This window comes from Pygocentrus nattereri, chromosome 3 (assembly GCF_015220715.1).
Source record: "Pygocentrus nattereri isolate fPygNat1 chromosome 3, fPygNat1.pri, whole genome shotgun sequence".
In the NCBI taxonomy this organism is placed as follows: Eukaryota; Metazoa; Chordata; class Actinopteri; order Characiformes; family Serrasalmidae; genus Pygocentrus; species Pygocentrus nattereri.
Window position 1 is genome coordinate 32,987,611 of NC_051213.1, and position 130,505 is coordinate 33,118,115.

The 130,505-nt window shown below is 39.8% G+C and overlaps 3 protein-coding genes across 4 annotated transcripts; 2 read left to right on the top strand and 1 right to left on the bottom strand.

Moving 5' to 3' along the window:
* The first annotated feature begins 62,439 nt into the window (after positions 1-62,439).
* On the top strand, positions 62,440-65,630 carry mettl6 (methyltransferase like 6). 2 transcript variants are annotated; one of them, XR_005130062.1, is made up of 5 exons: positions 62,440-62,982; positions 63,568-63,702; positions 64,332-64,502; positions 65,158-65,267; positions 65,364-65,506. XR_005130062.1 is itself a non-coding variant. In XM_017714354.2 (5 exons), the coding sequence occupies exons 1-5, from the start codon at positions 62,695-62,697 to the stop codon at positions 65,501-65,503; spliced, it is 876 nt and encodes a 291-aa protein (XP_017569843.2). In that variant the 5' UTR covers positions 62,441-62,694; the 3' UTR covers positions 65,504-65,630. The 2 variants fall into 2 exon arrangements, 1 of the variants encoding a protein (XP_017569843.2); XM_017714354.2 differs by having other exon boundaries at positions 62,441-62,982; positions 65,126-65,267; positions 65,364-65,630.
* Positions 65,631-71,626: 5,996 nt separating this feature from the next.
* sh3bp5b (SH3-domain binding protein 5b (BTK-associated)) lies at positions 71,627-104,745 on the top strand. The gene is made up of 9 exons (XM_017714364.2): positions 71,627-71,997; positions 73,794-73,856; positions 80,350-80,478; positions 94,286-94,450; positions 95,712-95,842; positions 96,487-96,529; positions 97,781-98,000; positions 100,689-101,006; positions 102,992-104,745. Exons 1-9 carry the CDS (start codon positions 71,914-71,916, stop codon positions 103,147-103,149), a joined length of 1,311 nt encoding a protein of 436 aa, XP_017569853.1. The 5' UTR covers positions 71,627-71,913; the 3' UTR covers positions 103,150-104,745.
* A 1,894-nt stretch (positions 104,746-106,639) lies between these two features.
* On the bottom strand, positions 106,640-121,589 carry capn7 (calpain 7). The gene is made up of 21 exons (XM_017714365.2): positions 121,114-121,589; positions 120,601-120,709; positions 119,931-120,088; positions 119,100-119,167; positions 117,763-117,963; positions 117,532-117,618; positions 116,469-116,595; positions 116,242-116,327; positions 115,927-116,020; positions 114,293-114,439; positions 114,061-114,167; positions 113,816-113,936; positions 112,860-113,004; positions 112,666-112,765; positions 112,215-112,350; positions 111,987-112,062; positions 111,694-111,839; positions 110,580-110,642; positions 110,325-110,455; positions 108,857-108,949; positions 106,640-107,661 (listed from the first exon to the last, which is right to left on the bottom strand). The coding sequence occupies exons 1-21, from the start codon at positions 121,213-121,215 to the stop codon at positions 107,517-107,519; spliced, it is 2,442 nt and encodes an 813-aa protein (XP_017569854.2). The 5' UTR covers positions 121,216-121,589; the 3' UTR covers positions 106,640-107,516.
* Positions 121,590-130,505: the final 8,916 nt, after the last annotated feature.

Here is a 130,505-nt window from a genome sequence, read left to right on the forward strand (position 1 = left end):
TACTGGATTTGGCTTGAAATTATGCTGCCCTGTGCTTATGTGTGCTACCAGGTGTAAAACTCTACATGAAGAGATTCCTTTAAGTCACTCATTACTATATTTCTGCCTGGAGCAACATTGAAACTTCTTGGCTTGATCTGTAGTCAGCCTGTCAGTCAAAAGTGTTCAAAAATAATTGCTTAACTTCAAGAGAACATCTTATTCCTAACGAAAGTGTTTGAGAATGAGGTTGCTATTACAGTCATATGCAAATAGTTTGGACACTTGAAGTCAGTTTGCATGTTTTAATGACTCTTCATAGCTGCAAGGTATAAAAATAAGCATTATATTTTCTTTAGCTGGCTATAGTAAATATTTATGAGCTGTGATTCCTGCCAAAGATGACTTCAAAGGGACCAAATCTTACATTTCTCACTCTACAAATGAGTAAAAAGTCCAATCATATAACACTATTAATTCTAACATTGCATAGAAGCTACAATGTGTTATCACATTATGCTATAGCTTAATCCACACACTAAAAATCTTGATTTTTTTGGCAGTAAATATTGAGGAGATGAAGCAAAAATAAACCAAATGAGCTTTATTTACGCTGCAGTTCTTGGCATGGAGGTCTCTGTTGTGCCAGTGATGAGCAAGCAATATAATTTGACCAAAGCTGACCAAAAGAATGTGAAAATGATCACATATTTCAATCTATGTAGATCAGAAGTTCAATACTACAATGTTTGTACTCAGATATTCTTCTAAACTATAATATATATTTTACATACACTAGTGCTTTCCATATTTGTGACATTGTAGTCTGTACCGAACTCATAAAATAGCCTGTGATTCACTGAACTTTTAAAGGCATCAGTGTGGAGTGGTTAATTGGAGGCCGTCCATAAACACTTCCTTAACCATTTACAGAATATCAGTTGGATGCATCACCACATACAGTTTTACTTGGATATTGGACATCTAAATATTATTTCCTGACATTATGTCTGGTGGGATTTTAATTTACTGCTCTTTCAAAGCTGTTAATGCTCAAATGCTGGTATTTACAGGTTAGCGCTAGGTGATCATTACTGATTGGCTGCCCTGTATGTGCCCATTACCAGATAAAGGTAACCTGGGTGTCTGTTCTAGGGCAACAAAAAGAAGGTTGCTCAGAAACGTGCATATTTTTAAGTGATTTTAGTCTGTTTAATCTGTGTTATTTTAAGGTTAGCTGTGAACCCAAGGCCAGATAAGGGTGACCTACACTGTTAGAAATAAAGGTACCATGGAGGTACATGATTCATTCATCAAGGTACAAAGAGTGTAAACGTTCCCTCAAAGGTACAACGGTGGTTTTAAGGTCCAATTGTGTACCTTATATAAATATTTCCCAGTGGAAAAGTAGATATTTATATCTTTTATAAGCATTTTTTAAAAGAGAACCATTGGATAAAAAGCCTGGATGTGAGACAGGGGGTGTGGAGCCAACACATCTTAGAAAATATCATTTCAGTGGATTACGGTACAGTTATGTTCCATGAGTAAAGGTACTGAGATGTACCCGTGAGGGTACCACCACAGTGACAAGAAGGGTACTGCCCCAGTGACAGTGTCATACCTTTTTTTCTGAGAGTGTAGTTGACTTTTTACAGCATAGACCACTAAATGGATATATGTAAGTACACTGTTTTTGTGACATCACCAAACCAATAAAACTGATTTTTACAGGTTAGTTTTTATATACAGACTGTGTGAACTGGGGAATGAACAGTATGTTTTTAAACTTTAATAATGTTTACATAGGAAATCAAGCTCTTATTTCAAAATAAAGGAGGAAACTTTGGTTTTGCTGTGATGTGGACCTATAAATGCTGAAGGCATTAAATACTTCTTTGTCAAAACCACAAAAATCTGATAAAAATGTGTAAATAAATATCAATCATGCATTCAAAATGTGAGGGAGATGAGCAAACCTTCAGCATGTTGAAAATGTTGGTCCACCAGAAGGAAAGAAAAGGTTTTCCTAGGAATGCAACAATATTTTTTTAGACTGCGTGTGAGCAATATTTGTAGCATAATGAGTAACCTAGTTAGAATTACATAGTTGTTAGTGAAAATTATAATTATAATGTAGGTGATTTTAAATGATGTGCATTGGTTACATTCGTTTTCTTGAATCAAGTAGGAAAAGACCAAGAAAAGCAGCTGTAAGTAAAGTATGTTTCATTGTTTTGATCCTCATCTGCATCTTTCAGCAACAGTCTCTGAAGCATAATGAAAGCAGAAATCACATCTGATCGAGGCTAATGCATCCAAACAGCTCACTTGTGAAGTTTTATATCTTGTTGGTGTCTTTTGATTGGTTAGTTGAGCTGTAGTTGAAGTCCTCTTAAGTCAAACATGCATAGTTGTTTGGTGACTCACACTGCATGTTTGAATAGACCGTTGTGTACAGACCAAGCCAATTGAAAATGATTGCTGTCTGATTGTTATGCCAAACACAGCCTCTGCAGACAGCTCTGTCTGTGGAGAATTTCTAATAAAGCTGTGTCATTCAAAACAAAATGCTGCACATCCAAGTACTGAGCAAAAATGCTGGGAAATTTAGTGACAGTAGGTTTGCAAACTTATGCCAGACTGTGCACTGAAAATAAAGTCAGGAGGTGATGTATATGAGTAGGACTATATGGTCTCTCTACAGCTTATTTTACAAATATAATTTAAAGAATCAATGTAATAACATTTGTACTTCACAATTCTATTCAGTCAAACAGAGTAAAGTATGCATGTACTGACTTTGATACCACAAAGGTTGACTTATTTTAGCCTCTGTGTCTCCATCAATATTGGGGAAGTGGTTGTGATTATGTCTATGTTTGCTTTAAAATGAACTAAAATAGCACAGTGTATGCTTGGTGGAAATATACCGAGGCAGAATATTTAAAGGGACCAATGACTTTGCCTCCGACTGCCACAGTTCAGAAACACTTCTCTGTGGGAGCCATGGTTTCACCTCATTCACTGCCAGCTTGAGTCATCTGTTTATTAGAGCAGCAGCACACACTAAGCTTACAACACATGGTGTTAGCTAGTGTCGCATGTTGGTATCTGTTTATTGTTTATGAACATGAGTAACCATCAATACCCGATACCAGTATCAGTAGCGATGCGTCCACAGAGTGTCTCCAACTGGAACATGCAGAAAGCACTCCAGCTCTCTACTGCACTGCAGCACTAGCAGGCAAAAATATATATATCTGGAAAAATTCTTATTAAAAAAATCAGACACTCAACCTCTGTCATGCTAATTGTCCCAGAGGGTCTTTCAGTGATGGAGCATCCAGAAGAAACTTGCAGACATTTATCACAAGAGCAGAGCTGCAATTAAAAGTCAAGTGAAGAAACAAAGAAAGCTAAATCAAGTTTGGAATGAGCTCAACCCAATGTCATTGTAAAGGTCAGCAAATGCATCCCTCTGCTGCAGCATGCTGATTTCCCTATGGCTGACCTCCCAGCAGTGATGCAAGATTGTGCCATATGGGAGGTGATGAAGTGAGTGCAGAGAGTTTATTTCTGAAGGTTCTTGTGCAGTTTTGCAGAAGAGCAGTTCAAAAGAATGTGGCCTGTAAAAGAGGGAGGTTAGAAATATATAACAGAGAGAGGGGTAGCTTGAAGGTGAAACCATGGACATTGACTAAGGAAATGTGTGTTTGATATCATATATGGCATACAAAGGTTTCACAACTGGAATAAACTGCTGTGTTATTATTATTATTATTATTATTATTATTATTATTATCAGTAGTGGTAGTAGTACTAGTAGTGCTAGTAGAAGCAGTAGTAAAAGTAGTAGTAGCAGGAGTAGTAGAAGTAGTACTGTTGTTGTTAGTTTTAGTATAAATACAGATTTTTAAATAAATATTTAAGACTGAACAGTAGAATTCACTAGGACTCTTATTGTGATAGCATATATATATATATATATATATATATATATATATATATATATATATATATATATAGTGATAGTCATAGAATATATGAAGTTATATAAGTGAAGTTACAGTATATGAGTGAAGTTATTATGACTGAGGTGCTGGGAAATTTGTGTTCTCAGTGGAGACATTTGATAATTCCAGTTATTCCTTCTAACTCCGATCCTTTTTCATAATCCAACTATTTCAATAGTTCAACTATTGGTCTAAATAAGTAAGTTGGTTATAGATATATAATAACCATGCTCACTCAGTGTGCAGTGCTCATACTGTAGCTATAATCAGCCTGGGCTGATTTTTTATAGTTATGTTGGGTACCCAGGCACTGCCTGGTGGTTGAAGCAAAGCTACCTGTCAGATATAAATATTTAGCTACATAAAAATGAAAGAAATTATTTATGGGCCATATTAGTTAAGGATAAATAGTTAATATGTGCTGGGAAGCTGTGGCATAGACCAGGGGTCTCAGTATACTTGATTTAAGTCTTGGTCCTATCAAATGTATCCCTTTGGGGATATCGTGAATTCTCTAGCGATGCCACAGCCATCCATGGCCTGGAGTCCTTGAAAGCATAACTGTTTTTGCTCTGTCTGGGTGGGGGATGGTCCTTTCTCTCCCACTCAATGCAAACATGGGCATCTGGTAGCTGACGTATTAGAAGTGACATTTAGCATTACCCTACAAAAGTGCTGAGCTGTCTAATGATATTGTGCTGCTTCATGTTACTCAGAGGAAGCTGAAGAGGCCTTCACCTTCCCAGCTTGGTAGTGTGGATGGAACTGGACTGGAGTAAATTGGATAGAAGTACAAAAAAGTATTTAAAAAAATAATATTAATAAAAATGGAAGATTTTTTTTTGTATTTCTTTTGAGATTATTCGTGATTCAGTTTTAGACACCTATATTAATTTGAGGACACCAAGTACATTAAATGTCAATGTGACCAAAATTTCATCCCGTTATCTTTCTTGGCTGCACATCCCGCTAGACTAAAAATTAAGGCAGTTTGCTTTGAAGCCACCTCAGATGTCCAAGTCAAAACTGGGACTGTGTCCTGAGAGGTAAGCTGGCGTACATCTCTCTCCTGGAATACTCTATGTGAGGAATGATCAAAGCAGCAAAGTGATGACCTGTATTTTAGATTATCCCAATGTCTGCCCCACTTTCATTTTCTCCTCCTCCTCCTTCTGCCTGGAGACTTAAAAGTTTAGAGCCAAATGTGCACCTTTCACTGAAGTCAGATTTTCTATACATCTGTGTATGCAGTCTGTGTATATATAGGGTTTTTTTTCCCAGAAGACTATCAGCTTTGGCTAAACATGGGAGTCTAGCTTACTCTAAGGCACTTGCAACATCTTGGTCCATTCATTGACATCAGTCAGAGAAGTAAAGTGACTTGAAAGAAGGAACAGAATCCATGAGCAAAGAGATAGTAGAGCCTTTTAGGAGAACACTGCTCAGGTCCATCTCATGACTCAAGTTAGACTGCTGTCACATACTGATAGAGCAAAATATCTCTCTGTGGCTGTAGTTTTCATAATATACACTGTCAGAAATGAAGGTTCTGTGCAGGTATATTTTTCGTTCATCAAGGTACAAACAATGCAAATGTACCCTCAAAGATACAACAGTGATTTAGCAGTCCAATTGTGTACCTTAAATATGTTGTTCCTTGTGGAAAAGTATATATGTTACTTTTAATAATCTCATGTTTATAATCAATTAAAATGCCTATGGAGTCCATATGGTATGGAGTCAACACAACTTAGAAAATATCATTTCAGTGGATTATAGCACAATTATGTTCCTGACTAAAGGTACTGAGATTTACCCTTGAGGGTACCACCCCAGTGAAAAGAAGGGTTCTGCCCCAGTGACAGTTTCATAACTTTATTTCTGAGATTGTAGTGACACTTCCAAAAGAAAATCTTATATCTCTGAAATGGTAATATTGAAATAGAAAGAAAAATAGTGATATTAATTTATATTAATGTGATGATATATTATTACAAGTGATTTTGGAAAATAGTGATGCGTTGTTTATGTCTGAATTCATATGTGTGCATTACATTTTTGTCTTAGTTTACATGTATGTCATTAGAGGGGAATTTTCTGCATACTTCAATCTTTGAGATGTAAATAAAGTCATGCAAAGTGCTTTGATGAGAAATGCTGTAGAGAAGCTTGCCAAGTTATTTCTGCACAATGGTGGTTTTACAAAGGATGGAATGGAGAGGAAGAGGGATGTAAGCACAAGTGGGTTTTAGTAAGATCTGTGAGGACAAAAACATAGGCAATAAAGAAGAAAAATGAAACCCAAAGAAAAGTAACAAAGGGAGAAATGAGACCGAAACTGTACACTAAGAACTCAGGGAAACTACAAAACAAAGAAGCTAACAAAGTGAGATCAGGGCAACAAGGGCTACAAGAAACAAACATCGCCAAGCAAGGAGCAAGATAAAGATAAAAGCTCTATATACTGGGTAAAACAAATGAGAACCACGTGGGAACAGTTATAGGGCAGGGTTATAGACAAGACACATGTGAGGGGCATGACAAATGGGCGGAGCAAAAAACCAAGGTAAATAAAAAAAGGAAAACAGACATAGAGAAGGTCAAGGTAGGGTCTGCTGTTACAAGAGGTGAGAGGAACTAGGAGTCCAAAAGGACCAGAGAGCCTATGCTTGGTTTCTGAGTTTTTATATGTAGCATTGGAAAAATGTACATTTTCATTTGTGCCTATTTTTCATTATGATGCCTTGCATTTACCTCCCCACAATGATCGGATGTTGAATGCATCTTAGACCCAAAATGCATCTGTTAACACTGCATTAATAATCAGCTTGTATAACAGCTTTTTATGATGTAGGTTTTTGAGCAGTGGTGTCCAATTGTATCTACAAAGGGCCAGTGTGACTGCAGGTTTTCATGCTAAACTAATAGAATCACATCTGATTCCACTGGCTTAATCAAACTGGTCTGTCTTCGAACAACTGATCAGGAATGAAAATCTGTAACCACACAGGCCCCTCGTGGATCAGATCAGACAACCCTGCTTTAGAGACATAAAATATTTTGGATGTCTGGTTCCCATTCCCACCACTGAACACCTTGGACTTGGAGCATTTCACTGCCAACCACTGTGGATGACTTTGTCTTAGTGATTGAATAATGCCAGGGTTTTGAAATTTGGTGGAATTTCCTCTTAAATGCCATTGAGTCTATTCTTACTCCTGGCAACCATATGGGTAGTGCTTCTTCAGAATAGCCTCTCTTTTATTTGGGTCTTTAGGCTTCTCAGTGTCTTATTCAAGATTAATCTTATTGTATGCAGCTATCTTTTTGTTGGCCCTCTCCTTTAACTTTTCCAAAGAACTGGTTATTTTCACAATATGTTATATTATATAGGTTATATATAGGTATATAGGTTATCTGTGCTTCGAGATATGAGGCTAGATTTGGTCAATGATTTTTTTTTGCACTCCAACGTTTTTGCCGATGTTCAAAGGCATCAATAATTTTCCTGCCCTGCTTGTCCAGTTCTTATATCCATAAAGAACCACAGAAACGAGTGCTACCTGGACAATTCTGATCTTTATGTGTAGAGACACATCATTACGCTTGAAGATCTTTTCAAGCTCCTTGTCCTTGTTCTGCCAAGTTCCAGTCTGTCATATTTCTTGAAAGCTGGATCCTTTGTTGTTAATCTGATCTGATCCAAGCAAACAACAGCTGTCCACTATTTCTAAATCTTTGCCACCAACTGAAAAGTTATTCATCTTTATTGTTAACAAAACCTTTTTTACTCATATTGATTCATATTAATTTTGCCAATAACTGGGTTAAGTAACATATCATTGCTTTCTAAAGGAAAACAAGGACCCCCAAAGTGGTAATGTTAAATGAAAGGGCAAATGCAAAGATATTTAATTGGAAATAATTTTGGAGCATTTTTGTTGATCGATTCATGGTGAAATTTTCACTCAATGTAAAGGGCAGCTACTGAGCTCAAATGTAGAAATGATCAGATGTAGAAAAATAGAAAATAAAAATGAAGATACTTTTTTTTTGACAGCAACTGTATTTTATTCATGTGGAAATTATGTGCACATTTAATTCCAGTAACTTCAGTCCTTCGCTTTTCTCAGTGCAGATGGTATTTTCAATGCAGCTGGCAGTTTCATATGGAGTTATGAGGTTTTGATATGGCATATTTTGCCAAATGAAGACATGACAATGCCAGTGAATTCATCGCGCCATGATGAATTCCATGTGCCACGAATTCATTGTGCATGTCTAATTAGTTTGCGATACTGACACTTCCCTGTAGCTCAGGACAGTTTGACCAAAGAAGGTAAAAACTGCCCATGGTCTGCCTGCACTCTCAGGAGCATTCGGGAGCTGAATAACATGGCAACTTCGTGCCCTTGTCCCCCTCAGGGCTGATTAAGCCTGTAACCTGCTGTCTTTGTCAAAGTCGGGCGCATCCAGCGGAAGCTCAGCCTTTGATCAGGTCATTTAAAAAGCTCCTTGTGTGCTCTCCTTGCTGCCCTCCTCTCTCTTCCTCCCTTGCTTCCCTTCATCTGGTGACTCTGCCTCTTCACTTCTCCACTGATCCTCAGCCAAGCTTGGAGCAGACGGCCTTTTCATTCATATCCCGTCCTGCTCAGGCTGAACAAGGGGCATAAGGAATAGCACTGTGTGATCAGGAGATGGCACACAGCATATCATCACTTTCTAAAGCCAGAAAAACACCTATCTCCAAAATACTAACTTTACAGAAGAAAGCAAAAAAACCTTTCTAACTTTTATTGTAAGTTAGTGTAAAGAAGTTTTATTTCAAGTCATCTTAGTGCTTTTCTATCTGTCTAATTAGAGACAGCTGCTGATTTCAAAGGATGTAGAAAAATAATGTGGCACAACTGAGGATTGAATTCTTGTTTTTAAGATTTTGATTTTTTATTTCAGTTAAACGTTCCAAAAGGGTTCTTGACTTGCATCTACAGTTATAGGAAACATATTTAACTGCTATAGAAACAGTAAGCAGGCCTATATCCTACTTCTTCTTGCATTTTATTAGAGTGTTTGAAAAAGCACTCTATTGTTATCTCTCATACTTCTTCTTATTCGTCTTCCACACTTTTCTGTGATTAATACAGCCCGAACCGCTTAACATACAGACTCTGTTTAAACTGCGTTTCAAAGGTCTCTGTGCTGTTAATTGTGCTATGTATTTGTGGAGTCGATCGGATTGGTAGTTTTTAATAAAATTAAGTTTAAAAATTAAAAACCTCCCATAAGAATGAATGACGGAATGTTCAGAACTTCAAATTCTAACAGACATTGATGACGTCACAGCAGGCCACTCAGTCTCACAGACACAGCCGATCACGCAGGGAAACTGCTTTAAAATCCTTAAACTTTTAATTTCACTTCCATTTCAGTTTTAAATGGTAGAGAAACGTGTCCTTTCTGAAACCTTTCTGAAAAAATATGTCATCATTTTATCAATTAGCTTTAGTGTTATGAGCATTTGTTTGGCACTAGGCACAGAAAACTGCCCCATTCACTCCCATGTAAATTTCTCAAAATCAGATATGCTTATTTCAAGATTTTCTCTGTGTTTAACTCATCCTAACTCAGACATTTTCTTCTGAAAACACACAACACTACATCAAAATAATCCCCAAGGGGTCTTATCTCACACCATCTATCCGATTAAGCGATAAAGTAAATACTTCCCGAGTTATGATTGTTTGTTCAGAGGGTGCAAATTGGACTCAAACAAGGCTTCTCCACTAAGAGCTGCATAATAACAGTGATAGTTAATTTAAATGACCCCCCCCCTCCCCCCTCAAACACATACATCTCTCCCTCTCTCTCACACACACACACACACACACACATAAATAAGGAGGTGTTGTTGACACACATAGAAACACACACACACACACACCTAAGGAGGTGTTGTTCACCCACATATAAACACACACACACACACCACACTGAAACAGATACACAGACACATACCTAAGGAGGTGTTTTTCACCTATACACACACATGCTTGCAGCTCTTTTCAAGCAGTTCCTTCAGGAAATACACATCTAATTTTTCTCTTGTCAAATATTTGGTTTTATTTACCAAGGAATTGTCATAGTTATTTTTACTTGACCTCCCTTCTTATCCATTCCAAATAAAAAGGCTGTTTTTACTGAGCTTTATGTCTCATATATGTAAATTACCTCTGTTCTGATTGGCTGCCCTGTTTTAGGCCTCTTTCAAAAAGCAGATTAGATAGAAACACCCTTTATAACTTCTGTGTGAATGGGCGGAGCTAAACTGCTGCAGGCTGAATAGTGTCACGATTGGCCCCTCCCAGTCTCCTCATGTGCTTTTGTTTATCTTTTAGTCCTGTCATGTGCTTTTGTTTTGATCCCCAGTCCAGCCCCTTGTTTTGTGACTCCACCCCTGATTGTTCCCACCTGTTTTCTACCTGTCCCTTGTTATCCTTGTTTTGTATTTAAGCCCTGTGATTGCCGCTTGTATTTGCTGGTCTTTGTTTGATGTAAGGTTTGTGTTTGAAGTGTATGTATTGTTTGAAGAGTTTTCTGGCCTGTTTGGAGTTCTGTCTTCATTTTTTGTCTTGTCTACATATTGGCTCTCTGACCATGGACTGTTCTGACCCTGATTATGGATTTGCAATTAATAAATCTCGCTTCTCTTCGCACATGCGTCCGCCTCAACATCGCTCCCCATCGTTACAGTTTTCTTAAATTAACTGCATAAACTGGGGAGTGATTTTTACATCTTGGTCCTGTGACAATATTTACATACTACATCAAACTCTTTTATTTCGTAAAAGTGAGGAAAATTCAGTTTCCTGAAATAGGAGACTTTCAAATCTTTCTTCGAAGAACATGCTTCTACTGGTGACACCAAAGCAGGTGCAGATCTGTCACTTTACAAGTTGACTGAACTATAATGTATTCTTGTCACATTGAGTATTTATCTTTGGTGGTAAAAAGATGGGCCCCGTTTGTCCATCTCTCTTGTTCTCTCACTTCTACCATCTGAATCTGTCAAGTAGGACAATCCAATAAGACTAACCACTGCAATTATACCCCCTTTAAAGATGTTCTGTGCATTGGAAAGAAATATAACAGAGTACAAGGAGCAGATTTTTTTAACTACATTACACACAGTACTGTGGAAAAAGTAAGACACCACCTTTCATTTGACTTCCAGTCAAAACAGCCAAGCAGAAAACAGATGTCTAAGAGAAAATAACAGATTTCTCAACAACAAAATGTACCATCAAATGTTGCAGAGCTTTGAGTGTTCCATGCTTTCAGGTTTTTAAAGAAATCTGCAAGGATATTTTTCACACCTTAGAAGTTGCATTTTCTCACAATCAAACTTACCCAAACCCAAACACAGTCAGTAATGTTGAGGTCTGGACTCTGGGGTAGTCAGTCCATTATTCTGAGAACACCAGCAGCGTCTTTGCTTGCTTCTTTTGATCAATTTCCTTTTCTATTTAAGAACTTCCTGACAGCTACACATCCTTTCAGACTCATAATGTTGAGTTGTCTTCTCACAGTGGAAGGATGGACAGAAACGCCTGTGGATTTTTCAGATCTGAAGCAAGAGTGGAGCTTGATTGTCTCCTCTCTCTCTCAAAGATGAAGGTTTTAAGTACTGTTTATCTGATGGAGTTTTTGGTGGTCTTCCAGGCCTTAGTGGTCTCATTTTCTTTTAATATTTTGAATAAACTCCTGAAAAATGAAAATGTTGTTCTTTTCTGTTTTTACTTAAAATTAACCTCTTAAATGTCCAAGTACACACTTCTATGACCTAAGAATAGCTCAGCCAGTTTGCATTAAAGTCACTGTAGTTACCAAATAATAAGCTTTAGTATGTAATAAGCCCGGGATTTTAGGGCATTAACAAATGAAGGGTGGTCTCTTTCTTTTGCACAATACTGCACATTACATTACATACATACCTGAATATTACAGATTTTTGAGTCTGTTTCTTGTTCTTGTATATGTTCAATATGGACCTTCAACAGTTTCATCACTTTGTTTTTCATTAGCCTCTTTACTATTGTGGTAATTACATTTGCATTACAAACGTTGTCTTCCTCCCTGATATATTGTGCAAGTAAAGCACATGCTTTGCTTTTCTGGATCTGTTGGATTTCCATCTCTTCTCAGGTTGGCAGAGCTGAGCAGTGCAGGATTAGTTATGTTCTCTTACTTGCACCTGGACGCCTGCAGATAAGTTCCCTGCTGGAAAAGATGTCTCTCAGAAACACACAAATTGGGAAATTGCTTTTTTATTCCTGTTGGATTTTGGCCACTTTCAAGTTTTTATACATATTTTTATATCAACCAACTGCTCTGAGGGCAGCTTTGAAGGTGAGATGATGAAGGACTATGGAGTATATGGCAGAGAGGAGGTGCAGATGAGTCTGATGCAACAAGTGAAGTGTGAACAGCTAGACTATTTAGAATGAAATCCTATGTAAGGGGCATGTCGGGTGACTCCTTTCATGTGAGAGCCAAGGCAGGGTTCAGTAAACAGACGTTGCATGGTTTGATGAAGAGTTGTCTGTTGAATGACAAATTGGTTTGCAATGTTGTGCAACATTCTGCCTCTCAGGTGTTTTCCATTCTGTTTTGTTTTTGGAGGGGAATCAGGAGCAACAGGTGAAATTTTCCAGTTTTTTTACAAATACGATTACTTGACGCACTTGTGATTCATATGAATCTGCTGACATTCAGGGGAATTACACCAGTTTTACAAAATTTCTAGATACTTCAATCATTGAGATGTAAACAGTCATTCAGAATAGCTAAATGACAAAATTGTTTATTGTAGGGAAACTTGCTGATTTACTGATTTCTTTACAGTGACTGGGATGGGAACCAGGAAACATGATGTCTATGACACAAATAGTTATTTTATTTACTGTCCAAAACCACCAGTAAAGCTACACAACTTCTGAGTTTTTATATCATGATCGACGATAGTAAAATAATGGGACATCGGAAAAAAAAGTTTTCTTTGGGGACTATTCTGCCTTATAAACAACAGGCATATACCTCAAAAAAATATTTAGGTCAAAACCTTTTTGCAAATTATTGTAAAACAGTATCTCAGGCAGTGTATTTGTCATTTTATATAGCAATTTTGTGTGAGGCAGCTTTTACAGGCATTGTATAGAAATGCCTTTGATTACACATTAATTTACATGGACAATTTTGAACATCTTCTTTTAAAGACTTTTTTCCGTTACATTTACAATAATTCTGTCGATACATTTACTATATTTCTGTTTTAGAAAAGACTTTTTCATATGCTATAAATGTTTTGGAAGCTGCACTCTATGCTGGCTAAATGCAGCCTGTGTCAGTAAGCACAGACATTTTGCAGGTCAGAAGGATCAGAACATAAAAGTCACTTCTCAGCTTTCAAGAAGTATGTGGCCTAAGACAGCTGTTGATAGAAAAAGCCTTTAACTGCAAAAAGCTCTTGCTGCCAGCTCTGTCCTGGGTGCATGCTTTTGTTATATATCTAGCATCTAGGCATATATTAATCATATCTTTTTAGAAAACAGTGTTGTTTTTGAACACTTTGGGTTGAGATTGTGGAAAGTGCATGCTCACAAGAGAGACTGTGTCCTTAAATGTACCTCTTTCTCCTGTTCCGACTGCCACTGTCCCAAGCCTTCATGCAATCTGGAGAATAGTGTTTTTGTCTTTGGTGGTCTTTTTCCATTATGTTTTCAGTTTCTCTGTCTAATTTACTTTCACTTCATTTTTAGGGAGATTTTTCAGTTGATTTTTATTAATCTTCCACAATTTGGTCAATTCCAAAATGGAATGGTTCTATTTAGAACCGTAAACAACACATTCCGCATTTCACCATGCAAAAAATCATTTAAGCATCAAATGGTTCTATATAGAAGTCATGGTTCTTAAGAACCTTTGAAAAATCATCTTTTTTTAATGTAGGCTACACAAACTGCTCCATGGGTTTGTCAACTATTTAGTCATGCCCAGTTCTACCTGTTAGTTAAGTCTCCCTTTATCACATGGTGCTACTGAGGGTGAAGGCTAGAAGATGCTTCCTCTGGGACGTGTGAAACCAACCAATGCATCTTTTTGAACTGCTGCTAATGCAACACCATTAGACAGCTCAACAGGAGCTGGAAGAGAATATTTACTGACAATTCTGTTTTGTTAGCTAATAGACACCTGAGTTGGCTAGCATCATACTGAGTGATGGAAGGAAAGCAAGGACCATCCTACCCACCCAGAGAGAGCGAGACCAATTACGCCTTCTTGGACTCATGGCCACAGATGACTGTGGCATTGCTGAGAATCGAACTGATGATCTCCTGATGATAGGCTGCCACTCGAGAGCCCTGAAGTCATTTCTTTTGGAGTAGTGAGTAAATGGTTTAACCCAGCTGTGGTGGTAAAACAGCATATTTAAGACACTCTCATTATTTGGGCTGTTTGGGGTCAAAGCGTGAAGCTGTTTGGGGAGAACTCCAGCTTTATTACTGCTAAGATTGTTTTGCAGAGAAAGAAGGAACGTGTGCATTACTGTTATATGAAAGTTTCTTTGTGTTTTGTGATTTATCTGCTGGCTGCCATGTTTCACTATGGGACTTCGGGAAATCACACAGCTTCCTTGTGTGGTTGGTTATCCTATCATCTTGCCTCGTCCCCTAAGACTACACAAGCGTTCATTTTTTAAAAACAAAATTAAATCAAAACTACATATTTTAATATCAATTTTGTTGTGTAAGATGAATACTAAGCTTGGGCATTATCCAAAAATAATTAGCATGATAGTTTCTAGTAAAAAATCATGATTATTTTTAATCATATTAAAAGTTCTAATGAAAATCTATAATAAACCTCACATACAAAATATATGATTATATAAATAAAAGATACTCAATCCAACTTTGAGAACTGCTTTATCTGTCATTGTAATACACAATACTGTAAACACTGCAGCCATAAGCTTCTTTTGTTGCAGATTTGTGTGTTAATATTTTACCCCCTTCAAACTGCAAGTGATTTCCAAAGCTGTGCTCACTTTCCAAATTGAAATAAGGCATTCTTTATTGTTACAGCTGTGGTTTTATAACCACCAGAACACTAAATCGGAACATAAAATACTGCTCATATTGAAGTATCAAAACGCATTATTCACCACTTTCAATTTCATTTTTTTCATAATATATGCTGTCAGGAGTGAGCTTTACACAGACAAGAAATATCAGTGCTATATTATAACTAATATCACTATTATTAAAGAAAAATAAGTGTTCTCCATTAAATTTAGCTGTTTTCCTTTTCAAAAAACGATGAGGGCAGCAGTTGTACAGATGACATTCAGCTGCAGACATAAGAACTTGGTAGGAAACAATGAATGGTGATTGGAACAATAGCATGTACTCAGCGAAAGATACAGTGATGATTTAAGAGGTAAAGAACAGATGGAAGGGCTGGTACTGGATACTAAGGTCTACACTGAAGTACTCACCAGATGCCTTGTGAGAAATCAATTCAGAAATCAATTCATTGAAGGCATAAGGAATACAAGCCTTAGGAGAGGCTTCATAAAACTGGTTAAACTTCAGTCAGTTCTTATTAATTGAAGGATGCTAAATGGTAAAGAAATATAATGTCTGAAGATGCAACAGAAGCAAAGTATTCTGTTATTAATTGAGCAGATAAGCATACTGTTACCCTAGGTCAGTGGTTTTACAAACTGTAGATCACAGAGTGGGGATGAGTGGGTTATTAGGAAGCAGTGTCAGCGCACATTTTTTTGCCTTTCCACTAAAATAAAGCACATTTTAGATCAAATGCAAGAACCACTCTGCTTCTGCACTGCTGCTGCTTCCAAGGTTCTCCTGGTATAGGTGTGACATGTGCTGAAGGCACAGTCATGCATGCATGAAGGGTGGTTATCAACACATACATGACATCAGAAACGTTACTGGTTGTCCTACAAAGCTTCAGGTCTATTTTTTGCTGCTTGCCACAACCTAGTGTGCCACTAGACCAGGTCATATACAAAATACTCCTACTTATCCATCACAACTGGCTATTTCTTTAATTAAGCTCTATTTCTGGTGTTTAGCTTTATTAGCTTCTGTTGATTCACCCTAAAGTGCCAGTGGAATAATGTTGCAGTGGTGTCTACCTTCCTTTTTTAGTTCATGTGCCAGCAGTGTGGTGAGTGTTCCTGTTTCTAGCACAGTAATTTTCCACAGAGGTCTGTAGCAGCTCACGCAGTAAGCTAGAGGAGCCATAGTTAGGTCTTGAGTGCTAAGCTTGGGTCCGGTCATTCTGAAGGCTATCCAAATCCAAGAAAAGTATCCAATTTTATATGATTACATGCCTCAGCAGGAGATCTATTGGATAAAAGAGGCTAATGCAGCTGTTTGAGCTCTACAAGTGTGAGAATAAGGATGCATTTTAGCAGAATAACATGCAGAGAGCAGGCAGAAATGTGTGCATACATTTTAAAAGAATTATTAAAGTCCATGCAAACCCAGCAGCAGCTGATTGCTCAAACTTCAGTAAATTGAGCACAATATGTAATCAGCCACATTTCCAATTTCGACTCATGGCCATAAATACTACTGTATATGATCTGAATCTCATTAATTTTGGAAAAAAATGAAATTCAACATGGAAACTGACTAGAAAATGACTAGACTACCCAGTCAGCAGTGACTGGTTCTCTAACCTCAGAATAGCTTGGCCGTACGTTGAACTGCCTAGTTGTTTCTGTATGAGACACTACACTACCCCAAATGATGAAAGTTTACAGTTAACAATATAGTATACTACAGTTAACAGTATAACACAGTATCATGTAACATTAACAGTTACTCACACACACACACACATATACACACACACACACACACACACACACCCACACACACACACACATATATATATATATATAAAGGACATCACAAAACATTTATTCTAGTCTTTGTCTCCACATATTTTCTGTGCACTCCTTCCACATTTGTGGGTGAGCTAGAGTTTTGGATGATTTATACCTAGATGATATTCCGGTGTACTCTCAGACTTCATCTTGAGCATTTGGAGAGGCTTAAAATTGCCTTGACACACATAAGAAACTATGATCTTAAAGTAAAAGCTGAGAGGTGTAATTTTTTTCAAGTGATGAATAAAGAATTATTCATTCATAAAAATTAAACAAGCAAAGATTGTAGATTTGTTTCATTACTTGGTGAACCTTTATGAGGATAAACTTGCAAAGAAATGTTTATGCTCAAATCCGGCAATGTATGGTGCTGTGGAGCGTTGTATTGTGAAATACCAAATGTGTATTTTAATGAGATATGCCAGCCTAAGATACAACCCACTACGGAATATTTCCTAGTCTGACAACCTCTCAACATAGGGGGAAACAAGGGAAAATGCTCTTCTTAGGAATACTGGGCCTCATTCACCAACCATAAAACCCACAGGTTTTATAAGGATTCTGACATTCACCAGTGTTTTCTTATTTGGGATTTGTTCTTAGGTAAGAACAGAATCTACACACACTCAGGAGCACAGATATGACAAGAGTCCTGAACACATCATGAATCTGACATAGACTTTTTCTTCTGACCTCAAGATTTAAGAAAATACTTTGAAAGACATTGGTTAATGAGGTCCAATGTCTATTTATTGTAAAGTTACATATTCAGCAGAGGCTCTTACCAAAGCAGCTTACAAACGTGCTTTGTTGGCTAATCATAGAATGCATCCTGGCAGTACAAATAGGTTAGAGCCCAGACAATCAACTAATACACTGCCAGAAACAAAAGCCATTGCTGATGTCTGGAAAGAAAGATACCAAATTAAACATAGCACAAGTACAATACAATACATTTCCATAAATACTTAGATTAGAGCTCACCTAAGTGCTTCATAAAGAGACGGATGAAGACTCATAAAGAGTTTGTTTGAAGACTGTGAGAAAGTCTTGTGTTCAGACAGCTGGCGGATGTTCGTTCCACCACCTGAGTGCCAGGATAGAGAAGAGTCTTGACGTTTGTTTTTCATGCCTCTTGAAGGATAGTGGGTCAAGCCAATCTGCATTTGAAGCTTGAAAGGCTTGAGGTACAGATTAAGCTAAGGCAGGGAGGGACAGGTCCATTTTTGGCTTGGTAGGCAAGCACCAGGGTTTTAACTGCTACAAGAAGCTAGTGAGAGGAATGCCATAATGGAGTGACATTAGTGAAGCAACTGTGCTGCTGCATTCTATGTCAGTTGCAAGGGCCTGATGACTTGCATAGGAAAACAAGCCAGGAGTGAATTGCAGTAGTCAAGCCTTTAAATTATAAGAAGCTAAACAAGCACCTGGGTGGCTTCCTGAGAAAAAAGGTCAAATCCTCTGGATGTTGTAGTGGAGAAGCCTGTTATTACTAGTCATCCAGAATCACACCAAGGCTTCTTGCGCCTTCAGATGTAACAAACAACAAGTTTTAGAGAAAACATGGGAAGATCAAGGTGAGAACATGTAGTGTCAAGCATGATATATCAGATCAGCCATAAAAAGATGTCAGCCAGACATGGAGAGATGCATCTTGAAACTCACGTATCATAAGGTGGGAAGGAAAGCAATATTTGGGTATCATCAGCATAGTAGTGATAAGAAAAGCCATGAGAGGATATTACACACACACATTTTCTAAGTCGCTTCTCCCTCAGGGTCGCGGTGTGGGGGGGGGTTATGGGGGGTGCTGGAGCCTATCCCAGCGGTCATTGGGCGGAAGGCAGGATACAATACACCCTGGACAGGTCGCCAGTCCATCGCAGGGCAAGAATGTTACATCACCAAGATAATGAATGTAGAGTGAAAAGAAAAGAGGGCCCAGCACTGAGCCTTGTGGGCCACTGATGGAGAGCCTGCATGGAGACCCATGTAACCTGATAAAAGCACCCCTTCCGATAGGACTCAAAGCATGCAAAGCCAGACAGCAGGATCTTATGTTAGACCAGGTCAACAAAATTCATAACTGATGACTGATCTTGCTGTCTGGAGCTTCTTAGTCACCGATATGAGGACAATTTCAGTTGAGTGTGCTGGTTTGAAGCTAAACTATCTCTGTTTCTGAGTTTAGCATGTGCAAAAATGTAATGCATTAACTTCCACGCCCTTAGACAAAACACAATGGAACAGCACACAATTTCCAGTGCAAAAGAATAAAATCTTAAAGGAAAGGCAAGATGACAAGATGCCTTCTACTGGGAGTAAGATGCCTGGTGATGGAGCTCCATTCAGTTCATTTAGGATGAGATGGAGCAGAGTTCAGAACTGATCATCCAACATCAGTATCTGACCTCACTTATGTTCTTGTGGCTGAATGCAATCAAATTCTCACAACAACGTTCCAACATCTAATGTAAAGTCTTCCCAGAAAATTAGAAGCTCTTACTTGCACTTTTGACTGCATGGCTAGAACACAAGTTCTGGTTGAACTGTATATTTTGACACCAGTTCTATTATCAACATTAGACCTTAGAAAGTTTTGTACAATTCCGCTGTCTGAGCAAAATGTTGTTTCTCCAAAATTGTACTTTTAACATTCTTAAATTTGCATGGAAGGTTGAATGAAAATATTTTTAAAGTAATGTTTTAAGGAATGTTGGATCACTTCTATTGGTCCATTCATCCTGAAACAGCAGCTAGTGTTTCACGACCAAGGAGATAATGGTTCTGACTTTCATGATATGTGTGGTGTTTACACATTCTGTAGTTTATACTACATTTATAAAATGAGCATTTCTAATTGCTGATGGCAATACTTCTTTCTTGGACTTTATGTCAGACACTCAAAGTAGAGAAACCTTAAGAGGAGAATGGGGTGAATTTATTGTTATTACCCATGTGTTTCCCAGCCTGTGGAAGTGGTAGCTCACCCTGAGAATAGCAGTCAGATTCATTCTGAGCCTTTCTGGTTTCAAGAAGAGCATAAATGAAGAGTGAGTATCGAGTGCATGAGTGAGAGACTGAATTAAGTCATGAATGAGTGCATATTACAAACACATTGGGTGAAGCTTGTTGATGGCAAAGGGTGAATCATGCACACAGATATCTGATATCACAGTCTAGGGGACATAAGCATGTTTTCATTGGCCTATCTGCTTATTCCGCCCACGAAAACAGCATGAAGATGAAGGAAGTATGTGCCTAGTAAAGAAAAGAGGGGCTGTGGCTGTGTGGGCTGTAATTGGAGACATTCATATTATGGATGACAGTCAGACACTGGTCTGGCCATGAGTGGAATGCCAATTTGGTGCTTAGCAGATCACAATAGCTGGACTATTACGATAAATAATGTTCAGTTATTAGAAAGTATATTCCAACTCAAAAGTGGGTTAAAATCGTAATTGGGATGTCTAGGGACATCCTACCATCATAGCTGGTTTTTGAATGGAAACTACAAGGAAGGATACCCCCAACAGAAATTTGATCAAACAGAGACTAAAACATTCAGTGATTCATGTGAAAAATCCCTGTCGGTTGGAAATGGTCAATGCAATGAAAGTCTCGCAATGAATAAATATTTTTCAGCTGCAACTTTGATTGCTGATGATGACTATCACCTGTTTCATGATGTACCTTTCACTATTGTCTGCTCTTACTTTAACACAGAATACAACCATTTCTGCCTAAACATTTCTCTTTTCTTCTAACAAATGCTAAAATGCTTTTCTTCATTAAGCCCTTCTCTTAGTAAAGGTGAATTGCAAGAGCTCCCTCACAATTGCCACATAATTATGTGCTTTGACTTAACAGCAGCCCACTACCAGCACCATCCCAGCCCAACATCCACTGCCTGCTTCTAGTTTCATTATAAAGAGACTTAAGAACATAATGGCCTTGGTTTTGGGGACTTGAAAAGACGCTGTAATTACCAACTGCTTTGATTACCTTTCGTTTGGAGCACTCTGGGTTCAATATCTATTACTTTGAACACTCTTCTGATGGTCCAGTTCCATTCACAGTACAGGGAAGAGGTTAAAGAGGACAATAGCCACAGTTTTCTCTGTCTGTTGCCTGCTATCGATTGTCGTAGCAGTGAATGGACCCAGCTACCAAAATTAGCTACCCAGGACATTTAAGGCTTTTTTTTTTTTCAAGAAATGTAGGAACACTCTTTACATGAGGCACTACTATTGGCAGGAAGAACTTTATTGATGTTCTCCTATTGTTTTCTGGAGATACACTGAACATTTCAATGAATTAGGATGAATGCTGTACACGTTTTCTTGCTCAGGAAGAGTTTTGATCATGGCTCTCTCATGGCAAATATGTCTCCACTCCAGTCATCCCAATCTTTCTACTATTATTTCAGTGTTTTCCTGCTTTAACTCACCCAGTTTAACCACATGAAAAGCTCATTAATTAGGAGATGATTTCAATCTTGTGTATTGAAAGCAGGGAGAAGTGTAAAATGTTTGGTACAGCAAGATTCCAGGAGCCCTGCTGGTGACATCCCATAAATAAACATAATGCATGGCCATGACTTACATGCCTTACTAAGTCATGGCCATGACTTAATCATCTCGTTCCCATGCCATATTACCTCATGGTCATGCATTAGGATCTTGTTCCCACCTTGTTCCCTTCTTGTTTCTTCAATAATTGTCCATTTTATCAGCCCCACTTACTATATAGGTCTACTTTGTAGTTCTACAGTTACAGACTGTAGTCCATCTGTTTCTACTGATACTCACTTTTACCCTGTTCTTCAGTGGTCAGGACCCTCATGGACCCTGACAGAGCATGTACTATTTGGGTGGTGGATCATCCTCAGCACTACAGTAACACTGACCTGGTGATGCAGTGTTATGCCGATATGAGTTGCTGCTAGAGTTTTTAAACACCTCCATGTCACTGCTGGACTGAGAATAGTCCACCAACCAAAAATGTCCAGCCAGCTACGTCCTTTGACCATTGATGAAGGACTAGAGGACGATTAGCTCATACTGTACAGCAAGAGATGAGCTGTCGTCGCTGGCTTTGCATCAACGCAGGTGCATCTAATAGAGTGCTGCTGGAGTTTTAAACACTGTGTCCACTCACTGTCCACTCTATTGGGTGAGAATCAGGCTTGAATTTTCTATATACTGTTGTTGTTGCGGCTCCAAAGCAGAACTAGATATGTAGGTAAAATAACAGAATCCTCCTTTGCTGTAAAATCATGTGTTATAACACACAGTTCTAACATAGTTTTCACCATAAATGGTCACTGGATTCAACGCATAACTGCTAATTCACCAACCTTTAAAGCTGAAGATTGACGTGCAGACTGCTGGACAAGATTTAAGATGAACATCGAGAATTTGGAGATGAATGGACTTATTTACATTTATAAATCATTCTGGTTTGCTAATATGTTTAATCTGCAACAACTCACAGCTTCTCTTTCTCCTGCTTCTCTTTCAAATTCTCCATTCCACCTTAAATGGCGCAGCAGTACAATCTGGCACTTTAGGCACTATTTAAGGTGGCGCGGGAGAATTTGAGGATGAGAAGTGACTTCAACCTCATAAAAAGTCAAACATTGAGAAACATTTTATAAGAAACTCACAGAGAAATTTCCTGAGATGTAAGAAAAGCAGCTACAGCTGAGCTGAAGGTTAGAGCAGAGCAGCAAGTCTGGCTTTATGTTTATATTTTCATCCTGTACTGGTACATCAGCACATACTGAGACATACATACAGCCATGTTTTGCACAAATGTCTTGGCTCCCAAGGTGGTTTAATTTTTGCGGAAAGGACAAAGCGTCTCTTATTAACATTTCGGTTGCGACCCCTGAGTTAGACCTAGTAGTTAGGGGTGATCAGCATGTGGCCATTTGCTCACACTGTCCACGGCTTAGTCATTACTGCACCGTTGCCAGCAGCCCAGTGAACGATCGCATTCTGTGGTTAATTTTGCGCAGATTATCTGAAACCTGTAGCAAAAAGTTTTGCTATAGCTACACAAAAATTTGTGGGCACAGCAGCTACATTTCATAAAACTGTAGCGGCTACAGCTATTAGCTACTAAAATTCGTAGCTAGCTACAAAAAGTAGCACGCTATGTAGCTATTCCCCCATAATTGCACTGATGCTATGGCATTTCCATCAAGAAAATCCTTTTAAATGATTCAGAGGTACTAAAAAGTACATTTTTATGAAAGAATTTGACAAGTTTTAGGAACATCCATGTAATATAACAGCTCTCTACAGATTAAACATTTTTAAAGATTGTTTAAGGAACAAGCATAGTTCTTCTATGGTATCGAGAGAAGTCTTTTGGCACCTTTATTTTTCAGGTGTTTATCTGTGGGAATGTGAGGAACTGTATTATATATCTTCTTCTTCTTTCAGCTGCTCAGACCCCTTTAGGGGTCGCCACAGCGGATCATCTGCCTCCATCTTGCCCTATCCACTGCCTCCTCTACTTTCACACCAACCATCTCCATGTCCACCTTCACTACATCCATAAACCTTTTCTGAGGTCTACCTCTTCTCCTTCTACCCGGCAGCTCCATCTCCAACATTCTTTGCCCAATATATCCACTAACTTTGTATTATATATATTGGCCAGTAAAATCTTACAAGTCACATTACAGAATGTGTCCTAGAAAGACATCATTGGAATAAAATACTTTGAATAACATTCTAAATCCTAGCAATGCCTAATGTAAACAGTATAACTGTGAGTGACTGAAAGCTGCCTCCTATCTTAATGACCCTGCTATAGGGCAACTGTCTTGAGGCCTGTGAATATCACCCACTGTCACATAAGTCTAGCTTTTCACAGAAATGGGTAGACCTTCAGAGCTGAGTGCTTAGTCACAGCTCCAGCAGAGAACTTTGTCATATCTGGTTGACAAATTCAATAAAGACCATAAAATTCATGTTTGATGTAGGGATGGAAAGTAGATAAAATCTGGGTCTGATGTTAAAAGCTTGATGAATTGGTTTGACATTTGGCTTTTATGTCACCTCCAAGTTGAACAGCAATTGAGTAGCAGTGGGTAGACAGATAGTAGTGTGTGTGAGCTACAGGTAGAATAGCAATTAAGTTGAAACAGACCTAAGATATTATCTGTGGCTGTGGTTCATTTTATGATACTGCTTAGCTGTATGGCACAGGAGTCCACAGTTGATTAGTGTTGCTAGAGCGGCTTTTAAAACAGACACCTGAATATCTGTCTCAGACTGAGATGAGACTGATCCCAAACAATAAGTTTATGCAGTCGTGAACCATTTAGAGCTAGGCGTTCAGTTTGGGGCATTTCTTCAAGAGTTCTTTAGTAAAGGTAGTGGCTGTGTTTGAAGTATCATACTGTATACTGCATACTGCAGCACTATGTACTGCATACTTCATGCTACTCTTCATCAGTAGTGTACTGCACAGTATCCAAAACATGACACAAGCCACGTACTGTACTGCAGGGGATGCAGGGATGTAACCAGACTGCAAACATCAGGCACTGAGCCAATTAAGCCCCATTTTGCTTAGCCCCCCAATCACTGGTTAGCAACTGTTTCTAGTTGTTAGTACATTTATATTTTGGCCAAGAGAACTGTATGACTTTTAAAAGACTCCCAATCAATGACAGGCAGTTACATCAGTGGTTGTCTTTCTGAAACAAATGCATTAGGGATGCTGCATACCGTGAAGACAGCTCTACCCACATACTTGAATGTTTTGCTGGAGCACTACTTCATCCAGGTATCTTTGGTGTAATGTTGCTTGCATGCTGCATACTGCTGTAGTGTTGGCATAGAGTAAGACACAGGGGAGGCTGTAATCTAAGACCATTCCACCACAAAAAGTGCTTTTTATTGAACACCAGGCCTAACAGCACAAACACATGAACTCAAGGGGGAGGTCACAACTAGCCACGGGCTTTACTATCACGATAATCAACTCCCAACACAAAACAACCCACACCCCAGACATGAAATAACGCATACTTGCACTTTAAACTCATAAATAATGGCCTTTATAAAATAAGTCCCTTTTCCAGAGAACACGCACCGCCCATAATCCTCTTGAGTTTCTAGAGGCCAGCGCCTCAGTAGTGTGTTGCTACAGAATGTTTTGGCACACTCTGTATGCAGGTAGTATGTAATTGGCTATTTCGAACACAGCCAAAGGTTCAGTGGTTCAAAGTGGTCTTCAGGGACCCCCGGAAGGTCCACATTTTTTGCCTTATTTTTATGTATTACGAGCTAGAATGGAGTAAAAGGGTGGACTGTATTTGTACCCCTAAAGATCGGTTTGAGAACCGCTATAAGCACTCAAAGAACTATTTGAATGCATAAATGGTTCACTGCATGGTTAAATGTTTTTCCTCTATAATGGAAAAATTGTTTTAAATGATTATTTAAGGAACCATATACATGATTCCGTACAGCACTATAAGAGTTCTGCTGTCACACTCAAACCTTTTTTTAATTGGATTAAACTGTTTTTGTTAAAATTACAGCATTTTCATATGAAATTGGGCTCATCTATTGTAAATCAAAAGTGATTGGTTGATCAGTCACTTCCATCCAAATGATTCTGGTAGTTAATCTAATGTATAAAGCATTTAGTCCAGCTCCCCAAGACCTAGGAAGTGGGAGAGCTTGTTTGGCTATATCTGCCTATCAGGGTGATCAGGGGTGCTTGTTGGAGAGCTACCACCCTGTACAGCTTAGTACCCTGTCTAATCAAACACATCTAATCCAGTTAATGAAGGCCCTCAGATGCTCCTGAATAATACAGCCAGGTGTGTTGGATCTGAATTCTCAAGGGTGTTAGCTCTCCAGGACCAGGATTGAGCACCCATGGCCTAGATACTACTAGGGGAACACCTGATTAGACAAATTTCCACTGGATATTTTAAGATTTTAACCCTTTTGTTTCCAGCTAAAATGTTTTAATTGAAATAAGGCCAACACTGATGGTTCTCCACTGACTTTATTTATTAGACCAATGGGTGTATCTGTGACGCATGTTACCCATAGGCCTAACACATGATAATGATTAGCTCAATCTAACTTGCATTCTTCAGATATCTTTGTGGCTGCTAGTATTTGAATCAATCTCCAATTTTATTTTCAGCAATCTTGGGTATAAAAACATATATATTAAGATATTTTAAGAAACCTTAAATATTAGGCAGAGGGGTTCCCACTATTTTCCCCAGTAAGAGTCAGTTCTGCCACTTTAAAACTAAGTTAAGCGGCATATGCACATACACATGTACACCTACACAAAATCCTCCCCTCTTAGACGTCAGCTTTTCTCCTGCCTCAGTGTGCTGGTCTGTGATAAAGAGTTGTTACCGGGGCAACACAGACCTAATTCAGAGGCTCGGAATTGTCAGCCACTAACCCCTGCAGAAAAAAATGAAGGTACGGGTGCGAGTGGCAGCGGAAAAAACTGGGGGGGTGGGGGGAATGAGCAAGAGAGACAGTTAATTACAGAATGCAAATTATGTTGTCAGAAGAGCCATTCAAAAAGAGTCTCCTCCTGCCTTCCTGCTCCTCCCCCTGGTGCAGGTTTAATAAGCATCTCTTTCAAACAGGCCTGCCAGTGGCTTTCAGAGAGCGCTGGAAATAATCTCTGAATGATGAACAGAATCGTCTCACCTCCTCTAGGCCTTGACAACCTAATTCATGCAAAATAGGAAGCTGCAAAAGAAGCCATGAGCGCTGGACTATCCTCTTACTAGGTGTTGAACAACATCTACCCTTGAGCCTCCTTAAAATAAGTTATTTACCACCTCCCTTCTCCAGCCCCCGCTTCTCTCAATCTTAAATCCTTTATTTTAAACAGTTTAAAACATCCCTTCAAGAATACCCTGTGCCTTTTTTTTTTCTTTTTTTTTACAAATCATGATATGCAGGAGAAACTGTGGGTTTGGTACATCTTCAACTGACATGATGCTGAGAGGTTGAAAAGATGATCATGTGTTGCAAGGAGATCTGAAATGAAGTAGGTGTAAAAAAAAGAAATAAAAAGTAGAAAAGTTTCCCAAAGAATGCAACAAAAAACACACTCCACACTTACACTGATCATCTATAACAGTAAACCCACCTTTCTACAGTTATTGTCCACTTGCCATATAGGAGCATGTTATAGTTCTATAATTACAGACTGCAGTCCATGTGATTTTCTGCATAGTTTCTTAGCCCCCTTTACCCCACAGGACCACCACAGAGCAGGTACTATTTGAGTGGTGGATCATTCTCGTCACTGCAGTGACACTGATGTGGTGATGGCATGTTAGTGTGTGTTGTGCTGGTCTGAGTGAATCAGACACAGCAGTGCTGCTGGAGTTTTTACATGCCTCAGAATAGTCCAGCAACCAAAAATATCCAGCCAACAGCGTCCTGTGGGCAGTGTCCTGTGACCACTGATGAAAGACGAGAGGATGACCAACACAAACTGTGCAGCAGCAGATGAGCTTTTGTCTCAGGTGGACTGACAAGGTAGGGGGGTCTAATAGAGTGGACAGTGAGTGGACATAGTGCTTAAAACTCCAGCAGCACTGCTGTTGTAAAAAACAAATATCTTCTTTGCATTACAAACTGCCATGTTTGCACTGCACATAAGTGATATCCTGTTTAAGTGAGGAAAATTTCAACTATGAAGACATTGTCAGAAGTCTACTTTGGGGGGTCTTTCTTTTGCCTTCTTATCTGGCTTTCCTTTTAGATAGATTGTTGTGCTGTTTCTTGTTACCATTTATCTGAATTTATATTCAGTTAGTTTATCTTAGCGTGGCATTTGATAAGATAGACCATTCTATCTTAGTAGATAAATTATAAAACCTTGTAGAAGAAACAGGAATCAGTGAATGTAAGCAGCAAATCATCTGTTCTTACAAAAGTAAAATATGGTGTTCCACAAGGCTCTGTTTTAGGACCTCTAATATTATATATTATATACATTATATATGCTACCACTGGGTACCATTATCAGCACACACAACATCAATTTCCACTGATACGCTGATGATATACAGTTGTATATACTGACCAACCCAAATGATGAACTTCAACATAATAAGTTTTAAGAACTCAAAAGACTGGATGTTTGAAGATTCCGCTTCTTGCGTCAAAAGCTGCTAGAAACAACTTTAGTTTAAGTGTTAAATAAGTTTTCCATTTGCATCAGGTACATCTATAAAAATTGTCATGATAGATCCTTTATAATAACCTTCCAGTCAGTGTTTGGGACTCAGACACAGCCTCAGTCTTTAAGTCCAGAATATAAACCTACTTGTTCATTTTTCATGGAAAATATGAACTATGGATTTGGGACATGCGATGCATGTTTGTGTCCAAGACCATTATTTTCCTATTGAATTGAATGATGTGACACTATTCATCTGTACCTCTTTTATGTGAACACAACTGTACCCACCAACCAACTGCCATGCCTCACTGAATCCGTTACTTTTTGTACAAGCTTCTGTAGCATCAGGTAGCAAAAGCAAAGTGAGACTAAACTTTGTGTGCACTACTAATGCTTACAGTACCTGTCTGATGTAAAAGGCTGAATTGTTAAAGTGATTATCCTGTTCTTTCTATCCTGATTGTATGCATCATCTGTGAATTTCTGAACTTGTATTCTCCTTGGATGCTCCCCTCATGAATTATTTCTGCTGTCGGGTCTGACAGATTTTCACTTTGTTTTTGTGGTAGTGGAAAAAACAAAAATGTACAATTCTACTTGGTCTGCACTATAATCAGAGAAAATCCTCAAGCCCAAGATCCCATGAAGTAAACTTGTGTTGAAAAACATAGCGCCTGCATTCATTGTGTTTTAGAGCATGGTTTTGAAATGCATCAGTGATTGGATATTCATGCTGGGAGGGACTGACAACAGCAGTTTCAAAGGCCTGCAGAAGCTTACATTTTGTTCTCTTTTCTTACTCAAGATGAGTGTTATTTGTCAAGTGGATACGGATTCCTGTGTTTTTGCGCAAATTTCCTCTGAAGTGAAATCAATGGAATTACACGAGCACAGAGTTCCAAATCCCATTCATCTCACAGCCTGCGACTGCCCCACAGAATTCAGTATGCAGCAGAAGAATGTGCAGCTCAAGTCTTCTGAAAGCTCTGGAGAGTTTGAAACAAAAAAAAAAAATGAAGAGTGAGAGATAACAGTGAAGGGGGGAAGGGGGGGTCCAATTACCCCCCCACAACCACCCATCACAAACCCCTGTTATCTTAATTGTACAAGACAGGCTGCTCCAACCTTAAAGTGAATCAAAGAGATTGACGCGTATATTTTAAATTAGAAACCCATGCAGGCACACAGGAATTTGTAATTACTTATGCTAATACAGTAGCGATAGAGCGAGCGAGTGAGGAGAGAGGGAGGTTTTGATGAGGATGCCGAGGCAGCGTGTGGCAGGGCTAGATGGCAAGAATGGAAGCAGTATCACTGAGGGTGTACTCTAATTAAAGGCAAAATTAATCCCTCCGACATGGCGGCCTAACCGCAGACAGACCCTCTCTCTGTCTGTCCCCATCGGAGAGCAGCAGCTCCTGAGTGGTAATTACTATTATCTGCCGCTTGTTTTATTAACATGCGTCCTCAAAGAATGGAAGAGTTCAGTTCTTCTGTGCCACAGGTCGATGCCCAGTTTGATAGGTCTGCAGGAAAAACAATTATTATGGCAGAAAGCTCTCATGTCGCATATAGAGGAACTTTGTGGCTTATAGAAGGTGAACTGTTAAATGGTAAAAGAGAGATTAACTTTAGAGGTTGGAAAAATATCCATGCAATTTCTTTAAAAACTGAATGCAAATCACCTAAAAAGAATAGAAGCTGTAATGCATGTAAGGCACAGACACAATAAATATTGAAAAAATTATATTCAGTTTTCTGCTTTTTTGCTCACTGTAAAAAGGAATAACTTAATGGCTGTCTTGTCTGTAAATTAGATAAATGAAGGGTGGTCTCTGGCTTTTTGCAGTACTGTATATCACAGGTTTACAACAGAACCTTTCACTTGTATAAATAACCTTGTTTTCTTAATATTGTTTGATACAAATACTACAAGAGAGATTGAATGAAAGATATAGTGCTTGAGGAATGAGTGAGAAATAATAGCTGGGAACCTAAAGCCTTAGGGGGAGAGAGAGAGAGAGAGAGAGAGAGAGAGAGAGAGAGAGAGAGAGATGCTGGAAAATGATGATAGGAAGTAGAAAGAAGTTTAGAAATGAAAATGGAATCACATATGGGGAAGGGAGAGAGAGAGAGAGAGAGAGAGAGAGAGAGAGAGAGGGAGAGAAAGGGGAGAAGGAGGAAAGAGAGAGAGAGGGAGAGAGAGAGAGAGAGAGAGAGAGAGAGGGAGAGAGAGAGAGAGAGAGAGAGAGAGAGAGAGAGCGAGAGAGAGAGAGAAAGGGGAGAAGGAGGAAAGAGAGAGAGAGGGAGAGAAAGAGAGAGAGAGAGAGGGAGAGAGAGAGAGAGAGAGACAGAGAGAGAGAGAGGGAGAGAGAGAGAGAGAGAAAGGGGAGAAGGAGGAAAGAGAGCGAGAGGGAGAGAGAGAGAGAGAGAGAGAGAGAGGGAGAGAGAGAGAGACAGAGAGAGACAGAGAGGGAGAGAGAGAGAGAGAGAGAAAGGGGAGAAGGAGGAAAGAGAGAGAGAGGGAGAGAGAGAGAGAGAGAGAGAGAGGGAGAGAGAGAGAGAGAGAGAGGGAGAGAGAGAGAGAGAGACAGAGAGAGAGAGAGAGGGAGAGAGAGAGAGAGAGAGAGAGAGAGAGAGAGAGAGAGAGAGAGAGAGAAAGGGGAGAAGGAGGAAAGAGAGAGAGAGGGAGAGAGAGAGAGAGAGAGAGAGAGAGAGAGAGAGAGAGAGAGAGAGAGAGGGAGAGAGAGAGAGGGAGCACATAGAAAAAGCATATATTGAGTCTTGTCTGCGCCAAAAGACAGTAATTACACGCCAATCATCCACCCTGAGGACAGCACGAGGATTAACTAAGCAAGGAAATTGTGAGAAAAATTCAATTAAAATCTGAATTAATAAATGTGCTCTGGCTCCTCTGGCCAATGGAAGCAACAGTGAAGGAAGAGAACAGGAGCAGAATTCATTGGTTTGCTCATGGATGCACCAGAGAGGCTGCACTAAATCTGGCCCATGATTTGCACCATCATCTTTCATGGGCCTATGTGTTTCGTGAGCTTGTCTTTATTAAGACGTCTCTGTTCACTGCATTATGAGCAATATTTAGTGCATGTGAATCACAAGCATTCAATCCTCAACATTTAAAAATGTAAGTATAGTAAATATGGGAACAGGCCTCCAGCTGAGAAAGCAGTGCTGATATTTCAGTTTTGGTCAGCTACTTAATAAGATGTACTGCTTGATGTACATGTACATCAAAGATTTGTACTGTTAATCAGTTCTTAATTTAAATACATTTTAAAAAGATTATTCACACTTAAGAACTCTCCAGTGCAAGGTCCTCTGTGGAATCAAAGTGGTTATTCTATGGCATCATCAGGATGTATAATGTTAGTTAACAGCTAGTTAGAATCTAATAACTTTACTTGTAGTAACCCCTTAAATGTCCAGGGTCACTATCAGGTCTTTAAGGCCCTATAACTTAGCTTTTTTCTTGTTTTTTTGTTGTTTTTTATCCACGTTTTGTCCACATATACCATTGGTGTGGTTTAACACAAAACATAAGTCATTTCTACATGACTATTTTCCAACTTCTCTTTAAGATGTAAGACTTTAATTCTTCAAGGCTGATGTAGGTAAATACGGGTCTAATTGGTCCTGTATTGTGCCTCGTTCAAATTGCATTTCAGGCTGAAACACCCCTTTCAACTTCAATATAAAAGGTCAGAGCTAAACTGCTGTAGACTGAATAGGCAAATATATATAAATGTGTTGGTTTTATTAACATCACAAAAACTGCTTTGCAGCTTAGTTTCCTTAAACGGATTGTATATTTTAACAATCTTCCCAACAATCAAGCTCTTTCATTTCAAACAAGTAAGCCAAATTTGCCATAATATGAGCTCTTTAAGAATAAATCAGACAGTTTGCATTAGAGTGTAATAAGCCTAATGGCTAATGTAAGTGTGTATAAAAACCTTTTAATATAGTTTTGTAAAAAGGGTTTCCTATCCTTGCGTTTCAGTTATGTGATTTTTCTGTTGCGGCCACCATTTGACAGTGAATTTCTAGCATCACTGCACAATGCAAAAACTAACTAAGTTGACTAACTTACCTGACTTATTAAAGCAGTACCTCAGCAAAGCCAGTGAAATAAGCTGTGGTGCTTTACCTGTGACCATGGTTAAACAGCATGTTACGTGGAAACATGTTACGTGCTTATCTTGTATGCAACAATATATTCAGCAAACTCTTAAGTAAAGATGTGCACTTAACTACGGTCATATGTGAATGTTTGACCACCCCTAGTCCAATGACCTTTTGAAGTTACACATCCTGTACGGAGAACACACTTCTGCACAGGTTAATGCACAATTACTATTTACTGATTTTAACATAAAGGGGGGAAAACACAAAACATAAAATGTGGCACATTGACAGAGAGAGAGAGAGAGAGAGAGAGAGAGAGAGAGAGAGAGAGAGAGAGAGAGAGAGAGAGAGAGAGAGAGAGAGATAGAGAGAGAGACAGAGAGACAGAGAGAGAGAGAGAGAGACAGAGACAGAGAGACAGAGAGAGAGAAAGAGAGAGAGAGACAGAGAGAGAGACAGAGAGAGAGAGAGAGAGATAGAGAGACAGAGAGAGAGAGAGAGAGACAGAGAGAGAGAGAGAGAGACAGAGAGAGACAGAGAGAGACAGAGAGAGAGAGAGAGAGAGAGAGACAGAGACAGAGAGAGAGAGAGACAGAGAGAGAGAGAGAGACAGAGAGAGACAGAGAGAGAGAGAGAGAGAGAGAGACAGAGAGAGAGAGAGAGAGAGAGAGAGAGAGAGAGAGATAGAGAGCACATATTGAGTCAATTTGACCAGGGGTGTTTAAACTTTTGCTTCTGACTGTAGCTAACACCAGCTAACTGGCTCCCAGTGATCACTAAAGGTTTAGCTACAGGTTCATCTAGGTAATGTATCAAAAAGTTTCCTAGCTTTGTAGGAATGCCAGAAGTAGGTGTGCAGAGGGGGCTGCTGCAGCCCCAGACTTCAGGATTATTTCACTGCAACTCCTAAAACAGACTCATGTGTTCCTTTTGCAGTAGCTGTGCAGTGTTTAAGTTAACACTGCAGTTTAGAGTGAAGAGAGGGCTTCCCTTGCCAACCGTTGCTAAAGCACAAGCAGGAGTTTTCGGCTATTTAGTGCCTAACATGTCCTAACATTGTTGTAAAAACTTCTGTTTTTCAACCAACATAGTCAACTTATTCATCAACCACTATAATAATAACTTATTCATCAACCACTATAATAATAATCACTTCTCTCTGGCACATACCAGTTCAAGTAGCATATCATCACAACAAAAAAAGACAAGTATTTCCTTCCCCAGCCGCTGCCCTCTAAAAAATAATGGTAAAACTGATGGATTGATTTTAGGTAGTTTAAAGACAGCGGATCAGAACAAAAGCGAATGAAGGAGTCTTATCATGTCAGCCAGATTGCTCTGACCAATCATTAAATTAGCTAATGTCCATTATGAATATATTTTGCAGCCGAATACAAGAGAGAGAGCAACAGAATCCATGAGAAGTTATAATCCTTTATTTACTTTGTGCTGCTTTTGTAGGACTCTTAATTTGATGGGCGGGGGCAGTTTTTTCTTTATGTGAGTTGTTGACAGGATCTTTACACAACCTAGTTGTAAATAAAGGAGGGCTAAAGCTAGACTAGTCAGTCACTGTTGAGTAGCAGCGACTAAGCTAGTCACAGCGCCACTGTTTTCTGCTTCCTTCTGAGTTGAGTAAAGCTGCATTATGGACAAAGACCCTGACTTGCCTGAGTTTCCTGGAAAAAACGACCCATCACAATATTTTTATTTGGTGAAATAGTAAAATCAGAAATGAATAATATACAGTGCATCCGGAAAGTATTCACAGCGCTTCACTTTTTCCACATTTTGTTTTGTTACAGCCTTATTCCAAATTGAATTAAATTAATCTTTTTCCTCTAAATTCTACACAAAATACCCCATTGTGACCATGTGAAAAACGTTTTCTCGAGAGTTTTGAAAATTTATTAAAATTAAAAAACAAAGAAATCATATTTACATAAGTATTCACAGCCTTTGCTTAATACTTTGTAGAACCACCTTTGGCAGCAACTACAGCCTCAAGTCTTTTTGAATATGATGCCACAAGCTTGGCACACCTATCTTTAGGCAGTTTTGCCCATTCTTCTTTGCAGTACCTCTGAAGCTCCATCAGGTTGGATGGGAGACGTCTGTGCACAGCCATTTTCAGATCTCTCCAGAGATGTTCAATCGGATTCAAGTCTGGGCTCTGGCTGGGCCACTCCAGGACATTCACAGAGTGGTCCTGAAGCCACTGCTTTGAGATCTTGGCTGTGTGCTTCGGATCGTTGTCCTGCTGAAAAATGAACCGTCGCCCCAGTCTGAGGTCAAGAGCGCTCTGGAGCAGGTTTTTATCCAGGATGTCTCTGTACATTGCGGCATTCATCTTTCCCTCTATCCTGACTAGTCTGCCAGTTCCTGCTGCTGAGAAACATCCCCATAGCATGATGCTGCCACCACCATGCTTGACTGTAGGGATGGTATTGGCCTCGTGATGAGCAGTGCCTGGTTTCCTCCAAACATGACGCCTGGCATTCACACCAAAGAGTTCAATCTTTGTCTCATCAGACCAGAGAATTTTGTTTCTCATGGTCTGAGAGTCCTTCAGGTGCCTTTTTGCAAATTCCAGACGGGCTGCCTTGTGCCTTTTACTAAGGAGTGGCTTTCGCCTGGCCACTCTGCCATACAGGCCTGATTGGTGGATTGCTGCAGAGATGGTTGTCCTTCTGCAAGGTTCTCCTCTCTCCACGGAGGAACGCTGGAGCTCTGACAGAGTGATCATTGGGTTCTTGGTCACCTCCCTGACCAAGGCCCTTCTCCCCCGATCGCTCAATTTAGACGGCCGGCCAGCTCTAGGAAGAGTCCTGGTGGTTCCGAACTTCTTCCATTTACGAATGATGGAGGCCACTGTGCTCATTGGGACCTTCAACGCAGCAGTAATTTTTCTGTATCCTTCCCCAGATTTGTGCCTCGAGACAATTTTGTCTCGGAGGTCTACAGACAATTCCTTTGACTTCATGCTTGGTGTTTGCGCTCTGACATGCAGTCAACTGTGGGACCTTATATAGACAGGTGTGTGCCTTTCCAAATCATGTCCAATCAACCACAGGTGGACTCCATTTAAGCTGTAGAAACATCTCAAGGATGATCAGTGGAAACAGGATGCACCTGAGCTCAATTTTGAGCTTCATGGCAAAGGCTGTGAATACTTATGTAAATATGATTTCTTTGTTTTTTAATTTTAATACATTTTCAAAACTCTCGAGAAAACTTTTTTCACATGGTCACAATGGGGTATTTTGTGTAGAATTTTGAGGAAAAAGATTAATATAATTAAATTTGGAATAAGGCTGTAACAAAACAAAATGTGGAAAAAGTGAAGCGCTGTGAATACTTTCCGGATGCACTGTATAGACAAACATCTATTTTACTCTCTAACCCTAAAAAGATAAAGGCGAGTATATAAAGCCCAAAGCGGCTTTTCTGAGCATGGCATAAATGGTACAAAGCTGATGTCAGCTTCTTCGCCAGCTTCTGGTTCGAATTTTCCTGTTCCACCTAAAACAGTAACTGCTACACCATTTAAGCTGGCAATTACAAACTCAGCCTTATACAAACAGTGCTGAATACTGAATGTCAGAAAGTTACGCCACCACACTTGTGCTTTAATCTATGACCCTCAGTCACTGCTGGAATTTTGTCGATATTACAAACTGTTCACACATCAGTTTTGGCTGAGAAGCTGCAGAGCCTCTTCAGGTGAGGGAATCAGCATGTTTAGCACTGTTGGTGTGTCATTTTCTGCAATTTTGTGTATATCAGTATAACCATAATGACAAAACTAACCGGTACATCATCCACTGCCACTGCATGAGAAGCCCACCTTCCCTTTAGCTGGGTTTGGTAGAGACATTTATAACATTTGTTCAATGTATGCTTTTTCAGCAATCACTAAGGACGGAGAAGAGAGAGAGAGAACGAGAGAGAGCGAGAAAGAGAGGGATAAATGAATCAATGTGAAATTTGATTTGGTGACAACTTCATGTATTTATGGAACAGTAATAGTTTCATGGAAGAATGGAGGGATGGGAAAGGAATAAATTACAGTGTTTCAAATGTTCATACTTGGTAGTTTATTCACTATGAGATGTAGGTCACTTTTCTGCTAAGTGGACCTCACTACCATTTGATCCTAATTATTGCTCTAAAGCATAGTACCAAAAGGATCTATCCAAAAGGTTCTATTAACAGTGGAACCAATTTCATGCTATATAGTATCATTTTTAAAAGACTCTTTCAAAGACTAATGGGTTTTTCTATAGAACCTGGATTTTACAACCCTATTTCCAAAAAAGTTGGAACGCTGTGCAAAATGTAAATGAACACTGAACGCAATGACGTGCAAATCATTTAAACCCTGCATTTAATTGAAATGTGTACAAAGACAGCATCACAAGTGTTGAAACCTTTTTGTTTGTTAAATAAATGCCCATTTTGATTTGATGCCAGCAAAACAAGTTGGGGTGGGCATGTTCACCACTGTACTGCATCACCTCTTTAAGCATCAGGGAACTGAGGAGACCAATCACTTCTGGAAACGTTTTTTTCCCATTTAGAATAATTATGTAATCCTTGAGTTTTGGACTTTTCCAAAAAGCACTTTTTTTATTATTTCTGCAATCACCACTGCTGCAGTTTGTGGGAACAATGCTAACCATTTTCACAATTTGGAAAATTTTACATAGTTTAAAAAGTTCTACACCAGTTCAAGGTAAGTTTTAGGGTTTTATTGGTTTACATTAAGTGGACATGTTTTACATTTTAATGGGCTCTTCAGAATCACACTTCGTATTTACAGAAGTGGACCTCTAAAGAACTAAGGACCAAAAGTGGTTCTTCTATGACAATGCGCAAAGAACCCTTTTTGGCACCTTTATTTTTAGAGTGTACATAATGACACATTAATTACATGGTTATAACAAAATTATATTTACATTAAACTGCAATCTTTATCAACTGGTCCAAGTCTGTACTTTTTTTTTCTTTTGTTTATTGATGAAAAATGTCAAATTATGACAAGTATTTTTCTTTCTGCAGAAATTTGGGTCATATGAGTAATATGCAGGCTGCATGTTATCACTTGTTGCCTGTGTCACAATAGGAGACTCCCAGACTACTTTGTTTCCTGAGTTTTGAATATGGATTTGCCTCATGTGTACCTGATTTTCAGATCCAATTCAGTTTGCTCTAATGAATCTGCACATGCAACCTGCTTACATACCTCATTCATTACAGACAGTTACTTTTAGATTGGTTACTTTTACATGATGAAACCCTCATGCAACTTCATTTGCTTTAAACCCATATGAAACTAAATTGCAATTGAGTTGCACAATATAAAGCATTCTACAACTCATTTGAAACAGTTGCAAGTTGCAAGTGTCACAGCTACATGGAACAAGTTTCATGACAGCCAATCAAAATGTCACTAATGCCTCAACTGATCATTAAATACTTTAAAAGGATCAATTTAAGATAAAAAAGAGAAAAAGAGACCAGCGTTTGCTTCTCAATGAACTTGCAGAGCTTCTAGGACAGAATGATCAAGACATGGGCAACTGTAATGGCTAGACATTGATATATATATATATATATATTTATATATAATATATATATAATATGGAAATTACTCCTGGTTGACTTTCTATAGCAAGATTAACACTGTATTTACATGTTTATTTGGCTATCTAATGGAGTAATTGGTTGTTTTTGAGCTGCTTTGTGTTGCTCAAATGTCCCAAATCAGCTTTAAATAAATGAATTCTGTCACACACTGTTGTGAAACACAGGGGGTGGGGGGGGGGGGGTTGGGTTCTCTTTATAGTCACTGTGGCCTTACTCATTGCTCCGCTGAGAGAGTGGCAGCGACGCAATTTCAAACCCAGTCCAATGATGTGCCACTGGTGGATCGACCTGAGCTTCGTTAATGTAACACTGGGGACCAGTTAAACAGCAAACAGATTTACATCCTGAACAGACACGCCTCCGGCCTCTGCACTCCTACTCAACAAGCCGAGGAGGTTCCTTGTAAACACAACTTGTTTACATCGGATTACCACCCTTGCAGTGATGACTGGCAATTAATTAGGTAAAACGTCAACCATCAAAGTGGCTGAAAATTGGAGAATGACTTTGCAGTGACCTTCTGTTCTTCCAGATGTCATGATATGTTTTCACTTCAAACAATGTGCGCCACGTTTGAGCAATCAGTGACCTTGACATCAAGCAGTGTTTCAGCTCCCTTACCTTCATATTTCTGCATGGTAGAACATCTCCTCAGAGTGTTTTTGGGTTTTAGGCCTTTCACTGACTTTGCTATCCGTTGGTCCAAAAGTCTGAGTCTCAGCAGAAGAGATCTTGAAATCCTTCCATGCATGCTGCACAAATTGAGTTCCTTTCCCCCTCTGCTCCGCTTGGCAGCCACTGTTCGGTACGGCGAGGGTAAGAGAGACAGAGGAACTCCAAAAGTCCTTAAGCAGGAAAAAAAACACTTCATTAGCTTGTATATGCATCACTAACCCCATCCAATTTTGACAGGGCCAGCAGCCCGTGGGGTAGGTTGTACTACACAATTACCTCCCGTAAGCCCTTTGAGACAGAAAAGGAGTTCTCTTCAGGAGCTGTTGTTTGAACAGCTCTTATTTATCATGAAATCTCATGTTACAGTGCATTTATTGGGAAAACAGTTTATAGAAGGTCCAGTTAAAAAAGGCAGCATTCACATTACTAGGCTTTAGAAATATGATTTTTTGAGTGGACACAAAACATTTAACATTGGATATGAGTCACTTTCACACGTGGTATTAGACTGGAAATGATTTGTGGTCCTGCAGCCCCAAAGTAATAGTGTCCCGAATCTGATCTTATTCTTCATATGTGACACAGATATGGCTTTGTGTGGCACTGTGAACAGCAAAAAGAAACACTGAATCTGATGTTTTCAATTCTGATTTGGGCCTTTTTGGCTACACATTACAAGCCTGATTTCTCAGTTGATTTTTTGATTAAATACAATCTTTCTAACTTGATGGTTTGTAGGTAACTCAAATCTGTCAATAATGTGACTAAGTGCACATATCCTAATCAATGTCACTTGAATGAACCATGTGCTTCATGACTAACAAACTAGGGCTGCTCTCAGCTGTTCATTAGCCCTTTTGGGTCTATTAGCCTCCATTTTTTGTTTCACATTTAATTACTTTTTATTATTTAATGGGGAAAACTGGGTAAACATAAATGTAACATCATGATATGTTTACAATGTCTTGTACTAATTTTGTACATATCATTGTTCTTTGGAGTCAGTTTGACCCCAGGCTGTTTTAGCTGAATCACAACAAATATCCACATTTTAGAAACATTTGTTTTGGAGGTCACTATAACAAGCAATTTTATAATCTTAAAAAAAAACACCTCTGTCTGCTTTAGGGCCCATGCCTAACATAGCTACACCTGTAGCACTGATAGTTCAACACAAAGGTTTGTATATTAAATATTAAAAGTACCTCAGTTCTAAAGATCTAGATGAATATACAGTAAGACCTGTCCAGGTTGTTTCCTGCCCAATGACTGCTGGGATAGGCTGTAGCTCCCCCCATCGACCCTGAAGAATAAGCAGCTTAGAAAATGTGTGTGTGTGTGTGTGTGTGTGTGTGTGTGTGTATAGATGGATATGAAACAAAATCAGATTCTAAATAAATCTTAGTTCCATAATTTAAATGGAATGAAAAGCTTACTGGACTTGACTGATCAGGACTGTGTGGACATTTCAGAGACAGTGGAAATGTAAACAACAGCATGACAAATGGTAGATTTTCCTTCAGGCTTAAATTTGGGTCATTTTTTACATTTAAAAACAATTTTTTTTTTTACATTTTTTACATCTACAATTTGGTAATTTCCCATTCCACCCACTAGTTAGACCTCCCCCCCGGCCACACGATTCCACCATCACTAGCAGAATGAGGGGAAGCACAAGGTTCATTAGAGTCATATGAAGTGGCCACCATATTTTCTTGAACTGCCACTAATGCAACATCTTTGGACACCTTAACATGCTTGGAGGAGAACAATAACTGCCAGTTCTGTTACTTCAGCTAACAGACATCTACGCTGGGTGAGTGACGGTGGGAGAGGGAGGCCAATTGTGCAGTCTCTGACTTCTGGCCATGGATGGCTGTAACATCACCAGGGATTGAACTTGTGATCTCCTGATGAAAGCTTTTATTTCTAAGAAAAAAATCTGACTCTCAGCTTTAGCTTTGTAGTACATTCTACATTTTGTGCTCAAAAGGCATTTGACATCATATCTTACTATCTCTCCCTACTAGGCTGGCATGCTCATGTAAATGTAATCAAGCTATTTTGAATTCTCATGGGGACACTGTCTACACATTATACCTACAGGAGCTTTCATGACATCCCATTCTAAATCCATAGGCATTAATATGGAGTTGGTCCCCCCTTTACAGCTATAACAACTTCCATTCCACAAGAGGGCTTTCTACAAGATTTTGGAGTGTGTCTATGGGGATTTTGCCCATTCAGAAGAGCAATTGGAAGCTCAGACAAAGACATTGGACAATTGCCTGTCTCGCAGTCTCTCTTCTAGTTTATCCTAAAGGTGTTTGATGGGGTTTAGGTCAGGGCTCTGTGAGGGCTAGTCAAGTTTTTCCACACCAACTTCACCCAGCCATGCCTTTATGGACCTTGCTTTGTGCACTGGAACAGAAAAGGACTTCTCCCAAACTGTTTCCACAAAGTTAGAAGAATAGAATTGTCCAAAATGTCTTGATACTGAAGCACTAAGATGACTTAAGGCAGAAGTGGCATCATATGACTGTCAATGTTTCTCTATCGAGACATTAGGCTGTATACCTATCCCCTGTTAGCAATAATTGTGGATGAAACACCTGAACTCAATAATTAGGAGATGGGTCCCAATACTCCTATATAGTGTACATTTGGATGAGCCTTAGATGTGGGCTAAAGTCATTATTATGGAAAAACAAGAATTTTGCCTTTTAATGCTATGATACATAAATCTTAAAATGACCAGGAACATGAATTAACAAAGCAACTAACAAATATTCGCATTAAAGTTAGCCATGTTGTTTCCTTCTTCTATAATGTTACAATTTTGGAATTTGCTGTTTATACACTGTTTCTGATGAAGATGTTGCTCAACATATGGCATGCGTAGTGGGAGATTAGACGCTTTTTGGCTATTCATAAGCTCCAGAATTAGTTATTCTCAGTAGACCATCAGAACAGTTGGGTGCAGTGGACACGCCCACCCGAAGCTGGGACCAATCATTCTCCATAGCCACAGGGCCAGAGAGAAAGGCAGAGGATGGCAGCACTGGGTGAGGCTTTTCCTCTGCCATCGTAGTCCTGTTCACTACCCCCACCAACCCCACCACCACTCTAACCCCCAACGACTAGCACCACCCTCCCTTTCCCATTCTGCTCATGTGTGAAATGAGCAAGGGTCTTATCTCTTAGAAACACACCACTGAGCCAGAGGAGACACAGGCAGGGAGAGAGGATAGAAGGAACGGGAAAGAGACAGAGAGAGCGCGAGGGAGGAGGGAGGGCAGAAAGCGAGGGAGAGCGGGTGCGTTTGAGAGAGAGCAGTGGGGGCCACGTGGACTGCACACTAATGGCGACAGTGTTTGGTATGCTAGGAGCTTCACATTTGTTTCCAGCAGTGGGGGAAACATTAATCTAGTATGAGCGCCAATACAAGCGCTTGTCTAGCTGAGCGCACCTCAATGCATTCCAATGTAAACCAATGTCAATGTATAGCAACTGCAAGATTGTTAAATGATCATTACTACCCTCCAAAAAACAGCTTCAGAAGGATTTATACGAATGAGCTAATGTAGGAGAAATTCTCTCCACTTCTGCAGTAAAAGTAGGCCGCAGAGAATTGAATTGCATTCATTGACCCCCCCCCCCCCCAAATATACCGAGTGATGGTGAAAGAGGGCAGAAGAAGGAGAGAGCAATAAAAGGGTAAGTGTGAAAGAGAGAATCAAGTGAGGTGTAAGGGTTTCAGAGTGGGGCACGGCTTTATTACCGCAAATATTTTCTGCTTCAGCCACTGCCATCTGCTGATGTCTGTCTACAATGTCTGGACTGAAGAAAATTGCTTCCCTTTTTCCTGACAAACTCGATTGCCTTTTGATAAAAGGCTATCAAAGGTGTGCGTTGCTAAGGAAACAAAGCAGAGGAACTTAAGGGTCACAGCTAAAAGCTGAAGAATAGAGCCATCAAATCACAAAATAAGTATTAGCGCTAACGGTGGTGCAGTTACTGTCAGCAATTTAGTACGCTGCACATGTATGTGTATGTGGTATTGACGCTGGGTGCTGTTAAAGAAGAAAAGAGGCAAGTTTTCCTCATGTTTTGCAAATTTTCAACAATATAGAACATTCTCTGTGCACACTGCAATGCAAAATGAGCCCAAGAAGATATTGTGTTCCTTTTTGTTGTTGAGTTGCTGAAAAGAAAAGAACAGGAGCTGTGCAATAAAGTCAGAGGATTGGAGATAACATCTGTTGCAAAATGTATCACCTTCCACAAAGAGAAAAAGTCATTGAAATTTGATGCTGTCAGTGCAGGTGATCCAATTACCCACAAATCAAGTGGCGGAGGACAAAGTGACTGTACCATCTGATCCCTATCTTGACGCAAAGTCAAAGAGTCTGTATGACATAGGCAATGATATTTGTGCCTGTATGAGACTGTCTGAGCGACGAGTAACTCAAATTACTCACCTCTTTCAGGGTTTTATTATCCTATGACGCAATTTGCTGATGCCTGTTACGTTCATGGGAATATTGCCAATTAAACAATAAAATGAAAGAGGATCAACATCTATCAGGTGGCTATATATGGAAAAAATTGAGCCATTGAATTTACGTGATTCAAATGTGTACATCATTTTCCTGAGAATGACATACTGTAGCAACAAACTGTTTACTGCTATGAAAGAAGATACACAGCTTACGCACAAGTTGTTGTGCTTTATTAAAGGGCTGTAATCAGCCACAGCTCGCTCTAGCATCTTCAGATTGTTCATCACGTCCGCGCTCTTTCTCTTCCAAGCTCTGACGGTTCTGACAGTTCTTCCTGTTGTAATGCCTAAATGCTGCAAATGAGTGCTAGCCCCTGCCTTCACAATAAGAGTCTTTGTCAAAGTAAACTCGGAGAATAACTGCTGGAGAACAATAAGCCAGAATAAACGTGTGCAACATTTTTTGAACACACTACAATAAATTCCTAAAGTTTGTGGACTGTTTTCTTCTGAAATCAGGGATATTATCAGATAATTCTGTTCACTTTTAACTTCAAACATCTACACAATAAAATTATTACCATGTAAACAAAGTCATTGCAAGTGATTTGATGTGAGTTACAAGCACTCACAGTGATGGGAACCAGACCTCCGAAGTGTTTAATGGCTCTGAAAGCTTCCTCACAGATCTATACTGTATGAAATTGGAACAAATACTTTGCTCAATGCCTGATGCAGGGTTTTATGCCAGTTTTGAGGTAATGGCCTCGATATTATAGTATTTTTAAAATACAGTCATGCTGGAGGGGTACATGCAGAGCAAAGCTAAGGCAAAATAGTCCCCAAAGAGATAATATGTTCTCAGATTTACTACCATCATCAACATATTTTATTATTATCATTATTTTTTACCATCATCAACATAAGACGTAAAACTCAGAAGATGCATGTAGGTTCACTGATTGGATATTAAATAAGATGGTTGTATTTGCGCTGTAAACATTGTGACCCCTGACTCCTGTCACCAGCACTGTAAAGAAATCAATTAGAATGTTTCTCTACAAGGAAGCATTTCACATCAAACCACTCTGAATGACTTTGTTTACATGTCAAATATTGAATTATTGAATTTTAATAAAATTAATGTAATTCCTTTTAAACGTGTTTGTCCTCTTTGTTCTGAGAAGGCTTTACACTAAATGCTGGAGTATTGATATGAGCATTTGATTGCATTCAGCCACAACAGTATTAGTGAGTTCAGGTACTGTTGGATGATCAGTTCTGGATCACTCCAAACTCATGCCAAAGGTATTGGATGGGGCCCCATCAACCCAGAGAACAATGTTCCACTTCTCCAAAGCCCAATGTTGGAGGGCTTTAGACCCCTCTACTTGAAGCTTGGCAGTGGGCATGGTGATCTTAGATCATACACAGCTGCTACAGAGTGTCCCATTCTATTGACAATGCTTTTCTATGGAGATTATACAAACTGTGTGGGCGTAACTGAACGCCTATGTCAGCAACAGGCGCCGCTTAGGTTCTCTAATTAGAATGGGTGCCTTCAAACAGTTGGGTGTATAGTGTATATTTTCTTCATTTTTGGAACAGAAATGCATTCAATCAGTATGCACCTCTTGTCTTCTACTTGAAGAATATGAATTGGTGGTCCAAGAAAATGTTCCCCCACAGCCACACATCTTGGTAGTGTAGCAGAGCCTGAATAATCTCTCCTGAGTCTGTTTTCATTTGGAATTCACATATGCATTTGAAATGCTCGCATATGCTTATAATTGCATATCAATTATCCTTCACACTGTTGATTGCAGGTACAACTGGTGATGCAGATGTTGCCAGCCGTTCCCTTAGCCAGCGGGCTTCACCCCTTGTCTGTCTCCGCAGGTGGGAGCGCCAAAGATAGCACTCCGTCATAATTGGGTGTTAACACAGCATTAGACCTGCACACCCACTCCACATATAGACAGGCTAGAAATTCATATAGTAGATTGTGCATGTAATTAGAAAACTCCTCAACCTCTAAAGTGGCACTTTCACAATTAGGAGAAGAGGAGAAAATGGCTTATTGTTTACTGGGGTGCAGAATGAGTGGATTTAATAAATAGCCCATTCTAATAATCTGAATCAGGAATCCCTTCATTGTTATATGAGCTCAATAGAAAAAAATCAGGGCTCAGTCTTTCTGCTGATGAATGCTAATTTGTGAAGTAAATGAAACTTGTCAAACTTTTAACTATAGTGCAGTAAATCTGCTCATTTTGCATGGGCAATTCAGCTTATAAAGTCATATAATCATATGTATGATGGTAAAACGTACAGCATGTATGGATGAATTTGAACTGTATCAGATTACATATCTGTTACATATAATTGCTGTCCATAGCAGCTGTGATCACTTACATTAAAGGGCCCATATTCCTTTTCATTTTTCTTTTCTTTTCTTTTTTGACTTGAGGTCCACTTATAACATTGCTATGGTTTTACACACCAAAAATAGCCAGAATTTAGTTTTAATTTAATGACCATTTTCCAACCATTCTTTATCCCTTAGAACTAAACAGGATGTTTTGTTACTGTGCCTTTAAGACTGATATATGTAAATGACCTGGCCCGACTGGCTGTCCTGTATTAATCCTGATTTGAAAAGCACTTGAAGCTGAAACACTCTTGAACTTCAATAATAATGGGCAGACCTAAATTGTTGTTGGCTGAAAAGAAGGATAGATGAGTTGGTAAGGGAGTTGATTATGGTGCAATCGCAGAACCAATAAATTCTGAACAGGTTGTTTTTGCAACGCGTACAGACTGGCGAGTGAACGGTCCATTTGTTTATATTACATGTACAGTATCTCACAAAAGTGAGTACACTCCCCACATTTCTGTACATTTTTTTATTATATCTTGTCATGGGACTCCACAAAGTAGTCAGTGTGCAGCTTGTATAGATTTACTGTCCTCTAAAAATACAACACATAGCCATTAATGTCTAAATAGCTGGCAACACAAGTGAGCACACCTCAAAGTGAACGTGTCTAAATTGTGTTCAAAGTGTAAATATTTTGTGTGACCACCATTATTATCTAGCACTGCCTGAACCCTCTTGGGCATGGAATTCACCAGAGCTGCACATGTTGCTACTGGAATCCTCTTCCACATCTCCATGATGACATCATGGAGCTGGTGGATGTTAGACTCTTGGCACCTCCTCCTCCTTCCACTTGAGGATGCCCCACAGGTGCTCAATTGGGTTTAGTTCTGGAGACATACTTGGCCAGTCCATCACCTTTACCTTCAGCAAGGCAGTAGTCATCTTGGAGGTGTGTTTGGGGTCGTTATCGAGTTGGAAAACTGCCATGAGGTGCAGTTTCCGAAGGGAGGAGATCATGCTCTGCTTCAGAATGCCACAGTACATGTTGGAATTCATGTTTCCCTGAATGAACTGAAGCTCCCCAGTGACTCCAGACCATGAAGCTACCACAGCCATGCTTGACTGTAGGCAAGAGACAGTTGTCTTGGTACTCCTCACCAGGGCACCAACCACACATGCTGGACAATGAGCCAAACAAGTTTATCTTGGTCTCGTCAGACGACAGGACATGGTTCCAGTAATCCATATTCTTGGACAGCTTGTCTTCAGCAAACTGTTTGTGGGCTTTTCTGTGCATCAGCTTCAGAAGAGGTGTCCTTCTAGGACGACAGCCATGCAGACCGAGTTGATGCATTGTGCAGCATATGGTCTGAGTACTGACAGGCTGACCTCCCACTTCTTCAACATCTGCAGCAATGCTGGCAGCACTCATACATCTATTTTTTGAAGCCAACTTCTGGATATGATGCTGAATACGTAGACTCAACTTCTTTGGTCAACCCTGGCGAGGCCTGTTCAGAGTGGAACCTGTCCTGGAAAATTGCTGTATGACTTTGGCCACCATGCTATAGCTCAATTTCAGGGTGTTAGCAATCTTCTTGTAGCCTAGGCCATCTTTGTGGAGAGCAACAATTCTATTTCTCACATCCTCAGAGAGTTCTTTGCCATGAGGTGCCATGTTGAATATCCAGTGGCCAGTATGAGCGAATTGTACCCAAAACACCAAATTTAACAGCCCTGCTCCCCATTCACACCTGGAACCTTGTAACTCTAATGAGTCACATGATACCAAGGAGCAACAACGACATGATCACTAAGAGGTGGACTCACTTGTGCTGCCAGCTATTTAGACATTAATGGCTGTGTGTTGAGTTCTTTTCAGAGGACAGTAAATCTATACTGCTATATCCCAGTTTCATCTCTATAGTTTTATCCCATGAAAAGGTATAATAAAATATTTGCAGAAATGTGAAGGGTGTACTCACTTTTGTGAGATACTGTATTTATATTGACATATGTATTTTACTTCACACCTCTTTATTTCAATGACACAAGGGAAATTAGTTTTTTTCCCCCATTATTTGGGCTCTTTAACTAGAATGTTGTTGCCTTTTCCTGTAAAGTTACTATTTAGGAGTTGGATTTGGAGCATTTTGGAGTTTTGTCTGACCGGAGATAATATGCTGAAATGTCAGGGCATATCCTAATTTAAATTACCTCAACTGACCTCAGTCCTGCAAAAGTAGTCCATTGTAACACTCGATTACTGTTTACTGTTTTTTGTGGTCTCAAGGCAAAAATATTACAGCTCATATATTTTAATAGAGCATCTTTGTATCAAGATTCCAAAATAATGGGCCTACACTACCCTCTGGTGGTCACTGCACTTTTGCAAGTATACAAAATGGTCTGGTTTCACATGTTTACAGCCATACAGCCTTATTTGCACAGGGAAGTGTTTTACCTGCTTGCTTTGTGGATTCATAAGCAACAGAATTTATCACTGGACTAATTGCATTAAAAAAGCAAGATACATTCAAATCCGCAGTTTGGTTCTCATAACGAGAGAGAGAGAGAGAGAGAGAGAGAGAGAGGGGGGGAGAGAGAGAGAGAGAGAGAGAGAGAGAGAGAGAGAGAGAGAGAGAGAGAGAGAGAGAAAGAGAGAGAGAGAGAGAGAGAGAGAAAGAGAGAGAGAGGGAGGGAGAGTTAGAGAGACAGAGAGAGAGAGAGAGAGAGAGAGAGAGAGAGAGAGAGAGAGAGAGAGAGAGAGAAAGAGAGAGAGAGAGAGAGACAGAGAGAGAGAGAGAGAGAGAGAGAGAGAGAGAGAGAGAGAGAGAGAGAGAGAGAGATAGAGAGAGAGTTAGAGAAACAGAGAGAGAGAGGGATGTAGAGAGAGAAAGAGAGAGGGAGGGAGGAATTGGCTATGTCTCTGTGGGTATATAAAGGAGATTTTATGGGCCAGTGGTGCATGCTCCAGTCACAGTCAGAAGGATTAAATAACATCTTACGTCCCAGCACGTATTAAATTCTGTGGCCAGTGAATTGTCATCGTCACTCTGTTTAAAGTACATTTCATACCATATTGTGCATTTAAATAGGCAGTGTGGTCCTGTCACTGAATGATTTCGAAGTATTCTCCAAAGTCATGTGATATTTTGGAGGGCTTTTTCTTTCATTACTATTATTATTTTTTATTTAATAATGGCTATGATAGCACAATCATTCCCACAGAATTTTGGCAAAGCAGATATTAAATAAGTGGACATAATATTTCAGTCAGTGTGAATCGTAAATCTTAACAAGTTTTCCTTACTTACTTTCTGAGTGAAACACAGTATCGAGAGGGTCTCTGGGCTAACTGAATGTCTTCTCTCAGTGATAGAGAGAGTGGGGGTGATGAGAGGTGAAACATGACAATAATGGTTAATATTATATTTTTGCACCAACTGGTGCACAGTGATGTAATCAAAACTCAGAAAAAACATCTCTTCATGGATGGCAGCTCACCACCTGAAGCTCAATCCTAGCAAGACCAAGCTGCTATTCATCCCTGCAACTACAGGTCTTCATCATGATCTTGCCATCATATTTGAGAACTCTCTGATTGTTCCGTCTGTAGAGGAACAAAGTCTTGGTGTGATTCTGGATGGTCAGTTATCATTCTCAACTCACGTCGTGAACCTAATTCATTCATGCAGGTTTCTCCTGTACAACATCCGTAGGATCCGACCCTTCCTCACCCGAGAGGCCGCCTAGGTGCTAGTGCAGTCTCTTGTCATCTCAAGGCTTGACGATGCAACTCACTCTTGGCTGGTCTTCCCATGCCATCAAGCCTCTGTAACTCACCCAGAATGTGGCACCATGGCTCATCTTCGATCTCCCCAAGTTCAGCCACGTCACCCCACTGCTGCGCTCCCTTCACTAGCTTCCTGTAGCTGCACGCATCAGATTTAAAACCCTAATGCTGGCCTACAAAGCCAATAATGGACCAGCCCCCACCTACTTGATGACAATGATGAAAACTTGAACTGCACCACGAGCCCTTCGAGCTTCGAATACAGCTCCGCTTGACCCGCCATCCTTCAAGGTGCGTGGAAGACAAGGCTCGAGAATGTTCTCTGCACTGGCTCCCAGATGGTGGAATTCAATTCAGTTCAAGTTTATTTGCATAGCGCTTTGTACAACAATGTTGTCACAAAGCAGCTTTTCAGAAGTTTGAAAACACACAGTTACAACATATATCCCCCAGTGAGCAAGCCAGAGGCGACGGTGGCAAGGAAAATCTCACTCAGTCTGAAGGAAGAAACCTTGGGAGGAACCAAGACTCACAAGGGGAGACCCATCCTCCTCTGGTCAAACAGTGTTTACAATTTAATAAGCTAAATACCAAATAAAAGCTAAGAGGATCTTTGTTTGAAGACTGGATGGTAAAGCTTTAGAAACTGTACTGCGAATACTTTTGGAATGAACTCCCACTGGCTGCCCGTACAACAGAGCAGAGACTGCAAGCCAGGCCTTCTCGTCCAACATCAATGTCTGACCTCACAAATGTGCTTCTGGAAGAATGGTCAAAAATTCCCATAAGCACACTCCTAAACCTTGTGGAAAGCCTTCCCTGAAGAGTTGAATCTGTTACAGCTGCAAAGGGTGGGCCAAAGTCATATTAAAACCTATGGAATAAGAATGTGAAGTCAGTCAAGTTCATATGTGTGTGAAGCCAGACGACCGAATACTTTTGGAAATATAGTGTATGATGACAATAGCACACAATTCACTTACATCATCAGAAGACATGTCCTTCAACCTTAAAAAATGTATCTGTCTGATCATGTTTTTTTTGATCATGTCTTCTTTTTTCTAACTGCTGCTCACAATTGCTGCTGTCATAAAAATGAATGACAACGATGAATGATGTACAAAATGTGCTTTTTTATTTAGTGTGGCATTTCCCCACTAAACTGTAAAAGTTATGTTTTGGCTTTTCTGGATCTCTGCAGCAAAAATGCAATTTTAAAAAGACTGCATGAATGATCCCAGAGTTATTAAACCGTATGTGAACTGTGCTTTTCATGTCGCCAGCAAAAAGGTTGACTTCAGGCTAAAGACTTGTTGTTTAGATAATATGTAAGTAATGTAGTTGTGAGGAATGGAAGTGTGGACCAGATTAAGCCCATACAAAGACATTGTAAGGGATATTTCAGCTTGGACCGCTTTTTGAGTGAGGAAGAATACAGGCCAGCAAATCAGAAGTCCATTTACACACATCAGTCTTAAAGGCACTGTAACAAAAAACATTTGGAAACATTTAGGGCTCTTTCACACTTATACCATTTGGGGTAGAACTATCCACCTGACAGGTGTGAACTGTCAAAGCTGTATTTGGGTGTGCACCAAACAGCTGAACTGTGGTCTGCCAAAATCACTTCGAAGTACCCTGGTGCAGTTTGCTGTTGGTGGGAAAGCATTTTTATGACGGTGGACTGATCGCTTGCTGTATTGACACACATATGTAATTCAACTGTATTGTAGCAAAATAACCGTACCCGTGTTATATAATACACACACAGTAAGTGATATACATTACAATAAACAATAAACGACACTCATGAATCATGGAAAATTATACAGTAATCACATCTGTGCATTCTTAAAAATGCTGGAAAATTAGAGACTATGATGATATACATACTCAGAAGTTTGTAATCTTATCACAGTAGAAAAAAAGCTCCTTGTATTAAGTTATCTTAGATCTCATTTACACCTGGTAGTTTCATGTGATTAGTATCTGGACTGTATCCTGATAATATTTTAGCCACATGCATTAACACTTGATCATCAAATGCATCTCCGGGTTAAATCCAATTGCTGTGTGGGATCTGCATATTACATGGCAACCAATTACCAATTGTTCAGCCTCTTCATTTGCAGACTGTTTTACACTATAGCATCTGTCCATATTACTATTAAGGATTTCATTTCATCCGGCCTTCTCTTCCTCTCAGACACAGATCACATGCCCAGTGATGTCCTGCAAGGGGCGGAATTTCGGCTGTATTGGGATTTTTGATCATCGGATGTGTCTGGGAGAGATGGATACATTTACACTGCTATAACGTGGCTCAAATGTGGCTCAGTCGATCTCCTGAAGTGGTTTTAAATGCATCTTGGGTGCATTTACACTTGCATTTTTATGTGGCTTGGCCTTATCCAGATATCATCCTGACACTCAAAACACATGAAATAACCAGGTGTAAATGGGGTTTTTAAGGATCTATAGTGCCTTCCAGGAGGAAGTTGTTGGAAAAGATGGTATGACAAAAGAGAGGAATTATTCTCTTTGCTCGCTGAGTATAAATAGAGTCAAGCATATTTCCAATTATCTTTGAAGCTTTACCGACAATATCTTCCGATTTATTACAAGTTTGGATGCCTGTATTTCTGTACCAAACTGTAAAAGATGATGTAAGAACGCTATTGATACTGAATGAATAAAATTGAATGAATAATTCTCTTCTTACTTCTTACTTCTTTGCTGAGATTTTTTGAAGATATGATCAGAATTAATGCTTCATAAGACCTTCAAAGAATGGCTAATGTGAAATCCCCAAAATTTTATAACAGAAATCGACTGTCCCAAAACCTGCACAGAGTTTTTACGTTCTGTTTTTTTCAGCAACACTCTATTTGGATGGTCCACTTTAGATGCTTTGTAAATGCTCAGTCTGTCTATAAGTAACATTCAACTAAATATCCATTAAATTCAACTGAACTACTGAAGTTCAGGGTGAAAGAGTTTATTAAATCTATCCCTACTCCTAACCCTAACCCTTACCTCAAGGCTAAACTTCCATCTACTTCCTTATCTCTAACCACAATGTTGTTGATAATCAACTGAACATTAATGGAAAGTTTGTTAATGATTTAAGTATCTGTAGAGCATCTATAGGGGACCATCCAAATAAAGTGTGACCATTTTTCCTAATGATCTGTACTGTTTTTGATGTATTAAGCTTGAAGACATTGTTAATACACCATGTTACTGATCGATTCACCTCCTGCCATACGTTCATTATTATCTGTGAAAAGGCCTATTATTGTGATATTGTCTGCTTATTTCACAATTTTAAGATCCATTGTGAGATGCCAGCTCATTAGGACAGAGAGAAAAATGCTATGGAGCCAGTGCACAGCCAGAGCCATCCCTGTACTAAGTGACAAAGACTGTGATATTATTCATTTTAACTGACTGTTTCCTTCCATTAAAAAAAAAAAAACGAAACCAATGGCGTAAAGTTGGGTTAATGGTTAAATCTGCACCAAACAAGGGAATTCAGCATCAGCAGAGAGATATGCATTGGGTTTTGACTCATTAACCACGTAACATATTGCATTGTGACATATTGCATTGGTTATACTCAAATTGAAGCCAATCATAAAGAAGCAGATATCAAGTAGGTTTACTATTATTGCTTTGACTTTAGACATTAAGCTTCTGTATAAGCATCAAATCAAAGCACTCACATGTATAATTTAGTGCACTTTAGCTGCTGCAGAGTGAAGTCAACAGAAACGATGGAAAAAAAGGTACAATGTCACACAAATCCAAACTGTGATTCAGACTTTAGCAAATTAACCAGGTGTGAAATCAACCTTAATTAAAAAATGTATTATATGGTCTTGGGTAAATACACCCACACAAATGTCATAAGCAGAACAAATAAGAAAATGTAGGAACTCATATGGGCAGGTTTTTTTTCTTTTTACAGCCTAAACAAAAGGGTGTCTCACATTACTGTCCTGGGAAAGAAGGTGTCGCACATGCTACTCTGCACAATGACCACCAGTGATGTCACAAACTGGCCTTTTCCCACATAAGCTGCCTTACTGCTGCGATGATTTGTATAAAGATCCATATGTAAATATCAGGGTCCTCTCTGTATGGAGTTTGCATGTTCTCCCCGTGTCTGCGTGGGTTTCCTCCGGGTTCTCCGGTTTCCTCCCACAGTCCAAAGACATGCAGTCAGGCCAATTGGACATTCTAAATTGCCCCTAGGTGTGAGTGACTGTCTGTGTCTGTCTGTCTGCCCTGCGATGGACTGGCGACCTGTCCAGGGTGTATCCTGCCTTCCGCCCAAAGACTGCTGGGATGGGCTCCGGCTTAGAAAATGGATGGATGGATGGATGTAAACATCAATACACTGCACTGCTGTGTATTAGATAAACTAATGATGAAAAATGTATTATTTTAACATTTTTTTTTTCCATTAAAGATGTTTAAGTAGCTCTCATCAAAATAGTTTTACTTTTTAAGTTAAGCCCAATAGCCTAAATCTGACACGCAGATGTCTTAAATTCATACCACAGGAAATTCATCACAATCACAGTCCACAGTAACAAATATACAGCAGTTGTCAACATAAGCCACATGAACATTTAATTTGTAGAGAAATTTATAATTTATTTATAGTACTGTCCACAACTACTGGCACTCTTAGTGAGATGAAAAAAGGCTTTGAAGAAAATGGCTTTGTTGTTTCTCTGCTGGAAATATGAGACGAATTTAATCCTTTAGAGAGGCCAAATTATTAAAAAAAAAAGAAAAATGCATAAAACATAAGACATGCTCTTCTCAAAAACATGTCAAAATTATTGGCACCCTAGAAAATGCATTGTAATATTTTGGCACCTTCAAAAAGAAAATAACATCTCTTTAAAATCATATTCCAGCTTTTTTAAGTAACCAGAGTCTTTAGAAACTCCTACTGCAACATTTCTGTGCATAATTCAGTCAATCAGATGTAAACAGTCATTCAGAGTGGTTCGATGTGAAATGGTTAAGTGTAGAGAATCTTACAGTCTGATTTCTTTATAGAAGAGCTGAAAGGAACGGTCGTGTTATACATCCAAAACAATCAATGAACCTATATTTGTCTTCTGAGTTGATAGGGGTGAAACAGAGGTAAATCTGGAGAAATTGGTTTTCTTGGGGAAGTAGTTAAGGGGCACATTACATTTTGTAGCCAACTCCAAATTTTTGGAGCTAGTAATTGTAGGCACTACAATTGTTTTATGAAATGTAGCTAAAAGCTGTAGCGTTTGTGTAACTATAATGATAATTTTCAATACAATTTTGCTACAGACTTACTTTGCTCTGCTTTAAATTTTAGGTCAACTGTAGGTGCTTTTCTTGCATCTCCAGCAGGAAACTTTTCCATGAAAAGTTTCTCGTAAAAAAGTCTCTCAACATTAAACTTTTTATGCGGCTGAAGTCGCTTCTCATTCACCAGCTTCTTGTTTGAATTGTTCTGTTCCACCTTAAATGGTGCCGGAAGTACCAAAATGTTCTGTTGCAGATTAAATGTGTGAGGAAACCAGCTGGAGTGATTAGAAATGCAAATAAGTCAGTTTGTCTCCAGATAATTGATGCTCACCTTAAATCTTTCTCTTTGCCTTTTCATAAGCTACTAGCTAGACGAGACTGTTATCTGCATTGCTAAGTGACCAGCTGTAAAATCATCATGGCGATCTTTTTTTTCCTGGCTCATGACTAAATGCAGTGCCTTGTTCCCACTTTCAGTAAGGTTTGTTTGGTGAGTCATTCCGACGACCGCGCTTTGAAAGTAGCTAAAAAGTAGCCACTACTTTTTTTCTGGAAAAATAGCTAAATTGCAGCTAGATATAAATTTTGTTAAAGTAGCTAAGAAGTAGTTAACTACTAATTTTTCAGTAGCTATCCCAACCCTGCATGTACCTCTCTGCCGTGATTTAAACACTTTTAGGCCAAAATTCTCATAGCTATTGTAAAGCAATGTCTCAGGCATTAGGCAGCGCATTCATAACTATTTCATGTAATAACGTTGTGTGATGTAGTTTCAGAGGCTTTAAATGCTTCAGAAGTCTCATTCCACTGTGAACGGTTCAGATTGTTAGGAATGGAGCATTTAACAAACATCTGAATTATTTTGTTTGCATCTCAACCGTTTATTTATGCAGAAATGTTAAAAAAAGTGCAAAGCCCCTTTAAGTGGTCATTCATAACTGCTTGGGTCTGAGGCTGAGGCTGCTCTGAGGCTTAATTTTGTGCTGATGCACAGAACAAACACACTTAGCATCAAGATGAGAAAGATCTCAGAATACACAAAGGATAACAGCCGCTACACAGTAACATAGTGTTCCCCATTATTATAGTTATTAATAAGTTTCCAACAACTGGAGCTATAATAAAGCTCAAATAAAGAACGAAGTGTATTCCCACCTACACACTCACAGTGTGGAGGATGGTTGGAGAGACAGAAAGACTGCAGTGTATGGTCACCAAGTCTCTAAAAATACAATTAGATGCCTCCCCTGTGCCAACAAATTATATTTAACACTTTCTAGAGAAAGCCACAAATGTGAGCACATTGCCTTTGCTAAACATAACTGTTTTTTAGACTTTTATTTGAACCATTTTTTATAGTCAAATGAGACAAAAAGCCAACCTGTGACATTCTCAGAAGGATGGGACATTTTAATAAAGAGGAATTAACTAAGCTAAAACCATATAGGAAGTCCATTTGTATGGTGCAACACTACTTTCAGCTTAGTGCAAACAACTTCAGTCCATTCACATTGTTGTTTGTTTGATATATATATATATATATATATATATATATATATATATATATATATATATATATATATATATATATATATATATATATATATCGACGACTCTGGGTTTGACGAATGCCATAAGAACATTACCTGCCTAACTGCATTGTGCCAGCTGTAAAGTTTGGTGGAGGAGGGATAATCCTATGGAGTTGTTCTTCACGGGTTGGCCTAGGCCTCTTCCAGTGAAAGGAAATCTTAATGCTTCAGACATTTTGGACAACTGTATGCTTCCGACTTTGTGGGAACAGTTTGGGGAAGACCCTTTTCTGAATGTGCCCCAGTGCAAAAAGCAAGGACCATAAAAGCATTATTGGGTGTGTTTGGTGTGGAAGAACATGACTTGTCTGCAAAGAGCCCTGACCTCAACCCCATCCAACACCTTTGGGATGAACTGGAACAGAGATTGTGAGTCAGGCCTTCTCGTCCAACATCAAAATTTGACTTCACAAATGCTTGGTGGACGAAAGGGCAAAGATTCCCACAGACACCAAACAGAGACCAAAATCTTGTAGAAAGCTTCTCACAAGAGAGGAAGCTGTTCTAGCTGCAAAGGGGGGACAGGCTCCATATTAATGCCTATGGATTTAGAGTGGAACATTATAACAGCTCCTGTGGGTATAATGCGTGGGTGTTCCTATACTTTTGTCCATATAGTGTATACATACATACATATATACATCCATCCATCCATCCATCCATCCATTATCTTCCGCTTGTCCGGGGTTCGGGTCGCGGGGGCAGCATCCTAAGCAATGAAGCCCAGACCTCCCTTTCCCCAGCCACTTCCACCAGCTCTCCAAGGGGGATTCCGAGGCGCTCCCAGGCCAGCTGGGCGATATAGTCGCGCCAGCGTGTCCTGGGTCTTCCCCGGGGTCTCCTCCCAGGTGGACTCGCCTGTGACACCTCCCGAGGGAGGCGTCCAGGAGGCATCCTAACCAGATGCCCGAACCACCTCAGCTGGCTCCTCTCGACGTGAAGAAGCAGCGGCTCTACTCCGAGTCCTTCCCGGATGACTGAACTTCTCACCCTATCTCTAAGGGAGAGTCCAGACACCCTGCGGAGGAAACTCATTTCGGCCGCTTGTATTCGCGATCTTATTCTTTCGGTCATTACCCAAAGCTCATGACCATAGGTGAGGGTGGGAACGTAGATCGACCGGTAAATCGAGAGCCTTGCCTTATGGCTCAGCTCTTTCTTTACCACAACAGACCGGTAAAGAGCCCGCATCACTGCTGACCCAGCACCAATCCGCCTGTCAATCTCCCGCTCCCTTGTACCATCACTCATGAACAAGACCCCGAGATACTTGAACTCCTCCACTTGAGGCAAGAGCCTATCCCCGACCCAGAGAGGGCTCTCCACCCTTTTCCGCCTGAGAACCATGGTCTCGGATTTAGAGGTACTGATTCTCATCCCAGCCGCTTCACACTCGGCTGCAAACCGATCCAGCGAAAGCTGAAGTTCGCGGCCTGATGTCCCCAATAGGACCACATCATCTGCAAACAGCAGTGATGTGACCCTGAGGTCACCAAACCGGACACCCTCCATCCCTTGACTGCGCCTAGAAATTCTATCCATAAAAATTATGAATAGAATCGGTGACAAAGGGCAGCCCTGACGGAGTCCAACTCTCACTGGGAACGAGTCTGACTTACTGCCGGCTATGCGAACCAAACTCCAGCTTTGTTTGTACAGGGCCTGAATGGCTCGTAGCAAAGAGCCATGTACCCCGTACTCCCGAAGCACCTCCCACAGAATACCCCGGGGAACACAGTCGAATGCCTTCTCCAGATCCACAAAGCACATGTGGACTGGTTGGGCAAACTCCCATGAACCCTCCAGAATCCTGGAGAGGGTGAAGAGTTGGTCCAGTGTTCCACGACCAGGGCGGAACCCGCACTGTTCCTCCTGGATCCGAGGTTCGACTATAAGCCGGACTCTCTTCTCCAGTACCCCTGCATAGACCTTGCCAGGGAGGCTGAGGAGTGTGATTCCCCTGTAGTTGGAACACACCCTCCGGTCCCCTTTTTTAAAAAGAGGCACCACCACCCCAGTCTGCCAAGCCAGTGGCACCGCCCCCGATGTCCACGCAATGTTGAAAAGACGTGTCAGCCAAGACAGCCCCACAACATCCAGAGCCTTGAGGAACTCCGGGCAGATCTCATCCACCCCTGGAGCCTTGCCACCAAGGAGCTTCTTAACTACCTTAGTGACTTCGGCCTCAGTAATGGACAAGCCTATTCCCATGTCCCCAGACTCAGCCTCCTCACTGGAGAACGTGTCGGTGGGATTGAGAAGGTCCTCAAAGTATTCCTTCCACCGCCCAATGACGTCTTCAGTCGAAGTCAGCAGCACACCATCTCCACTATATACAGTGCTAGTGGCACACTGCTTTCCCCTTCTGAGTCGCCTGACGGTTTGCCAGAATCTTTTCGGAGCCGACTTAAAGTCAGTTTCCAAGGCCTCACCAAACTCCTCCCATACACAGGTTTTTGCCTTGGCAACAACTGAAGCCGCAGATCGCTTGGCCTGTCGATACCTGCCAGCTGCCTCTGGTGTCCCACAGGCCAACCATGCCCGGTAGGACTCCTTCTTCAGCTTGACGGCATCTCTCACCTGGGGTGTCCACCACCGGGTTCGAGGATTACCGCCCCGACAGGCACCAACTACCTTACGGCCACAGCTACAGTCAGCCGCTTCAGCAATGGAGGAACGGAACATGGCCCATTCTGAGTCAATGTCCCCCACCTCCCCCGATATCTGGTCAAAGTTCTGACGGAGGTGTGAGTTGAAGATCAATCTGACAGGTTCTTCTGCTAGACGTTCCCAGCAAACCCTCACTATGCGTTTGGGCTTGCCTGGTCTGACCGGCATCTTCCCCCACCACCTGATCCAACTCACCACCAGGTGGTGATCAGTTGACAGCTCAGCTCCTCTCTTTACCCGAGTGTCCAAAACACATGGCCGCAAGTCCGATGACACGACTACAAAGTCAATCATTGAACTGCGGCCTAGGGTGTCCTGGTGCCATGTGCACTTATGGACATCCTTGTGTTCAAACATGGTGTTCGTGATGGACAAACTGTGGTTTGCACAGAAGTCCAAAAACTGAACACCACTCGGGTTCAGATCAGAGAGGCCATTCCTCCCAATCACACCCCTCCAGGTCTCACTGTCATTGCCCACGTGAGCGTTGAAGTCCCCCAGTAGGACAATAGAGTCTCCAGGAGGAGCACTTTCAAGCACCCTTCCCAAGGACTCTAAGAAGGCTGGGTACTCTGAACTGCTGTTCGGTGCATAAGCACAGACAACAGTCAGGACCCGTTCCCCAACCCGAAGGCGTAGGGAAGCTACCCTCTCGTCCACCGGAGAAAACCCCAACATACAGGCACCGAGTCGAGGGGCTATGAGAAAGCCCACACCTGCCCGCCGCCTCTCACCATGGGCAACTCCAGAAAAGAATAAAGTCCAGCCCCTCTCAAGGAGATTGGACCCAGAGCCCAAGCTGTGTGTTGAGGTGAGCCCGACTATATCTAGCCGGTATCTCTCAACCTCGCGCACCAACTCAGGCTCCTTCCCCGCCAGTGAGGTAACGTTCCAAGTTCCAAAAGCCAGTTTCAGCAACCGAGGATCAGAACGCCAAGGCCCACGCCTTCGGACACTGCCCGATCCACAACGCACCGAACCCCTACTACTGCCCCTCCCATTGGTGGTGGGTCGATGGGAGGGGGGACTCATGTAACTCCTTCGGGCTGGGCCCGGCCGGGCACCATGAGTAAATGCCCGGCCACCAGACGCTCGCTGGCGAGCCCCTCCCCCAGGCCTGGCTCCAGGGTGGGGCCCCGGTAACCCTGTTCCGGGCAGGGTACACAAGTCCTGTTTTTCTGTCTTCATAGGGGTTATTATGGATCACACTTTGTCTGACCTGTCACCTAGGACCAGTTTGCCATGGGAGACCCTACCAGGAGCTTTTGCTCCAGACAACATAGCTCCTAAGATCATTCAAGCACGCAAACCCCTCCACCACGATAAGGTGGTGATCCAAGGAGAGGTACATATATACAATTTTTAAAAATATGTTAACCTCAGCAATATGTGACAAATTTTAATTGGCCCATGACTTTTGTTTGAGCGTGTTATAAGAGGCCCACCAGCCAATATGCTGATGGTGGCAGTAGTACCATAAAATGACAGTGTAGTGCACTGCACTGTGTTCACGAAGCCTGCTAAAGTTTAAATGTGACCTGGTGAGTTCAAACTTTTGCAGATCTCCATCTCTGAAACTTGCTACAATAACAGCAACATTAGCTGCACCTAACCCTGCCCTTCATAATAGTAGTGCCTGCAAAATGAAACAAATATAACACTTCATAACTAACTAAACAGACGCTGCTCTACTGGAAGACTTCACGCTAGATGTTGGAACATTGCAGTAAGAATTTGCTTGCATTCAGTCACAAGAGCATTAGTGAGGAACACAGTTCCACTGCTCCACAGTCCAGTACTGATGGGCTTTATACCCTTCTAGCCACACTTGGCATGGGGCATGGTGTTCTTAGACTTATGTGCAGCGGCTCCACCCATCCAGAACTCTGATAGATGGCCATATGAGCACGTATAAAGGGTCATAAAGGGTCAGGAATATAAGTTATGTACATATTGGTACTAGATCTTGGACATATTTGCATAATATATAGAACACATATACACTGTCTCTCTGGTATATGCCTGAGACATGTGGATTCTACATATATGTCTGAAATACTTTTTTAAAGCACAATATCTATCTATCTATCTATCTATCTATCTATCTATCTATCTATCTATCTATCTATCTATCTATCTATCTATCCATCTATCATAAATTGTTAAATATATTGTATATACATACAATGTATACATATGTTTATATGCTGTGATATATGACTGAAATACATGTGCCGTATTTGAAAGCAGACATTTTCTAATAAATTGGCATATATGTTACATATATGTCCATATGTAACCAGTGGTGGACAGTAACAAAGTAAATGTAATTAGTTACTGTACTAAAGTAGTTTTTTCTGTACTGAAGCTTTTCCATTTTGGGCGACTTTTTACTTTCACTCCACTACATTTCAAAGTGAAATATCTGACTTTTTCCTCCACTACATGTTGAGAAATCTGTCGTTCCTTTTGGTTTTTGTGTGTATAGAAGCACAAAACATCATACCGACCCAGTGCAGCACACAGTTCAACATCAGTGCAGCAGCGTAAAACTTTGGGAGCACACACGTCACCTAAATGATGAACTAACCTAACTTTGTGTAAATAGACCACAATATAGAAATATGTACACATATACAGCTGTGACTGGCATGTTTCTTTTTTTCTGAATTCATACAAACACTTTCATTTGATAGTAAATTAGTTAGTTTATGTTTATGAACAGAGACCTACAGATCAACACAGTAAAGGAAAACTTATTTGTGATCCTGAGTTTAAAGCGTGTTTATTAAACTTGTAGCTAATTTACAAAGTAATCTTAAACTGAAACTTTGCTTGTTTGTAAAAGTGATTTCAGAGCCACTCGGTTCTCCCTGATGGAAACTGTTTACCTTCAGTGTTTTGTGCTTATGATCATTTTAATAGACGTCAGCGTCACTAATTAATGACGTTCTATTAAAAGACTGGTTTACCAAGAGAGACGCTGGAGGATTTTCACCTAAACTGAGTTCATGAAGCCAGTCTTGTTACAAAAATGATAACAGGACATCAGAGCCAGAATTAATCTTTTAGTACTTTTACTTTTGATACTTAAGTAAATTTGAAGCCAAATACTTTTGTACTTTTATTCAAGTTGAGGTCTAGAGTAAGGACTTCTACTTTTACTGGAGGAATATTTTACCTTGGGTATCTCTACTTTAACTCAAGTACATAGTTTGTATACTTCGTCCACCTCTGTATGTGACCAGTATAAATTGGATAATACATGTCATGTAGTAGAAATCCATGTATTGTCATATATCAGACGCCGTATAAGCAGAGCGTTCTGTGGAGATTATATAAACTCTGTGAGCAAATGAACAGCTGCGTTATGCTGCACCATAAAGCAGCTCATTCACTAATGAGAAGGTGTGTCTGGACACATTTGGACACATAGTGTGGTTTAAACATTTAGAGGCTGGCTCTGATTCTACAGGCCCTGCTTTCTAGTTTTTAGCGCTTCTCACATTCGTGTCCACTGGATGTCGCTATGCGCGGTGAGTGTGGTCCTGAACACCCTTACAGCGCAGAAGGAGAGGAGACCCTGACGGCGCTGGGTCCAGTACATGTTCAAAACTGGTCAGATTTCTCGGAGCTGTCCGTCTGACCTGCTCTCCTTTTATACAGGCTGTACGTCAGAACACGCTGGATGACAAACGGGAAAAGTCCAAATACTCTGCGTTTCCTTTACAACAGCACGGGTTAACTTACAGCTCTGAACTGTGAAGTCACACCGACTCCGCAGCTGTCCGGCATGGCAGAGGCTGAGGAGTCTGACCCAGCAGCAGCAGCGGCAGCAGCAGCAGGATCTTCTCCCCGGTCTCCTCGTCAGTGTACGGGCTCCAGTGAAAGGCCTCTGTCGGAAGAAGAAAGAGAGAAACTGAGGAGTGACCGGGTTCTGGTGTCGGACTTTAAGCAGCAGAAGTTCGAGCTGGAAGCTCAGAAAAACTGGGACTTGTTTTACAAAAGAAACAGCACAAACTTTTTTAAGGACAGACGCTGGACCACGCGAGAGTTTGACGAGCTGAAGGCTTGCAGAGAGGTGAGTTATTATCCAGGCGGTGACTCAGTGTTTAGCGTCTTGTAACACTTTATGAGTCACATGGTTATGAAACACGTCTGTAAAGTAGGTTTTCGTAAGTATTCTTAGTTTAAGTGGCACAGCTGTTATTACACATTAATCGTTTTGCCTTTGTTCCCATGTGAAGTTCGTGCAGTGACTCACGTTTATCAGGCATCCCAGATCAACAGTACTGATCTACAGCCAGGTATCATCCGTCTGTGTAGTCCTATAGAGCGCATTTTAAAAGGCATACGCTGATCCTAGATCAGTATTTGTGCTCTGAGGGCTTTGATACAGGGGCCAATGGGAAAAGAGTAATACACTGGCATATCCACACTCATCCAGGCATGAACAGCATGTACATAAATGCAGAATGCATTTATAAAGTTATATAGTCAGAAAACATGTATATTATGTTACTATTAAAGCCAGTTTTCCAAAGGAAAAGAACGAATGTCATCAGGCAGAAAAACAGGAGAAGGTGATTGTTGCCCTACAGCAACACCATGCCATACTGGGTTAACGAGGGACTTGTTTTGATTGGTTGTTTCACTCTTGGTTCAGTTTGAGGCCCAGAAGCTGGTAATGCTGGAGGCTGGATGTGGAGTGGGGAACTGCATCTTCCCTCTGTTAGAAGAGGATCTCAACATCTTCATCTACGCATGTGACTTCTCACCCCGAGCTGTAGAGTTTGTGAAAGTAAGCAATAAAAGTGCTGCTCCTTTGTTCCTTTTTCATTTCATTTTATTGTTTTTAATCCAAATTATGACTTTGGATTAGAAAGGAAATGGAGTAAGTGAAAATAAGCCTACCTGGTTTAGCAGAAATGTGTTTGTTTATGAAGTAAGTCAGGTTTGGTGAGCCAGGTTTGGTGGCAGAGCATTCTTAAGGAAAATTAGAATTAATTGCTTGTAGCATCTGAAGGTTGACCGTTAATTTGGCCTGGAAAATGAGATTTCTGGTACTGAGATGCTTTGGTTGAAGGGCTTGTGCTCATTTTAGATATTTGTATAGTATATGGACCGTATGTGTCAAATTGTGTTTGTATGACTATTTTCTAACCTCTTTTGATCCCTTTGAATTGAACAGGCGGATACAGTCTTGTGTAAAAGTTTGAACACACCCAGTCTAATTATGTTTTGTTCATTCTCAGGCATTCTGTCAAGGGAACAAACTTATATTTTTGTCAGTTTCTAGCATTACACAGGGCTGTTTCATAGTCAGCAGAAAAAGTAGACTGACTTGGTCTTTTTGTGGGTTAAGTTTTTTGGAGAATCTTTGTCTATGATTTGCACTCTTATCACAGTTTTTATTGCATTTATTTGCAGCAAAATCCACTTTACTGCCCTGAGCGATGTCAGGCATTTCAGTGTGACCTTACTAAAGATGACTTGCGAGCCACTGTCCCAGAAGCGAGTCTAGATGTTGCCACTCTGATATTTGTTCTGTCAGCTATTCATCCTGACAAAATGCAGCAAGCTCTGGAAAATATTTATAAGGTCAGTGACACTGTACATATGATAAGATTCTGCACTGAATGTAAGATTTTGACATTTTTAGGTTCATTAGGTTCGCTTTAGCTCAAAGACTGCTGAATTAACCACAACAGTGTTTTTTTTAACTGGTTTAACTTTGTGCTGTACTGGAGCCACATGATTAATATTCTTAATATGTAATGGAAGCTCTGCCAGACTATCAAGGTGCAAATAGTGTGCCGAAATCAGTATCTCTAACACTATTAAATGCCAAATTCCCCATACCAACCTCACATGTTGGCTGGCTTGATTAAGCTTACAGGCCAACATTTGCTTCTTAGCGCTCACTTTTTAGTGAACTCGGATACAAAATTTTCCTGAGAATTTTTATATAGATATGATGTATTTCTGAAAGGGGAATAACAAAAGACGCAAGTTGTTTCATTTTGCAGTTTATAAAAGAGATCTTTATATACAATAGCAGTCAGTTTCGTGTTAGAGTTGTGCAAACTTTTTGTCTTGAGTGGCAAAAGTGCAATGTTGGAGGTTGGCTTTGCGCCAGAAAGTGACAACAATATGCAAATTTAATAGTAGGTATGTTTATGTTTTGCAGAAAAAGTTACGTTGCTTCTGTTTTCATCTGGCAGGTTTTAAAACCAGGTGGTATTGTCTTGTTCAGGGACTATGGCCTCTATGACCATGCCATGCTGAGGTTTAAGTCAGGGAGCAAACTCGGGGAGAATTTCTACGTCAGACAGGATGGCACTCGCTCATTTTTCTTCTCCAAAGGTTAGTCGCTGTCAGCTGTTTTCAATCCACTGTCCCCCTTTCTTTGCTGTTCTGTTCTGTCTACTCTGATTCTTTAACCTCTTCTCTCTCTTTCAGAGTATCTTGCCAGTCTGTTTCACCAGGGGGGCTTTCAGACTCTTGTGAATGAGTACGTTCTGAGAGAAACCGTGAACAAAAAGGAAGGACTGTGTGTTCCTCGAGTGTTTCTCCAGAGTAAATTTTGCAAGTGTGAATGACCATTTTTTCAGGGCTTCAAGGAATAGGTTTTTATTTTTATTATTCACTTGTATGAGCCAGTGATACTTTTATTAGTTGTTTTTACTGTATTAAATTTCAAACTTTGAATAAAGAGCTGTTTTATAAGATCTTATTTGAAGACCTTTCATTAGCTTGCTCGTGTTATACAACAGAGATTTAGACATAGGTATAGAAATTAGGGCTGCCACTACTACTGATATTCAGTAACTGAGGCATCTACCAAGTATATGGATGAAAGTAACCCTTTTAAATTTTCAATAGCAAAGCATACATAACCTTTCAAAGCAACTTACTGGAAAAGCAAAAACTTGGAAACTGTTAAAAAGATTTTAGAATGAGTCTCTCGGGTTCTGTTTTTTCACTGTAAGAGAATGTAAAATATGTATTACTGCCACCCAAATAGACTGCTAATCATTAATGCGATTTTATATAAATAATATATATATATATATATATATATATATATATATATATATATATATATATATATATATATATATGTCAAGTCCTCCTAGATGTCTTTAGAAATGAATTACTCCTGTCAGTACCATTTTCCAGCACATGAGGGCAGCAAAAGCTGAAGAAAGAAAAGCGATTAATTATTTATTAATGATAATAACGTTGCAGTACATTAGCACCTTTTTAACGTAATCTCTGACGATCAGCCACTTTCAACATCATGGATTATTAATGGCTATTATTGTCTGTTTTGTTTTCTTTATGTGAATAATAACACAAAGGACTATACTGTTTTGGTTTGTAAGACTCTTTTATCTATTTGAGGAATACAGTAACTGTAAATAAACAGTATTCATCTTGGAGGTTTTCATGTTTTATTACCATAGAACTCAGTGTGTTTATTTGTTCTGACAATAGAAACAGACTATTTCATTTCCAAGTGAGAAACAGTATCCTATCGCATATGTCATTTTTTTGGTTTGCCAAGTTGCATGAGGATCATAAAGTAGCATCCTTTGTGAAAGCCCAGCCACAAATTCTCTATTGGATTAAGATCTGGACTTGACCACTCCAGCACATGAACATTGTTGTTCTCATGTAGATTAGGCTGTATGCATGGGGTCATTGTCATGTTGAAAGACAAATCTCTCATGGCTCAGGTTTCTTGCAGGATTTCCCTGTATTTAACTGCATTCAGTGTACACTCTAACCTCTTATGCCTTCTGTAGCCTCCTCCTGCAAAGGAGTTTTCCCACAGCGTGATGCTGCCACCACCATGCTTCACAGTATTTTAACTCTTTTAGAGGTCTCTTGGTGGTCTCCCTCGCTAGTGTCCTGATTACACAGGTACTCTGTTTTTGCAGATGGCTTCAGTAGAAGTTGGATTTTCCAGATGCAGGTGTATATACTTAATATACTAACCCCTTAATTGCGCACAGGTGAGCTCCATTTCACTAGCTGTGTCTTTTAACACCAGTTGGCTGCAGCTGTGTTCATTTAGGAGAGTCATAGTAAAGGGGGTGAATGTGGGCAGTCGTGGGCTGGAAGACGAAGGTCGCCGGTTCGATCCCCAGAGCCAACAGTACATGACTGAGGTGCCCTTGAGCATCTAACCCTGGGAGCTGCGGATAGGGCTGCCCACCGCCTCGGGCAGGTGTGATCACTGCCCCTTAGTGTGTTGGCTCACTAGAGAGTATGTGGTGTTCACTTCATGGATCGGTTAAATGCGGAGCTGAAATTTCCTCGGTGTGGGACTAATAAGGGTCACTTAATAATACTTATGCAGTTAGGTACTTTGTGTTTTATGTTTGTGTCTAAATCATTCTGCAGAGATCTGATTTCACTTTGACATGAGAGTCTGTTTCTTCCCTACAAGAAACTTTTTTTTAATTTCAAACATTTATTTTTTTATTGTATTGAATAGTGTATGGCTGTATTAGTATGTTGTATGCCATGTGTGCCTGCATGGTGCTGTGTTGTTGTTGCTGTTTATTTATTTATTTATTTTTTGAAAAATCGTGTCCATCCACGTGCCTCATTGCAGGACCTTTTCTGGCCCAGGCAGCTGTTTCATTGAACTCTGAGATCAGAGAGTTTGATCCATCATAGAAAAAGCAGTTTCTACAGACACACTGATGCACGTGGCGTGTATAAAAGCCCCGGAAAGTGTGAAGTGGACATGAAGTCATTTGGGCTGTTAACCAGAATAATAATGGCCATTGAGAATAATAAATTACACTAACCATTTTGTTTCTCATTATATTTAGTAACAAATGTTCCAACTGCACAATTATTTCCTCAGTCAAACTGTATCACATTGGCCAGAACATTCTCATTTGTCCTATTTATAATAATAATAATGTATTGAGTGGAAATCATGAACTTGGGACAGCACAAGCTGCGTGAACTTGCTCAAGGGCTGTTATTCTGCTGTGATTTCTACATAATGTAGTGCTTTGTAATTGTATTCCTAGGATGTCATGTTCTTTCATAAGTGTCTTCTAGTCTCTTCTAAGTGGCAGTTTTTATTAACCTGCCCTTGCCATCTTCGACTTGTCCCTTAGAGTTTACACAATTGGCCACTCTCAGTACAAGAGGAGGAGGCCCGACAGCGAGGACCAGATTTTTCAATCAGACATGCACTCGCCCTCAGCTAGGTTAGCCACAGTGAGTTAACTGAATATTCATGCAAACCTCAATGTTTTTTGATATATCTGAGCTTCATGTACATAACATTTGTGAATAATTTATTTGTCTGGCTCCAAGCTTTGATTTAGTACCATGGTGAATTACCTATATTTTTTGTTGTTATTAGCTGAGTAGCCTAGGAGAGTAAAGTAATGATGTAAGGTAGTTGTTGAACCCATTGTGAAAACAATCTAATTGAATATTATGGTTTTGAAACATGAAGCATTGCTGCCTGTTATAGTTTGAAAAGGCAACTACTTCAGATTGCAATGATTTCTGGGCAAGTACTGTTGCTTGAGTCGACATTTCTGTTTGCTCGGTCACTTGCCCTTCCAAGGGTTCACCCAACATACTTCACTTGGGCTGATAAAGTAATGGACCGACTGTTTAAGGGGAATTAAAACAATTTTAGCAAAACTTTCTACATAGATCAGTTGTTGAGATATAACTACACCCAATGCCCAAGTGTCAGCTAGAGGGGTAATAAAGCCCATCCAGAACTGATCAATCAACGTCAGTACCTGACCTCACTAATGCTCTTGTGGTCTAGTGCAATCAAATCCTCATAGCAGTGTTCCAACATCTAGTGTAAAGCCTTCCCAGAAGAGTAGAGGCTGTTGCTACAGCCAAGGGGTGGCAAAATGATGTATAGCATACTGAAACAGCTGGTTTTCAAATGCTTGCACATCAACAATACACATATAATCATACTGTATCACATTGGGCTTTAAAAGAACCAGTGATTTCTGTGTTAAATGCAAGAAAAGTTGACTTTCAAATTCAAATGCTGTGCAAAACAACAAAAATGACATCATTGTCCATCACAAGTTGTATTGTGCACTGGCCAGACAGGGTTTGGTATCATAAAAACAGGGTTAGTTGTGGAATAGGGTGGAAAGAGGTAGTATTAAAGTCGTTTTTCATGTTTGTGCATGTGTTTGTGCTGTTTTTGTGGGTCGTCTGTGTTCTGAATAACTTCTTTAACAATACACTTAAGGAAACCTTCTTTCCAGAGAAGGAAAGATAACACTGGGTCTTGATTACATCAGCTTTCATTTCAAAAGCTAAAAAAAATAGAACTTAGACTTTAATTATGGCACACAGTCCTGCATCAATATTCAAACGATAGAAGAATGTTTGATGAAGCACAGATCCAACCTGCCCTGACACCAAATACTGCCCTTCATGAACTGCTTAGGTTTTCCTACACTTTTGCCTCGTGTCATGTCATCTTATAAGACTGTCTTCGGGAGACTCCTTTGTGTGTGTGAGGCCTCCGAGACTTTTCTTTGGAACTGTCAGCCAATCGTTTTCGTCTATCCAGTGCTTCCACTTGATTGAGTACTGGGAATGAAAACACAGCTCTGTGTACATGTGAGATTATGATATTTCGACTCAGGGTTTGCCCACTGTGAGTATTTTAGCTTGTGTGCACTTTTCAGCTGGAGCTGGTCCAGTCAGACTTCATCTCATGCTTGTTTTCGGGTTATCTTGCTCATTCTTACCAGCACTGTCAGCAAAAGAGCTCAGGATGTCCTGAAGTAAATACACATTAGTCAAGTGCATTTAACTTGTTATGAAGAATGTCACTCCACAAATCCAGTGAAAGCAGTTCAAATTTCCAGTATAATGCCAAAAAAACATGGACATTCCATTTATATGTAGCTGTTGAACATCTCATTCCCATACGAAGTTTGTCTCCCTTTTGTTGCATAAACAGCCTCCACTCTTCTGGTAAGGCTTTCCAGATTTGGAATCATGGCTGTTGCTGTTTAGCCACAAGAGCTTTGGTGGGATTTGGCACTGGTGTTGGGCAATAAGGCCTGACTCACAGTCGCCATTTCAATTCATCCCAAAAATGTTGGATGAGGTTGAGGTCAGGGCATTGTGCAGGCCAATCAAGTTCTTCCACATCAGACTCAACAAACAATTTCTTTTTGGACCTCGCTTTGTGCTTGGGGGCACAGTCATGCCAGAAGGGTCTTCCCCAAACTGTGCCACAAATTTGGAAGCACACAATTTTCTAGAATATTATTCTATGCTGTAACATATATTTTTCTTTGTTAGAACTAAGGTGCAGAGCCCAAACTCTGAAAAAAACAGCCCAGGCCATTATTCCTCCTCATCCAAACCTTACAGTTGGCGCTATGCATTCAGACAGGCAGAGTTCTTCTGGCACCTGTCAAACTCAGAGGGTCAGATGGTGATGCGTGACTCATCACTCCAGAGAATGTGTTTGCACTGCTTCAGAATTCAATGGCTGTTTGTTTTACACCTCTACACCTATTGGAGGAATTAAAAAGGCAACTGGGAGCCAGGCCTTATTGCCCAACATCAGCACCAAACCTCACTACTGCTCTTGTGGCTGATTGGAATCCTTACATCACCACATGTGGCATTTTACACACTTCAACCCTGTACACTTACAGTTAACTAGGGCAGCTCTAGCAGGACCCACATTTTACAAATGGACTTCTTGAAAAGGTGGTATCCTATAAGTGTAGCATGCTTATCTCTTCAGTATCCATTATACTGCCAGTGTTGTGTGTGGATATTGCTTGCCTGGTTTGGGCCTGTTATCATGGAGCCCATTATTTAGAAGGGTGTCCATGTACCACATTGGCAAAAGTATATGTAGTGTAGAAGTACAGTAATACATGGCCTTTTCATTTCACTGGTTTGGTGGAAATAATGAGAGTTCTGTGTAGCAGACGTCTGAAAAAAAGCACATACTTGTTTACAGCCTCTTGTCCACGGTGTCATTTTGCTGATTCGTGTTACTAGTGTTTCAGTAAAAATGCCCTTTATGTTGTTTTTCTCTCAATACATCAAACCCCACATCAGACTGGGTTGGCGACGTCACTGAATAATTAGATCAGCGATCATTTCACGGTTTGATCACTTACTGTGGTCTTAGAAGTGACCAAACTGCTCGGTTTGCTCAGAAACTGTGATAAAATATTCCTAGAAATGTTTTCAAGTCGTCCCCTACGACCCCCCCCCCCCCCCTAACTAAATTAGGTAGGCTAGTAATGAAGCTCAGTGTAGCCGCTCAACCAATAGATTCTTGGAATTCTAAGGCTCTTAGAGAAGTGCGTTACTCAGTTTGTGACTGATGACCAGTGGACATTATTGTAAAGTATAAAACTCCGTAGTCGTGCTGTATGCGAGTGGGCTTTGTGTGCCTGGAGAAGGGGGCGGGGGGCGGGGAGCAGCTCTCCACATTGCAGTTATTTTATCCCCACCCATATTCCGACAATCACCGCCCCTTGTGATGCGATTGGCAAACTTATCTCTCGACATGCGCTCTGATTGGCTTGTTCTTCACACTAGCCGGCCTGTCCGAAAGGAGTTCAGCTGGATCGGAACTACAATCCAATCAGCGCAGGAGGCCGATGGAATTAGCCAATCCCAGCGCAGGAGGCGGGGCATGTCAGAATATGGGTGGTAAAATAATCCTCTCGCCAGTGAGGGTTACAGTTGGACCACCGCTCTCTGAGAAAGCCAACTGAATTTGATGCTGAGCTGAATGAAAGACGCATTTATAGCCTTTTTACAGATAATAATGCACTGAGTTGTCGCGTTCGTGCCTAAATGGTTTATTTCCCCTCCGATTGTGGACGAGCTAGACTATTAAACCCTCTCTGTATGTGTCTGACTCTCGAGACGCAGGAGAACATACCTTTGTTTTGGTATTAGGCAAATCAGAAGCCTACCAAACACATATTAAGGTATATTCAGCATGGATAGTATAGAAAAGGACAACAGGTCGGATGAAGACTGTGAATCAGGCGAAGAGGAAGAAGAAGTGGACCCCAGGATTCAGGTAGGCTAAGCCTCTCCATTCGCTTTGGCCTGTTTTACCAGCCAGTGGTTCTTTGTTGAATTTGAATACCGTGAATTTTAAATGGCCTGATTTACCAGAGCTAACAAACGGGATTATCAAACAAACAGCCTTTACACTGATGTATAAAACTGTCCTCAGATGACTGGAGGCCATGTGCAGAGGCATTTTAGTCGCTTTAAAGCAACGGTGTTGATTCTTTAGTCAGAGGGTTAAACACCGTCTGCACACGAGTGGCCTGACATTCACTGTGAGAATGAACGTTTAACTGTTAGTGATTGAGCAGTTTGCTGTCAGACGGAACATTTCAAGCTCATTCTGTAAATATTGTGATATGGTGTATCGTATAAAGTATATTTCATTGTCATATCACCCAGCTGTACTCTAACCTATGAAGAAAAAAATGTGCCAGACTGAAAAGCAGTCACTATAGTAGACCAATGGGAAACCCAGTGTGCACATGCCATTATTTTTCCATAGTGACATGCAGAATATGTGCCAAAAAAAAATTATTACATTGTTTTTATTAAAAAAAAAAAAAAAAGAAAAAAAAAAGGTGGATTTGCAGTTAAAATGTCCTTGAAAACCTTGAAATGTCACAAAGGCACAACTTTGCTTTCCACCATGCAGTACTTTCAATTTGCTTCATTGAAATGCAGCCATAACAGTGAAAACAGTTCAGTACAACACACTTTACTTTTCCATAGGTCACCGGCAGAATATGTGCCAAAATGAAAAGCTAAACATCTACAATGTTTCCGTGTCGCTTGACTTTTTTGTGCTTCAGATGTATTTGTCTCTTTAAAAGGCAACCAAAATGAAAATGCAATGCGCATGTGAGACTGGGTTTAGACAGTAACATGTGGAAATGATGCAGAAGTAAAAAATCCATTACATTACTCTGCACAGTGGAAAGCAATAGCTGTGCCATCGTTACTTCTCAAGGTGGGTTGTATTAAATTCTGCATTTCTTGTTTTAAATGCATATCAGCATGAATTGTTTTTCAGAGGACAAGCATCATGAAAACAATGTAATAGAGGCTTTGTTTTTCATTTTGAGTTGTATTCTGCATGTCACTGTGGAACTATAACATCATCTGTGATTTGCTTTTCCTGTTTTTCCACTGTAGTGATTCCTTTTCAGTTTGGCACAAAATTCTTCTCCACAGTAATGTACAGTTCTAACTGCATAGGCCTATAGAAATAAACTGCATATATACCGCTGCTGTCGGAAGAAAACCTTGTATCTCCAAAATAGTAACTTTACAGGAGAAGGAAAAAAAACATACTTCACTTTCAATGTAAGTCAGTGGAACCAGAATTTTTCTCATGTCATTTTGGGTAATTTTCTCTCATCACAAAATTTACAAACATGTAAAGAGTAGCAGATACTTTCAAATTATGTCAAAAACTGAAAAATGCCAAAAATGGAGATACAAGGTTTTCTTCCGAGAGCAACTATATATATTCTCTATGTACACATACATGCATACATACATACATACAGACAGACACAGGATGTACAGCTAAAATGTCACAGTGGACAGACAGTATATTATACACAGCTGCAGTATGTTAAAGTCCATAAGTGCATCAGGAGAGAAGAGGGCCGTGGGAAGGGATTATGACCTGCCATATACAGTAGGTATGTTATGGACATTGCAATGCGTGCATTAAAGTGCAGTGAATCCCACAAGTTCAAGTTCATAGCATGTTCACTTGTCTGTGTTGTTTTTATTCCTGCTCGCCTTCTGAATTCCATTTTTTTTTCAAACCAGGGAGAGCTTGAGAAATTGAATCAGTCTACAGATGACATCAACAGATGTGAAACAGAGCTGGAGGTAAGATAACACATTCCGACACACCACAACGCAAATTCTCTCTTGGAATTCAAACTTGCAGGGGATTTTCTAACACTGAGCTTCACTTAAGCTATTCAAAACATTCAGGTCATTCAAGCCCAGTTTATGTAAGTCGACAATCTTTGGATGCTGTAATCTGCCTGCTAACTGTGTCACAAACCTGTGAAACATCTAGAGAGATTTGTTCTGTACCTTGGGCAAACTTATGATTCTGACAGAATCAAACTTAGGCAAGCAAGCTTAATCCACAGAAAAGGGATTATGTTATTTAAAGGGCCCATATCCTGCATTTTCTGTGAATTATTTACCCCTTAGAACTAAACGGACTTTACTCTATTTACCCCTTAGAACTAAACAGACTTTACTCTATTTACCCCTTAGAACTAAACAGACTTTGCTCTATTTACCCTTTAGAACTAAACAGACTTTACTCTATTTACCCCTTAGAACTAAACAGACTTTGCTCTATTTACCCTTTAGAACTAAACAGACTTTACTCTATTTACCCCTTAGAACTAAACAGACTTTGCTCTATTTACCCTTTAGAACTAAACAGACTTTACTCTATTTACCCCTTAGAACTAAACAGACTTTACTCTATTTACCCTTTAGAACTAAACAGACTTTACTCTATTTACCCCTTAGAACTAAACAGACTTTACTCTATTTACCCTTTAGAACTAAACAGACTTTGCTCTATTTACCCTTTAGAACTAAACAGACTTTACTCCATTTACCCCTTAGAACTAAACAGACTTTGCTCTATTTACCCTTTAGAACTAAACAGACTTTACTCTATTTACCCCTTAGAACTAAACAGACTTTGCTCTATTTACCCTTTAGAACTAAACAGACTTTACTCTATTTACCCCTTAGAACTAAACAGACTTTACTCTATTTACCCTTTAGAACTAAACAGACTTTACTCTATTTACCCCTTAGAACTAAACAGACTTTGCTCTATTTACCCCTTAGAACTAAACAGACTTTACTCTATTTACCCCTTAGAACTAAACAGACTTTACTCTATTTACCCCTTAGAACTAAACAGACTTTACTCTATTTACCCTTTAGAACTAAACAGACTTTACTCTATTTACCCCTTAGAACTAAACAGACTTTGCTCTATTTACCCTTTAGAACTAAACAGACTTTACTCTATTTACCCCTTAGAACTAAACAGACTTTACTCTATTTACCCTTTAGAACTAAACAGACTTTACTCTATTTACCCCTTAGAACTAAACAGACTTTACTCTATTTACCCTTTAGAACTAAATGGACTTTACTCTATTTACCCTTTAGAACTAAACAGACTTTACTCTATTTACCCCTTAGAACTAAACAGACTTTACTCTATTTACCCTTTAGAACTAAATGGACTTTACTCTATTTACCCTTTAGAACTAAACAGACTTTACTCTATTTACCCCTTAGAACTAAACAGACTTTACTCTATTTACCCTTTAGAACTAAACAGACTTTACTCTATTTACCCTTTAGAACTAAACGGACTTTACTCTATTTACCCTTTAGAACTAAACAGACTTTACTCTATTTACCCCTTAGAACTAAACAGACTTTACTCTATTTACCCTTTAGAACTAAACAGACTTTACTCTATTTACCCTTTAGAACTAAACGGACTTTACTCTATTTACCCTTTAGAACTAAACAGACTTTACTCTATTTACCCTTTAGAACTAAACAGACTTTACTCTATTTACCCTATAGGCTACCTATATAAGTGTTTAAATGCTAAATCAAGCTCTATATTTAAATAAAATGGATGACCGTTCAATTTTATGATATTGGCCCTTTTAAGCTTATGGCATCAGATGACCGTATACAAGATTTATGTACCAGCAGTGTGATTTGCATGCTTTTTTGTAGAGCAACCAGACAGAAATCAGTTGACATGTTTAAAGAGTCTTGCTGAAGGTACACAAGCTCTTGTAACTACCTGCCCCAGATCTCGGGCTCTGTTTGGGCATGCTATAATGTAATATATTTTCTTGGCTCATCTACATCTGCAGTGCGGTCAGCTGGTCAGGAATAGAAATAGACTCAGCAAATTGGTCCTCTGATGTACTTCTTACTTCAGTCTGTTTTTTTTTTTCTTCAAAAATAAGATGATATGCTTTCATTTTATTTTCATCTTGCTTTTCTCCAGATATGAGCAACAAGCATTGTAGATTCTTACTGCAGTTTTTTTTGTTTGTTTGGTTTATTTATTTATTTATTTCCTTGTTTTTCCTACCCGTGCCTGTCTGCAGATCAGGCTTAAAATAGTGCAAAATAACCGCACAAAGCTGACTTGAAGTTCTGGTCATTGTTGTGCAGAGCAGTGTGAAAGTAAACAACTGATGCAACCTGAAGTAATTATTTAAACCCATTTAAACCCATAAAACTCACAGTTGAGTCTGAATCAACCTACACTTCCCTACCTGGCACATCTGGGAGAAAACTGTGCAGGCCAATACTGTATCCTCTTCAGCTGTGAATATGAGGCTTCCCCTCAGAATGGACTTGCAGGTCCCAGGGTCTGAGTGTTGGCAAAGTGTGGTGTTTGCTGTCCTGCAGATGCTGTGACCTGTGTAAACATTCCTCTTGGTGCATGTATTGTGCTGATATTACAGCCAAGAACAAACCAACATGATGCTGAGTGGCAGAGCTGTTATAGTTTTACAGTTTTCATTAGTTTTTATTGGTGTTTAGCCTTTCATTTCTTTGTTAAGGGTGCATTAGTAGTTTTAGTTTGGTTTTAATTTCTAAAAAGTGCTTTAGTTTTTCCAAGTTTCAGTTTTAGGTTTAGTATTTAATATTGTGATTAATGCTGTGTCATTTGAAAACACAGGTTTATGTCTCTTCTCATATTTAAGCAGGTAATGTTTTTGTGAATTCAGTTTTTTTACAAACTTTCTTGTAACTTTTAGAATTCTTGCTTTTATCAGTGAGTAAAGTGTTTTAGCGTACCTGGAGCAATCACTGGTGCACTCCTTTAGAATTCCCAAAAGGAATATTAAATAGCCATTTCTGGTAATAATAACTGCATTTAGCCTGTTAACGTCATTACAGATGAACAGAATTAATGGGCCTCTTTTGTACAAAGTGAAAACAAGCAGTCCTTATTATTTCATTCTTAGAAGCTCAGAGAACTGCTTTGAAACACATTGCTTATCGTGTGTGTGTGTGTGTGTGTGTGTGTGTGTGTGTGTGTGTGTGTGTGTGTTATAATTTATTTATTGTCCTTCATTAAATATGATGTTCTTCACTGGCTTAATCCAGTTAACTGCTGTTACAGCCTGAACTAAATGCATAAACAGATGGCATTATTCTGGCATCCTAACTATTTCACTGTCATTTAAAGGCTTAAGGGCAGCAAAATAAAAGCGTGTTGTTTGTATAAAAACAACGTCAAGTGCTTTGATGACAGAACAGATCAAGTTACCTCACACATAACACAGGAGTAATGTAGTTAGATTGGTGGGATGTAGTGTCAGAACCAAAAAGCGTTTCCTTGCACTATGCTTGTACCCCACTCTCCCACATGGAGAGCAACTAACTTCACCATTAAACTGATCAGCCTTTAATCAGTACTTAAAACCTGATGATTATTTTCACTTTGTGGTTTGTTGTATGTATAAATATGAAGCAGGAATGGCTACTGTTACAACAATCCTGCATTATCATAAGGAGCATGCTAAGGATGTAAACCTACATTGTAATAAAAAGAAAAAAAATTCTAAAATAGTTTTCACACTGATGATAAAAATCTGTAAAATTTTTGTCATGTATTGTATTATCAAATGTACGGAGCCCTGCTAGTAACATCCTATATAAATAAAAATAATGGCATGACTGAGTGAGGCATGGGAACGAGATCACGACTTACTAAGTTGTGGCCACGCATTAGAATCTCGTTCTGATGCTTTACTAAGGCGTGACCATGACTTAATTATCTCGTTCTCATGCATTACTAAGTTGTGGCCGTGTGTGATTTTTATTTATACAGGATGTTACCAGCGAGGCTCCATACGAATGTGATGTATTTGATGTATTTAACTAGTTGAACTAGGTAATCTGACATACAGAATTTTACCATAATAAAACTAGAATCTATAAAGTAGATAGTAAAAGTAAAGGTGATTTGTTACCCATAGCAGTAATAAACTGCAGCGTGTGTGTGTGTGTGTGTGTGTGTATGTATGTATATATATATATATATATATATATATATATATATATATATATATATATATATATATATATATATATATATATACATATATATATATATATATATATATATATATATATATATATATATATATATATATATATACACACTGCTAAAAAAAAATAAAGGGAACACTCAAATAACACATCCTAGATCTGAATGAATGAAATATTCTCATTAAATTAATGAATGAACACAAAATTAAAGTGGAAAAACACAGTACAGGCTGATCCAACTTTGATGTAATGTCCTTAAAACAAGTCAAAATGAGGCTCAGTATTGTGTGTGGCCTCCACGTGCCTGTATGACCTCCCTACAATGCCTGGGCATGCTCCTGATGAGGTGGCGGATGGTCTCCTGAGGGATCTCCTCCCAGACCTGGACTAAAGCATCTGACAACTCCTGGACAGTCTGTGGTGCAACGTGGCGTTGGTGGATGGAGCAAGACATGATGTCCCAGATGTGCTCAATCAGATTCAGGTCTGGGGAACGGGCGGGCCAGTCCATAGCTTCAATGCCTTCGTCTTGCAGGAACTGCTGACACACTCCAGCCACATGAGGTCTAGCATTGTCCTGCATTAAGAGGAACTCAGGGCCAACTGCACCAGCATATGGTCTCACAAGGGGTCTGAGGATCTCATCTCGGTACCTAATGGCAGTCAGGCTACCGCTGGCGAGCACATGGAGGGCTGTGCGGCCCTCCAAAGAAATGCCACCCCACACCATTACTGACCCACTGCCAGACCGGTCACGCTGAAGGATGTTGCAGGCAGCAGATGGCTCTCCACGGTATCTCCAGACTCTGTCACGTCTGTCACATGTGCTCAGTGTGAACCTGCTTTCATCTTGAAGAGCACAGGGCGCCAGTGGCGAATTTGCCAATCCTGGTGTTCTCTGGCAAATGCCAAGCGTCCTGCACGGTGTTGGGCTGTGAGCACAACCCCCATCTGTGGACATCGGGCCCTCATACCATCCTCATGGAGTCGGTCTCTAACCGTTTGTGCAGACACATGCACATTTGTGGCCTGCTGGAGGTTGTTTTGCAGGGCTCTGGCAGTGCTCCTCCTGTTATTATATATATTACACACACACACACACACACTCACCAGACACTTTATTAGGTACACCTTGCTAGTAAAAGGTTGAATCCCCTTTTCCCTTCAGAACTGCCTTAATTCTTTGTGGCGTACTTTCAACAAGGTGTTGGAAACATTCCTCAGAGATTTTGGTTGGTTATTTGAGTTCCTGTTGCATTTCTATAATCTCGAACCAGTCTGCCCATTCTCCTCTGACCTCTCACATCAACAAGGCATTTTCGTCCACACAACTGCCACTCACTGGATATTTTCTCTTTTTCTGACCGTTCTCTGTAAACCCTAGAGATGGTTGTGTGTGAAATCCCAGTAGATCAGCAGTTTCTGAGATACTCAGACCAGCCCGTCTGACACCAACAACCACGCCACGTTCAAAGTCACTTAAGTCACCTCTCTTCCCCATTCTGATGCTCGGTCTGCACTTCAGCAAGTTGTCCTGAGCACCTCTACATGCCGAAATGCATTGAGTTGTGGCCATGTGGTTGGCTGATTAGCTATTTGTGTTAACAAGCAATTGAACCTAATAAAGTGGCCGGTGAATATTTATGAACAAATGTTAAGCTTGAGCTTCTTGTTTATCAGCACTTTTCTGTGACGCTTACTGTTGCTGCGCTCAGTGCTATCCTTAGCTATTTGTGTTAACAAGCAATTGAACAGGTGTACCTAATAAAGTGGCTGGTGTGTGTGGTTTATTTACGTGATTTAAAAAAATAAATAAAAGTTGACCATTAAATTGTACAGCTCTTTGGGAGTAAAAAAACTTTTTTACAATATGTATTTGAGTTTGACAGAGAATAAAATGATTTATTGGATTTCTGTAGCCTTTATAGAAATAGCTATTCAGTTAATATGGAGTTATTTATTTTAATTTTGCACAATAGTGAATGGTGCTTTTGTAATTTTCTGTTTGTTTTGCTATTTGCTCAAATTAGATGTTAGTTAAATTAGTTAAAAGCAAAAAATAAATAACTAAAAAAATTTGTGCATCTCTGTGCATCAACCATAATTTATCTCTTCTCTTTCGTCAGCTTCATCACAGATTTCATTTTGTCAAAATATCATGCATCTCTAGTAGACTAGTAGTTTTCAAGCAAAGCTGTAACAGTTGTGCATGCAATGTTTTTGCTGTGGTTGTCAGGATGCAAGACAGAGGTTCCGCGCTGTGCTGGTGGAGGCCACAGTAAAACTAGATGAGCTGGTGAAGAAGATTGGCAAAGCAGTGGAGGACTCAAAACCGTACTGGGAGGCACGGCGTGTGGCTCGACAGGTGAGACTCTCACCCTCACATCAGCTCAAAGCATTATACTGCCAAACAGTCCCCAGTCAGTACAGTCAATCTTACACCCACCAGCTACTGTTATCCCTCTCGGAGGAGCATTTAGCAATCTGCGTAGAAGAGCTCAATCACTTAATAGCTTGTAATCTGTCGCTTGTGGATTTCTGTCATCATTGCTTACCTCTACAGCTCTCCGCTTTCTGTCAGGTTGCCATAGATCACACTGTGTGGCTGCCAATTGCTTATGTTTTTTGAAAGTCAGACATTCACAGTTGGTGCTGGGCAGTATTGATACAATATTTTTTCACAATATTTTCCAAGTGCACTATGGGTCGGGTTCCCGTTCAAGGATTAAATCTATTAATCTCCAGACGTTTGTAGACATCTGCATAATCTGGAGTTTGTTTTACTGAAATCAAAGTATTACATTTGAACCTTCTGCAGCAGTAACAGCCTCTGCTCTTCTGGGAAGTCTTTACACTAGGTATTGGAACATTGCCATGAGCATTTGATTGCATTCAGCTGTAAGAGGTCAGGTACTGATGTTGGATGATCAGTTCTGGATCAGAAACCCAACTCCAACTCATCCTAAAGGTATTGGATGGAGCTCCATCACTTCAGAGAACAAAGTTCCACTTCTCTAAAGCCCAGTGCTGGAGGACTTTATATCCCTCTGTGTGAAGGCATTAGGCATGGTGACCTTACGCTCATGTGCAATTGCTGTAGAGTGTCAAATTGGCAGTCCGTTTCCCTAAAAAGTTCAGTCAGTGCTTTCTGAGTTCTGGTACTCTTTGCTAGTAGTGAGGTTTGTCATAACTGGAATACCAGTATGCCACAAATAGACACAGACACAACATACAAACAGTGCAAACCCACTTAGCTGAGTGGCTGAGGTGGGGACATTACAGGCACATTTCAAATGAAAATAAAAAAAACTACAGTCTCTCAGTCACCCTCCTCATCTAGTCTTGCATCTGAAGTAGTCCACTTTGTGTTGACTTGAGTGGGCATAAAGCAATGGCCTATCTTTTGGGGTTAGTCCTAGCCTAACATGGACATCAGAGTGATTGTCATACTTGTCGAAGCTACTTGGCTCGGTCAGCTGCAGTGTCAGACAGACATGTATGGGACTCACCTATGATATAAATGACTTAAGAAATTTGGTGAAGAATTTTGCTTCTTTTTGAAAATTCACGTTCCACCTTAAAAGGTGCAGAAATTGAGTTCAAGCACCTGGACAGGTACCAAAATGTAACCCCTGCACCATTTAAGTTGGAACAGATAGTTAGAACAAGATGTTGCTGAATAAAATCCCAACTTCAGCTTTGTAGAAACAGCATTTAGCACTGTTTTTGCCTGGCCTGTAGAAAAAGTTAAGCGTCATATTGTTCATTACGGTTGTGATGAGTTGTTAAAATGACTCTTATTCAGAAGTGAAGTTACAGCTCACAGAAATAAGCCACTGTTGACCTACAAAAATAGCTTTGCTAAAATGTTACGTATCAAAAGCATCAAAAAATCTGTCACATGGAGCAGTACTGGCCATACGTCACACTACTACTCTGCTACAGGAACAAATCTGATGTACAGTAGCTTATTATTAATTTAGAAATTAGCCTTGCAGAGCATCATAAACATAAGTAATTGCCCAGCACTGCTTACATTGTTAAGCCGTGGTGCAAGAGATCCAACTTCCTTTGAAAGTTCAAATTGGCAATTACATTTAGTACATTATAACAAATCGATGTTTTCCTCTTCCTCCTAATCTAGGTCAAGGTAATTAATAGTGAAGGTCTCCTTGGCTCCATGGAGAGAATATTTTTTGCTGACCTAGTTAGTTTACTGACAAAGCATTGACTTTTTTTGGGCACTTCCTCAGTGGTGGAAGGATGGAGGGTGCACAGAGAGGTGAATGTACTCTTCAGGAACAAACAGGGCGTTTCTAAAGAAATACTGTCTACTGAATTGTTTAACTGCGTTATATAGAAAGCTATAAAATTTCATATTTATTGTTTTACTCTTTTGCCTTTTATCATTGGGTGGCATCTGAACCTTTGATCTGAAATACTGTGTTTGCAGCAGCACAAGGTTGTGCAAATATCTGAGACCATAGGTACAAGTTACACATTTTTCAGTAGATATTTCTGAGGAGATCAGATCTAAATTAATTCACTTTCTTAAGGAAAGAGAAAGTTGTTTTCTTTCTTGGTGCAGCAAAACGAATAACTTTATTTTTGTATTTACTGCTTCTTTTCAGTGGAAATAAACCAAATGAAGGGTGGCCTCTGATTTTTGCACTGTAAGCTACATTTGCGGAAGAAGTTTTATATATTGATTGATTGCTGTGTTGAAGATGTTGATATTGTTATTTTGCAATCAGCAATACTGACATGCTGAGTGTTTATAGATTAGGCAGAGCTGATAAGGGTGATGTGATCAGACTGAAGAGTGGCTTCTTGTGTCCAGTAGAGAATAAGCAATTTGGCAGTCAGGACGATGAGTGGAGGGTCAGTCATGTCTTTGTGAAATGGCAGGGCCGTCTTTCGAAGGCTGATCTCTTTAATCATGTGAAAAACCCAAACGCATTACTCATCACTCCAGACCGGCACCTGATGTATCCAGTCCTCATTAAGTACCTCTGCTAGAAGTGCATTAATAAAGCATCTCCCTAATACTCACTCTTTCTCTCTTTTGTCTCAGATTTTCTCTCTCTGTGTGTCTCTTTTTCTCTCTTTATCTGTCATCTCATGCTTTTTCTCCCTCTTTTGTCTCTCATCTGTCTATCTCTCTGCCCCCTCCCCATTTTTCTCAGATCTTTAATTGCATTGGGCTCTGCTGTGTCCTGCTTTTCACCTCTGTGAAAAAATGTTGCCACATTCTCTGCATCACAGCTGTCCCTGGATAGAATCTTAATCCTGTAACACAGCCGATTACACATCTTGATGCATGTTTCTGCTGCAGGCCTTCATTTCTACGAAAAAAGATACTGTCATGCTTATTTGAAACCGGACAAAAACAGATCACTTGTACTTCTGCCTCGGGACTGGATTTTTTTTTCAGTTTAAACTTTGCTGCAATGCTATATTGAAAAGAAGTGTTTGAGAGAGCATCATGAAGTTTAGGGACAAAGCAAACCATTGACAGCCCCAAAGCTTGCTTTGATGCATAATTGAAAGGCAAGGATGTGAAGATGTTGTGAACATTTTAACATAGAGATACTGATCATATATAGACCCACAGTCGGAATGTGTTATTTTGTGCAGCATACAAGCAGCACTGTGAGGAAGCATGTGTAAATGTGTCGGGAAGCAGTGAAACAAATTCAGATACATGTCCGATATTTCATGTACTTACCTGTTGATGCTGATGCTGAAACATTAACATTTACATTGTGTCGCAATTGGGACTAGATCTGCTGATACCATTCCAATATCATTATGTATCTCTAATGCTTAGTGTTCTGATGAGACCAGTCGGGCCCAGCTGAAGAAAGTTTAAAGAACTCTCATCATTCTTCTTCTCATTTTGGTTTTGCTGGCAGTCTGTAGCAGGTAGATAATGTTCTAGTGCTTCTTGCTCAGAATAGATGGCCAGAGCTGTGAGAATTAAAGAACATAATCACAGTGATAGGATGTGCTTTGTTCTCCTCAGTTCTCCTGAGATGATACTCCTGAAAGTCTGGGATTGCTTTCATCCTCTTGGTTGTCTGTGAATCTTTCCACAGAGGGGGCCAGTGAAGGCTGGTGAGCCTGTTTTATCACTTTTAATTAAGATATTGCACTTTCAGATGAAAGGATTTGCAGTGGGATTTTTAGATTAATTAAATATCCTCATGGAATCGAGGGATCTCTCATCCACTCTCACAGCAGTTCTCTAACCTGCCCTGTTGATAATTATGGTGAAGCTTGCAGTACTTTTAGTAACTTTCCATAATTTTATGATTTAAAACAATCTATCTGGAAAAGAGTTAAAGGGCTCTAAGACTGGCCTGTGGTTCTGAAACCAGAGTGGTCCTCAGGGACCGAAGATGGTTGGTCTACTATGTGTTGGGCGCTAGGATAAAGTAAACTCTTTGGGAGGCAGTTTGGGAGCCACTGGGCTAAACTATTGGATCTTGCGAGGGAGACTACGAGGAAATATAGCTGCTGTGCCGTTGTTGGCCTAGTCTTCATAATATAGCATAAGTGTTGTATTCTTGTAGTGTTTCTGTCTAGAAACCGCTAGGAAATGGCAAAAAAAGACTCATTCAAACCGCTGAAAGGCTGCGTTAACATAGGAGCATTAGCAGCAATATAGTGGTGCATTGGGCAACTCATCTGGCGGTAGAAGACCAGAAATGGAAGAAGACCACGTGAAAGAGTCAAAACACAGTGGACAGCCATCACTGTCTCTGTGTTGCATTTGTGATATAGATTTCTGTTTGCTGTAGAAAAAGAAGAAGGCCCGTTAATGGACTTAGTGGGTGGGTGATTAAGGTTACTGGCCCACCCACTCATTTCTATGGTAGAGGAAATGCGGTGAAAATGTACAGTATGGAGAGTATGCAAAAATGTAGAAAGTGAATCAGGCAGCAAAGATATTTGATGACTGCAGTATCAGTGCAGTGTGAAGCCCCCCTTGACTTTGTGACAGCGTGTAGTTATAATAAGTAGAAGTTCTGCAGACTCTGCAGGCATGCTGAGTGGGGTCAGGTAAAGGCAGGAGTGGTGGTGGTGGGGGGGGGGGGGGTTGGGGTATGATGTGATGAGTTGTGGCAGAGGCCCTTTTCCACTCGTGGTTATGGATGTTAATCACTAATCCGCAGTCAGACTGACAGGCTGCATTCTGCCAATTCCGTGAGTGTAATGGGCTCTGCTGGGGGACAGGCTAAGGTCGCCATACCTAGTTTTACTTGCAAACGGTATACAGTATCACCCTTCACTTAATTTCCAGTCAAAATGGTCATTGAGTACAAGCTATTCATTTCTCAGAAAATGTTTCTGGGTAGATTAGGCTGATCTACTTGCATGAAGATCTTTTTTTTTTTAAGACGGCATATTTAAAAAAAAAAAAAAAACCTTCTTTCCAGTATGATTCAACTTAGAAGAAAGGATTGAGCATCTACTGCTCTGAGCGCCTACAGCCATTTTGAGCTTGCCTGCTTTTTTTTCCCATCTCCCCCTCTCCGTCTTCTCTGGCCTTCCCTTTTTTCCCTCTGACTGATTTAGTTTTTTCTTTCTATCTCTTCATTGAGTGAGTTTTGTCTGGCTCTGTTGACCAGAGTAGAGTGAAGGGGAAGGGCAAGGGCAAGGGCAAGGTCACAGTAGTTTGCTGAAAACCTCAGCTTTTCTCAAGTCTCAAGGTGAAGAATCAGGCTGTTGTTTGTGTCCTTTTTTTGTGTGTGTTGCTCTGCTGAACTCAGTTATGTAACTGTAACTGCTGCTGATGCGGCCAGGCAAACTCATCATGTTTAACACTCACCCAGTGGGGTTTCAACCAAAGCATGACGCCAGATTTTATGCAATCTGCTTAGGACATTGTACATTTCCCTCTCTTTCTGCTCAGCTGTTGGACTTTTGGGGGTTGATTTAGCCAGGTTCTGCATTAAAAGGGATTTTCCATAGAGAATCTCAATTTACAACTTAGATGCACTTACATAATTTCTCATTTTCCCTCATAGGCGACTCCCTAATTCTGGTGCAGTTCTCCCTATTAGCAAATCGGGGGTGTGAAGGCTCACAGTTGATATGAAATTATAACACATTTTCATAGAAAATGCCACATGACCCAGCACCTCAACAGGACCAGAGGACACTAACCGCTCTACCACACAACTTTTGTTGAAGCCTGACTGGCTAGTATGATCCATAGTGACATGCATGAAAGAAAGGCTATGCTGTTCTTCCCTCCTGATGTGAGTGCATGGTGAATGACACAGCTGGGTTTCAAACCTTAATGCCGGCTGAAAAGGGCACAGTGCTTTAATTGGCTAATCTCTGGGTAGCAAACGTGGGTTTTTCAACTTCTTCCCCACCACTGCTCTGCATGCTTGTACACTGACAGCTGAATTTTAGTTAATGTACAGTGGAAGTTTGTGATGCACACTGACCTGCCACTGTTTCTACACTCGGTGTCCATTTCACCAGTTCTATTAATCATATAGGTGCACTTTGTAGTTCTTCAATTGCAGACTGTAGTTCATCTGTTTCTCTGCATACTTTGTAAGCCCCCTTCTTCAATGATCAGGACCACCACAGAACACGTACTATTTGGGTGATTGGATCATTCTCAGCATGGCAATGACACTGATGTGGTGGTGGAACGTGTGTATTGTGCTATTTCAACCGATAATTCAATTTTATTTCATTTCCTTTTAATTAATTATTTTTTTTAGCTCATGCACTTGCTGAGCATTTGCATTTTTTCAAACTCACTCGGATGGATAGCATAGTGAATAACATTGCTACACCCATGCTTGGAAGTAGTGCTGTGCATGCTATGGAGATAAAATGCAATGTTCAGTAAGGCTGTTAGATATTATGATTATGAAATGAGAAGTGCTAGATATTATTAAAATAGTGTGCCTCTAACGATGTGGTACAAATACAGACTTTAATTCTTTATGATGATGCAGATTTGTTGTAACAGTGGCCACTGTTGCTTTTTACTCCATTTTATTATGTAGTTTATGCATTTTATGCATGTTTGATGCATTTTCACAGTCTAGTAGTTCAGCAGTTTTTGAGCAAGGATATTTTGTAACTGTTAATTTAGCTGAATGGTTAAGTTCATTGTTGTCCATGTGGGAGAACATGGTTCAAGCCTTGCTCAAGGAAGCACTACTTGGGGGTTGAAGGCTACACTCCCACCAACAGCACTGTAATATAATTGTATTTAGTGCTTGTCAAATGGCGCCATGCTCATGTTCACAGTCTTATTAGCTGTGTCATGGCTATGTAGGAGAAATGAATGATCTATCTTTAACCTGTTTTATGATTACTGCATTTCTATGTCATTAATCACAATTTATTCATTAGCATTTTTGGTATCCACAAGGTTATTGTCATTGGCATCTTATCGGCACAGAAATCTATTGATCTATTTTTGTATAAAAAATTAAAATCTTTTCATTAGACTGTTACATTAGTCTGTCTTTGGATTTTAGCCGGTTGTAAGCTAACCTGGATTTTACTAGCAAGGAGTGGTCAGAATATTCCAAATAACCTTTGACAAAGCACTCGATCAAAACATCCATCCATCCATTTTCCAAGCCGCTTCTTGATCAAAACACTTTGACAGCTAATTTATTTATTTATTTATTTATTTTTACAGCTACTCACCTTTGCAGAATTGAGCTTCACTATGCATGTGCATTTAGTGAACTCGGTGCTGCTTGTGAATGTATACTGAGCTCTGGGGTGCGAGAGGCAGGAGTCCTCTGAGAGATGAGCTTTGAGATGAAACAGACATTACAAATGACCTCACATGGGAGACAGCTGAGGAGCATGCAGAGAAGATGTAGGCCAATAGACAAATGTAAACCACTTTAAATGGGTCACATTGTGTTCTAGACGTCCCAAAATATATGTCATTGTGGGGAGCATTGCAAGCCAAATGTCCCAACACCCTTGTTTTGTCTATATTTCATCAAATTCAGAGTCAGTACTCTGTCAGTACTGACTTACTTGAGTGCTAACCATTTTAAAGAGAGGAATGTACTGAATCAGCCTGAATCAACTAACAAACAAAAAGGTCCATCGGGCACTGTGTCAGCTGGCTTTCAGGTACTCTGGGCCCAGTAAAGTTAATGATACATTATTGTAAGTCATGAGAAGGGCTTATTTTCAACTCTGGAATTGGGCCAAAAGTAGACAATTAAGTTCTGTCATTTTTTTTTGAGTACCTTGCCTTATACTCAAGCTATCAGAGCAGAGAGTACATTCAAACTTTTCCCTTGGTTGTTTTTCATATATTGGAAGTTTAAATACCTAGCTGTGGTAAAAAAGCCAGATGCCATAACAAAAGATGCCATAACAAATATTAGGCAGTGCCAAAAGCTTAACATTTGTTAAACAAGTAATTCTGAACCTGAAGCCTAGCCAGTAGCCAAACTAGAGGTTCACTTAAAGCGTTTGAGTACTTTCTGGGGGCTCTGTAACTCTTGGCTTGGAACATGGACTGTATGGCCAAAAGTATGTGGACACCTGACGTCCAGCACTGATGTTGGACAAGAAGGCCTGGCTCATAGTCGACGTTCTGGTTAATCCCAAAAGTGTTCAGTGGGGTTGAAGTCTGGGGTCTGTGCAAACATGCCAGACCACATCTTTATGAACCTCACTTTGTGCACAGAGACACAGTCTGGAAGGGCCTTCTCCAAACTAATGTTGGAAGCATACAATTGTCTAAAATGGCTTTGTTTTCTGTAGCATTAACATTACCCCTGACTGGAGCTAAGAGGCCAAGCCCAAACACTGAAAAACCCAGACCCATTATCTCTCCTCCACCGAACTTATACCAGATTCATCCATCAGACTGCCAGATAATGAAGCATGATTCAGCACTACAGAGAACGCATTTTCAGTGCTCTAAAGTCCAGTGGCAGAATGTTTTCCACCACTCCAGCTTGCGCCTAGCATTGTGTGTAGGGATCTTACTCCCATAGGCAGTTTGGAGCTCTGCGGTGAGTGGCACAACAGAGGATAGCGCACTTCAGTACTTGTCGGCCTTGCTCTGTGGGTTTGCATGAACTACTGTTTCATGGCTGAGTTGATTTTGCTGGTGGTAAAGGTGTGGCTAAAACACTTGAACTCAATAATTAGGACGGGTGACCTCATATTTACATTTATGGCCAAGATGATGTTAGGAGTCTTGCCCAAGGACTCTTATTGGTATAGTCTAGGGTGCTTGCCCTGGTGGGGGACTGAACCCCCAATCTACAGTGTAGAAGGCAGAAGTGTTACCCACTACACTATACCAACCAACCTCATACATGTGGCCACATTGTGTATTAAAAGTCGCTGCAGTGGTGGATAATAACACTCAACAAAAACAGTTTCTGCTTTCAAATTATTCAGATTTTAGTCTGACCATCCTGCTTTAAACAGCTTTGAATGTGGCAGTTTATCAGGACATGCTGCTCAGTCTTACTAGTTTTTTTTTTATCTCTTCTGTGTAAAAATGAGTAGTTGATGTCCTTTGAATATTCTTCACAAGTAAAATAAAAAAAAAACCTTTAAGGCATTTGATGAGCACTGCGTTTTTGTATTCATGAGCACCGTGAGCTTTGACCATGCCTCTTTTTAATTTACGTATTCATGTTGGACTGAAATGAAGGCATAGAAAGCCGGTACGTGGTCAGACTGCAACTGCTACAGAAGCATCAGAGCTAGAATATATAATCTTTATATGTTACTTTCTATGGTCAGTGCCCTGGTGTGCTGAAAATTATTCAGTGCTTGCCTTGATTAGCTATCACTAATTGATAACTGAAATGAATGTATAGTTTTCTGCCAAGTTATCACATCTTCAACTGTTTTCTACCTCTTCACCTTCCATACTTGCATCTCAGAAAGCATGTTCTTGTCTCATCATCTTTGAAGTGTAGCACACTGTCAGCTGCCAGCGCCAATGTGCTGTCAACACATCTACTTTGTATGAACTAAATATAGCAAAAGCAGATCAGAGAGGCGAGAGTGAGAGCAACAGCAATAGATGTATTGAAATATCCTACAGAGATTAGCTTTAAAGGACTGATGGAGAAGAGAGATGGAAAAGCATCTCATTTGGGATACTTTCATATTGCACTCATTAAGGATTCCTAAGGCTGTGGTAATTTCAAGTCTCAGCTGAACTTCCATCTGGTGTATTTGTTCATAATAGATTCAACAAAAGCAAATAAAGTAGACGAGTTAGCTTCTTTCTAACATTTTATATATATTTATATATATATATATATATATATATATATATATACACACATATATATATATATATATATATATATATATCAGAGGGCACAATCTGTTTAGGCCACAGAAGGAAGCATTGAAAGCTGTCCAAAGGCTACTGTACACACCGAAGGAGAAGCGCTGTGCCACACAGAGGATAGCACTGAGCGCAACAGTAAGCGTCACAGAAAAGTGCTGATAAACAAGAAGCTCAAGCTTATTTGACATTTGTTCATATATACTCACTGGCCACTTTATTAAGTACAGTTCAGTTCAGTTGTTCAATTGCTTGTTAACACAAATAGCTAATCAGCCAATCACGTGGCTGCACCTCAGTGCATTTAGGCATGTAGAGGTGGTCAAGACAACTTGCTGAAGTGCAGACCGAGCATCAGAATGGGGGAAGAAAGGGGATTTAAGTGACTTTGAACATGGCGTGGTTGTTGGTGCCAGACGGGCTGATCTGAGTACTTCAGAAACTGCTGATCTACTGGGATTTTCACACACAACCATCTCTAGGGTTCACAGAGAACGGTCAGAAAAAGAGGAAATATCCAGTGAGCGGCAGTTGTGTGGATGAAAATGCCTTGTTGATGTGAGAGGTCAGAGGAGAATGGGCAGACTGGTTTGAGACGATAGAAAGGCAACAGTAACTCAAATAACCAACCAAAATCACTGAGGAACGTTTCCAACACCTTGATGAAAGTACGTCGCGAAGAATTAAGGCAGTTCTGAAGGCAAAAGCGGGTCCAACCTTTTACTAGCAAGGTGTATCTAATAAAGTGGCTGGTTAGTGTAGATGTACAGTAATTACATCTATGTGAAATACAATGTAATTAACTAGCTTAATAACATTAGCTAATGTAAAAACAGAAGTTTAGTATTTGTCTGTTTATCTGTTTATAAGACTTAAGACTGATGCCAGGGAAATACTAGCCCTATCATGTACTACAGATTTGGATGTAACCCTTGCCAAGGTTTAATATAGTACAGTAATAGATAAATGTTGATTTAATTTATATTTTATTGCTCTTATTATTTCATAACACATTTTTAATGCTGTTTTGTAATTCCGATTACAAAATACCGATCCTCCACCAAATTTCACTGTGGGTGCTAGGCACTGTGGCTTGTAGGCCTTTTCAGGTCTCTGTCTAATCATTAGACGACTGTGTGTTGGGCAAAGCTGGAAACTGGACTCTTCAGAGATGACGAACTTGCTCCAGTCTTCCACAGTCTAGTCCTTGTGGTTTTTTACATTCCTCAGCCTGGCTCTTCTTTGCTTCTCGTTGATGAAGGCGTTTTTCTAGCTTTGCATGACTTCAGCCCTGCCCCTGAGACTGTTTTGAACTGTTCTCACCGTGCACTTCATCCCAGCTGCTGTTTGCCCTTTTTTTTTTTTTTTTTTTGAAGGTCACTTGATGTCATCCTGAGTTAGTGGTCATCCTGGTCAGTCGAGAGTCGTTTTCACACTCTGCCAATCTAAAGCTTTATTGTCCCAGGTGTCTTCTGCTTGACCTTGTTCTTGTGAACCACAGTCTTTGAAATTTTTAAGGATGGATGCAACCTGATGCTCACTGTATCCCTCTGCAAATAAAGCCAGAATTGAACTCCTTCTTTTCTTCCCTTAGAGCTTTTCACAGTCAAGAGTTGTAAAATATAAAATTCAGTTCATTATAAAACTATGAAATATATATTATGTTCTGTGATTTGGAGAATGATCACTTCCAAGTTACGTGCAAGTCTTTCATCTGTTACGACTGTAGAGATTCTGTCTCATTTGATGGGAACATGTAGATGTGGATAGGTAGGTTTTGTGTTAAGGTTCTGGGGAAGTTCTGTTGCAGAAGTGGTCTTGGATGAGGAACAAAACAATTTGACCACAGAGTCGCTAGCTCACCGTTTCAGGAAGAAATGGACCAGCCTGCTGTTTTTATTGACATTAAAAGCTTCTCCACATCAGTGTCCGTATCAGTGCTGCATGTGATGACCATCCAGTTCATTACTCAAAACATTACCTCCTTTGTATGATGTTAAAGCTGCAGAAAGGGGAGGGGGGACAAAGTTAGAGATAGAGTTGAGCATCCTGACAGCCTAGTGGATGAAGCTGTCCCCCAGTCTGCTGGTCCTGACCTGGAGACTCTGCAGTCTTCTCCCTGATGGCAGCAGGCTGAAAAAGCTGTGTAGTGAGTGAGTCCGATCACCTGCCATGCAGAGGGCTTTCCGGGTGAGATAGGAGCTGTATCTCTTGGAGAGAGGGGAGGGAGGTGCCAACGATCTTCTCAGCAGCTCTCACGATGCGCTGGTGTCTTGCGGCAGGACATGGTGCGGGCGCCATACCACATGGTTACGCAGCTGGTCAGGATGCTCTTGATGCTCTGTAGAAGGTGCACATGATAGGGGCTGGGGCTCTGGCTCTTTTCAGTTTGCAGAGGAATTAGAGGCGCTGGCCAGTGATGCTGTGTTGTTGGCCCAGGAGATCATTTCGGATAGACTTGCTTAAATGTTTGCTAAAATTTTATAGATAAGTAACACTGTTATCTATAAAAAATAGACAAGATATGCTTCAAGATGGCTCATAATACTGTTTTAGTTATACAACACAACTTCTGTATATAATATTTTGTCATACAGTGCCAGAAACCACTTAAGCAAGTCTATTTAAGGTCACTTAAATATTGATTAAAAATTGATGATTTAGGCAGGCAGTTTGTAAAATGCTAACAGATTCTAAACTTCTATAACAGCTTTAATGCAGAACTAAAGAAGCAAACTTTGTTTTTTTTATGGCTTTGATTTTTGTGGCTTTGATTTTTGGCCGAATCATCTCTGTAACCAAAGATGTGGACCAAACTATATAATTGCCAATATGGTTAACTGTGATATGTTAACAGTTGTTGTTAAGTGATAATCTTCATCATCTCATAATCCAAACATCCCAAAATAACTCCTGCAATTAATCATTTTTCAATCATCCTAATACTAAAGAATAAAAAGCCTGCAGTTCTTCAAGCACTTTGTCTTTGTATTGTTTCTGTCCTCATATAAAACTTCAAAAGCAGCAGATGAACTAAGTCTTCTCTGTATATAACTTATTCAAAAAGAAGGATAAGCATACAGAAAGAGGCTCAGTGTAATATATAAAAGATATGATGGCAGTATGATAGAACTTCATGCTCGAGTAGAATATTCCAAAGGAGAAAAATCTCTACACTGCCTTTGGTGAGTTTATGCAAATCTCAAAGACTTGCCTAGTACCCAAAGAATGAGTTGGCTTAGCCTAGAAGAGTTTTCTGCAGACATTTGCTGTCTGTAGCAGTGACGGGCAGATTAGGGCAGGAAAAGCATAAACATAGGAAGAGATTATGCTAGTAAGGCTTTAATATGCCTGCACAGGAAGGGCTTTGCAGTCCACGTCAGTTCTCAAAGTCCACAGTTCTGTAGGTGCAGCCTTTTTCTCCTGTTTAACCATTTATTCAGAGTGGGCCATTAGTATTAAATGCTACCCAGTCAGAAAGGCTTGCTAAAGTGGTGTTAACACTGTTTTACACTGTTGTACTGGAATGCTTGTGGTGCTAGAACCCTGTTGAAATGTTGTACGGATGCATGGATCGGTACAGGTACATATAGGTCTATTATAAAGGCAGTGTCATCCAGTCGTTGTGTTTTGGTGAAGAGTAAATGGAGTAAAGCTAGCAGAAATGTGGGATGAGCGGAATTGGGCAGCTGGTCCCACAGCAGGGCTTCCCCACACCTCCTGCCTGGCAGAGTCTGATTCATATGTGACTGAGTGGGAGTCTGGCTGCATATGCTGGCATCTACTGTTGCTGATGGTGCCTGGCTGAAGGAAGTGCTCTCTGTTTGGACTCCAGGCTCAGCTAGAAGCTCAGAGGGCCACGCAGGACTTCCAGAGGGCCACTGAGGTGCTGCGAGCTGCCAAGGAGACCATAGCCCTGGCTGAGCAGAGGCTGCTGGAGGACGACAAGCGGCAGTTTGATTCGGCCTGGCAGGAGATGCTCAACCACGCGACCCAGAGGGTGAGGGATGTAGAGCTTGCCTCCAGAGTTCACACTACCTTTCACTTCTCAGTCACATCCTTTAACAACATGCCTTGGGTAACCAGCTCACATTAAGAGGGCTTTTTTACTGAAGTAGCAAAGTGTAATTAAGTACATACTTGTTGGTAAATATGAGCAGTTATGGCATGTTTTACAGTACTGTCTTGCCACATTTTACAGCCATAGAACTGATATTCTGATGAATTGTGTATTTGTGTATTTTCTTTGTCTTCCTGTGTTGATAACATAATGAATACCCATATTGATTGCACTGTTCAAATACTGGCACTTGGCCTGATTTACTGAATACCCTATTCAGGATGGGTTAACTACATACCCTATTCAGGGAACAACTGAATGTGTGCAGTTTATTTTATATCATATTTATATTTTATAGTTTTTAATGAGAACTAGCAGTGAAACAACATGCTCATTAACTGTAATAAAAATAAAAATCTATTTTTTTACAACTTAAACTAAATCAAAAACTGGAATACCTACTGCAGAGCTAAAACGAAGAAAGAGGGGGAAAATACTTTGTTTTATATTTTCGTTGTGCGAATGAGAGTTTAGAAGTGTGTTTCCATGTTTGCTGGTTTTTAAAGAATGCTGAAGCTGAGCTCAGTCTACTGCTGTGCCAAATTCTGTTGTTGTTAAATACCCACATAGCATTCCATATGATACTAAAAACAGAAATTGAAGCTACAACTATTACTTTTCAAAAAAAAAAAAAAACTAAAATTTTCAATGCACCCCTAAAACTAAGTGAAACTAAACTGAAATCAAAAACAAACACGAGAAACTAAATAAAAAATAAAAAATTAATGAAAAATCTCAAATCTATATTAGCCTTGGAGGCAGCAAAAGTTATTGTCGTGCTAATAGTGCTTCTAGTGGAGGATATTCAGCCTGCTAAACTGAGTGAGTCACAAGCCAGGTCCATTATGTGCTTTGCATGCATATAAAAAGCAAGGATTTTCTGATCCCACTATTATTTATATAAACAGATTCCCCGGTCCCATTTGTGCATTCAGCGTATTTTGAGCAATTCTGAACTGTATCATAATTGTACCAACATCAAATCAAGGTGAAGTTTGAGATTTCACAATGCATCAAACTGTTTCATAAAATAAAATCTATTTGAATGGATGTAAGGTCAAAGATGGACACCACCATAAGCTTTTTAATTTCAAATAAAGTGGCATTTGAATTCACTGCTGTAAATCTGCTGCATTTGAAGGTGATGGAGGCAGAGCAGACAAAGACCCGTAGCGAGATGCTGCATAAGGAGACGGCAGCCAGGTACAACGCAGCCATGAGCCGCATGAAACAGCTGGAGAAGAAGCTCAAACGCACCATCAGCAAGTCCAAGTGAGTGTTCCAAAACACACACCGTGCTTAAATATTTATATTCTTATAGCACTTAGCCAACACGGTACGCCTTTGATGCTGACAGTGCCTTCATCTGATACCACACAATTGGTTACACACACTGGAGCTGAGTAGTTGATTGAACTCCCACGCATGTCTGCCTCTGGCACAGTGAGCTTCCTCCCACTGAGTGAAGAGGACTGTGCTTTAGGGCAACATCTGACTGTATACCAACCACTCGTGTACATGGCTTCTGCTGGTCTTTCGCTTGCAGTCCTCTGTTTTCCGCTTGAAGTCTGTTTTCTGGGCTCACACAAGCAACAGGCAAGCACACAATGAGGAGTGTAACGTCTCCTCACCCAGAACATTCTTCATAGTCTGAGTGTGAATGGGGTGCATGTGCAGATCTCTTGTGCTTTGTGCAGCTCTGCGCCGCAGGCAGGGGAAAGGAGGGTAAACCCTCCACCCTACATACACCAAAGCTGGCATGGAACAGCAGTTGCCATGGCAATATGTACAGTTCTGTTCATAGATACTGTATTTTCATTCTCTCTCTCTCTCTCTCTCTCTCTCTCTCTCTCTCTCTCTCTCTGTCTCTCTCTCTGTCTCTCTCTCTGTCTCTGTCTCTCTCTCTGTCTGTCTAGGCCCTATTTTGAATTGAAGGCAAAATATTACTTACAGCTTGAGGTAAGCTGTTTTTTGTTGTTGTTGTTGTTGTTGTTGTTGTTGTTGTTGTTGTTGTTTTGGCTAACCATTTACAGTGATTTAAAAGTATTTTTGTGATATTAACATTGAGAAATTCAGTGAAGTTGGAGTTGAGTTCTCTAGGTGTGGTTTAATATTCTAATGAGCACATTTTTGACACCTCATAGTCTAAAACTTCCAGTCTGCTACACCACTGAGGCAGAAATAAACAGTGTGAGTGAGCAGAAATGAGTGAAATAGGCTCACCATATGCAAGTTATGTTATCCCGGTGTCCACAGCTCACTAAGTACATTCAGAGTCTTAAAGAAAATAAGGTTCTTACTCACATTTACCACTGGATGTGCGTCCAGGGAATGCTGGCATGGCCGGTTGGACGGCCAGATTGAAACACAATCATACAGAATGCTGGCCAGACTGGCTGGATGAACAATTGAATGAACAAACTAAGAGACAAAGGGCAGAGAGACTAACTTCTTTTGTGTCCTTTTTAGCTTTCACTCTCAAAGTTTCTCTGATTTGAACACAGAAATTGTGGGGAAACACATGCTTTTGTTAAAGTATGTGAGTGGAGGAAACATGAGCCTTGAGATTTGTAATGCCCAGTTTAAATTGAAAGGCTGATTGAAAATTGAAAGAGTTTTGGCTAAATGAATTGGCCATTTCCTGTACACAAGAATATTAGTCATAGAGTAGAATCTGTTTGTATATATTTTGTGCCTATAACAGAGGAATAACCTATTTGGAAAGAAAGGATGGTTCAGGTTCCCTGGTGCTTTAAATGTAGGCCTTACCAGCACCAACTTAAGATATTGTATGCTTGAGGTGTTTAGAGTCTCAAGGTCTCTGATAAGAGAAAATTACTGCCATCCAAAAAAAGAATCTCCAACATGGTAACTGTACAGGAGAGGAAAAGCCCCAACTTTCAACGGAAGTCTTCTTGACCATTTCTATTGGCCTATTCGTCAAAAGAGTTTGACACAGAGCACAGCTAGTGTGTTCAAATGTGGAAGATGTAGAAAAATAAACACTTTTTCTGGACTCTGATTCAAGTTTCATATGTCTCCTACACTTTTTAAATAGTTCTTGGCTTGGGTGTACAGTTCTAGCAAAATCTTTGGTTTGTATAGAAAACTGAAGCCAGAGGATTTTGGTTTTAAAGAAGGCTTTCATGTTTTTTGTGATTTTCACGCATGTCTTCAGTGTGCACTCTCTCTGTATCTCCATCTTTATAGCAACTGAAAAAGAATGTGGATGACCTGCAAGCTAAGCTGACGCAAGCTAAAGGGGAGTATAAAACGGCTCTGAAAAACCTTGAGATGATCTCAGACGAGATCCACGAGCGCCGGCGCACCTCCGCCATCGGCCCGCGGGAGAGAGGGGTGGGGGCCGAGGGTGACGGGGTCACTGGAGATGACCTCACCAGCTTCAAAATAGAGTCTGATGGAATATCTAGTGAGTACGCATAATCAGTGGACGTATCATGTCATATTACTGTCGTGAAATATCACGAAATTTAATTTTTCAGTTTGCTTTCTCTGAAATGTTCACGTAGTGAAATTATTCAAGTTGGATCACTCATGATTAATATTCAAATTAGTGATGAAATTACATATATATATATATTATTAATATAATATTATTAATATTATTATTAATATATATATATGTGTGTGTGTGAGTGTATATATATATATATATATATATATATATATATATATATATATGTATATATGTGTGTGTGTGTGTGTGTATGTATGTATGTATGTATGTATGTATGTATGTATATATGTGTGTGTGTGTGTGAGTATGTATGTATGTGTATATATATATATATATATATATGTATATATATATATATATATATATATATATATATATATATGTATATATGTGTGTGTGTGTATGTATGTATGTATGTATGTATATACGTGTGTGTGTGTGTGTGTGGTGTCAGACATTTTTGAGGCACATGTTGGTTTGTAGGGGACAGTTCAGTGTTTGTCACTTCAGTCTGCTTGTGAGGAGTTTAGAGTATTAGGTGAGTCAGTGGCACATAATACATTTAAGCTAAGATGCTGGATGAGTTGAAAAGCGGTTACCTGATGTTGCTCCTGCAAGGAGCTGCATTGTTTTGATGTACGATATTCATTGCTCATTACCTTTGCTATGACAGCCTTATTGTATTTCTCTGGTGTCCTACAATAGTGAAGTAAGTAAAGTGCCAAATTTCTCTAAATGAACTGGTGAAAGATGGACAGCACACATTTCTGTCCTGTTATTTAGCCAAGGGCAAGAGAAACAAGCCACTGGAGCACAGAATGTGTGCACAGCAGTATCTTTGCCAAAAGGATACGTGGGTCTCGGCTACCGGAGTTGCAGATACAGTGCTGTTACCCTAGGCTGGACACTGAGATGTTTATGGGAATGTCCATCAGACTGATGTAAAAGCATTTTCATCTAGCCAGTAATAATGTTGATGGTAATAGTGTCCACTGGAATATCAGTGGGCAGCTGTCAGCTGTTGCTGGAACAACTAAACATTGTCACGTTTTCCTGATGTCTGACATTTGGCTTTGCAAGGTATTTTGTTTAATCTTTGACTTTTTATTATAGAGGTATTTCTACTGCTGTGCAGTGTAGGGTACAGATGAAGTGGTAAAGGCTATGGTGTCAGCAGGCCAAAGACAGATAAGAGCCTGTGGCATCCATGTTTATGAACCCAGTGTCACTGAGTGCAGTCACGAGGCTTGTCTTTTATTTGTATTGTGGATTAACCAGAGTGTGGGCCTTACTGTAATAAGACCTTGTTTGGATGGATAGACAGACACAAACATGGCAACAATTGCAGTTATATTTGTTAGAACTGTAAACTCGGATGAAGAAACATTTCTGCCAGGGATGGGCATTTTAGCAATTTTGATATTTGAATATGCACATTTTTATATAAATAGTGTTCACTTATCCCAATGAGAGTATATTGTATATACAGTAATGTTTAATAGTCATTATACACTCACCGGCCAATTTAGTATGCTAGTAAAAGGTTGGACCCCCTTTTGCCTTCAGAACTGTCTTAATTCTTCATGGCGTACTTTCAACAAGGTGCTGGAAACGTTCCTCAGAGATTTTGGTTGGTTATTTGAGCTCCTGTTGCCTTTCTATCATCTGGAACCAGTCTGCCCATTCTCCTCTGACCTCTCACAGCAACAAGGCATTTTCGTCCACACAACTGCCGCTCACTGGATATTTTCTCTTTTTCTGATCGTTCTCTGTAAACTCTAGAGATGGTTGTGCGTGAAAATCTCAGTAGACCAGCAGTTTCTGAAATACTCAGATCAGCCCGTCTGGCACCAACAACCACGCCACGTTCAAAGTCACTGAAATCACCTTTCTTCCCTATTCTGATGCTCGGTCTGCACTTCAGCAAGTTGTCTTGACCACCTCTACATGCCTAAATGCACTGAGCTGCAGCCATGTTATTGGCTGATCAGCTATTAGTGTTAACAAGCAATTGAACTAATAAAGTGGTCAGTGAGTGTAATATTTTAACAGTCAAAGTTATCAACCTTTTAGTGTCAGGAACAAAATGGAGGAACTGCACAGCCTCAACAACTAAATATAACGTTTTTCCAGTTTTCAGTGTGTCCACTCTGACTTTATTACAGCTTCCATTCTTTTTGTTGTCTTATTTATAGTGTTAGATGTTTTATAGTGTTAAGAGTCTCATTTCTCCGTCATTTAATCTTTTTTGTTAACTCCTCTGCCTTATGCCCATAAATGATCTTATATCAGATCCTCTCAGAAATATTATTAATAGCCATATTGACTGGGCTTTCAAGAAATAGAGGATGGTCTCTGACTTTTTGCACAGCCTTTGAATGTGCTGTGCAAATTGAGAATTTCATAGACATGGAATGTTTATTATGTGCATAAGAGGTGAGCCCAAAATGATTGTTTAATTTAATAAGATGACCAGGTTAGATGCTCATTTGAGGTGAAGTGCTTCAAAAATGGCTTATTTTATAGCTTAGTGTTTTTAAAGAAAGAAATCTTCTGTCAGAAGCATATTGAAACTTGTATTCAGAGACTGTTCAGATAGCTGGCTGAAACATGTCATCTTGCCTCTGTGTCTCTCTGCAGTGGCATCAGAGTCGTTTGAGGATGAGAACTGCAGCACCAGTGCCATGTCTGAGGAGGACTCAGAGACACGGTCCACCTGCAGCCTGAGCTCTGGAACCAGCAGCCCTCTGGACCTGCCCTGCCCCTTCTCTTCCTCCTCCTCCTCCTCTTCCTCTTCCCCTTCTCCATCGTCGTCCTCCCCTCCCCCCTCATCTCGGCCCTGCAGCCTGGAGTTGCCCAGCACGGTGTCTCTGTCTGACTTTGGCCTGATTTCGCCCATCCTGGGGCCTCGCAGTGAATGCAGCGGAGCTTCTTCACCAGAATGTGACCTGGAGAGAGGTGAGATGTTCACAGCAAAGCACTTGGGTTTTGGTATGTGGTAAGAACGTCCCGATCTGGTCCTAAAGCATGAGTATCTGAACCAAGGAAACACTATGGTTTGGATGGAAGTTGACTATAGGATTCAACTTTTATCAAGTTCCTTTGGTTGGCTACCAACACTCAAACAGTAATGAACAACGATTACTGGATGTGTGGCATGTCCTGGTGCAGGAAGCTGCAAACAAGAAGCTCTTCTCACTTCATGAGGTTTCAGGGCATGTGGAAGAACACATTCGCTATATTTTTTGTTATAATCTCGGTGTAAGTGCTCGCACCACTTCATTACTACCTTTACAAAACCAAACATGGAGTAACATGACAAAATTAAGCATTTATGTTACTAGAGCAGAGATTTTACACCCACGCTGCAGCATGCACCAGCGCAAACTCCAGACCACCGTTCTCTGGACGGCTTCCAGGTGTTTGTGTTTTCAGTGTTGAGAAAATATGTAAACAAAAGTAAGCTTGAAAAACAAAACAAAAACTAGAGCAAATCAGGCACTGCAAAACATGAACAAGGCTCCATCTGGCCTGGCATCTCATCCACATCACAAGCAGGGCTCTCCCTGGCTAAACAGCAGGCATAAGGATGGTGTAGCCAGCCCTAGCAACTATAGCTGCATCACCATAGACCTCCTTCACTGCAGACCTACGATTCATCTGTTTTTGCAGACTTGCTTCAGGTATTTGGTACTTGAGTTCTAGTATTTAGTAATTGTGCCTCAGGTACCAGTTTTAGTGCGTTAACAATTGTGAAGAATTGAAAGGACTACTTTTTAAATTTCTGAGTGTCATTATATTTGAATATACATGAGTTTACTAGAAATGTGCACTGTGAGGCTGTTTTGTACAAAAAGCACTTATCAGTTGAGACTCAGATATTCAGTATTAAAGGACTAAGATCAGGATTTGGTTGAACAAAGCTAATAAGGCATCCCGTGTGTTTGTGCATCAGATACTGCATATGCTGTTTGCATAAGAAAGACAGCTGTAGTTTTCAAGTGTCATGTTTATGCAAAACTGTGAAGATGGATTTTTCTTGGCTTCCTCCTCCTTGCAGCTGTGCCTCAGGACAGTCTGTTTGTCACTGTGACAGATTCTGCAGTGCCTCTGCCAGGTGTAAAAATAAGAGATGAATTGGCTGGTTGATATGCCCAAAAATCTTAACGTATCTTATTTTTCCATATTCTTAAACATGGATCACTGTTTATACCTCATATACGAATTTCATATCAATCGGTTATAAACCTGAAGGACACAGAGGACATCTGGCCTTTTCTTGCCTATCCTTTTTGTTGTCTGAGATGCTTTTTTTTAATTTGCAGGCTTTTTAACTCTGTGTAATGTCAACAGTGAAAAGCTTGTGAGCCAAACTGTCATCTTGATCTGTGCTGTTGTGAGTGAATGGCTAGAGTACCCCCCTCACTGTTCAGTAAAGTCAGTGTAATCACCCAGTGTACTGACGTATCAGGTCTGGGTTACGGATTTCTGCTGTAAGCGACTAAAGCAGTAAACAACTTATTTTTGCAAAAATCACCATTACTAATCAGTTTTTATTATTATTATTATTTTTGATACATATTTTATCATATCAAGTGGAAGGCATTACATTCTGTGCTTGTCAAAAAACCATTAACTCTTGCTGTCAAAAATAAGTGGATGAGATGCCAAAAATGTAATATCACTAATTTATATGCATATTTCTATGAATACAGTTATATGTATTTAGCATTTTGCATACTGCACTGCACTTAATCCTGTTATTTTTTTGTAATCAGACATGCAGAGGAGTGTTTTTTCTGAATGCTGACAATATCCACTGTATGCTTGGAAAAGCTTGTGACATACTGTACTTTCAATACTTTCATGACCTGCCCTACCTTTAAATTATTCATTCAACATTTTTGTAAATGTACTTTTTTTTTTTTTTCCTGTATTTGTAGGTGACCGAGCAGAGGGTGCCGAGGCTGAACTGAACAACACACTGAATAACAACAGCAGCATTAGTAGCATGAAGAACCATTTCCGCCTTCTGTCTCTGAAACGTGGAGAGATGGACAATGCCAAAGTCACCGGACGCAACCCCTTCAGTGTGGCCTAAAACCACCCCATCCCCCTCATTACCTTACTCCTCCTCATTTGGGTGAAGTATAGGCTGCCCTTACCCAAACACCTCACCACCTTCCCAACCACGTCATGTCCTAATTAAAGGCACTGGCAGCCGTCCATCTCTCACCCTTGAAGTCAGCACTGTTCGTTTTTGTTGAGACTGTTAAGCAGGTTCTGGTTGATCAGCGGAAGCAATCTCACTAGATGGTAAAGGATTATAAATGAGGGAGATTCTGCTGAGTTACTGAAATCCCTAATGTTTATATAAATAGCCTAAACACTGAACCAACTCAACCAACTACCAAAACCATAAAACCATCAGACGTGAAAAGAATTTGTGAGGTTATGGACGATGGCTAGGAGACTGGGGTGATATGGATGTATACTTTTTGAAAAGGGTCTTTTCTCTGACACTTTGTTTATTCATAGAAAGTCTTAAAGAGCTGAGTAAAAATTGAACGTAGAGATGAGTGATATCTCTTCATGGTCTTCTCACTCTTTGTCTTTCATGTTCACTGTAACAAAACCATGGCCTCAAATCCTGATCATTCATGCTGCAGTATAATAAATACGGCCAGTGCTTGTGCTTGCACTTGGCCTGGAGCATGGCAGACGCACCACTGACAAAGGTGAAAGAGAAAACTCCCAAAACTTTTATTCAAACATATCTAAAGGATTCAAAAACCTTCAGAACGAAATTGGCTGCTTCTCTAGTGCAATAAAGCTGAAGTTGACCTACGTTAGACCTCATCTATAGACATCTACAGTCATGCTGGACCTCTCCTCCGGGCTGCTTATACGTGACCTTTTCTTCATCCTGTCCTCATCAAGATTCGCTCCCAGCAGCATCATGATTAATGGGCTTGACCATTCACCTGGACCGTGTGCATGCTGCCATGTCTGTGTCTCTATAAAGATGGACAGTCCCCATGTTTGGTCAATATTGATAGGAAAAAAAGAGCAATAGATAAAGACATCTTGTGTTCTTTACAGCCGCCATTACCTGGATGTTTTATATACAGAGAATGGGTCATGAGTCTTTTGTTGGTTTTCCTGGTTTAACAAGGTTGGTTAACTACACTGAGGTCAGTTGGACTGCAAGGGTTTGCTGGCTTGGGAACATTTTACAAAGCAGGACTGCCCAGTTAGCTGGATAAACCCAGAGATTGTCCAGTCAGAGAAGTAAACAACGTTCTTATGGGATGGTCAGTTTTGGGACATTCTTATGGGATGGTCAGCTTTAAGAAATGGACCCCAGTTTTGAAAACACAGAATGAGTCGAAGTGAAATGCACTAATAGGAAAAGAGAATGAATGTTAACCAGCTGCATAATACAGCAGCTGCTGCTAGAGAGGCACAAAGCACAGCGTCAGTTCTAGTCAGCACACTGTATAGTCTTTAGGCGCAAACTTGTGTTCAGTTTTCCTTTTGTTTGTGTTCCAGCATTTTATTTGTGTGTTCTTTGTGTATGTAGTGGAAACAGATGGTAAATGCCATCTTAAAAACTGTGTTTTCATGTTTTATGATGGTCTGTTCCTGAGCAGCTTGCCTAGTTGTTTTCAAATTTAAATAAAGTAATATTCACTGATCTTTATAGTTTTTCTTCTATGCAGCCCTTTCACAGTCACTCTTTTGTTCCTGTCTAACAGCAATATTCAGCACGATGTGCAGGAGATCCATATTTTGCAAAGTTCTGTGGAAGATCAGCACAAACTCATCAGAACTAGCCGTGAAACACTAGATGTAGAGACCAAGGAAAGGAGAACTGCTGGATTTTGGTATTAACAAGACGGGCTGATACAGCACATGCAGAGAATCGTGTGTCTACTATTACGTACTCATTCATATTCAGTGTCTTCTGCCATTTGAACCAGACCCAGCAGTTTTACATATTTACTGATCCATACGTGTAGAATCCACTGATCAATTCCCAGAGTCAAGTTCTATATGTATATTTGTTGTGTGTGTATACTGTACTGCAGTAGAACTACTGAAAATCCAGCTAATTCACTGTCCCTGAAGTTAATTTTCCTTAAGTTCAGTAGAAAATCAAGTTTAGTTTTTCCCCCAAACCTCAGATGTAATGGATTAGCCAAGTCGTTTGGTGTCTGAAGCGTGCGCCTTTAGTTTTTGCACAGGGTCTAATAGCTAATGCATCCAACAGTGAAAGTGAAGCTTATGTACTCTAAATAGCATTGTGCTAATTGCATGTCTAAATCAGACGTCAGCAGCAAAATTTTTGCAAAACTAAAGAAGCAAACTGCAGACGTCAAAGAAGTCCTGGCCATTTGACTGCATTTGGGGTAAAAGGAAAGTTTAGAGTAAATCAAGTTTACACAATTATCACATTAGGTGCTTTTTTTAGGCTGGAAAACAATCGTATACAGTTATGGAAAACTGGTGAACCTTTCATTCATAGGTCTTCCGGACCACACTGATGTTTCAAAGAGAAAAGGTTCTGTTAGAAGTTGCTCCTCTTGTGATTGAAGTCTGCTGATTCCGGTTAGGACCAATTCTGCCTTCACTACAACAAAAACAGCTTCCCTCGTGTTTCCTCCCGGCATCTCGCTGCTTCACAAAAATCTAGTTTACACACCTTCATCCATATGATCTGCTTTCAAGTCCAAGGAAAAAACACAAACCATCCTACAAGAGATGATCCAATCTATTTGTTAATGTTTTTCCTCTGCTTTCCTTTAATTACACAAATAAATAAATACATCTGAGTGGATGAATGATAATAATAAACTGGGTTACAGGTTTAAGTTCCCCTGGCAATAGCCCTGTTCATTAAGTTGAGCGCATTCCTATCTATCCATAATTTTCCTGAACTTTAACCTTTCACATGATTCATAGCCAAAGGCGTATTTTGGTTTCTAGTGTTTCCGTTCTGAGCCAGTGAAATAGTGAACATGCGCTGCTGCCTTGTTTTTTTTTTTGTTTTTTGTTTTTTTTTTAATAAAATTGGTAAAAAAAAAATACTAGGAATTTCTTAATAACTAGAAAATTTTACAAAGCTGTGGTGACCACGTTTTAACCGTGCCTAATCCCTCAATGCTTACAGAGTGGGCAGATGATAAAAATTGTGTAGTGAGGTTGAAATAACTTGGCGTATGATTTGGTCTTTTCCGAGGCTTGGATAGTGAAAAGCTACAGAGCTATAAAATCACAGAGACATACATTTATATGTATAGCAATAAAATATGAAATGTTTAGTATACCAAACGCAGCGACTTCTTTTTTTTTTTTTTTAAAGCTGAGGCACAGCCATGTCAGAGCATCTGCCAAGGTAAACCTCAGAAGTGAATCTCCTCTTTGAAAGATGTTTCAGTTTTAAAGTTGCAAACCACATCAGTTTCCTTTCCTTGTTCCTCAGCTTGGAATAGAACGCAGAGGGTGCAGGATGTTTACCAATGAGCTGGAGTTTGCAACACATACTTTTCCAGCAACAGCACGAGCTAATGTTTGAATCATGTAGTCCGTACCAGCAACAATTTATTTTTTTCACTAGAAATTCTCTTGTTAGCACTAATGGAATTGTAGCACAACTGGAAAGTGAGGAAATAGTAAGGCATCTTGGCAGCTCCCATTGGGGTTTCAGGAAAAACATGGATAGCAGTGGTTCTCAATCTGGTCCCCAGTGCCCTGATTTGGAACACAAATGCGCAGCACCTGGTTGGCCCTGAAGACCAGTTTAAAAGCCAGTGATCTATAGCAGAGTATATTTCTGCTTTTGAGACCAACAAAACTGTTTTGGCTTGATGTGACATCACAGAACATGAAACAAAAAATGAGCACCTGACGAAGTTAAAACGCTGCAGATACTGAGGACTAGTATAATTTGTGAAGTAGTAAAATAGTCTTGCTGGTACTTCATTATACCTTCTAGATGAGAGTTCTATAACTCTGAACACCAGTAAATATTGCTGGTTCTCAAGAGCCCTTAGAACGGCTACATAGCCATCTAAGTACCAAACATGAATCTTCCCATAATTTACAGCGTTGTAAAGTCCAACGGTTTATTGCAGTCTCCTGAGTGAAAAAGTCATCCATGGAAATGAAATAAAATGTTCATGCACCAACATCATCAGAAGAGTTCTGTGCAATTCTTTGAAGCAATGTGTGCATATGTGCTCCAAGCACTTTACAATCATAGCAAGAAACAGCCTGTGACAGTCTGTCAGACCACACTCTGTGAGGAGGAAAGCAGTCATACCAACAGTCAGGCTGAATGAAGGGGGCGGAGGGACAGCAGGCAGGTCCATACCAGATTGGAAGTGAAGGACAGACACTGCAGCACTGATGAGAGAAGGCTCTGCTCTGCTGCAGTAGGTTATTGATCTGGCGTGGGAGCAGCTGTCACTGGAGCTGGGACACTCGAAGAGGAGTGGCACTGCTGAAATCCAGGAAGAAGGGCCCTTCCTGTTTGGGCAGGAAAGTGGTGGGGATTACGTTGTAAAGGCCTGCAGGGATGTAGTCCACCTCCATATAGCAGAAGCCACATCTGAGAAGAGGAGACATGAATGGACAAAGTAAGGCAACATGGTATTAGATCCCCTCTCAATTAACTATTTTAACTAAACATGAACCAAAAACAAAGAAATTGGACTGATCTACCAACAAATCTGATGTATATCATCCACCCCAGTAGAGACCAATACCTTGATACCAATATTGAAATTCTGAGCATCGGCTGATACTAAACTCCTATTCCTTCAGCTTTAAAATGAGCCGTTTCTAACAGTCTGTGTATTGTTTTAATTGTTTAGAACCCACTACTGTGGTAACAGTGGAAGAAGTCAAAGTTTTTTGGTTTTGTGTTTAATTTCACTTTTGCAAAAAATGACAAAGTATTTTAACTGTCTTCTCTTGTAACTGATGTTACTAAAATCAATGCATGATGCACCAACGCACTTTTATATCCCTGTCCACAACCATGTCATGAGCTACACAATGCTAAGATTTGGCCATTTCAGCCAGAGAAAATATAGCAATTATTAATGTGCTATAATTTGCTGGAAGAGAATAATAAACCAATATTTGTTATTCAATAATAACTTACACAGTGTCGAATGAAATGTTATAAACTAGACACTAAATATGTAAATGCTGGTTTATTTACAGTTTAAAATAATGACAAGCTTAAGACAACATAAAAATACTTAATATTAACTAATGAGCTGTAACAATCATTATATAGTAATTACTTGAAATAATTTGATCTGTGAAATGTGCACTCTATAAATTAACTTTGCTGTAAGTTCTCAATGCTGTACAGCGTCCTCAATCATTATGGAATCATCTACAGGCCTGTTCATCATCAAACATTCCAGCATTTTTTACAGTTATCTACAATTTCTTTTTAATCCACAGAACATTAGCATCATTATACAACCATTTTTTACATTGTGGAAAACAGTGATTGCAAACTTTTCAATGGTTTCCATATAATTCCAATAATCTGATGTGAAAAGCACATGATATGACAGGCTAATGCAGCAGTGGTAACTGTATGCTTTGAAACTGGGGGAAGCTCCAGAAAACAATTTCTTCTCCTTTTGGCAGAGAATATCAGCATTAGCTTCCGCTTCTGTTTGTTCTCCTTTCTCCGGGCACTGACACAACCAAGACATTAAGACTGAATCAGCCACCTATACACACACACCTCTGTCTGTGTCTGTCCCACAGCAATATCTTACCTGTAATCTCCACTGCTCTTCTTCTGGAAGCCTGAGCTTCCAGGGTCTCCTACAGTGGACACGGTCACAACCTCGAAGCCCACGCTGTACTGCCTGCAGTGACACAAACCCAGCAACACTCACATTCACACTCAGTCAAACTACAATAACACAATGCAGAGATTACAGAAAGAAAGAAAGAAAGAAAGAAAGAAAGAAAGAAAGAGAGAGAGAGAGAGAGAGAGAGAGAGAGAGAGAGAGAGAGAGAGAGTGTGTGTAAGAGAAAGACAGAATGAAAGAAAGAAAGAAAATAATTAAGACGAAACAGAAAGAAGGACAAAATGCAGAAGTGCAAAAAGCAGAAGAGAGAGAGACCAGTAACTTGAATGAAGAGAGGCTGTGTAATCGGCTGCTACTATTGCTGCATCAAAAGCAATTGGCTTGATCACAGCTACAAAGGTGACTTATAGAGCAATCTCTCTTAAATCACTGTAGACTAAAATCTCACGATGGCCTGCACATTGCAGGTAATTATAATAGTCATCTATTGCTGCATTTGAAATAGAAGCACACTTACTATTTCCTGTGCTGGAGAACCAGGACTTTAATGCAGCACCATAATATCAGGAAAATAATTTCTGATTTAAATACACAGTTTCACACGACATGGTTTGCTTATCGTTTTGTAACGGTCGTCACATTCTGTTACATAAACACCACAGCAAATGTCACGCAGTCCACTATGATATGCCTCCTCACAGATTTAGGCCACTGCACACTTGTGCTGTTTCACTAAGAAATAAGAACCCTTCTGATGGCAGATGCTGATGTTCTGAGTCTCGTATTCTGTTCCACCAGGATACATCTTTTGGATCCTACCTGCAGTGCTGCACTGTGGGATTTCATGAGGGCACTAGGTATGCTCCACTAAGGTTGAGCAATACGATGATATTTATTGTTATTATGATAAAATACATCAACATATGGTGATGTAATGTGCTTTCCTGCACATACCATAGACACCGTCAGTATTAGAATAACACAATAACTGCAGACTTCATTACAAAGAGAGAACAATTAGTCCTGTATGTTTTTTTTTCCGTCTGCTCCAAAAAACATACATAATGATACTTATTGTGCATCATAAAAATTATTCACTGTGTTTCCAGACATGGCAAAAATATAAGGGATTTATAACAGTGCACTACAAAGTAAAAAGGGTGTGTTTTTTTGTTGCACATCCTTTACATGCATAAAGACAGGGAGATCAAAGGCAATTACAAGCTCCTGACAAAAATCTGTTCCTTTCAAAGCATAAGAAATTTATCCAAACAGAGCAACATTTGGTGAAGGTATGACTTTGACTTCTGCCTCTAACAACAGGACAGCTGGCGCATTGCACACTGCAGTCTGAAAATTATTTGAGCAAGTAATGTGTGTGCTCCCTCTGGTGGTTTGTGGCAGAATAAACTGGATAGCCAAACCTTACCTGGAGCCTCGGAGCTCGATGAGCAGAGGTCCCGATTTCTCCAAGTTAAACTGGTAGATGGGGTTGTGCTTGTAGGAGTCCTTATAGTTCCCACAGCCTCCTGCACTGATCCCCTTCCACTGGCCATTTATCTACACAAACATAAAGACAGAGATAAAGGAGGAGACAAAGGATTGATCATTGCATAAATGAGCAGTACAGCATAACCACACTATTTCACAATGAATGCAAGTTCTGATTAGAACATAAGCTTACCCTTTTGGTATGAGTGAAGGGTGTTGGAATTTTGGAGAAATTAAACTTGCACACTGAGTAGACCTGCATCAAAAATTCATAATAATTAATAGCAGATTAACCACACATTGTAATCTAATTTCATTATACCTAGTTCAGAAATAACCTTCACAAATGCTGATTTTGTATTGCAGTCAGTAAGAAAACCTGAAAGAGCCTCAGGGGATTTTCACTAAGGAGATAGATGAGCCAGGAATCCTGTGCACCAAAACTGCCTTCATTAACTAACAAACACTAGAGATGTGCACCAAGATACAGCTATGTGTGCTTTCTAAAGCAATATGAGCAATATGAAAATGAACTCCACGTCAACCTGGTATAAATGTTAGTGATGTACTTATTTATCTCTATTTGGTCTTCTACAAAATGGCAGCATGTAAAACTCTAATATAGTAAACATAACAACTCTAAGAGACTTTTGTACTGCAAGTCAGAGACTTGTCAAAACTGCCATTAAGTCAAAGTCATTCATTTTTCCCAAGATATTTCTGAGGAGTTCAGATACAAGACAACACCAACATGTAATTGAAACTCCTAAAAACTAGGCAAGACCTGATATACCACCAAAACCGTTCCTATTAGCTAGCTTTCATGTTTGAGAGAGAGCTCCACTCTTGCTTCAAATCTGAAAAAAAAATCCACAAGCGTTTCTGTCCATCCTTCCACACAATGATATGGGTCTGAAAGGATGTGTAGAGAAGTCATTACTGAGAAAGGAAAAGAACAATGGGCTGGCCACCCCATTACTGAATTTGTTTGGAATTACTTTGACAATGAGAAAATGCAGCTAACTTCTATGACTGAACTTTGGAGGTGTGGGAAAATATTTCCAGAAATTTATTTAAACTGAACCTTTCTCAAAAAGAATAGAAGCTGTAATAAAGGCAAAAGGTGGACACACTAAATACTGAAAACTTTCACATTATAATAATTTTGAGGCGTCTACGTAATCTGTTAAATATGTTTTCCAAAAAACGAAAAACTTGTACTTACTGGTCATTTTGACTGGAAATGAAATAAATGGTGTTCTCTGACCTTAGTATATACTGTATCAGAATGTAAGCCCAAGACTTACCCTTAGTGTGTAGTTGATTGTGTTTTGTTTCTCATACTGAGACACCACCAGTGTAAAGGTGTGAGTTCCAGCGCTGGTCAGCTTGATCTTGGTCAGGTAATGTGGGCTGTTGATCCTGATGCCATCAATATAAGGAGGAGGGTCGGCTACAAGGACAGAGACGATGAGAAAAAAAAGTCACTCATATGCCAACAACAGGACACCATACACAGTGATGATGAGCTAAATGTATTACACAAAATACAAGAAAACACAGTTAATGTTGACCTCTTGTTTTATTCAAAGATATGTACCTGGATAGTAAACTTTCCTTCCGTCAGTCTTGTAAACAACTAAAGTGATGAACTCTCGATTTTGAGCAAAATCATCCTTCAAAATGAATAAAAGAACGAACATAACAGCATAAAATATCAAATATTGCCAAAACACCAAACATTATCATTACAAATTATGATTTTTAACTGGCCTCCACTGTGACTAAACCTTATTCAGGTGTTGAAGTGAGTCATTTGAGACTGTACCTTGTCGGTGATGTGTCTTGTCAGCAGCACCCACACTGCAGCTCCCCCCTGTGGACATTGTACCTCCAGCTTGTACTGAGGGTTGTTGGCCAAACTATAGGCATCTTTCACTGGACCCTGTTTCCCATCCCAGCTACTGCAAAGGCAAAGCAGAAAACACAAGCTATATGTTCATGCTGCACTCATCCCAGGAACTACTTTTCTCCTCAATTTTGTGTCTTTAACACTGCAGTTTTCAAACCAGATGTGATCTAATACGACTCAAAGACCCTGTTAACACCTGGTCACTTAATGTAATTGAGTGGATTTGCATATTCTGTCCCACAGAGTAATGGGAATTCAGTCTGACTGACCAAAGACACATTTGAAGTGTAAATGCATGTGGCTAAAATCTCAGGATACAATCCAGCTACTAGTCACATGAAGTGTAAACGAGGTCTAAAAGACTGACCTGTGTATGCAGGAAGACTCTTTAAACAGTCCTGGATTCCAGCTCAGGTAAATGACATCATAGTATTGGCACAGGTCCTCCCAGATAATCCAAAACACACCTTAAAAACAGACCCCAGTTAAGTCACCACTCTTAAGTGGAATCAGGTCTTTTCATTTAACTTGGTGCTGTAGAACTGGATGGTACTCTCTTACCATTATCAAACTTCTGTGCAGTTTTGGGGTCAAAGTTGAGGTACTTGAGTAGGTCTGGAGTCCAGTTCTTCTCATCACGCTCACTGTAACGGCCCTTCCACCTGAGATGGCTCCAAGGGTTCTTTAACTGCAGGAAACGCTTACCCTGGAGTCCATAAGAAGGAAATGATACTCATGATGATAAAGATAATCGTAAATGTAAAGTCATCACCTGAAGCCAAACACAACGGAACTCATCACCTTATGGGTTTTGCATATAACTCACCACCTTAATCCCTCATGTTCAGCAGTATAAGAGCTATTACAACTCAAATAAGTGATTCACTGTAAAACCACTGAATAAAAAGTAAAGAAAAACGTCTCTTCCGAGCATCACAAGATCTGCTGGCTTAGCACTAAAAGAACACTGCAAATCTCTGAGCCACAAGTGCAAATTGCCATTGTTGTATTGGTCAAGAAGAGAATTATAAAGAATAGTGGTAAAGAATGGATTGGAAACTATTTTATTATGCCAGGCCCAAAATTCTGAGCCAACCTGTCTGATCTGCAATGGTCTGCTATTACATATGAATACTAAAAAAACTACACTAGAAAATGCTAGAATACTTCCTATACATGTTTAAATAGGTGTTGATATTAGAACAGTGTTGAATGTTTTATCCTACAACATATTAATATAACTCAAAAGAAGTTTTCATAATAAAACGTCTCCTACTTGTGAACACAAACATGTTGTCAAATGTAAGCTTAGAATTTCTCAGCTTGTTGCAATGAGGCATAAATGAACAGTGATTTATATCAAATTACACCATGCTTTTAATACTGTTAACACAATACAGATGTAACTTATAAATGTTAAATAGATTAGCAGCAGCACAGTATTTTAAACATGCAAGAACTGATAATATGTTCAAATGGAAAAGTTGATAGGAAAAAAAGCAGGCACCCAAACTGACCTTGTATTCCCTGATGTCTAGTACAGCGTAGGCATGTGTGGGCACTAAGCCCCACTTCTCCCCTTCCTCCTCTGTCATAACACCAGTTGCTGTGGTTATGAGGACATCTCCTCTGTGAAACCTGTCAAAGTGAAATCCACAATGCACTCTGACTCTCAAAATGTCCATCAGCTAAAGGAATATAGGCTCTGACAAAAGCAGCAAAACACTGCACAGGAACATTTCCTCTAAGGATGTGTGCTCACCTTTGGAAAAGCATTCGGAAGGTGTCGTCCTTGCTGAAGGACTGATTGTCTGAGTGCATGGCAATGCGTTCTGGGATCCAGCCAGTCAGCGCATGCAGATCAATATTCTACAAATGAAAAGAATCTCACTGAGAGGAGAAGGTCTGAAGTTTGTAACTCCCTTTAATAAAAAAAAACTCATTAAATTCTTCACCCCCATAGATTTACAGTGTTATTTGTGGCTTTTACTTACAGAGTTAGAGCCAGGGAAATCATATCCACCCATCACCTTCATGTATGCCTTCTCTATAAGGGAAACCCACAGCTCATTTCGGTTACTTGAGTAAGAGCAGAGCAGCTCACCATTGCGGTCCACTGGGAGGAAATCATCAATGATCACCTGAAGGAAAAACGTTTACAATGTACCTCTGTCACTTCATCACTGCAAAGCACTCTTCCACAACTGGTCATAAGTTTGGGGTCACCTTTCAAAAGTTCAGATTGTTTTAATAACATAAAAAAAAAAAAAACTATAAAACAAACAGTTCCAGTCTGACCTGTTGAGCCATGTTCTAAGCTGTTCTAAACAAGTTCTAAGTCTACTCCCTATACAGTGCACATGTGACTAAATCCCAAATGGCTGAATCCCTTGACAAATATATTATATTCTGTTTGGGTGCAACATCTGAAAAGAATGGACTGACACTGTTGCACTGGTGAAGATTTTAGACACTTTCCACTCACTGTCCACTCTATTAGACACATCTACCTTGTTGGTCCACCTTGTAGATGTAAAGCCAGAGACAGCAGCTCATCTGCTGCTGTACAGTTCGCGTTAGTCTTCTTCTAATCCTTCATCAGTGGTCACAGGACGCTGCCCACAGAACGCTGTTGGCTGGGTATTTTTGGTTGGTGGACTAATTCTCAATCCAGCAGCAACACTGAGGTGTTTAAAAACTACAGTAGCACTGCTGTGTCTGATCCATCCAGCAAAACACACACTAACATGCCACCAAAACGTCTGTGTCACTGCAGTGGTGAGAATGATCCACCACCTAAATAATACCTGCTTCGTGGTGATCCTGTGGGGATCCATTAAAGTACAGGGTAAAAGGAGGCTAACAAAGTATGCAGGGTAACAGACTGACTGCAGTCTGTTAATGTAGTATTATTGTAACTACAATGTGCACCTAAATAGTAAGTGGAACTGATAAAGTGGACAACGAGTGTAAATACAAAAAGTTGATTTTAATGTCATGGTTGATCAATGTATGTTAGAACTTAATGTGATTAAAATGTAATGAAAAGCAGCCATACAGTACTGACTGATGTTCTCTGATGTACTACCAATACTGACAATTTTCCCTGTTACTTTTATAAAAAAAAATATACCACCACCGACACATTTCTGAACAACTTTTCCAATAGGAAAAGGAAATTAAAAAGAAAAAAATGAATAAAACATGTAAACATACCTTTTGTGCCTAGTTTACAATATTTTATTTGACTGAATATGTAAATTATGATATATTATATAACTGTAAACTTGAGGCAGTCATGGGCTGGAGGTTAGGGAACTGGTCCTGTGACCAGAAGTCCATGATTGAGGTGTCCTTGAGCAAGACACCTAACCCCCAACTGCTCCCCGGGCGCCGTGGATAGGGCCGCACACTGCTCCAGGCAAGTGTGCTCACTGCCCCCTAGTGTGTGTGTGTGTGTGTGTGTGTGTTCACTAGTGTGTATGTTGTGTTTCACTTCACGGATGGGTTAAATATGGAGGTGAAATTTCCCCTTTTGTGGGATTTAAAAAAGCATCTCTTTATCACTTAAAAAACAGCCATTTTTAAAGACTAAAGACAAAAGATCCCAGGATCCCAGTGCCTGTACCTTTCTAGGGACTCCATTGATGTGTAGTTTGACCATGTATTTCCCACATGGATTATACTCGGGCTCCCCCCTCCTATTCTGTGGGTATATGATGCTGTAAACCACACACACACACACACACACACACACACACACACACACACACACACAATCATCATCATTACAGTGATTGTCCCTTTGCTGACTATTACTTAGTGATTAAAGTGACTCAGGAAGGCTGAAGTGGATGACTTTAGATCAAGGTTTTGTACAATAATCCCTGCAGCTGTTATTCATCTGTGATGTAGCAACGGATGCTTTGCAGTGTGACTCTACCTGGTGATTAACTTCTTGTTGAAGCGCCTCTCATATGCAGCACTAATGGCCAAAGAGGCGACAAAAGAGCAGTCTGACACTACCGTCTGCAGCAACAAATAACACAACAAATTATTATTATTATTATTATTATTTACAATCATTTACAGCTGCTTTCACAAGGTCAAAGCCCCATGAAAGGTCTGACGTTGAGTATTAGGGATCTGTAGTACAGAAAACAGTGGCACCTGTTTGATACTGAAGCTGGACACAGTGAAAATCATGGTGGGGTTGTTGCAGATTTCGTCAGGCCGGACCCAGCGAGAGAAGATGGCTTTCTGTTTGGGAGACAAGGCCAGCTTTCCACGCTTGTCCCTTAAAATAAAAAGAAGAATGATCCATTTGACTAAGAATTGCAAAAAGAACCTTTGCGGAGAATAAAATGGACACATTTATGTAATCTTGTACAGGTTAAGCTCTTACACTGTAAGAACCCCCAGACTATAGTTTCTCATTTTCAAAAATACAAACTTTAGCTGACATTTTAATTGCACAGTACTAATCTCAATTTTTAAAAGTTAGTTCTGCATGTGAAATGCTAATAAAAACAGAAAGCAGGCATTAGTAAAATCTTTGATTTGCAATAACTCGAAAACAGCACAAAAAATATTGAATGTTTTACCTTGTCTGAGGGTTGGAATGTCACTGGAATTCAGTTGTGGTTTTCTGTTTTGCCCTTTATACACAGAAATTCAAACTTGCAGTTCTTGTTGAGAAACATTTTTAAACTAATAATTTGCTGATATTTGTGGGGAAAGTGGCAAGCTTCAACCCACCCTTGCTAATAAAGGACAAGGCCTTGCCTGGATGATCTTTTTATACCCAAGCATGATTAAAAAAAAAAACACCTTAAACAGATGATGTAAACATATCACAAGGTTCCTAGTCTTAAACTGGATCAAACCTCTACCAATTTTTTTAAAGGATGCATGGCATCAATTTCAGAATGGGTACATCTGTAGAAAAACGATAAAGATTTTAAGTTAAACAAACATCTTCTCTTTGTACTGTTTTACTTTGAATGCAGGTCAGAGTGGATTTACAATTCAATGCTTTCTGTTTTCATTTGCATTTTACATGCTGTTCCAACATCTCTTGCATTGAGGTTTGTAGTTACTGAATAATATATAGTAGTTACTACAAGTCTTAAGATTAACAACTGAATAATAAACCTAGAGTTGAGGAGCTATATAGTGGTTATGTAGCAGTTCTGATAAGTATTTTGGGACCCCAGCAAAAGAAAGAACTCACGAGAATGGAACAGGAAAAGCAAAGCGTTCCCTCAGGTCAACATTCATGAATGGCACATATTCAATTCCATTTATCTTGGAGGTCTTCCTTTAATACACAAAAGAAGACAGTCAACATGAGATGTCAACATCTACACTTGGCACACATAAATATTTTTTCAGATAAATGGGAACAGCATGAATGCCTAAGTATTCTATAGTGTTTGTAGCTGAAGCAGCCAGTTTGACTCACCTGAGCACCTCTATCTCCTCAGGTGTGTAGCGCTGGCCCTGTGGCTCGCTGGACTGCACAGCACGGACCGGCTGTGGCTTGTCATGGAGGGAGAAGTCAGGACCCAGGGGCAGGTACTGCCTGACCGGAGCAGGGGCTTTGGAAGTGGAGCCGATAGGCTTTTCATGCGGTGCCGGTTTAGAATCTTTCAGTCCCTCTGCCCTAAATGACACGAATAAACAGAAAAACAAAAACAGAAGGTGGTGGTGAAATTCAATCAACAGCAATCCAACATGTAAAATACTACTTTGTCAAGATGACAGCACAAGATCAGCCATCATCTGATTTTTTTTTTAAAGAATAACAACAAACAAAAAAGGATTTAACATTTAATTGTTACGCTGATTCAACAGTACAAATAATGAATGAATAGAAATTACGAGTAGATTTATCTATACCTACTAGTGCGCAAACTTTCTGGCTAAAAATATTGGCCACTGCTAAGTAAGCCTGTGAAATTAAAACAACCAACTTTATGTCGAAAGTCTAAAAATAAAAAATAAAATAAAATAAATACATACAATGAAAAATAAATAAATAAACAATAAATAAATAAATTCATTCATTGGGGCAATGTGTTCACGTGGGCTTTCGTCCCCCTTCTGGGAAGACTTTTTGCCACAAAGGTCACATTTTGTTTATTTTTTCATCTGAAAACCATATCAATTATTCTCTCCACAACACCCTTCCGAGAATAATCATAAATACATACATACACTTCTTATATGATTTAATATAAATGCACAGAACACTATTATCCAATGAATTCTTTTGATTGACTTAAAAAAGCTGGGTAGTAAATCCCACAAATGCAGTCTAGGATTAGGCGATATGACAAAATATTACTGACTTGTGACACATTGAATCACAATATGACACAATATGCTTTTCTGAGCATATTTGATGGATGTGGCCAGTACTTAAAATAACACTGAAAAACTGCATGGTCCAATAAAAAGACATAGATATAATAAGACCTGTGTCTTATTAGATCTAGTTTATTTATTAGATCTTACTTATTAGATGTAGTTTAGCTTAGTATGTAAAATGCTGAATAAAAATCACTGTAGTCATAGTTTTTTTTTTATAGTATAGTTTTCAGCTGCTGGTGAATTCTGTCTGTCCCAACTTATCAGACCTAAGAATAAACACTGTAATGCCAATCATGAAAAACTGAGGGCGGATGTAGTCAGCTTCCCCTATTTTACCTAATATTCAGTGTTTCCACAGCAGGATTCACTCAGTGTTTACCCACAAATTTTTTATTGCACTCTGAATATTCCACAGAGCTGGGTCACCTGTCTAGTGCCTGGCGAGCCAACTGCTTCAGTTTGCCCTGAAGTGCTTGATCTGAGGTCTCGCTGGACTGCAAGAGAGGGAGAAAATAACGCAGTTCAGTTCCTCATCACTGGAGCCCTCAGTAAAGCTGTCAATCATGAAATATACACTAGACATAAAACCCTGCTCTCAAACACCTGTTGCAATACTGACAGGTTATAAAGTCATGTTGGCATGTAAGACTACGATAAACAGAGTCCCGCTAACAAAACTCAGACCCACCAGAGGCAGCCGTTCCTAGTCAACAACGCTGCTGGTGTGTTCTATTTCCATACAGCTGTATGCAAATATTTGGATGTCCATGGTCAAATCACATGTTCTATGTGAAAATAAGTAAATACATCCTCTACAGAAAACAAACCTCTATGCATTTGAATACACAATTCATATTTATTTGTTGAGCTCAACATATTGAAAGAAAAACTTTTTTGTTTTCAATATGTTAAATTCTGCACATAAACAGTAGATGTGTAGAGTAGTAAATATGTGCAGTAGATATGTGCAGTAGATGTGTTTCCAACTTAGAAAATCAATAAAACGTCATTTAATCAGAGGTAAATCCAGATCAAAATCCAGAAAGCCTTATATATGAAACCTGGTGAAACTCAAGATGGATAACTTATCAAGAAATGATTGTAAATAGACAAGTTTTTGCTGTTTCCAATGGTATTTCAGTTTACACTGTGTAAGTTGCTACTGAATAAAATAACAGCAACTGTCAATATGACAAGTGATTCCAAACTTTTGAAGTGTCTCCAGTCCAGAACTTTCTGTTGCACATAATGACTCACTGCTTGTATGCACAGCTCCACAGCCTGCGAGTAGAGCTCAATGGCCTCGTCACTGTTACCCTTCTCATCCTCCTCAAAGGCTTGGGTTACCAGAAAGTACGCCCGCTCGAGGTCCAGCTGATGCTTGGTCTTTAACGGGTCACTGCTCTGGGCTTGAACTGATGAGGGAAATTTAAAGAGTATGTTACAAAGACTTAAACAAAGATGTAAAAGGGTCTTATATTATCACATAACCGTGTACAAAAGGGAAACGGGAGAAGGTGAATTGTTTTATTCAAAGCAGTAATAAGATGACAGCACACTCCTACGTTGTGCAAAGAGGGTAGGATTATGATGACGTAGTTACTTTCTGAGAGTCACACCCATTCTCAAACCAAGCCCTGGCCAGCACAAACATTACTGGGGCATAAGCCACGGAAAGTATGAGTTCAGACACTTCTGAACAGAAAGTGAAAACGTAGTCACAACACTTCGAGAAATACACTGAAGGAGTATTCACACACTCAAATCTGGATCTGTGACATAATTCCAGTCTTACATTTTGTGATCATTAGTACATTTTGAACTTCAGACACTTCACCCTGACAAAGCAAATTAAGGGTATAAGCACCCAGAACACCTTGGCAGAAAAAGTGTTACTATATCACCAACTATATTTCAGAGAACTGACCAGCACTGAGTAGAGTCTGTACTCGTTCCAGGTACTCGTTCACTTTTCCCTGAATGTTTTCCAGTTTAGACCCTGCCATGCCAGCATAGATGAGAGCTTGGGCCGCTTCCTAAAGAGAAAAAGAACGATTCTTCATCAGTTTTATACATTCAAGAGACAGGAGCACATAACATGTAGTTGGCTTAGAGGCTAACAGTCTTCTGAATACAGATTTTAAAAAGGTAACGTTAATTTAGGTTACGAGACTACAACCAATAACAACTACAGTCACTAACAACTACATTTGATACTCCTATGTAACGCTGTGTTTTTCCAGGTGTATTTTGTAGAACTTCTTGTAAGTTAGCACTGGAAGTCATGAGGTGTCCCCGTTAATGTGAACAGGTGTTTATAGCTGCTAAATGGGACACATTACAGCAGCCAACTCTTCAGTTTCGGACAGAATACACAAAGCCAACTGAGCCTGTCCAGCTAGCAACCTGTCACTTATCAGAGTCGGAGGGCTGGACTTACCTTATAAAAGAAAATCGCTTCATTGTACTTTCCTTTCTGGTCGTGCACCACCGCTGATTTGGCGAACTTGACAGCATCGAGCTCCAGGGCGCTACAGTCCATCTTAGCCTTCCTCTCTCTGTCTCTCTCTATCTGTCTGTCTGTCTCTCACTCTCTCTCTGTCTCTCTCACCTATCTGTCTCTCTCTCTCTCTCTCTCTCTCTCTCTCTCTCTGGTAACAGTCACAGCTCTACGGCTTCTCCATAGCAGCTAACGAACAGGCTAAACACGAGCTAGCTAACTAAGTTACTTACAAACCGACCTTTTTACCGCACAGCACCTGAATCCCACTTTATTGAGTTTCAAATGATGAACAGACGCCAAGACAGAGAACTTTCCCGAAAATGTACACCGTAAAAATACCCGAGTCCCGCCAGAGTGAGAGAAACTCCACGGCTAGCTTCTGTCAATAACAAACCCACAGACACGGCGCACTTCCGCCTCGGTGGGCGTTTCCCGGAGACGTCACTCAGTTATTTATTTAAATCAGAGAGATAAAAATCTCCTAAACTCCTAAACTTATGCGCGTGTCTATATCTGCTCTTCACGTTTATATGTCTAATAACAAATACATGACTGAAGTCTCTACTCGAATGTCTGAATCTTCACGAGTCAGACGTTCTTCTGAATCGGTTCTTTTCAATACATCAGTCGAAACGAAAGGCCAGCTGAATCGATTCGATGTTTGGGTTCATCTTAAAGGCCGTAGAGTGAAGAAATTCAAATGTCAGTCAAATTATAATATAAAACACCATTACAAAATATTAAAATCAAAATATTTGGATTTGTCTACATTACACTCTCTCTCTCTCTCTCTCTCTCTCTCTCTCTCTCTCTCGGTTTTAAACATTGTGCAATGAGTCTGAATGATTTGATGATAATAAACTTGACTTGGCATATTTTTGCAGTCACTGTAACAGCCATGGCAAACGAAGTTGTATTTGAATCGATCTGTAGATTCATTGACAGTTCTACTGAGTCGGTTGAATGAACTGATTCTCAGTTACATCACTTGCCTACGACAGGTGGGGAAATCCACGCGGCTAGAAAAAGAGCTTATTCCTACGCAGGCTCATTCATTTGACTGCCACCCACACTACAGTTTATATAAACACTCACGCACACGCACACAATCACACGCCTATGTATACGTAACACGTAATGATTACAGAAAATAATGATAAGTGATTACAGAAAACCCCTAATTGTTGATGGATTCCTGAGCACATTAATTACAGAAGGCATTTTCTACTTTTACATAGTTTTAAGCACGTGTTAAGCCTTATGGTTTATTTTGCATAGTACTTTTGCATCATGGCTTGAATAGTTTTGAACTTTGGTAGCATAGTATGGTAAAATACTTAATAAGAGTAATGACCAAAATGAAGTGCTACAGTGGCAGATCTGCATTATCATCTGAACTTCAGCATCCAGAATGGCACTCAGATATCATGAGTTCTCAAGTGAAATGTGAATTCACTGGTATTATGTTGACCTGAGGGCTGCCTGAAGGAAGGAAAAAGGAAAGAAAGAAAGAAAGAAAGAAAGAAAGAAAGAAAGAAAGAAAGAAAGAAAGAAAGAAAGAAAGAAAGAAAGAAAGAAAGAATGACGGAAGGAAGAGAGGAATGAAGAAGGAGTAAACCCCTCTCATGATTTTTATTAGTTTATTAGTTTATTATTTTATTAGAATATTAGTCGACTACCCACCAAGGCTGCACAGAAGATGGCGCTATAATACAAGACAATATCTTTCCATACCTCTTCCTGTGAGGGAAGCAGGTGTGAGTACATTATTACACAGTCATAATTTTATTTCAACTTTGCACATACTGTACATTTTTTGCGTTTACTTTTTACTACTGTTTTTAGAGTTATTCTTATATTTTCTTTTTTATTCTCTTAAGATTATATTCGGTGAATGGAGGAACAGCAAAGTAAGAATTTCATTGTACAGTGTAACTGCCTGTTCTGCTGTGCACATGACAATAAAACTCTTGAATCTTGAACCTTGAATATCAATTTGGCCATAATTCACTCCAGTTTTAGAAAGTGCTGGACTTCTTTTGTCTGGCTGAGGTAAGGACATGCAACCTATTTTTTAAAAATATGAGATTAAAAATATTAGACTGACTCATATTGACTAGCTGCGATAAAGAAATCAGTGTAAATTCTTCAAATATGGAATTTAAAATATCTGCATATTAGTATGCTAAAGGCTACATGGCTACCAGCAACATAAGTTGATGGTGATGCAAAGCAATTGTTCAAAAGTTTAATGAGAGCAACTATTTACCACTTTTAAGACTTCTTTTCTGAAGTCGCTTATAAAGGTGTAGTGATTTTTGAGGCTTTTTTCATTCTTTCCATTAATATCATTTACTATACATGAACATGGCATGCTTTACAGTGGGTAACACCAAAAAAGTTCTATTAATACTGAATAAGCACAATAATCAACTGAACTCTGGACTTCGCTATGGAAACACAAACACTGCAATGGCTAGACTTCATTTTTTTCAGAAGTCGCTCACAAAAAGGACGCAATTAGATGCTCATTTTGTTTTCGCGCAGCATCCACTGAAACATCGGAGGACTTTTTGTTTAGACCTACCTGAGCCAAACCAATCTGTGCAGTATATAATGTTGAATCTGGGTGTTTTAACATGTAAATGATCAAAAATCGAATTGACCACTGTGAAGCAGAGTTGGAAAGTCAAAGTATCAAAGTAACATAACATAGTAAGGAATATTAATAATCTATGAAGACAACAACAACAAAGCATTAATTTAGTATATCTCTTTTGAACACCCTCTTATATGACTGTGACATAAGCACAACTTAATCAATCTCCTGGGATACTACAGCAGCCACCTTATGATACCTTGCTAACCACCTGGAACACTAGAGCTACTACTTAGCAACCTGTAGCAATCCTGACAGATACCACGCTAAGCATCTAACAACACCAAGCAATTACTTGCCAGGCCATAGCACAGACATAGCAACAACTAGTAAGCACCAGATTCCATAGTAACCATCAAGCAGCACCTTAGCATGAACCTGGGATAATATAATAACCACCTAACAACACACAAGCAACCACCTGGAACACCATAGTAACCACACAGCAACACCCTAGTAATTACCAGAGAGATACCCTTGCAACCACCTAGCAGCACCTTAGCTTAAGTCCGGATAACATAGTAACTGTCTAGCATCATGCAGCAACATCCTAGAAATGACATACAATTGTAACCACCACATGTACCATAGCAACCACCTAACAATACCCTAGCATTCACCTGAACCACTATCATGACTATCTAGTAACACCCTAACAACTCTATTGGATACCATAGTAATCACTTAATGATCACAAGCAATATCTGTGAATCTGTTACCTCCTGTAACGTCTGCCTGAAGGTAGGAGTGTGAAGAGTCTGTGCTAGGGGTGTTTACAGTCCATGATGATGTTGTGGGCCCTCCTGATGACCTTGGTGTGATAAATGTCCCGTAGTGAGGGGAAGGCTGCTCCTGAGATGGACTGTACAGTTTTGATCACAAGCTGGAGAGCCTTTCTGTCCTAAGCAGTTCAGTTTCCATACCAGAATGTGATGGAGCTGATAAGAACACTCTTGATCGTACTCCTGTAGAAGGTGCTGAGAATTTTGGCTGGCATGCCAAATTTCCTCAGTCTTCTCAGAAAGTACAGTCGCTGCTGGGACTTCCTGATGATGAGGTGCGTGTTGTGAGACCAGGTGAGATCCTCACTGATGACCAGGTGAGATCCCCTCCACCTCAGTCTCACCAATGTACAGGGGTGTGTGCAGCTCGCGCTTCCTCCTTGGATCAACAATCATTTCCTTAGTCTTGTTTGCATTCAAGGAAAGATTGTTGTTATGACATTAGGCCTCCAGCTCAGCCACCTCCTTCCTGTATGCTGTCTCGTCCCCACCAGTGATCAGTCCAATGACTGTAGTATCATCAGCAAACGTGATGATGCTGGTGTTGTTCTGGGAGGCTACACAGTCATACGTGAAGAGTGTGTACAGAAGGGGGCTCAGCACACAGCCCTGGGGGACCCCTGTGCTCACTGTTCTTGTGCTGGATGTGTGGTTGCCGACTCTGACTGACTGGGGTCTATCTGATAGAAAGTTCAGCACCCAGTTACAGAGGGCGGGTGTCAGTCTGAGGGTGAGGAGCTTTTCTGAGAATTTGTGTGTTATGACCGTGTTAAATGCTGAGCTGTAGTCAATGAAGAGCATTCTGTCATACATGTCCTTGCCCTCCAGGTGTGAGGGCTGTGTGAAGGGCAGTGTTCACTGCGTTGTCTTAAAATGCATTTATACACATGATCTGTTTAAGTACCATTACCTGCCACACACAAGCAACAGCTGAATATGCGCTTCTGAATTGTGTTCAGAATTAAAGCAGTAATAAAAACCTGTTGTATCTACCATGTGAACCATGGACATGTAAACCATGTACACTCTCACAAGTAAAGTCATGAAACTGAAAGGTATAAAACTTGGCAGTACCCCTCTTGGGCCAGTACTCCTCTTGGGCCAGTACTCCTCTTGTCAATGGGGCAGTACCCTCAAGAGTAGATCTCAGTACCCTTAGTCTGGGAACATAACTGAACGATAATATATTTTCTAAGTTGTATTGACTCCACACACCCCGTCTTGCCTCCAGGACTTTTATTTTATTGTTCTGTTTTAAAACATTTGGTTATGAAAAACTACAATTATGTACTTTTCACCTGGAAAAAAATATTTAAGGTGCACATTTGGACCTTAAAACCACTGTGGTGTCTTTGAGGGTACATTTGCATTCTTTGTACCTTAATGAATGAAAAATGCACCTACACAGAACCTTTATTTCTCACAGCATACAGTAAAGATCCTCACCATGATGTTGATTACACTGCAGTGGTTAAGTGTCCTGTGGATCAGACCTGCCATGAGTCAGCGCCATTTGCACTTCATGAGCAGGCTGAAATGCTTTTCTGGGCAAGGCCAAGAGCCTCCCCGGTACCTCCAGCAATCCAACTCATATCCTAAGCATTACTGTGTGTGAAAGGCCACATGCCAGGTTACATTTGTGGATCAGAAAAACTTTATACAACTCTTTACTGTTTACATACACGTTACTATTACTGCACCATAAGTAATGTTAATAAATCAATTATCCATTCTATTAATTCATGTTTGTTTAAACATTAAGCTAAAAAAATAAACACATGCCTTAACTATGTTTATAGTGTCTGTGACTAAACATAGGACCTGTTCATTTTTAACAAGCACAGGGAACAAACTTTTACCTCGTGAAAAGGATCCAAACGGCAGCATGAAACAGCTATGATGTCTATAAGTAAGACATAATGTAAAACAGCACATGAAACAAAAGAGGTCTACACCTCTTACCACTAATTATTATACATTAATTAATGTTACTAAATACTGATAATCATCTAAATGCTTGAGTGTAAACACTGGAGCCCATCATCCACTTACACTTTAACATTTAAACAATAAAAATTGTTTGTACAACCCAAAAATTGGGTTGAATATACGTGCCTTTTTCTTGGTTTTCTTTCTATAAAAACTACAGCATAAAATTGTGAAGTCAGTTCACCTTAATATGATAAAGCAGCTGCTTTTATTGAGTTAACATGAGAATTCTAGAGTTAACTCAGCTCAAACTCCTTAGTTAATTCCAAAGTTCCCCATTTCCTTTTTCCAACTCTGCATCTCAGCTAAGTAAACAAAAGACAATTTGCATGTTTACTCAGTTTGCCCTGCTGGCTAGGACTCTTTCTATCACACAGTTCCATCAGAAAGTTTCTTCTCGTGGGCTTCCAGATATGGACAGCCATGGCACAAATTCAAAACCTCTGGATGTTGGGGTAATTATTTGATAGTTGCACCACATGTGACCAAGTTAAAACAACAAATAGTTTCTATGATGTATTAAACATTAATACATACAAAATGTTAGTAACTCCATATGTTCCTGAGTAGTAAAATAGACTAAGCCATCACCCCAACAAGAGACCATGAGATTGACCCTCAGTGATGCCATAGCCATCCATCAGTGAGTACTCAAGAAAAAGAAATGCCTGATGGAAAGAATGTGATGGAAAGAGCTACAGCTAGAGGGGGGAATTGCACTAAAAACTAATTCTATTTACCTCACTAATATGCAGAGCTAAAAATTAAGAGAACATTTGACTCAACTGAGAAGTTAGAGTTGGATGAATTCTAGTGTCCTTAAGTTGAGTTAACTCAAGAAAGGCTGTAAAATCTGTTTGGTCTGACATTCATCTTTAACAGTGTGAAGGAATGTATACTGCGACTGTGTGCTTCTCTATGAAATAATATCAATCAAATCTTCCAGTAACCTTGTGATTACAACACTGTTTATTGTTGAATGCATAATTTTTAAAATCAATTTATTATATGTAACAAAAAAGTTGTTTTAACCTGTTTCTCACATTTTAAAGCCCCATTACCAAAAAATGGAACATTCCACATAGCTGGATCATCTGGATCGTTTCTGCGTGGTGGCCATTAAAGTTTTATGCCACAAACAATACTACAGGGGTTTGATCTGTCCATTCAACCCAGTTACTTTACTACTGTGATACTGTTATTCAGGATTCAAACCTGTTACATGACAATTTTTACTTAAAATAGTCTTAAAATGTGTTACCAATAGTTCAATTTGACAATGAGAGTCATTAGTTACAAAATGACTATGGAAAACTGTACTTTTCCTAAGAAACAAACGTGTTTAAAGTTTTTAAAGTAACACACAACAGAAGGATAGAAAACATGAAAAAATCATGGGAATTTTAGTACCTGTGCCTTTCTGAAAAATGTTAATTTTAAAAGCAAATAATGTCAACATTATTTATTACTTATTACAGCCAATGTGCAAAAGTTTGAAGACAACCCCTGTTGAATGACACATTTTGTTGATTTTCCAAATGCCATTAATTTACCACATTCTCCCCCCACAGAGGATATGCTCAAATATGGCATTTGTCTGCAAAGTTTAATGTTTATCACATTCAAAACAAGATAAAACAAAACATAAAATGTGCCATAACTTTTGCACAGGCCAATTTTATGTTTTACATTTTTCTAATTTAGTAAATTCAGCAAATAAACAGTAACTATGTATTAAAATGTGCAAACGTGTGTTCTGTGTAGAGGATGTGTACTTATTTTCACTTAGAGAATCAAAATAATGTAATTTGACCATGGTTGTGCAAACTTTTGCATATGACTAAAAGATTTAGATAAATAAATAAATACAGTAAAGTGTGTAAATTAACAGAACATTGACGTAAAACATAATCAAAGAATCCACATATAACAGTGAATGCTGTCTTGCCTGACATGTTGTTAGTGCAGATGTGTCAGTGAAGGGAAGCAGAGTCCGATGATTTGAGCCCCATGAGGGTGGTGATTTTATGGTCATCAATAGACTTTAGTTATTGGGTTCTCTCATGACTGTACTGGATTACTCCCACCTGTGTTTCAATCACATTCTACACATCCAAACACACCGAGTGATACTTATTAAGTTCCATGAAATCTAGGATTTCTAAGAGTTTTTTTTAATCAGCAGCAAGAAGTGAATAAATAGCCTTGTAAAGCGTAGCATCAGTAATTTATTAGAAAGATTTTCACATGTGGCAGGTTTATGACTCCAAAAACCCTAGTAAAGTAGTTCATTGTACGAAGACAAATGAACTGTTTACGATGTACCATCACCATGACTGAACAGATAATGGAAAAGTGGATAAATGGTTCCTCCTTCCACACATTGTCTTGATGTGTTTATAGAAGGGCTTTGCAAATGGCGAATTGCTAATCTCTCTAAAGTTATAAGGTCATATTATGGTTGGGCTGAGGCCAATCTTTATACAAACCCAATTACAAAAGGTTTAAAATAAAATGCCAGAAAACAGAAAGCAGTGATCTGTAAACTTACTTTTATTCCGTTATACTAGATATTAGATATCCGTTGATAACAGCACAAATGAAGGATGTTTAATGTTTTACCTGATCAACTTTATTGATTTTTGTAAATATAGGCAATTCTAAATTTAATGCCTACAACACAAGTTGGAAGACTGAGAAGTTTGTGAAATGATCAAGAACACCTAATTTGCAATTTTCCACAGGTAAAGAGGTGAACAGGGAACAAGTGATGGCACCATGAATGAGTATAAATGGAGCATTCACTGAAGACTCACTCACCACTTTGCATAATACTACATGAGCAAATAGTCTAATTGTTTAAGAACATTATTTCCCAAACCACAGAATTCAGAGATTCGAAGATTTGAGCAATCCAGAGAAATCTCTGTTTGCAAAGGCCAAGGCCAAAAAATCCAGAAATACCGTTGACTTCTCTGGGCTAAAGCTCAACTGAGACGGACTGACAAAGAGTAGAAAAGTGTGCAGTGGTCTGACCAGCCCACATGTCCAATTGTTTATGGTGCCAAAGAGGCAACGGACCATCACAATTTTTACCAAAACAAAGTTCAAAAACCATGTCATGTGCGAGTGGCATGGGTAACCTGTTAATCTGTTTTTTTTTACATTTTTCTGAGAGTTCCAACTTTTCTTGAAATGGGTTGATGAAAACAGCTGAAGTTCAGGGGGTTAAGAGTTCTGTGGAATGTGGACTGTGCTGCTGCCAGACTGAGTGGTCTTATTTATGATGTGGATGATGAAGTGTTTCTGCACAGCAAAGTTCTGGTTCCGCACACTCCCTGAGCTCTCCAACATGAAGAGCAGCTTTATAGGACTGCACTTACTCTCTAAACAGATGCCACAGCCATCTGTGTTCACATCAACAGTAAGTAGGTACTTCCTCTCTGAAATGGTCTAGCGATCTGATATGCCGAATTGGTGAACGTGAATGTGCTTTCATGTGACTTATTAGAGCATGCTGATATTAGAGGACTATAAGAGCTAGGCCTTCAGGTCAGTTCAGGTCAGAAATGTCTAAACAGTCAGAAGAAATCTACGATAATGCAAATTTTTGCTGAGCTTTGAATATTGAAGCTGAGATAAAAGTGGTAAGGTAACAGAGGTGCATATGAACATTTTTAAAATATGCACATATGAAGCTTTTAAAAGGAATTCCATATGTTTTATTTGATGCTCATGTCAAATATTGAGATATTGTAGCTGTCTAACAAAAACAAGTAACTCAAAAACAAGTAACAATTTTTTTCAGTTTTCTTTTTTCTGCTTCATTTGTGCACACTTGTTTCTACTTTTTTACGTTTAGTGAAAATGAATGAATGGACAAACAGTAATGCTCCAAA

Bases quoted from the DNA above. Each gene is read 5' to 3' on its own strand.
- mettl6 (XM_017714354.2), top strand. From the start codon at position 62,695: ATGGCAGAGGCTGAGGAGTCTGACCCAGCAGCAGCAGCGGCAGCAGCA. The intron at 62,983-63,567 runs GTGAGTTATTAT...CTCTTGGTTCAG, and splicing joins AGCTGAAGGCTTGCAGAGAG to TTTGAGGCCCAGAAGCTGGT. The intron at 63,703-64,331 runs GTAAGCAATAAA...ATTTATTTGCAG, and splicing joins GAGCTGTAGAGTTTGTGAAA to CAAAATCCACTTTACTGCCC.
- sh3bp5b (XM_017714364.2), top strand. From the start codon at position 71,914: ATGGATAGTATAGAAAAGGACAACAGGTCGGATGAAGACTGTGAATCA. The intron at 73,857-80,349 runs GTAAGATAACAC...TGTGGTTGTCAG, and splicing joins GATGTGAAACAGAGCTGGAG to GATGCAAGACAGAGGTTCCG. The intron at 95,843-96,486 runs GTGAGTGTTCCA...CTGTCTGTCTAG, and splicing joins CGCACCATCAGCAAGTCCAA to GCCCTATTTTGAATTGAAGG.
- capn7 (XM_017714365.2), bottom strand. From the start codon at position 121,215: ATGGACTGTAGCGCCCTGGAGCTCGATGCTGTCAAGTTCGCCAAATCA. The intron at 120,710-121,113 runs GTAAGTCCAGCC...TTTTCTCTTTAG, and splicing joins AAGCGATTTTCTTTTATAAG to GAAGCGGCCCAAGCTCTCAT. The intron at 114,440-115,926 runs GTACAGGCACTG...TTTTTCCTTCAG, and splicing joins TCAATGGAGTCCCTAGAAAG to GTGATCATTGATGATTTCCT.